Below are 144,179 nucleotides of genomic sequence, written 5' to 3'. Positions count from 1 at the left end.
AGCTGGCCTGGAAGAGGGGCAACCGGGACAGAATCCGGCGCCCCAACCGGGACTAGAACCCGGTGTGCCGGCGCCGCAAGGTGGAGGATTAGCCTATTGAGCCACGGCGCCGGCTGTCGTATAAGAACTCTTGACACTGCTCTTACAAAGTCCTGAAGAAGCTCAATATTATTGAAAAACCAGAATTAATTTTATGAAGTCAGATGGAAGCAGCTTCTTTTTTTTTTTTTAAAGAATGATTTATTTATTTATTTACTTAAAAGAGTTACAAAGAGGGAGGGAGAGACAGATAGAAAGAGATCTTCCAACCACTGGTTCACTCCTCACATGGCTACAATGGCCATGGCTGGGCCAGGCCAAAGCCAGGAGCCAGGAGCTTCATTCAGGTCTCCCATGTGAGTGGCAGGGGCCTTAACAGGCCATTTTCTGATGCTTTTCTGAGACCATTAGCAGGGAGCTGGATCAGAAATGGAACAGCTGGGACTCGAACCATATGGGATGCCCATATGGCATACTGGAGTCACCGACAGCAGCATTACCTGCTACTCCACAATGCCGGCCCCCAGGAGTATATTCTAACCTGAAGCACCCCCCATCCCCCCAGCACCCTGTATCCCAAATACAATGATTAAAAGAATTACCACCTCTACACCAGATATTTGTTTATTTATTCAACAAACATTTTTATGCACTTGGCACAAGATACAAGGCATAGCACTAGATGACAAGAAAGGTAGAAATGCAATCTGAAGCTCAGAAGTGAGAGAAATTATATTTCATTGAGTGGTCATGAGAGGTTTCACAGAGAAGAAGAGATATGAGATGAGTCGTTGAAGGTGCATAAAATCTGGCCAGGAAGGGTTGAGTGCTTAGAATTAAGGATTAAGTTGCTGCTAAGTCACTGGTTGAGACTCCCACATTCCACGTCAGAGTGCCTGGGGTGGAGTTCCAGCTCCACTTCCAGTTGCAGCTTCCTGCTAATGCAGACTCTGAGAGGCAGCAGGTGATGGCTCAAGTAGTTGGACCCTGGCACTGATGTCGGAGATCTGGACAGCGTTCTTGGCTCCTGGCTTCAGTCTGGTTCAGTCTTGGCCATTGCAGGTAATTGGGGGTGAACCAATAGATGGGAGATCTCTCTATCTCTCTCTCTCTCTCTGCCTCTCAAATTCAAAACAAAACAAAACCAAAAAACATGGTCAGAGAGATGCAAGAAGAAGGCATCCAAAGTGAAGATGGAACAATGAGGGGCAGGAGGGGGAACAGGAGCAGCATCTGTGTCAGTGCTGTTTCACTTAAAAGTGGCAGGAAACAATTCAAGTTGTCTCAAAAACAATAGGGGACTTTACTGATCCATGTATATGAAAAGTATATGCGCTTTAGCTCCAGGTATAGCTAGAAGCATGTGTCTATAGCACACCATTAGAACTATAGTCAGGGGGCTAGTCCTGTGGTGCAGTGGGTTAAACCATTGCCTGTGGCACAAGCATCCCATTTGGGTCCCAGTTCAAGTCCCTGATGCTACACTTCCCATCCAGCTCCATGTTAATGTGCCAGGGAAGACAGTGAAAGATGGCCTAAGTCCTTGGGTCCCTGCAGCCGTGTGGGAGAGCTGGGTGAAGTTCTGCCTCTCCCTCCCTCTCTGTAAGTTTGTCTTTCAAATAAATAAACAAAACACAATGAGTGTTTGGGGAATCCCAACTAGTTCAATTGACTCTAACATGGGCAATATTAAAATATAGAAATTATGGCCGGCGCCACGGCTCACTAGGCTAATCCTCCGCCTTGTGGCGCCGGCACACCGGGTTCTAGTCCTGGTCGGGGCGCCGGATTCTGTCCCAGTTACTCCTCTTCCAGGCCAGCTCTCTGCTGTGGCCAGGGAGTGCAGTAGAGGATGGCCCAAGTGCTTGGGCCCTGCACCCCATGGGAGACCAGGATAAGTACCTGGCTCCTGCCATCGGATCAGCACAGTGCGCCGGCCGCAGAGCGCTGGCCTTGGTCGGTGGCCAGTGGAGGGTGAACCAATGGCAAAAGGAAGACCTTTCTCTCTGTCTCTCTCTCTCACTGTCCACTCTGCCTGTCAAAAAAAAAAAAAAAAAATAGAAATTATAATGGGAAGCCCACTTAAGCTTATTGTTTGGAAAGTCTCAAGTGCTAGATTAAGATCATAGTTCTTATTTGATTGGTTAGAGCAGGGATGGGCAAACTCTTTGTATAAAAAGCCACATAGTAAATATCACATAGTAAATATTTTAGGCTGTACAGGCCATATGGTCCTTGTTGGAGCTACTCAACTCTGGTGTTGTAGTGTGAAAGCACCAGGGAGAGTGCAGAAACAAATGAGCATGGCTGTTTTCCAATAAATCTTTATTTACAAAAACAGGAAGTGGGCGGAGTTTGGCCTGTGAGCTCTAGTTTGCTGACCCTTCGTTAGAGAAAGCCATTGAAGATTTTGAGTCTCCAAATGACATCATCAGATTATTCCTTGAGAAGATACATCCAGCTGCTGGATGCAAAATGGATTAGAGAAAATAAACTAAAAGTAGGAAGGAAAACCAGGAGGCTGTTGCAATGTTCTACATGTTTGCACTGTGAAAAAACCAACACAGCTTATATAAGCTGAATGTACCTGACAGTTTGGCCTCACAGATTTTAGCTGGCACACAGCTGGATCTTTCTGTCCTTAGCTGACCTACATTCTCATCATCTTGCCAGTTTAGCCACCTCTGAAACCTTAGCCATCCCTGAAATCCTATGTCGGAGTTTGTAAATCATCTTGGGAATCTGATTATTCCTTTTCTTTGCTCTACAGTGTTTTTGATTTTGAGAACTAAGTCTGTACTATTTGTATGAGAGGGAAAAATCAATAGAAAGAGAAAGTTTAATAAAAAAAATACATTCTCCATTGACTTTAATTAACTTGGTCTTAGGTTTACAACTCTGGTGAATATGGAAAAATGAGGGGAAAAACCCTTCACATCTTACCCTATACAGTATGTTTTTAAGAATAATATCTCACATTAAAACTCCAATGTATCAGCAATTTATTTGCCTGCAACAAATTGAAGAAAAAAGTAAAAAAAGAAAAGAAAAGAAAAAATTCTCTTGTAGGATATGGCAAAAAAATAGACTGACATTTCTAATTTCTACAGTAAAAGACTGAGTATCAGAATTAGGCCAATCATTTAATGCTATCATAGAACCCTTGCATGTTCTGCAAAATCAGTTGGCCATAGCTTTAATGTCTTCTCCAGTCTTACAATTTAAGACCCATAGTCTTTGAAAGTTGTCTGCACTTACTTGTTCCTTTATCACACATGCCTTCTGCTATGGGGCAGGGTTCTCTCCCGAGGAAAAAGTTCAAGAATAATGACGTAGGTCTCTGCCTCCTATTGGGTGTCTACAGAGAGAGTCCATGCATGCATGGACAGTTTACATAATCACACATCTGGCATTTCAAGTGACCTATGGTTACTCAGAGACACGTACATTAGTGTAGTAGTATGCCAGTACACCTGCACATATGCATATAAGATACCACAAATATCCCACAAAGTCACGTGTGCATTGGATTATGAAATATATACATGAATGAACATCTTATATCATTGATACAGCACAGACACAATTAAATAAAGTAGGCCACATAAATATATATTTACTCTATTTCTCAATATGTTTATAGCAGATATTTGACAACAACATATGTAAAACTAAAATATATTTAAAGCTAGATTCTGACATATCAATATATGTGTACTGTACATCTATGCATGTCATCTACATGTAACACCCATACGTAACATATGATCTGGTCCCCTTCATCTCTCTGAATATATTCTCTGTTGCTCTAATATTCTCTCCTCCATGTTAGATTCTAAGCTATTCCCTGCTGTTCAACAAATGTCAGAAACATTCTCACCTCAATGTCTTTGCACTGGTTACTATTCTGAAACTGCTCTATGAATAGACATCACATAGACTATTTTCTCATTTTCTTTAAGTCCCGCTTAAATACCAACTTCTCAGTGATGGCTATATAGCCACTCTGTCACTCCAGTTAAAATTGCCATCCCCCACTCCAGTCCATGCTCTTGATCTGTCTTATTCCATTTCAGTTCTTAACATAATTTATGTATTCCTTATGATTATTATCACTGCTTCTGACAAAATGTACACCCTAGGCTGGAGGGATGTATGCCTGATTGTTCACTGATGTATTTAAAGCAACTTATTCATAAGGATACTTGGAATAATTTGCTGAATGAATATACATATATGTTGTTATTGTATAAATACATACATGTTTCTAAATATAAATGTATGTATTTTTGGACCATATCTACACTTCAAGAATGTCAACAATCATTGTTATAAACAAACATCCTCATGTAGTCTGAACATATACTCATATATGGTCATACTCACTTGTACTAAAACATATTGGTAAATGTGTGTGTTACAGGGATAGACAAATGTTTTATATATCTTTGGATTTTGCACTAACATAACAAAAAATCCAAGTCTTTCTCTCTCCCTTTCTCTGTAACTCTGCTTTTCAAATAAATAGATAAATCTTTTTGAAAAAAGACCTCTCAGGGACCATCAGAAGTAGAATCGTCCTATTTGGCTTTCTGACAGTGGAGATTCAGAAATGACTAAAATAAATAAAGATCCTGACATCATGGAATGTAGAAATGGACATAAATACATAGCTAATTATGAATTTATGATTAATTTTCTGGATCAAAGGCACACCATATTAGGAAAACCAAATGATACCCAATTCCAACCTAGTGGGTGGGAATGACTCTTCTGAGAAAATGATCTTGGAATGAAGATGAATTCATCTTGAATTCAAGTATTAAGGAGGTAAAGGAAAGTGGAAAGGGAGAGAGAGAATGTTTCAGGCAGAGGAAACAGCACATTAAAAGAAACATGCTTCAGGGAACCAGAGGAAGCAGTGTAAATGGAGACCAGGTGCAAGTGGAGGTGGGAGAGTGGAATGACATGAGTCTTGAGGAGGGAGGTAGAAGACCTCACAGAAGTGTTTAGGCTAGAGGAAGTCCTTGCTCCCCCCTTGGTTGCCCGGGGATGTGGTATATCCTGAGATAGTTCCTGGGGGTACACCATTGAGATGTTAGCAAAGCAGCCCGCGTGCAGTACTTAGGAAGATGAGTTTGAAGGTATCTTCATCGCTAGGTTCTATTGCTCTGATAAGACACAGAGAACAGTCAGATGTTTCCCTCTGTGGTCACAAACAAAAGAGGAAGTGGCAATGAGAAGTGGCAGGCCAGAATGAGGTGGAGGTCTCTGGTTGTTATTAAAACATGCAGTCTCAGGGGTGGGCATTTGGCCTCATGTTTAAGATGCCCGCTAAGACACCCACGTCTCACACTGAAGTACCTGTGTTTGAGTCCTCGTTCCACTTCCACTTCCAACTTTCTGCTAATGTGCACCCTAGAGGGCAGCAGGTGATGACCCAAGCAGTTGAGTTCCTGTTATTTATGTAGGAGACCAAAACTGAGTTTTTGGTCCTGGCTTTGGCCAGAGCCAAACTCAGCTACTGCAGGGATCTGGGGAGTGAGTCGGTGAATAGGAGCTAACTCTGTTGGTTTCTCTCTGTGTCTCTGCCTCTCTCACCCTCTCTCCCCAAAAAATTCTATCTCAGATGAACTGAGATAGATCATTCCAGACACATTTCAGATAATACTATTTATATTCATGCATTTATACAGTTACGTTTAATTGAGCCATGTAATGAACCAGAAACCTTGTTGGACCATAACCACAATAGATGCTATTTCCGCCAACATAGAAGTTACATTTTACTGTACAGAATTAGTCTAACCATGTAATTCTAAGAGGAATAGTGAAAACTACTGTCTAGCCCAGACAAAAAATGATAAAGACTCTAGACATCAGAGCCCGTGAAGAGAATGCAAGATTAATGGTCAGTTTGATGACTGTCTTTATAATCTCCATAGAAGAGAATCCTGGATTATTATTTGATTTCAGGAGGTGGGACTTGAAGTATGGGATGAGAGTTCAAAAGAGGCGTGTATGGAACAGAACATGAGAAGGAAGACTATTTAGGTGGGGTGCAGTGCATTTCTCATTCATAGGAAATGCTTGACGTTTGACGTGGTGACCATCCATTAAAGATATTGTAGTAGGAAACACCCACAGGGAAGGAGGATAAGGCGGAAATTTACAATCTACTAAGGAGCACACACACACATAATGCAAAGAAGGAAATCCAGGAGTTGTGAGCAGTGAGCAGCATTGTTGATTATGCAACAGGGGAAGCTCAAGTTTCCTGGTTGTACCCTGGATCACAAGGGCTCTGACAGGTAATAGCATGTACTCTCAGGTTTGGGAACAGAAAGTAATCTGCTAGGGTGCTCTGTTGCCCCATCAGCTCCTAGTCATGTGGTCAGAGGGATGGAAGTCTTGTAGATCTGTTCCCTTATGACTATAAAATTTTTTCGTTTTAAGCCTCTGGTTCTATTAGCTAACATTTAAGTAGTAGATTCTTCTTAATGAAAGCCTGATGATAAAGTTCACTGGAGATTTTGTTTAACTTGGGATTTCTTTTCTTAAACCAAGGGAAATATATTCTGAAGTTACTTTGGGAAGACAAATTCTTCCAGTAATGGAGATTTGCCAAGTATAAGAATTAAAAGGGCTAGCCGGCACTGCAGCTCACTTGGCTAATTCTCCACCTGCGGCGCCAGCACCCCGGGTTCTAGTCCCGGTTGGGGCGCCAGATTCTGTCCCAGTTGCTCCTCTTCCAGTCCAGCTCTCTGCTGTGGCCCGGGAAGGCAGTGGAGGATGGCCCAAGTGTGTGGGCCCTGCACCTGCACAGGAGGAAGCACCTGGTTCCTGGCTCCTGGCTTCAGATCTGCGCAGTGCGCCGGCCGTAGCGGCCATTTTGGGGGTGAACCAATGGAAAAGGAAGACAGGAAGACCTTTCTCTCTGTCTCTCTCTCTCTCTCACTGTCTAACTCTGCTTGTCCAAAAAAAAAAAAAAAAAAAAGGATTAAAAGGGCTAAAAGTTAAAGGGTTTACTGTTTATATACTAACTCTGGATCCTTAGAAGAGAGTAGGTATTTTATAGTTAACATTTTAGAAATGAGAAACCTGGTGTTCCAAGAAGAGTTTTATTCAAGATTCCACAGAAAGAACTTTTATTCATCAGGGTAGATTGGATTATGTAGCAGTTACAAAGGACTTAGGCCATCAAATAATAAAAATTAAATTTCCTCTCATGCTGCTTGAGTGTGGGATTGAGGACACTGAGCTGCCTTCTCAGTTCTATCCTGGCCCTCAGTGTGGGGCCCAGGCTGATGCAGCATTTGTCATTGGCGTATTGGTCATCTCAAAGGTGAAAAAATAAAAAGCCTCTGCTCTTCAATCTGCCATTCAGAAGTGACTCACCTGACTTGTACTCATATTTCATTGTCCCAGCATTGGCCACAGCTAACTTTAAGTGTGTGGAAAATTCCAGCCTACCATGTGCACAGAGACAATTGTACTATCTGTATAGAGCTTTGTTGATTGCCATCATGCTAGGAGTGAGATTCCAGCTCATTTCCTGTCTCAGCACATTCATGTCCTTTCCACTGGGCTCATTGCCTCTTCATGCTAAGTGTGGAATCAGAACTGAAGTTGGCATATGCAATTCTAGAACTTGTTGGAAAAATCCCTCGTTACCATCTTGAAGCTCATCCTTGTCTCTTTGTCTGACCTTTTGGACATTAATGTAAGTTAGTTTCCTTTTACATGTGGCAGTCTGATTTAACAGGGAGACATGGGAATGGGCTCCTTTGGGAAGTTCTAATGTTGAAAAACTTTATTGTGTTTTCCCAAGTGAATTGCTCAAAGATTTACCTGGAACACAAGTCCAGAGGCATGATAACTATTCTCTCCACAGAGGAAATGCATTCCATCTGCCACCGAAGCATGCTTCCAGCTCCACTATCAGTCTGCTTACAAATCGTGACATGTTGTCACTTACTGCTCCCTGATCAGTGGACACTATGCCTTCAAGAATCTCTGGCCTGGGCTGCTTTTCTTTTTTTTTTCTCTCTCTCTCTCTCTTTTTTTGTACCCCAAATGATTTGAACTACTGCTGACAAGAGAATACTGAAATCCTTCATTCCTCCAATCAATCCCAGTGTTCATGGCAGTAGCAGTGAGAAAAATAGTGACAGCTAAGAGAGAAATCAGATGTTTGTTGGAACTTGCACAATAAAAATGGTAAATAGATAGATAAGCAATAGTAATAGTAAATACAAATATAATCAAAAAATGTAAATGGCAATAATTTTTAGCTGAAGTTCCTCTTCCAAGCTCAGGACATTGAATTAAGGAGTTTCTGACTAATACTCTTCTGTGCCCTGGATGTTAGAGATGCCTAGATGAGGTGGGTGTCCTAGTCCGTTTACTGTTGCTGTAACACAAATCCCTGGGCTGAGTGCTTTAAAAAGAAAAAGATTTATTTGGCTCATGATTCTGACTGCCAGAGAGTCCAAACAATATGGCACTGGTGTCCACTTCTCCCAGGAAATGGGCCACATGCAGAAGAGGTCAAGCACACAGGGTAGCCTCACTTCACAACAACCCATTCCTACAAGAATTCCCTCTGTGAGACTAACATGAATCCTTTCTTAGGATGGTGCCCTCAAATACCTTCCACTAGACCCTGTCTCCTAAATGTTCTATCATCTCAGCTCTGTCACACTGGGGCCAATCATCTAACCCCTGACCCTTGGGGAGACAATTCCCATCTAAGCCACAGCAGCAGGTACCTAGACAGAATTGTCAGTTCAACAGATGATTTGTCATCTTGCTACACCTTGACCGATGGGACCTTGTGCCACAAAGTCTGTGAATCATGGGGAGAAAGAGTAGCTATAAGGCAATCAGAACCAGTGCTGAGTGGTTTTTATACATTAACTTGTTTAATACTATGCCAGACCTGTAGGTTGTACTATCCAATACAGAAGGGCAATGCAGATCCAACAGACTGTAAAACATGCTAGGGCCTCACAGCAGAAAAATCTCAGATCTGACTGACTCCAAAATTTAAGTGGTTTTATTTTCATTTGTTTTTGTTTTGTTTTGTTTTGTTTTAACACACATTACTGCCTCCTGCTGGCCATAGAGCTCATTCCTCAGAGGACTAGCCACTATCAAAATACAATTTCCTGGAGTCACGCCAACAAGGGCTGAAACCAGACAATCCCTCTATGCAAGGTGGCCCAACACATTGGATGTGGCTGGAGCATAATAGATAGTGGCATTCTGGATTTTGATAATTTACTACAGAAGAGGGTGCTCAGAACAGAACCATCATTTGGGTTTCTCTGTTACCAGGGATTGCATAACTTCCATAATTGAGTGTGGCAGTTTTGTTTGACAAATGGCTGAGAAAGGAGGACAGATTTTAACTTCCCGTGGATGGTGCAGAGTAGAGCTAGCATAACATCAGGTCTTAGATCCATAGATTGAGAATTGGACTTCATTTCCAATGAGAAGTAAAACATAATTTGGTAAGAGAGAAAAACTTCCTTCACACACTCTAAATAAACATCTGTAATATAAGGATCCAACATTTAAAAGTAGATCAATAATTGCTAAAGATGGCCATGTTTTATTACTTGGAATTACAAATCTTGAAGAGACAATTGCCTAAATTTCTTACTTACTAAACTTCTTGGATATAGTGACATCTGAGCTTAATATTGAAGGATACATGTGAGTTAGTCATGGAAAGTAGGCAAGGACACTTCAGCAAAAGCAAGAAGTATTTTCAGAAGCATAGAAATGAAGAAAAGAGACCCCTATTGCAAAAATATGTAATTTAGAATGACTACAGGCTGGCGCCGCGGCTCACTAGGCTAATCCTCCGCCTTGCGGCGCTGGCACACCGGGTTCTAGTCCCGGTCGGGGCGCCGGATTCTGTCCCGGTTGCTCCTTTTCCAGGCCAGCTCTCTGCTGTGGCCCGGGAGTACAGTGGAGGATGGCCCAAGTACTTGGGCCCTGCACCCCACGGGAGACCAGGATAAGTACCTGGCTCCTGCCATCGGATCAGCACGGTGCGCTGGCCGCAGCGCGCCGGCCGCAGCGCGCCGGCCGCAGCGGCCAGTGGAGGGTGAACCAACAGCAAAAGGAAGACCTTTCTCTCTGTCTCTCTCTCTCTCACTGTCCACTCTGCCTGTCAAAAAAAAAAAAAAAAGTAGAATGACTACAGGAGCTTGTTTTGAGATATGAGACTATGAAGGAAGGAGGAAGATCATGAAGAATGTTTTATGCCACGAAAAAGAATTCAAACTTTATTTGAGGGAAGCAGGAGGTCAAGTCAATGTTTTGAAAAGAATGACATAACCAGATTGATGGTTTATGTAGATACCCTGGCTGTAGAAGACTGACTGTTGAGGATAGGGTGGGACATACACTGAGAAAGTGACATTAATCAGGAAACTTACAGAAACCCAGCTCCAACATGTAGTAAGGCAAAGGGGTTATGGAAGGGAAGAGGAAAGAAAGGTCAAAAGCAGCATTTAATTAATAGGACTCTGTGATTCACAGGATGTGGTGTGAGGAGGGAATAGAAGCGAAGATGAAATGGGCATGCTGGCTTGCTTGAAAGAGGTGATTGGGGGAAGGAAGGAGAGAGTGTGATAAGTTAGTCGGGGGCTGCTAAGCTTCCTTGGGAACATACAATGGAGCTATCCCAGAGGAAGTCATGCAAATGCGTCTGTTACCCATGAGAAAATTATGGGGATTTTGTATACTGAAGACACAGTTGGGGTGCATCCAAGCACAAGTCATGGATGAAGCCACAGCAGTGGTGAGATCATCCAGGAAGACTATGCACACTGAAAAGAAGGTTAACAGGCCGGCGCCGCAGCTCGCTAGGCTAATCCTACGCCTTGCGGCGCTGGCACACCGGGTTCTAGTCCCGGTCGGGGCACCGGATTCTGTCCCGGTTGCCCCTCTTCCAGGCCAGCTCTCTGCTGTGGCCCAGGAGTGCAGTGGAGGATGGCCCAAGTGCTTGGGCCCTGCACCCCATGGGAGACCAGGATAAGTACCTGGTTCCTGCCATCGGATCAGCGTGGTGCGCCGGCTGCGGCGGCCATTGGAGGGTGAACCAACGGCAAAAGGAAGACCTTTCTCTGTCTCTCTCTCTCACTGTCCACTCTGCCTGTCAAAAATAAAATTAATAAAATAAAAAAAAAAAAGAAGACAGTTAACACATGACCACAAGGAAAACCAGTGTGTGTCTACGATCAGGGAAAGAGAATTTTGACAAAGGTGGTCTAGAAAAACGTCAGAGAAACGCTGAAGGAACACAGAGTCAAGGAAGGAGCATGCAACATGAATAAATATTATGGAGAAGGCAAGTAACAAGGACTGAACAATTTTACGTGAAGTTGATTCGGGGTAGAATTCAGACTGTAGGGAATTAAATAAGAGATACTGACAATGAGTATAGACCATTCTGACATTTTCCATCCAGAGAATAAGGACCTTTCCTGAACTTAAAAGAAGTATGTAAATCACCACATGATAGTGATTATCCCTTTATTTATTCAACTCCCTTCTTCCCTTGCAGGTTCCCTGTCTTCTACCCTAAGCGTCTTGCCAGAACCCAGGATAGTCCTAGTTCAGTGGTCGCAATACATGGCACTGCTCTTTTGAGGAAGAGTCCATGTGAGAGGAAAGTAAAGCTTGTGTTTAAAATCCTGAGTATCTTTTCTTCCTAGCATAGAAGAGAATGGAGCATCTTTATGTAATAAAAAACAATGGATACTTTTGTTATCATCAAAACCTGAAATGGATTTACCTGTGTTTCCTACAGTTCTCACATCTGTGTTCCTGATTCCCTAATTCCAGTGGGATAACGAGTTTCCAAAATTACAATTTAATGTTAGGAACTATGTAAAACAAAATATTAACTTATATTTGTATCAGTAATCCATCAAGCATTTAAGTTTGTTTGAAAGTAAACAACAACATGTAGAAAGTACTGAAATAAGAGTTAAATTATTTTAATTTTTAAAAACTATTTATTTATTTACTTGAATGGCAGAGAGAGGGAAAGACAGAGGGAGATATTTTCTGTCTGTTGGTTCATTCCCCAAATGCCTGCAACAATTTGTTAATTCCCCATATATCAGATTGAAGCCAGGAGCCAGGAATTGCATCCAGGTTTCTCCACAGAGGTGGCTGGATCCCAAGGATCCATGTGCTACATCCCAAGCACATTTGCAAGAAGCTGGATCAAGGCCGGCGCTGCGGCTCACTAGGCTAATCCTCCACCTGCGGCGCCGGCACACCGGGTTCTAGTCCCGGTCGGGGCGCTGGATTCTGTCCCGGTTGCCCCTCTTCCAGGCCAGCTCTCTGTTGTGGCCCAGGAGTGCAATGGAGGATGGCCCAAGTCCTTGGGCCCTGCACCCCATGGGAGACCAGGATAAGTACCTGGCTCCTGGCTTCAGATCAGCGTGGTGTGCCGGCCACAGTGAGCCGGCCGTGGCGGCCATTGGAGGGTGAACCAACGGCAAAGGAAGACCTTTCTCTCTGTCTCTCTCTCTCACTGTCCACTCTGCCTGTCTTAAAAAAAAAAAAAAAAAGCTGGATCAGAAGTGCAAAGTAACTGAGACTCAAACCAGAAACTCTGATATGGGATATGGACATTCCATTTGGCAGCTGACCCCATTGTGCCACAATACTTGCCCCTAAGGTTATTTTTAAAAAATTTTTAGTTACAAAGTTCTGCTATTCATTTTGAAGAAATAATTGCTAATATTTTAATCTGACAGTGGTTATTTTTGGACTCACCAAGGAAATAGATTAGAAAACAGAAAACATTACCCTCCTCACCATCTCTATACACACATCAAGTGTTGTAGGGGGTGTAGTTCAGGGAGCAAACTCTGTCCTTGGGCACAGCAACTTAACCTATTAGAGTTTCATTTTCTTATCTTTTAATGGAGAGAATTATCCTTAATGTCTAGGATTGTTATGAATGTGGAAAGTTAGTAATAGAACTGACACATAGTCAAAATTTCATAGATGCTCACTCTATTAAAAGCTTATATTGAAATTAATTGTTCATTGTAAAGGGAAAAGATCTTGGTTTTACAATGGAGTGATCAAATTTAGCATCACCCATCATAGAGCAGCCTGACATATGCTTTCTAAAAAAATGTAATATACACCATCATCATTAAAATATTCTTACAAAAAACAATAAACAGAATCTAATAAAGATTCTAGTCTTTACTTCAAGAGGAAAGGAAATGCAGGTAATTGAAGAAATAAGTAAATGACATCATAGACAGACCATGAGACAAATTCATAATATGAATACCCTAGAAATCAACTCATCAAGTATCTTCAAAAAGTCAGTGTCATGGAAAAATTTCATGTAGGGTTGTGTGTTGTACAAGAGACCCAACAATTGAGCAAACTGGCTGAGCCTTCAGGGATTTTAGTTTGAAAAAAAAGTATAAAATATAATTTGGGGTCAGTTGGAAAAAGATTTGAATATGGGCCCGAGATTAGATACTACAGGGAATTGCTATTAATGTCCTGGATAAAATAATGATACTGAGATTATATAGACCAATAGTCTAAGTTTCAGAAGATACAGGTTGAAATATTTAGTAGTTAAGTGTCATAATTTGTATAATTCACATTCAGCAAAAACACAAATAGATGTAGATAAATCGAGGCAAATGAATGTGATAAGATATCACATTAGTGTACATAGTATGTGAGTACTAACATTGTACGGAATGTTCAGAACATGCCTGAATGCTTAAAAATGTATTAAAAATGTTCAGAGGAAAAAATGAAAGAAGTCACTTGATAAGATGATGCCAACCAACATGATTTAGTTAGCAAATTAGCAGTGAAATTTCAGTACAATATCCAAAGCATAGAAGGAAAGTTTTCAGAAATGTTTATATGAATGTGGAATGTAAAAATGAGAGATAAAGAAAAATTATATTATAAACTAATTTATAAATTATTTCAACAAAGGTATATTTGACAGACTATGGATTTATCAGATACTAACTTGAATTTTCTGTTTGCTGATATTCAAAACTACTCAGGGGACAATAACTCTATTGCTCCCCCTTTTGGAGAGGAATGGAGGTCCTTCCCCTTTAACTTTCTCTTTTGGGTTCTGAGCACTATAGAAAGAGTGGGTAGCTTTTTTTTGCTTGTTTGTTTGTTTGTCTATTCATCCATTTATCCACTATCCATTCACTCTGACCACTGGGCTCTGGGGATACAAGGAGCTCACAGCTTACTGTGGAGAAGACATTTGAATAAATTACTGCAATGCAGCATGATAGGAGTATCAGAAAGGGTTATAAAAATGCTTTCAGGTATTAAAGAAGGGAGTATCCTTCTCTGGCTAAGGATATTTGAAAAAGTTGGATTTAAAAATCAGTTAATAGAAGAAATCAAGGGACATTATATTTTCTCCACACTTATCACGTGAAGGCAACCTACACATGCTCACTAAATATTTATGTATAGACTTTATAAGTTCTAGAAAATTTTTCTGAATCATTATTTATTCACTCACTCTTTTATTCACCAAATAGTTACAGAGCATCTACTGACTATGGTATACCACATGTTATTGCAGATCATTCAGAGGAAGCATTGGTGGGTGAATTTTCATTCTAATGAAGTTGACTTTCTGAAAAAGGGAATAAGACTGTTGACAAAAAGATGCAGGAATTAAAGAAACTATCAACACTTTGATGAATAGAAAACATCATATCATGATGGGATTACTTTAGGTTGGATGGTTAAGGACTGCCTCTTCAAGGACATTTTTTATGTTGAGACTTGTAAGACAAAAAGAAGTCAGTCCAGAAAAAACAAAACAAAACAAAACAAAACACCTGGGTCAAGGTTTGAGCACCTGAACTGGATTGTGTCATCAATGGAAGTGGAATGCCTATGGGAATGACAATTTGGTTGTAATATGAGTTCAGGATAGGATATGGAAACAATAGCTCTGGTCTGCTCATGTTATTTGAGATGCAAATCAGAAACACAGGTGGACCAGTCAAAAATAAGTTGGTTGTACCAGTTACAGAATAGTGAGCATATTGTCAATATCCTCTGAGAATTAATTTGTCAATATCCACCAAGAAAACAGAAAATGCATATATTCTATGACATAGAAAATCTGCCTTTAAGAATCCCCTTCAGAAATTCCTACACATGCATACCAGGAAACTTAAACACATTCATTGCAAAATTGGAATTCATTGGAAATTTCATTGGAAAAATTGTAAGCAGCTTAAATGATCAATCAGAGAATGGATATATGAACTTTATTTATTTGAAGGAATTCAAATATAGCTGCTAAAATGGACTAAATCCATTTGAATTAACATGGGTATATCTCATAAATATTGCAGTGAATGGGAAAAAGCTACAGAATGATACAGACAGCATTCCAGCACTTAAAAGTGTATTGGGGGTACATATACACACACTGATGTAATAAAATTATAAACATATGAAATAGGATATACACCTAATTTGTGAGTGTGATAGGGAGAGAGAAAGAGGGATGATATTGCAAAGGGTAACCAAAGGTTACCTTCAGTGCTCTAAAATCAAAATAAAACAAAACAGAAGCCAAATAAATAAGGAGAAGAAGCAAGTGGCTTTGACTGATCAAATGGGCCAATATTTGGTGTTATGTGGACATACCTGGTAGGAAGAGTTCAGGCCATAAAGGAATTCTTATTTCACAGTGCAGCCAAAACCTCAGATCCCAGTGATTGATTGAAGACTCTGATCTACGGTTCCCTGCCAAGACATTTGCATCAAACATAAACCCGCATGCATGTTAGAGAGACTATGGTGCCTTTTTTTGTTAGAATTTTAGCAGAAAGATCATATTGGATCTCATCAGTTGAAAACACAAATATTTCCTGGAGTAACATTCAAACGAGAGTAAACTTGTTTATTCACTGAGGTTCTAGGCAATATCAAAATCATTTAATTCACAATGCATCCCTAGTGGTGATTTCTCAGGGCTGCGAAATGCCCACTGAACTGCCAATGACTGTATGTTAAAGCAGGGATTAAGGAGACAGGAACTTTGGTATCCATATTGTATCATGTTGAAAAATATGTGATCTTTCAACAAAGACAGCACACATGGAGCATAAACCAATATTTTGTGGTTCAAATAATTGAACATTTATACTTCTAATGTTTTATCTTAGTGTCAATTATTTTATTTTTAAATTTAATTTTTCTTGAGCATACGAGATCAGTATGACGTTACCTTGGGAATGGTGTGATATGACGTTGATGAGGTGAGGAAGATGTAGACGGGAAGCTTCTGCCCAGGATACCTATCTCTCTGTAAGTATGTTACTTTTACAGAGGGAGACTCTTACTTACCTTTAAGTGCACTGGGGTATGTTGTTCTCAATCATGATATCAACTCCCCACTCTAGATTGGTATGATCTTGCCTAGTTCTCTTCTCCATCCTCCATTTTTTTTAAAGACCTTGAGTCATAACTCTGCCAACCTGAAGGTCAAAACAGTTTGGGCATTGCCTTGCCTAAAAGATCCTGTCCTACTGGGATTTGTGCTAAAATTCCTGTCTTTGCCATCCCATCTTCTGGTTAAGAACTATAGGGCTTGATGCAGAGCTGACCAGAGTAATAAAAGAGGAGTAAAACCTGGTGAAACTAGTTTGACTCCCAGGGGGAAAAAAAGATAGGTTCAGCACTACCTTATGTATAAGGGGCAATATTTTAAAGATACTAGAACAATGTGTAACAATTCACTTTTTATTCACAATGCACCCTTGTTCCAAGTTGGACTGTGCCTTCTTTATCTTGTGTCAGTCCTGGACAGTTAGGACATAGGGGTTAGAAAAAGCTCAGAATATGAGATAAAGGACAAAGAGCAGTTAGGAGATAGAAGATGTGGGTGGAGATGCATCAGAAATATCCAAATAGATATAAAAGAATTTTAAAAAAACCATGATTAGAGGAGGTGGAGAGGAGCTAGTCACTAGCAACCTTGGAGATACTAGAAGCCTGTGTGGTTTCAGAAGTCCCCCACAAGGCTACTTCTGATATGGTGTGGGATGATCCATAGCAATGATTGTTGGAGGAAATCAGGAGGTGAACAATTGGGAGGAGGGTTCCCAGCACTCAGGTCAGGTAAGTGATCCAGACATTTCCATGAGCCTTAGTGAGGGAATACGGAGGCCCTGAGAGAATAATGTTTTACAGAATCCCAAGGCTGGGTGCAGAGGTCACTGCATTTGGGGACTTCCCGCACAGGGAAATGCGACCAGAACCCGGGTTCCAATTTTCAGGAGCAGCTCCTTATTCTAGATGGGACCAATGACACTCAGTAACGATCAGGCTGAGGACCGGACCCAACCAACCACTTCACACAAAAAATAAGAGAGGATCCAGTAACAGCAAGTAGATGGATGCCTGCCTTCTGCTTGCAGAGTGTGAAAACAGCTTTGTCACACGATCCAGAAGAACAAGGAGGGAACAGAATGTTATAAGATGAAGAACTTGCCAACAAAAGAATAGTCAGTGAATAAAAATTGAGCCACCTCTAAGAGGAAGGTGAAGTTTAAATATTTAATCACCTGGAAACAGACTGATAGGATACATTTCTAACTCAACTTTTGAGGAAGAACAAATCACCATTATGAAACAAAGAACTTATATTTTCTTTGTATATTTGTAATATGCAAGTTTGTGGCTCCATGACAAGTTCATGATTAATATCATACCTACTTTTAAAAAATTGATGTATAATGTTAACATATTTAAATTCACAGTTCTTTCATGTGCATTTTGACAACTTCTGGGGAAGGTATACACCAAATCCTGTCAAGACACAACACATTTCCACCACTCAAGAAAGTTTTCTCATGGCTCTCCTCAGTCAATCACTGTATTCTCTTTGAGACAACCACAGATCTATTTTTTCTTATTACAGAAAACAATGGCATCTATTTTACAAGTGATTAATAGAACTTGTACTGTTTTGTGTCTTGACTTCTTTTGCTTAGGAAAATGGTTCTAGATTCATCCACGTTATTGCATATATCAGTAGATCATTCCTTTTTCTTATTGCTGAGTGGTATTTCATTGCAATGAACAGACTGGATTATCCATTCTTTTATTAATAGATGCATTAGTTGTTTCCATTTTAGACTTTTTTGTGATGAATATCCTTGACAAGCATTTATGTGGATGTTTGTTTCTATTTCTCCTGAGTTGAATGCCTAGGAATGAAATTGCTAGATCCCACACTTGACATACATAAGATTATATAAGAAATTGACAGAGGCTGGTGCTGTGGTGTAGCAGGTAAAGCCGCCGCCTGCAGTGCGGGCATCCCATATGGTACCAGTTCAAGTCCTGGCTGCTCCACTTCTGATCCAGCTCTCTGCTGTGGCCTGGGAAAGCAGTAGAAGATGGCCCAAGTCCTTGGGCCCCAGCACCTGCGTGGGAGACCAGGAAGAGGCTCCTGGCTCCTGGCTTCCGATGGGCACAGCTCCAGCTGTTGTGGCCAACTGGGGCGAGAACCAGCAGATAGAAGACCTCTCTCTCTCTCTCTCTCTCTCTCTGCCTCTCCTTCTCTCTCTCTGTAACTCTTTCAAATAAATAAATAAATCTTAAAAAAAAGGAATTGACAATTTTCCAAACTGGTAGTACCACTTTACACTTCCAAAAGTAATATCTGAGGGCAATTTCTGCTCTGTAGCCTGACCAGCATTTGGTGACAATATATTTATTCACAGCTATTCTACTGGGTGTGCAGTGATATCCCACTATGGTTTTGATTTGTATTCCTTTGGTGACCAATGATGCAGAGCAATTATTTTGTGTTCTTTTCTGGGGATTCCTGTATCTTCCTTTGTGAGCTGTCTTTCTAATTCTTTTACCTATTTCTTTAAACGGGGTGGTTTGAAAGCAGTGGGAATATACTACCCACATATCCTTCAATACAATTGACTTTGGAGAATGTAGTTGACTGACAGTTTCCAGTTACCGCTTCCAGATAATGCTTGAGTCCAGTAGAAGTAGTCTTTTCCCACCTGGTTCTTCTAAAGCACAACTTTTGCCCAAAGATTCTTCAGTGGCTGTCTGAGATATTCTCTGACCGTGGTACGGTCTGAGGGTCTTCCTAGCCAATCTTCCCTTTCCTTTATCTTGAACAGGCCTCAGGACTTCCGTGATGTGATCTCTTTCCTCCCTCCCTCCCTTTCTCCCCTCCCTCTCTCCCTTTCTCCCCTCCCTCCTTCCCTCCTTCCCTCCTTCCCTCCTTCTCTCCTTCCCTCCTTCCCTCCTTCTCTCCTTCTCTCCTTCCTTCCTTCCTTCCTTCCTTCCTTCCTTCCTTCCTTCCTTCCTTCCTTCCTTCCTTCCTTCCCCCTTCTCCCCCTCCACTTTATCTCTGCAGGCACCCCTAGCACTTCTAGTCCCATTTTGGTACCTGAAGACAATTTGCTTCTTTTTTTTTTCTATTGACTTGTAACAGTTCATTTTATGTTCTGCATACAAATTATTTTCACAGTGAATATATTTTCTTTCAGTGTGTAGTTTGAGTGCTGGTTTGATTAACAGTAGCTTTTGTTGAATAGAAGTGTTTAATTTTCTTGAGATAGAAATAAATTAATTATTTTCTTAGTTCATACTCTCTGTGTCCATAGTTGTTGAATTTTTGGCATGATGTTCATAATATTACTTCTTATTATTACTTATTATATTTGTTATTATTGTTTCATGGTTATAGAATATATAGCAATGTCTTTCCTTTTCTTCATTCTGTATTTTTGTCATTTTATTTCATGATTGTATTTTCTCATTCTTGGATATCAGTATTTTTTCCAACTCAGTCTATCCAGGAGTTTATCAACTTTATCGATCTTTTCAAAGAATCAACTTTTTTAAAAAAATGTACTTATTTATTTGGAAGACAGTGTAAGGCAGAGGCAGAGAAAGAGAGAGAGAGGTCTTCCATCCGCTGGTTCACTCCCCAAATGGCCACTATGGTCGGAACTGCGCTGTTCTGAAGCCAGGAGCCAGGAGCTTCCTCTGGGTCTCCCACGCGGGCGCAAGGGGCCCAAGGACTTGGGCCATCTTCTACCGCTTTCCCAGGCCACAGCAGAGAGCTGGATTTGAAGTGGAGCAGCCAGGACTCTAACTGATACCCACATGGAATGCTGCACCACAGGCAGCGGCTTTACCTGCTATGCCACAGCACCGGCCCCAAGAATCAACTATTGAATTTGTGATTTTTCTCTGTCATTTAGTCATCTTTTTTATCAATTGCCATTTTTTTCTTTATCATTTCATTCTCTTTGGATTTAATTTGCTCTTTTTCTTTGAACTTCTTAAGATGAAAATTTATTTTCTAATGTATTCATTTAAAGTGAAACATTTCCTTCAAGGTAATGCTTTGTCTGCAAATTTTGTTATGATTTTTTACATATGATTCAGTTCAATACACCTTGTAATTTCCCCTATGATTTCTTTGACTCATAGGTTGTTTGTGAAATGTGTTGTTTCATTCCCAAATATTTGGGAATTTTACTGATAAGTTTTTGTTATTAATTTCCAGTTCAACTATGTCACATTTAAGGAATATATTTTATGTAGTTTATATCCTTTAAATATGTAGAGATTTATTTTATGAACCCGTGTGTAGTATACATTAGTGAATATTCCATTTCCACCTTGAAAAGAATGTGAATTCTACAGTTGCTGGTTACAGTGTTTTAAAAATGTCAACTAGATTTAATTTGGATCATGGTGTTTATACACTGTGTCCTTACTAATTATTTTGTCTTCTTGTTCTATCAAATACAGTTAAAGGGATGTTAAAATCTACCTCTATTATTTTATATTTATTTATTTTCCATTGAGTTTTGTCAGCTTTTGCTTCATGTACTATGAAGCTATTATTATTTTGCAATTATTCAAGGATTCTTATGTCTTCTTGATTTCCTATTTGAACATTATTATAAGATTTCTTTTTATCTCTGGTAATATATCTTATTTTTAAATCTATTTTCTGTAATGTTTTTGCAGGCATTCTAACTTCTTTGTGTTTATATAGTTCCATTCATTGTCCTTTAAAATATTCATATTTTTATATTTAAATATTTATCTTACAAATGTCACAGAGCTGAATTTTTTTTATCTAGTTTGACAGTCTTTGCCACTTAATTGGGTATATTTAGCTCACTCAAATTTAACATCATCATTCCTATGATTGATGTTAAATGTACCATGGTATTTATTTTCCATTTGTTATTTTTGTTTGATTTGTTATTAACTTTTAAAATTTTCTAAATTTAATTAATTATTTGAAAAGCAAAGAGACTGATACAGAGTCAGAGACAAAGAACCTCCATCTGCAAGTTCACTCCCCAAAGCCTGCAACATCTAGGGTTGGGCCAAAGTCAGGAGCCATTAATTCAACATGGGTCTTCCATGCGGGTGGCAGGGAACAAACTACTTGCGTCATTCCTTACTGCTTCCCAGGGAGCTCTTAACAGGAAGTCGGAAGTAGAGCTGGAACAAGAACGAAATGAAGGGACTGCTGCCATATTGCTGCAGGTCTCTCAAGTGGTGTCATAACCACTGTGCCAAACTTCTGCCCCTACCAATTCATTTGGTTAGATCAAATCATTTTTAAAGAATTTTATTATAATTTATGTTTTATTTCCTATTTTAAATATTTTGTAGCACCATTTCAGAGAAATATAAGAATCTTATAAGAAATATAGTCACATTTACTTTTCCATCCTTTCTGTTACTGTTATACTATCTTTATATCTATGTACGTTTTAAAACCCACAATGCTTTAAACAATCTTTTAAAGCATTTAGAAAAAATAATGTTTACTATTTATCAATATATCTACCATTTACATTGCCCCCTATTCATTCTTGTTAGTCTGCATTTCAATTTGGCATAATTTCCCCTTAGCTTGAATAATTTATATTTCTTGCAGTACATATCAGCTGACAGTGTATTCTTCTAGCTTTCACTTATCTGAAACTGTTCTTATCTCGCTTTCATTTTTGAAGGATCTCCTCAATATCTGTATAATTCTAGAACAAGGGGTTTTATTCATTCTGTCTTTCTTTTAGTTATTCAAAGTTTCCTTTCCATTCTTTTCTGGCATGTATTATTTCTGATGCAAAATCAACAGTAAATCTCATCATTGTTACCTACTAAGTAATGTATACTTTTATTCTGATTTTTTTTCTTTTCTTTTTTTATGGTTTATTTTATTTATTTGAAAGAATTACAGAGAGAAGTAGAGCCAAATAGAGAGAGAGGTCTTCTATCTGCTGATTCACTCCCCAAATAGCCACAATGGTCAGAGCTGAGTTGATCTGAAGCCAGGAACCAGGAGTTTTCTGGGTCTCCCACGTGGGTGCAGGGGCCCCAAGGACTTGGGCCATCTTCTACTGCTTTCCCAGGCCATAGCAGAGAGCTGGATGGGAAGTGGAGCAGTTGGAACTTGAACTGGTGCTCATATGGGGTGCTGGTGCTGCAGGCCAGGGCTTTAACCCTCTGCACCACAGTGCTGGTCCCTCTGTTTTTTTTTTTTTTCTTTTAAAGATTTTTTAAAATCTTTTATGCTTCATAAATTTGACTATTTTGTGCATAGGTATGTTTTTGTATGTTTTCATTCTTCTGGGTGTTCATCGAGTGTCTTGGACTCCATGTTTTCATATTTTCATCTGCTTTTGAAAATGGTGATCTTTTTCAATTTATCTTCTTTCCCTGTTTCTCTATTATATCCTTACAGGACTCTAGTTGTAATAGATTATTTGATATTTCCACACAATCATGCAGAGCCCATTGTTTCCTTTCAGTTACTCACTTTGGACATTTTCTATTAATCTGTCTTCAGCTCACTAACCTTCCCTTCTGTAGTGCTCAGTATGTTACTTAGACCATATAGGGAACTTCTTAATTAAATTGTAATTGGATTCTTCAGTTCTAGAATTTTCCTTTCGCTCTCTTTAAAAAAGTAATTCTTTATTTTGTCTGAGATTTCTCTTCTGTTTGCTCATTATGCTCATCTTTTATTTTACAGCTTCAAACAATTTTATTACAACTGTTTTAAGATCCTTATTTGTTCAATACAATATGCATGGCATCTATTTTCTGTTTTGGTTTTGTCTCTCTCTCCTCTCACTTATGGTTTGACACTTCCTGAAGCTTCGCAGGTCTACCAGATTTTGGTGATTTGGATTTTGTGGTTGCTACATGGTTGAGACTCAGTTTTGTTGTCTTTCTCTACAGTCTCTCTTAGCCTGTGCATGTGTGTGTGTTGTGTTTCTGGAAATTAGTGAATTTATAAGTAGATTAGCTTGGTCCTGTCAAGACTCAGTTTTAGTTTAGCAGAAAAGGCCTTATAGTAGTCCTTGCTCTATTGTTAAGGTGGTAGTCATACCCCAGTACAAGTTTTTCTGAAAGCTTAAGTTCATGGCAGAGATGTTCAGTGTGGACAATCTACTCAAGTTGGTTAGAAATCCAGTATTTCTCAACACTATGAAACTCCTGATCATTTCACAGCTCGCCTGTACCTGTCGTCTTCCAGTCCTTGTAGAATCTGATCCCATTCGTGTAGATTAGTATTTCACCAAAGACTTAAAGAGTCCATGCAGATTTCTGGAAGTCCTTCTTAGCACATCTGTCTTATTTCTAGTGCCATGCCTTGCAAATTCTATCTGCCATAGCAGCCCTGAATTCTGATCTGTTTCTTTTGTCTAGTCAGACTAGGGCTTTCTGTTTGGGCTCCACTTCTGTGTGCCAATGTTGGAAAATATTCTCATGTAGGAAATCAGTATGACTGTGGAGATCAACTTATGCATTTCCTGATCTCAAAATCAGAGCTCTATACTCTCTGTTGTTCAATGTCTGAAAACAGTTTCTTCACATATTTTTTCCTGTTTTATAGTTGCTTATCATGTGAGGGTAAGAATGACACACACGAAGTAATAAAAGCTGATCTAAATGACTACTGTAAAAATGTTATAGGGGGTCATGGACAAACCCGTTATAGGGTAAAGAGAGTATGCAGTGAGGCGAACAGATACACACACACACACACACACACACGGTAGTCCCCCACTGATCCCCATCTGCAATTTTTCTTTCCTTGACTTACAGTCAACCATGGTCCAAAGCTATTAAATAGAAAATTCCCGATCTAACAAATCACAAGTTTTAAATGCTATTCTGAGTGGCTTGATGAAATCTTGTGCCATCTTACTTCATCCCACACAGCTTGTGAAACATCCTTGTATGCAGTGTATCCATGCTGGATATGCTACTGGCCCATCAGTCACTTAGTGGCTCTCCTGGTCATCAGAGGAACTGTCATGTCATAACCTATATTTTACCTAATAATATCCCCAAAGCACAAAAGTCATAATGTGGTAATTTGGATATGCCAAATAGAATCTATAAAGTATTTCCTTTAAGTGAAAAGGTAAAAATTCTCAATTAATAAGGAAAAGAAAAATAATGTATGCTAATGTTGCTCAGATCCGAAGTAAGTTATTGTTAATCTCTTACTACAAATTAAATTTTATCATCATTTTACTGTATTCGCACAAAAACATAATAAGTATAAGATTTGGTGTGATATGTGATGTCAGGCTTCTATTGGAGACCTGGGAACATATATATGCCTCATGGATAAATTGGACTATTGTATGTTTGGACTGCTGTACGCAAATATATATCCAAAGCTTTGCTTTGCATTTCTCTTAATATTCTTTCAGAAAAATGTTTCAAGGGCCTCTATTTATTCTTCATTGAATTTTAACCCATTTGTAGATTAAACTTCTCAGTTTGGGTGAATTTTTTGATGATGCCCCCATGCCCATAAGCAAATGTCTAGATCCCTGGTGGCTTTGTGGTAAGCCCTCCTCACACTCTGACCTTGTTTCTGGCTGTTTCATGACCCACTGCAGCCCCCAAACCATTCATGGCCTCCAGTAATCTATTTGTGATTGTTCTGGGAATCTCATATTCTTTCCCACTCCCCTGTCTTGTGCATACAATTCTGTCTGCCTGGAATGTTTTGTATTCTTTTCTTTCAAGAAAGCAGCTTCATCTTTTCTGCAAAGGCTATTATTGTCCACCAGAAATACTGATTATACTTCTTCAGCTTTCTCTGCTGTTTTTCTCAATGTATTGAAATTATGTTTTAAATGAATCAACAGCCCTATTTTATACTGTAAAATCATAGCAGAACCATGTTCATTAGTGTAGCTCCATCATAGTCACAGAATCTGGCACACAGTAGGTTTCCAAAGAGTGCTTGCTAATTATGTAAATCAATGCACCTGTGCAAGGGTAAAATGACAATTCAGTATCTCTATTTTCTCATGATAATACTGCTAACCCCAGTACTGTAGACTCCAAAGGCCAAGTCACATGTTTTCCATGCTGCCCAACATCTATTCTTTGTCTCTCAGTTACAGATCTGAATCGTATTATTTCTCAAAGGCCATTAAGAAGCCTTCAGAGAAAGCACACGAAATTACCTCCAGTGCTGGGCTACAATAATGTCCTTTTGTTCTCAGATAGTCTCCAGTTGACAGCTATCAAGGTTGTTCTAATTTGTGTCAAACGGGCCATCTACAGGGAACATTTTGGAATGGGGAAGGTTCAGGAGATAGAAAAAAAAGTAATGAATATAAAGTGTAAATGCCATACTAAAGTAATAGAGACATATAATAACAGCAAGGAAAATTTGACCTTCTGGTCAGAAACTCAATCGTGAACCAATTGGAGAACTTTAGAAAATTGGATCAGCCTCAATAGTCACAGAGTAAACATGGGAAGCACAATCCAGTCTTATTAAACATAATGCACACTTAATGCATAATTTTATTGCAACCAATTTCATGCTACTGCTTTAAATGAAGCTGGGTTTACTTCCATTGCACCAGTCCACTACCATTAGTGCCTCTTAAGAGAACGGCAAGGCCAGTAAACTGTCACTGGGCTGATCTCTTCCTCAGCCCATACTTTCTGCTTCATAAATTCACCCCGCTCCCACGGCTTGTACTGAGATCTTGTCTCCATTCAGTACATGGCTTTTGAAACACTACACTGTTTTGGCAAGTTGTTTGCATATGGGAATGTTATAGCATTTCCATTTCATGCCAGCACGTAAAGCAGTGAACCTTTGCCTTGGTAGAATGTTTGTCGGAATCCCAGACCCAAGAGTTCATTTCCTATTATTTGCAAATTCAGTCTGGGGCAAGGGTAGCAACTGTGTTGTGATAGCAAATGTGATTCTGAACCAGAAAGAGAAAATAACACACACACTATGCATCTTCTTTGTATCTTAAGGCTTGTTTTATCTTGTCAATGATAATTTTGGAAAATATGCCCACAAATTGTTATTATACCTTCTTCAGGGGTCTTGTATTTATATAGTTAAATACAGAGAATAAGGTGAGATGCTGAAAATGATTATCAAATCTGGACCACAGGAGCAGATATTTAGCTAATAGTTAAGGCACTGTCTAGGATTTTCCCACCCCACATCCCAAATCCCACAGGCATGGATTTTATCCCTGGCTCCAACTCCTGATTCTAGCTTCCTGTCAGTGTGGATCCAGGGAGGTGGTTTTGATGCATCAAGTAATGGGGTTCTTGATATCCATGTGGGAGACCTGGATTGAGTTCTAGGTTTCTGGTTTTGACTTGGATCTGTCCCAACCATCATGGGCATTTGGGAAGTTGAATCAATGGGTAGCAAGTATCTATCTTGTTTCTCTCTTTGTCTACCTGTCAATCTCCTTCTCTCTCAACATCTTTAATGAATGAATGAATTTAAAAGTTTAAAAATCTGGAACTTCATGACTAATCTTGGAGTCTCATTTTGCTATTCCATATCTGAATGAGGTGTGTCCCCGTTACTCCCACAACCTCAATTTCCTCATCTGTAAAATGAGGTTCATAGTCACCTTGTGAGCAACAGATGAGGTAAGGCTGCAAAAGCATTTTGTAAACCTGAAAGTGGTTTTGTATATTATTGTAATTAAAGGAAAACATTGGATGTGATCAATTATGAGTAAACCAAACTCTGTCAAACCACAATGCTTTTCAAAAATGGACAGCATGCAATTTTTTCCCAAAGGACGTATTGGATATATTTTAATACATCCATAGTATTCTGAATTCCCCACTCACTCCAAAATCATAATCTAAATAGAATTTTCATATTAAAGCACAACTCCTGAAAATATTTTCTGCATGTTATGGGATGAGAAAGCACATGGTTCTAACCCTAGGAAGGCAGCAGTAGCAGAAGGTCTTCACAGAGCTCTGGGGCTCTTTAAATCCTGTACAAAGCCTTGCTTTCCCCTTGAACAACTCACTTCCCAAAGGACTCCCTTAAAAGTGCCTGCTCTGCTGGAGCCATGAAGAGCTGGGCACTGGCATTGGTGGCAGCCTCATACGGGGTACTCTTGAGGTGACCACAGGAGATCCAGAAAGGAAAGTACTCATGTGCTTTCTGAATTCTAGATTCATCTGTATTTCAAAGAAATTCTTTAGAGAAAGGCAACTGCTTCCAGATAGTTAAGTGTTACGCTCAGCCAGAATTACCTACAATTTCCAAATTTACCTATGGTTGTAGAGGGAACAGTGTTGCAGGTTTTTCCATAACATAAACACTAGGAGTCTTCAGAAACTTCATGGAAAATGTGTATTACGAAAAAAACTATGCATGGATTTCAAAAATATTTTGTACCAAAATAAACTAAAAAAAAAAAAACAAAATAAACTCATCTTTTAATTTCAATTTTTGTCATGAACTTGGAGTATCATCATCAAACCACTTCAATGTGCAGAAGGCTTGGAGGCTGTGTCATTGGGGAAACTGGGATAGCCGACAAAACCCTTCTGTCTCTGACAGAAGCAACATTCTCACATTAGTTTTAAAAAATTCCTTATGTGTGAACTTTGTCCATTTCCAAATGGGACAAAGGATAATGTTGATCTACTTGTCAACAAACATCCCCTGAGATCAGGAAGCTGTTGGCTGGCCCTGTGGTAGGCACCAAGGAGACAGAGTTGATTCTGCACTAAAGAATTTATGCTGTATTGGTGAAATAATCTCACTGTGAAAACAACATTCTTCAAGATAAAGAGAATAAAACACACAGCAATAGGTGAAGTTCATGGTTAGAGAACTTTAGAAGAGAGAGATCACATATTGCACTGTGCCAAAACCAGTTATTAACTTACTATGAAGGTGACAATCACAAATTAATTTTTAATGGAAAAAATTTAAGTACTATCCAGTGTATGCATGATCTTGAGACATGGAGCTTCTACCCAATTATGTAGATCCTATGGTTTAAAAGCTCAGTGTAAGTAGGTTCGCAGAGACATTACAGCTGAGCACAGTTTAAGATACTTCTGCCATTTGATGACGGTTGAATTTTTCTGTGAAATCTGGAGTTTTAATGAACTTGATCTTGTTGGCGAGGTGGCCCACTTAGTTCCTGGTCACTTCCATGCATTCTTGGAAATCATTGTCCTGCTTAACTTACTGCCACTTCTCCTCCACTTCTTCTCTACACCTCTCTTCCGTGCCCCCCTTTTTCTTTTCTTTTTCTCCTTCTTTTTCTTTCCCTCACCTCTGCTTTCTCTTTCTTCTTTTCCTGTCCAGTTTTACATTTTTAATTTGAGTTACAATTCACATAGCATTCAATTCGCCATTTTGAAGCACACAACTCAGTGGATTTTAGTATATTCACAAAGTTCATCAGTTTTATATAATTTCAGAACTTTTTTTCTCAGCACCACCCTCCTCTGGGAAAATAAAAAGCCTGTATCTTTTAGCTATCACTCTCCAAACCCCTTATCTTCCTCAATCCAAAGCTACAATCATATTACTTAGTTTCTATGCTTAGACATTCGCACTACTGGAATCATACAACCCATGACCTTTCACTTAGTGTAACATGTTATTTCCTCCCTCCCTCCCTCCCTCCCTCCCTCCCTTCCTCCCTCCCTCCCTTCCTTCCCTCCTTCCTTCCTTCCTGATTAATTTATTCATTTGAAAGACCAAGTGACACAGAAAGGGAGAGACAGGCAGAGGAAGAGAGATCACCCATCTGCAGGTTTACTCTCAAATCCCCAAAATAGCTACAGGTAGACCAGGCCAAAGCCAGGAGCTAGGAACTCCACTCAGGTCTCTTACATAGCTTGCAGAAATGCAAGTACATGGGTCATCACCAACTGCCTCCCAGGTGCAGTAGCAAGAAGCTGGATCAGAACCACAGCATAGCTGGGATGCAGATGGCGGCATTCTAACATGAGATACCTGTATCTCAGGGACAGCCTAGCCCACTGTATCACAAGGCCTGCCTCACCATAACATTTCAAGATTCATCCATGTTGTGGCATGTGTCAATGTTCCCTGACTTTCTACGGCATAATAAAAGATACCATGTTTTGGCTACCCTTTCTTCAGTTGGTGGATACCTTTGTTTTTCCACCTTTTGACTACTAGGAATAGTGCTGCTATAAACATTTGTGTTCAAGTTTTCATGCGAACATGTTTTTATTTCTCTTTGAATATTATAACCTGTGACATATGACTTGCAAATATTTTTTTCCTTTCTGTGGATTGTCTTTTTTATTTAAAGGTGTCTTTTAAAGCACACACTTTTTTATTTTGATGAGGTTCAATTTTGGGATTTTTTTCTTGATTGTGCTTTTCAGTGGTGTATCTACTAATTTTTTTTTTTTTGACAGGCAGAGTTAGTGAGAGAGAGAGAGAGAAAGACAGAGAGAAAGGTCTTCCTTTTTCTGTCGGTTCACCCCCTAAGTGGCTGCTACTGCCAGCACGTTGTGGCTGGTGCACTGCACCAATCCGAAGCCAGGAGCCAGGTGCTTCCTCCTGGTCTCCCATTCAGGTGCAGGGCCCAAGCACTTGGGCCATCCTCCACTGCACTCCCAGGCCATAGCAGAGAGCTGGACTGGAAGAGGAGCAACCGGGGCAGAATCCGGCACCCAGACTGGGACTAGAACCTGGGGTGCCAGTGCCGCAGGCGGAGGATTAGCCTAGTGAGCCGTGGCACTGGCCATATCTACTAATGTTTCACTTACAACAAAGTTATGAAGATTTACTGTCATATTTTCTTCCAAGAGTTTTATAGCTTTAGCTTTTATGTTTATGTCTTTTGGAGTTAATTTCTAAATCCAGAATGAAGTAGAGGTCCAACTTAGCTCTACAAGTAGATATCAAGTTGACTCAGGGAAGTTAGTTGAAAAAATTACTTTTCCAGAATGGGTGATCTTGACACCCTCGTCAAAAATTCAGTTTCTGAAAAAGATTTGTTTTATTTATTTGGAAAGTAGAGAGAGGAAGGGGGAGAGAGAAAGAGAGAGAAAGAAAGAGAGAATGTTTAATCTTCTGGTTTACTCCTCAAATGGCTAAAACAGCTGGTGCTACACCAGGGCAAAGCCAGGAACCTGGGACTCAGTCCCAGTCTCCCATATGGGTGGTAGGGCTCCAAGCACTCGGGCCATCTTCCACTACTTTCCCAGGTCCATTAACAGGGAGCTGCGTCAGATGTGGAGCAACCGGTACTCAAACTGGGCCTCTAATACGCAATGTGTGCAGCATTGTAGGTTGCAGCTTAACCCACTACTCCACAGTGCTGGTAGCCAATAATTCATTTTGTATCTTGATCAATCCAGGGTACACTCACACAAAGTTCTGAGAGAAAGGTACTTTGCCACCCTTGAGAGGGAAATAAGAGTTGTCTAAGCATTCAGATAATCCTGGTTATTGCATATTGCTATATGATTGGAGGAAGAATAAGCTAGAAGTAATAAGCAAAACAAAATATGGAAAATGTATGGGTCTAATTTTTTATTTTTATTTTTTATTCTGCTCTAAAATCAACAGTATGCTATAAGCTAAAGGTTGACATGCATCTTACAGAAATCTGAAGTAGCGTACACAGCTAATGTTCCTGATCAGAAAGAACTAAGAATTTTTCAGGGCTGTTTGAGCAGTACACTTTAGGAACAATCTTGTCCCTCCCTCAGCATCCATGAGTGAACAAGATAGGCATTCACAGACCTAAAAAGTCTGCTACGCATACACAGTCTGCAGATTTAATGGTATTTATTTTCCATGTTTAACACAGTGATAACAATAGATATGTCCTTGGTTAATTGTTAACTATCTTTCTGTGCTCTTGCATGGAGATTAGCTAACAAGGGGACATAGGTAAGACCCACCTGTCTGCACTACAGATGATTCCAGGAATACTGGAAGGAGCCCTCTGGAAGTGAGAGAGTTATGTGTGTGGCCAACAAGAGCTTGAGATATGTGTCTGTGGGTCCCAGTACTGTGGGAACACTGATTTCCAAGATTTTGGAGAACGACTAGATGTGATTCCACACATGCCACTCAGGAAGGGAAGGGCAGCAGGAAGGGAAGGTGACACAATCTTACATAAGCAGTTCTGACCATAAACCTTCGGAGGAGACCAAGCGGGAGGAGCCAAGAGCGCAGAGAGCCCCACCAAAGACAGGAAAAAGAGCATGTCCATGGGACGACAGGAAAAGGCGTCGTAGAGAAAAGTCAAGTTGCATTCAAACTGGCAGAAAGTGTGAAGCAAATCAGGAAGGGATAAGCAAGCCTGATGGGGCGGGTGGGGGGCCACACGCAGCCCTACTCTCCATGATGGGCCATGTCAGGTATGTACTTTTGTATCCTTATACTCATGTATGTATCATCCACTCACTGCATGGTTCTGGCTCTGCCACCTTCGCTAAGCTGCTCTACCCCAGATCTCCAGGGTCCAGATACATTCCAAGTCTTGCACACTTCTTTCAGAGTTCATCCTGCGCATCTTCTCTATAACATCAAAGAAATCAACCACCTCTTTCATTCTGAAACTTTTCTGTCCTCTCCTACTCTCTCCCTCTGTTTTCATCCTCCAGACCTTAAGAGTCAGGATTTCAGCATTACTTGTAGTTCACTCACACTCTGGGAAAGTTAGTTTAATAATGAACTCATTAGTTTCCTCAAAAATTATCATCTTCCTCCAGCATGAATTGTTACTACAAATGTCAAGCTAGTCTCCCGGACTCACTTTCTCCTGTACCTATTCATTCTAGATACATTCTCAGAGGATCTTCCTCTGTCATAGGTTGACCAAAACTCTAATGGCTTCAATCACTCTCTATTGTTTTGCCTTTGGGTCTTGGGCCATAATTAAGGTCCTGTTCTGGACTGTGGCTTTGGGATTTTTCTCTGAATCTCCATACTCATGTTCTGGCTGCCTGCTTGGATGCTGCTTCTTAAATTATGTATAACATGCTGTCCCCCTATTCCATCCTTGTTGGTACACTATTATTCCATGCCTTACACTGCTATTGAAGCATTTCATGATTCCAGGTGACTTTGTTAACTTTCTCTTTATCTTTATACACACACACACACACACACACACACAGGCGCAATATCTCTTTCAGCTGACCTGAAAAACCATTACTTATCCCAAATGTGCCTTTCTTGTGTTAAACATGCATACATGTTCACACATGCACATAACTGCATGAATCATATGACTAGCTGCAGCAGGTATGAATAAACCTTAGGAATTATATGAGAGAAGAAGCTGACTATGAACCAATGGTGAGATGAGCTTGCTAAAAAGAATAAGTGCAATCCTATTTGAATGGAGGGAGGTAAATCATGCATTCAGTCAACAGCATTATTGATTTGCCTACTCTATGCTGCCTGCTCCAGTTCCTGTCTTCTTGAAGTTTAATGTCTTTTGGGAAGGTAGACATTTAACAATCCTAACCACAGGAATAAGTATACAATTTAAAACTATTATTAGTTTTATAAGGGAAAAGAACAGAGTGAAGGGGAAGAGAATGGGAGGACTTGATTTAGCTTAACAGATAAGAGCGGACCTCTGAGAAAGAGGCTGAGAATTGAAGGACAGAGACAGAAAGAAACAGAGGCAAATGAACTGCATGACAAAGGCCATGTTAAAGAGCTCGAATATTATCTTAGGATTAATTTGCACCATTAAAATTAGTTTTGGGGCAGGCATTTTGGCATAATGGGTTAAGCCATTGCTTGGGATGCCCACATCCTACATTGTAGTGCTGGTAAGTTCTGTCTACTCCACTTCGTGCTAATGTGCTTGGGAAGGCAGTGGATGACGACCCAAGTATTTGGGTCTCTGCTACCTATATGGGAGACCTGGGTGGAGTTCTAGGGTCCTGAGTTCTGCCTGGCCCAATCCACAGTATGGTAGGCGTTTGAGGGGTGAATCACCTATTAGAAGATCTATCTTTCTACCTATCTCTCTCTCCCTCTCTCTGTCACTCTGCCTTTCAAAGAAATCTTTTTAAAAAATGGATTTTAGTGGGGCCGGCACCACTGCTCACTTGGCTAATCCTCCACCTGTGGCACCGGTACTCCGGGTTCTAGTCCTGATTGGGGCGCTGGGTTCTAGTCCCGGTTGCTCCTCTTCCAGTCCAGCTCTCTACTGTGGCCCAGGAAGGCAGTGGAGGATGGCCCAAGTACTTGGGTCCTGCCCCAGCATGGGAGACCAGGAGGAAGCACCTGGCTCCTGGCTTCAGATCGGCACAGCACATGGGCCATAGCGGCCATTTGGGGGGTGAACCAACGGAAGGAAGACCTTTCTCTCTGTCTCTCTCTCTCTCACTGTCTAACTCTGCCTGTCAAAAAAAAAATGGATTTTAGTGGGTAATCATGGTCTATTTCATGGTGATCACATTACCAAAGTGTGGAGTAGGTGCTTTACTCTACTTCGCAAATAACCTTTCTTATTATAGATTGGAACTTTATCGGAGGAGGAGGATGAAGTATAAAGAGCACCTGAAAAACAGGAAGGATTGGAGCATGGAGGTGATTAACTAGAAGTCAGAATGGTAGAAAGAAGGGAAGAAAGAAAAACAATACTAATTGAGCATTTGCTATGTGCTAGTCACTCCACTAGGAACTATCGTATACATTATTTCATCCAATCCTGAATACAACCCAGAAAGGTAGTCATAAGTTCCATTCTATGGGTAGAGAAATTGAGGGTGAGTGAGGTTTAGTAACTTGAATAATTTCAAATAGTAGAAGCACCTTTGAAACCAAATTCAGTTTGATGTGCGTGCTCTTCTGCTGCACCATTGTCACAAGATCACTACTTTCATGTCTCTAAAAGACTGCACAGTGTTGGAAAGAAGGAGCCACATGGCCATACCAAGAGGATGAAAGGTAGTATGTACACCCGAGAGTAGGAAAGTTTACTTTGAAGCAGTGTCCGCAGAGACAGTGGGGTTAGGAGCCCTATCAGAGAGGAGATCAGATCAAGAAAATTGACCAGAATGACCAAGGGTAAGAAGAGAGGCTAACCCAGCTGAGGGTCTGGGAGAGCTGGGAAAATCTACAAAGAGAGAAGATGGCAGCTGCATGTGTCCTCCCTGGACTCACTTATCAGGCTACTGTAACAAAATGCCATAAACTAGGAAGCATAGAAACAGTAGATATTTATTTCTCACAGTCCTGGAAGCTGGAATTCTGTGATCAAGGCACCAGCAGATTTGTTGTCTGGTATGGGCTCATTTTCTGGTTCACAGATGGCACCTTCTCACTGTGTCTTCACTGATGGGGGGAGAAATCCCCTCTGGGGCCTCAATCCCCAGAGCACTAATCCTGCTCGTGAACAGAGCCCTCCTAACCACCTCCCAGAAGGCCTTACTCACAAATACCATCACCGTGGGGAGTTAGGATGTCAACACATGGGCTGTGACACATTCAGATCATAACAGAGTCTTGTCAGAAAAGAACTTGGCAGTCAGACACTCTTGGAGCTGATGGTCATGATTATACTACTAGGGCCCAACACTTCTGCCCAAGCAAAGAGCTTCACTGTGGGCTCTTGGAGATTTTGTCAGCTGGGCATTGCAGCCTGAAGCTCACCCTGCCCAGTCTGCTTCCTATAGGACTTCAACTTTCACACATGCAAAAACTAGCAGGAAACTAGGAGTCAGCAGCATGTTCCACTGTAATAATAACCAGGTTTTATATGTAGCATTTACTATGTTCCAGCCATTGCTCTACAAGATTATTTGTATTAATTCATTTAATCCTCAAGACACTATAATGGGTGTCATCATTAGCACTGGTTATAGAGAAAAATTCACAGAAAAATACATAACTACTATAAAGTCTCATAGATAGTAATTCAGAGAGCCAGAATTTGTACCTAGGTAGTTGGGTAACAAGTCTAAGACTGTAATGCTTATGTTCTTCTTGGACAATACATTAGAATGAGATTATAAACAGACTTGAAAGACAAAGGAGCAGGGCCTTGGAATATATTTTCATTTCTGTTTGGGGTAGCCTCTGCTTCTGTCTCTCCTAATCTTTCACACTCTGTTCCCTCCCCCTTGGCCTTCCTTCCTTTCCTGGTATTTTCTCTGGGCTCTTGTCCTTTAGGGCCTTCACAACAGCTGTGTCTTTAGCCTGGGACTCTGCTCTTCACACACATCTAACTTCACTGGATCAGTGTCTACTCATCCCTACAGTCACCACCTCCTTAGGGAAGTCTCTCCTGACCACCAGCCTGTGATCAACCCCCTGTTTATACCCACCCATGATATTTGGCACTTTTATAACTCTTACAACTTCTTCAAGGCAGTAACTACTTCTGCAGCTACTTACTTGATATTTGTTCCTTTCCTTTGACTTTACACTTGCTGTGTTCTCCCAAGTTTCTGGTGTCCAGCCCCAGGCCAGTACATCATGGTAAGTATCTACTGAATCCATTGGCTTGATGACAGGAGTTTACAGCAGAGACTCAGTTGTATTCAAAAACAGATATGTGTTTGAAAACTCCATCAGGGGATCCTGGAAGGGCACTGATTGCACATTACCATAGTATGCAGAGACAGTGGACACTTGGGGATTCTACAGAGGAAAGCCAACAAGCCAGGTCTGATGACAGAACTCGATGTACCCCTTCTATCTCTGGGTGTCCCTGCACTACATGTCTGAGGATGCAGCATCCACAGGTGCTCTGCCATAACCTGGGCAATGCGATATTTGACCATCAATAAATGAGGCAGCACAATGCAGGAAGACAGCAAGTGGCAGAAAATGGAGCATTTTCTCTGCTTTTGAGTTGGTCTTTATTCTAGTCCTGCTGAAGACAAGGTCTTCTTTTCCCACATTAAGAAATGCAGACGTAGACCAGAGCCTCTACAAAGTGCTTCGATCCCAAGAATTAAAGCTATATTTCTTAGTGTGACCCTCTTCCATTTCCACCCTCTTGAATGTCATAAGCTTTTATCCCTCCTTATGACTGATCAACACAGTGGAAAAATGGCCTTTGCAAAGCAGAAGCACACAGATTGAATATTCTTGTCTCATGTAGCTACAGCTGCAAGAATTATAATGAGAATAAATGAATTTTCCATAAGGCTTTGAATTTCATTAAACGATTACACAAAATTGTTGCTTTCATTTCTCCCCAGAGTTAGATGACATAGGTAATATTATCTTCTGCTTGACTTATGATAAAACTGAGGTTCAAAGGAGAATGTGATTTACCCAAGGTCTTACAATTGGAAGTGTTTCTGGGATCTGAGCCAGTTCTGAAGCTCAGCAATGTTGCCATTGCTGTGTGTCATCAAATGGTATCAAGTGAAAGGAGCTCATACTCAAGCAGTATTAGCTGCTTTTATTCACAGTGAATGGGGATGTAAGCTTGGTCATTGAGTTTGTGTTAGAAGTCATGTTCAAGAAGTGAAAATAAATTAATAAGTAAAACTAATTTATTAAAGAAGTACTTTTTTGTGGGATTCTTTTGTAAGTCAAGAAATCCATATATTTATGCTGTGAGTGTAGTTAATAAAGGAAAAAACCCATGGACACATATTTTAGTCATTTTTAGGCTAAAAATCCCAAGGTATCTCAGCTTTTATAAGTAGCAACAAAGTAATATACACAATGATGGTGAAGAAAGACATTTGGAAAGAAAATCATCTTGACATCAGTTTTTGAAGGATTTTTTTTAGAGACTTTTTTTTTTTAAATTCTGAAACATATCTTCAGTCAATTCTCTCTTGACTACTGAACAGCCATTATATTAGAATGAGTTGAGATAAGAAATACTTTTTTCCAGAAAGGTAATGTGGTTGGGAACATGGGCTAGGACTAAGATTTCATCTCATATCACTGGTTTTGGGAGGTATTGGGTAAGCCTCATTTATTTGTCTGGTCCTCACCTTCTCTATCTTTTTTTTTTTTCTTTCTTTCTTTTTGATAGGCAGAGTGGATAGTGAGAGAAAGAGACAGAGAAAAAGGTCTTCCTTTTGCCGTTGGTTCACCCTCCAATGGCCGCCATGGCCAGCGCACTGCGGCCGGCGCACCGCGCTGATCCGAAGGCAGAAGCCAGGCGCTTCTCCTGGTCTCCCATGGGGTGCAGGGCCCAAGCACTTGGGCCGTCCTCCACTGCCTTCCCAGGCCACAGCAGAGAGCTGGCCTGGAAGAGGGGCAACCGGGACAGAATCCGGCGCCCCGACCGGGACTAGAACCCAGTGTGCTGGCGCCACTAGGTGGAGGATTAGCCTATTGAGCCACGGCGCCGGCCACCTTCTCTATCTTAAACTAGGAACATTTTTTCAAATATTTAGACATACTGCCAATGTAGGTATAATTGCATTAGCGCTTTTGTGTGAGACTTAAGATATTTTAAGTGCTTTCCTATGCATTATCTTACTGATTTTTCTCCCAAATCTCTGCAAGGTAGTTAAAGAGATGTGACTGTCCCTTTGATAGATCAGGAAACTGCTTAGGTTTGGTAAATGGACTTGCTCAAAGTTACAATGCCCAGGTGGTATAGGGTCAGAGCCTGACTTTCGGTCTGATGGCTCTGGTTTGCTGTGTTTTCCACACCACTGTGATGCGGGGCTGACTTGTACAGGCAGGCCAACTGAACAAAAGCTCTGTGTTTCCTTTCCAACATGCACCTTTGGGGAAGGATGTATAAGGTGACTGAGACTAGTGAGAAAAGATGTTTGTGTGGCAGAGGCCTCTGTGCATTAATGCTGGGAGTGAGAAGTCAAACTCACATCTAATTTTAGTATGCAGCAAGTGCAGTGTGCCTGTTAATCGTATTCAGTCAGGCTGACTGAAGAGGAGAAAGGAATAAAATAAACATTTCACTTAACCTTTACAATCCGTATATTTTGATTGTCCCACCAGCTTTAGGATACCATTCTGCCCGTAATCACCAGCTATTTTCTATGCTCCCCACACACTCAACTCCTTCTTTGTTCTCCATTCTGGTTCTTCTCCTATTTTACCCCTATCGTGTTTCCTCCCCGCCTGCTTTCTACCTTCTGTCACCCCTCACATTGATTCTTCAATCCTGAGTTCCTTCTTATCCTCTCCCTCTCTACTTGTGGACAGGAATCAGTCTGCAGTGGAGCTGAGACAGACCTCTGGGATGATGGCGTATACCAACAGGAGCAAATAAGTGGATGGAAGATCTCTCTCTCTCTCCTTCTCTCTCTCTTCCTCTTCCTCTCCCTGTAAGTCTACCTTGCAAATAAATAAACTCTTTAAAAACAAAACAATAGCAGGAAACAAGCGAAACAGTAAAGTAAAAGAATATTTTTACCTTGGCCTAAATGCCCATCAACAGTAGACTGGATAAAGAAATTATGGGATATGTACTCTTTAGAATACTATACCGCAGTAAGAAACAACGAAATCCAGTCATTTGCAACAAAATGGAGGAATCTGGAACACATCATGCTGAGTGAAATAAGCCAATCCCAAAGGGACAAATACCATATGTTCTCCCTGATCGGTGACAACTGACTGAACACCAAAAAGGAAACCTCCTGAAGTGAAATGGACACTATGGGAAATGGTGACTTGATCAGCATAGCCCTGTTAATGAACAACTTAATACATTATCCCTCTTAGTAGTTTTTTTGTCTGTTCTACTTAATATGACTGGTTTAATTCTGTAATTAATACACAGTTATTCTTAAGTGTTGAAAATTAACTGAAATGTGATCCCTGTTAAACATAAGAGTGGGAATAAGAGAGGGAAGAGATGTATAATTTGGGACATGCTCAAGCTGACTTGCCCCAAATGGTAGAGTTAGAAACATACCAGGGGATTCGAATTCAATCCCATCAAGGTGGCATGTACCAATGCCATCTCACTAGTCCAAGTGATCAATTTCAGTTCACAATTGATCATAATGAAAGGACTAAGAGTCAAAGGGAGCACATAAACAAGTCTAGTACCTGCTAACACTAACCGATAGAATAAATAAAGGGGAGAGTGATCCAACATGGGAAGTGAGATACTCAGCAGACTCATAGAATGGCAGATGTCCTAAATAGCACTCTGGCCTCAGAATCAGCCCTAAAGGCATTCGGATCTGGCTGAAAAGCCCATGAGAGTATTTCAGGCATGGAAAGCCAAGACACTCTGGCAAAAGATCTCTGTGAGTGAGATCCCAGTGGAAAGAACAGGTCTTCAAAGAAGGAGGTACCTTTCTCTGAAGGGAGGAGAGAACCTCCACTTTGACTATGACCTTGTCTAAACAAGATAAGAATCGGAGAACTCAGAGGGCTTCCATAGCCTTGGAAACTCATGACTGGAGCATAGGGAGATTACTGATGCCATAGACAGGAGTGTCAATTGGTAAAGTCAACAACAGGAGTCACTGTGCACTTACTCCTCATGTAGGATCTCTATCCTTAATGTGCTGTGCGTTGAGATTTAATGCTATAACGAGTACTCAAACAATATATTTCACTTTGTGTTTCTATGGGGGTGCAAACTGTTGAAATCTTTACTTAATGTATACTAAACTGATCCTCTGTAAAAAAAAAAAAAATTATCAACTCCCAACTTGACTCTCACTGGGATTAAACATGACAATAGGTCTGATCTGATTTCATCATCATTTAAAAAAATCATCTATTATTTTTCACTTTATGTTTCTGTGTGGGAGCAAACTGTTGAAATCCTTACTTAATGTATACTAAGCTGATCTTCTGTATATTAAGATAATTGAAAATGAATCTTGATGTGAATGGAAGGGGAGAGGGAGTGGGAAAGGGGAGGGTTGTGGGTGGGAGGGACGGTATGGGGGGGGGAAGCCATTGTAATCCATAAATCGTACTTTGGAAATTTATATTCATTAAATAAAAGTTAAAAAAAATTAAAAAAAAACAATAGCAGGAAACAAGCGAAACAGTAAAGTAAAAGAATATTTTTACCTTGATGTTCTCTCCCTATCTAGGAAATACAAAACACGATGTAGTGAAAGTTATGCAATGGAAATACTTCTGGCATTATGGTGTCCAACATGGCAATTACAAATGTAATGATTAAACAATAGTTGTACAGGGGAATTGGGATAGACAAGCCAATGGAGTTTAATACACAGAAATTGTCATGGCACATGTCCTTGATGGGTGAGTAGGGAGCTATTTTCAGATTGATCTGAATCAGTAAGTTATATGTTTAACAAAATATGAACACAATCAAAATCTCTCTTTTACCATAAACAGTTGGTTGGAACATAAAGCCCTTAACCTAGTTTTGTGCTGTGCCATCCAGTATAGCAGCCACTAGTCGTGTGTGACTTGAACATATGCAATGTGATTAGTTCAGATTTAGACATGTAGTACAAAATATACACTGGATTACAAAGACTTAGAAAAGAATGCAAGAGGTCTCTTTAATGATTATTTTGCATTGGTTACTTGTTTGATATTTTATTTATAGTTAAAATATTACTAAAATTAATCTTACCTATTTTCTTTTTTGAATGTGTCTAATAGAGATTCTGAGATATAGATGTAGTTTTATTTCATATTTCTCATTTTATTTCTATAGGACAACGATGAATTAGCGCTCCCAAATTGCAATTAGTAGCAAACAGAAAAATAAATATATTCCAGAATAATAGTCACAATGCCCAGTCTAGGGAACACTGGGGAGTACTGAGGGAGAAAAGTGTCTTGAGATCATTGTGAATAAAATCCAGATACCTCAAATGAACTTTGAGCAATTGTAGGTGGAACCAGAGACGACGGGCCAGTGCTGGCAGCCCGTGCTAACAGAAAGAACACTTGGTGAAGAAATTGTGCTTGAGGAATCTGGAGCAGAGCAGCTATAGACTTCTATGGGTGTGTGTCATATTTATCTAAGGATGTTCTTGGTTTTAGGAGAAAACTATTGTTATCACTATATTACACAAAACACTTCCTACAGCTGGCTACGCTCAACAATAAACTACAATCAGCTATACACAGAGCAAAAGTTCTGGATAGCTTGGTGATTCCTGCTGTGAACTTTCTTATGTTCTATTTGAAGGACCACCCCCCCACCCCCCATTAGGTAGCACATGGCTCTTCATCTCAACTCGGACAAATTTCCAGTGACCAGCATGCCTGAGAAGAAGCAAGCTGCCCCTCTCACTGAGTATGGCTTCAAAAAGGATCGTCCTAACAGGAGGTGCTTCAAGACCTATCAATATTCCTGTTCCCTTAAAAGAAACCCTAGTTTTTCAAAACTCTGCTGAAAAAAAAAAAAAAGCCTTAACTTGAATAAGATTTCTGCAAACCCCATGCTCCAAAAGGGAATGCACACACCAAGCTGTCAGTGTCTCCATGTAAATGTGAGTTACTCCCATAGCGGCAATTTAATAAGATTTCAGCTATTCCTTCTGTGTCCTAGAGCTAATATTCACAGAGCCCGCAGCTATGGACTAAACTGGCTCCCTTTAAGTTTCCTGTTAACAAGATAATATTTGTTTTAAACAAATCAAGAAATCTAAATGAAAAGCTATTTTTTTTTTTGTCTTTAGTCTTCCTTGATTCCAAATTGCAATACAAGAATAGGACATGTGGCTGTTTTTAAACCTGGGAGCTAAGAAATGACTGTAAGTCTCGTATGTATCTCACATAGGCCCAAACTAAAAGGAAATTGCTACAGAATGAAACTCGAAAGCCAGATTTTAGTTCTCAACTGCAAGATACAACAGGAGAGACTGAATTCTTTCGGATTCTCCTTAGAGGTAGAACAGCCAAGTTGTCTTCACTTTTCCTTGTATGCTTAAAGGGAGGCACACTCAGGGGGGAAGCTAGTCCCTGTCTTTAGAAGCCTGCTGTAAGCATATGTGTTAGCGCTTCCTGCTGTAGGCTTTGTTTTGTGTTGATCATTGCAACCTCTCATTCACCTTATTTTTTCTGCACAGATACCAATACATGGTTTCTTAATTATGCCTGTAAACATAAATTGTTGAGATTTATACACTTTTTATTTGGCAATTTTTCACAGAATGGATATCATATTCTGACCCTAGAGTTGTTTTATAGACCATCAACTTTGTGATCTGCTCCTTAAGAGTTGTTGGGCAAGCTCTACAGTCAGTCTGAGACTTCGTTTTACTCACCTATAAAACAGGGATACTGGTGTGTTTTGACATGGAGATTGTGTCATGGCCTGCACATTCAAGATGGACAGCTCAGCCAGTGTCTGCGACTGCCCAGCACATAGTAGGATTGAACATTGTAGTTGCTGAATAGCTATTTCTTAAACTTTGTTCTTAAAGACTATATTTAAGAAGCAGCTGCAAGCAGCATTATTTTCTCTCACAGCTTTGGGAGTGCTGTTCTGATACTCCATTCACACCAACAGGAACTCTGAGCAGGGTAATGTTCCTAAGGAGGGCTTTGAGCTGATTCATCCAAGTCAGCAACCCAAGGAATAATTGTGAAACTGTTTCTAGCTCTCAGTGGGTGCCATCTCATTGTCGAGTCTCGCTTCACAAAATGTTGGCTGCAGTCATGACCTGGGTTAAACACAGACGGTCTCCTCCTACCTTGGTATTGCTCAATCCCCTCTTCATGCATGCAACAAAGAATTGATGGAGTTCCTACAAGGTGACAAGTAGTGTTTTAGCAACTGGGAATGGAGGTATGGACAAGGCACCTTCATGGGGTTTCCACTTTGAGACAAAACTGGTAATAAAAATAATCATCAAAAAGAAACTCACAGAGAGGATCTGTAAAGAGAACAACATGGACAAAGCATATTATCTCGAAACTCATAACAGCCACCCAGCAATGCACTGTAAATGGAAATGAGCCCAAAGAAGGCAATGAGCCCCAAGGCTCCTTGGAGTCGGCAGCAGAGGTGGGGCTGGGTTTTCCTAGAGATCATGCTGGGGCCAAGGATGCAAAATAAATAAACCTTCCATTTCCTCATTGTAAAGTGGAGAGAATGTCTCCTGGTTAGGGCCATGAAGATCAAACAAGCTAACAGAGGAAAAGCACTTAGAGTGGGACCTTGCTCTCAAGGTTCATTCAAAACACATGGTAGCTTCTGTCCAAAAGTTCACAGAAAGCAAATAACTACCAAATGAGGTAATGCGAGTACTTAGGGAAAGGTGCTAGAAGCTTCCATGGGAGAGAGTGACTAACGCTCTTTAGCCAAACGAGAAAGGGAATCCACATGGGTTTTGAACATAGAGTGGGAGTGTGCCATGGGGGCCAGGGAGACATGAAGGGAGGAAATAGCTTGTACCACGCATGAGAGAGCATGGCTGGGGGTGGACTGTAATTGCTTCTTAGGGTTGGAATATGAGTGCCCTGGAGGAGGGGCAGGAGATGAGCTGGCTAAGCCCAGAGAATAATCCCCTTTTCTATGGCTGTCAGGAGCTCTGGGAGGTGACGAGAGAACAGCCGAGCCAGAGCAAACCTCTGAGGCCCAGGCCCAGACACGGTGGGCATTTGGACTTCCATCGTCTGTGAGGTGAAACACCAATCGTGTGCCAAATTGCCTCTTTAGGCCCCAGCCTCTCCCCACTGTGGACTATTTGCCTGTCTGGAATGAGATAATTTGTCAGACACCAGCTGCTGATCCTTCCTTGCTCATGGGCACATTTATTATTATGTTACAATGCGCATGAAGAATCTTTACCATCACTGGCATGAAAATGATTAAAATGTGGGATTTTTCTTTTTGGTGCCATTTTCTTTTTCTTTGTAGAAATTCTCAAGCCTTCCCTGTGCCAGAGACAGCATCATCGGTCAAGGACTGTGCTGGGGTAGCAGGCTGGTGAGAGTCATTGTCATAATTAACAAAACGACCAGCAGAGAACCCCACGGTATGGAGCCGGGCGAGGAGGACTGTTTGGAGCCTTTGTGATCAGACCAGGAGTTCAGCAGGCTTGGAAGCTGGGCTATGGCGTCTGAAGCAGTGTAGAGGATGGGCTGGCTGGCTGGCTGGCTTCTAGAGTCACACTGTGTCTAATTATGTACTAGGAGGCAGGAAAAGGTGTAGGTCTGTCTTTCCAGTTCAGAGGGAGGAAAAAAAAAATACGTGGTGTCTTGCGTCTAAGAAACGAGCAGGCTGACCTTTTCAGAGTGTCTGAAAGAAAAAACCAGATGCATTTCTCAAGAGTCACTGTGACTGAAGGCTTGCATTGTGCACGCACATAAAGGGAGAGCTCACCAGAAAACAGCAGCTGAGGATCTGAAGCCAGGCTGTGCTATTGTCCAGCACACAAATGTTCTACAAGGACCGAGACCACCATGCAGCTCTCTGTGCAGACTACGGAGCTTGGGGGAGCCGGTGGCGAGGGCTTCTTTTTCCTCTTTTTCTTTCTTCCCTTCCTGAAACCTTTTCCTTCCAGTCCCTCTACCGTGGCTCCCATTCAACTGCTAGCAATTCTTCCCATTGACCCCTCTAGCTCTCCAAATGGGCTGTGGGTCTCTAAAGGTTTTGTCTTTGTACTTGGCAATCCTATGTTATACAGCCAGGCTCCAGGGAGGAGGTGAGGTCTCAGCTCCCCGGGGACAGTCACTGGGAATCCAGCGACTGTGATTTATTTTCCATAGAGCAAAGTCAAAGCAAGGCAACTGTGTGCTGGGAGAATCCTCCCAGCCTCACTGAGGGCTGCTTCCCTATTGTCCTCAGGGAGGATCAGGCAAATGCGGATGGTGATGGAGGGGGGAGGGAGAAGGAGGAGCGAGAGGATAAAGAGGCAGCCCTGTGACATGGAGAAGTGAGGTCCTTTCTCCATTCCAGCTCAGTTCTTTCAGGCTTTCTCCTACAGCCTTTCCCTCCCTTGGCTTTAACGGGCACATCTCCGTTCCTTTACCAACTGTCAAGTGCAGGAAGGGTCTTGCCCTCCTTGGTCTTCCCTAAGCATTACTTTTTCACCACGCAGGTTCTCAGCCCTATGACTACTGAACAGAATTACCTCTGAGCCCCCTGTCACTGCATTCGGCTCCTCCCTGTTATTCACAGAGAAGCTCCTCCGAGCAGTAGCAGTCTCCTAGACTATGAAAAGTGGCCTCTGTTCCCAGGAACTATTTATCAACTCATTTTGCTGATTTTTTTTGGGGGGGGAGGGCATATCTGTAGACATTTACTAAACAACATTTGTTGACCAGTAAACTAAGTAGACAAAAAAATAATATATCTCTAGCAAGATGAAATCGTAGCTCTATGTCCGTCTAAGTGGTCTGACTACACTTTTTATGAAAGTCCATTTTGGGCAGAGTCTAGAATATTCCAGAAGCAGGATGCTATCACCTTTGCAACTGGGCTCAGAAATTCTACTTCCCAATGGCTGGACACAAGGCTGCTTGGGGGTCAAGCCTCAGGTGCTAAGGTTTTGGGTTTTATATTTGCATAGTCCTTTGTGTTGGAGATGATTCCGATTATACAAGGGTACCACAAAAAGTTCATGGGAAATACAATCAAAATATAAGTATATTTTGTTGAAAAATAATGGAAATGTGTATGTAAGGGCCTTGAAAATTCATCTTAAATGCATGTGATATATTTTTAGGATTTATTTGAAAAGCAGAGTGACAGAGAGAGAGAGAGAGAGGGAGAGAGAGAGAGAAAGAAAGATCTTACATTCGCCTGTTCACTTTCCAAATGGCTTCAATAGCAAGGGCTAGGCCAGGCCAAAGTCAGGAACCTGGAACTCCATCCAGGTCTCTCATGTGAGTGGCGGGCACTCAAGCACTTGGACCATCCTCTGCTGCCTTCCCAGGTACATGAGCTGGATCAGACGCAGAACATCGAGGACTGGAATCCATGTGGGTGTGGTAAGCTATCACTTAACCTTTTGCATCAAAGCTATATTGTCGCTCCCCTTCTTCGTGGAGGAACGACACTAAGCCCTGCCTAGGCTTCATATCCGAGTCACGGCACCATTATGTCGCTCCCCCTCTTCGTGGAGGAACGACACAGGACCCTGCGCTGTTCTTTCGTCTGCTCGGCCCTCCCCGGGTTTGCTGCTGGTTCTTCCCGGGTTGGCTACTATCCCTTCCACCTCCATGGAAGGGCGGTTCCCCCTGGCCGCATTCCCCACTTCCGCAGGGGAGCGGCACACCGCCGGCCGGCTCTCTGGGGGCTGCACAGGTGTTCCTTCAGCTAGATGTTCCCCTTAGATGTTCCCCATAGATGTTCCTGGTGCATGCCGTCTCTCTCCTCCTTTATAGTCCTCCTCCGCCAATCCTAACTCGGCTGCCCACACGCCGAGTACCCTGCTCTCCTCCAATCAGTAGCAAGTCCTACAGTTTATTGGTTGAACTGGAGGCAGCTGTGCGGAAGCTGTTTACTTCTCTCCCAGCGCCATATTGTGGGAGAGCAGATGCATAGAATAAGTCTTAATTCCAGTAACTTAGTCCAGTCCGGATTGCTCCCCACACTATATTTTTGCATCAATATATTTATCTTTCAACTCCATTTTCCATGAACATTTTAAAATACCCTCATGCATATGTTTGTTTTTGTTTCTTTCTTCTACTAGACGGTAAGTTCCATATAATAACAGCAAAAGCAATGTCTTGCAGGTAATTTAACATGAGCAGCTGGGGAAAGGTGACAAGGCCCTCCTCCAGGGTTGAAACCAAGGATCCTGATCTTCATCCAGGACCCACACAAGACCACCTATTTGCAGTTTAACTGTGGTTAAAGAATCCAGATGAAATGGGAGCTCAGCTAAAAACTAGAAAAGTTGGATTTGTAGCCACATACTCAGAGATCTTCAAGGAATGCAACTCCCAGATGTCAATTACAAATGCCAACCATGAGCATTACGCCCACATCACTAGTCAACAACCCTCATACCTTAGGGATAAAAGTCCCAGACCAGGAAGAAACGCTGCCGTGTGCTCTCTCAACTGGCCCATTCCTCCCTGGTAACATACTGTGATCAAAGAATCAAGGCAAGCTGGCCACCAGTGGTGACTACAATTAATATTTATTGAACGATTAGTGTGTGTCAGTTACTATTTTATTTAAGCTTTTCCTGTATTATCTTCTTCAATTTTTCATTTTGCGGTGATGTACTCCCAGTGTCTAGAAGAACAGTTGGCATTACTTGGAATTCAATAAATATGTGTTGACCCATGAGAAGCAATGAATGCTCTACTGTTCCAAGATTATACCTAGTAAGTTAAAGCAAAATCTTAGGGGAAAAAAAGAGATGTTATGAAAAAGCAATCAAGTCAAAGGAATATCTCTAATACATTTTTAAAAATATGGGTGAACCTTGCCTTCTGCAATAAGTTAAAGGACCCTAGGATTATTCAGGATACTTTTAAATTTTATTTATTTATTTTATTCTGAGAGGAAGAGAAAGAGAGTGCTTAGATGCTGCCATCCAATGATTCAATCCCCAAAAGACTGCCTGCCATGGCTAGAGTTGGGTCAGGTCCAAGACAGGAACAGGGAACACAATCCAGGTCTCCCAAATGGGTGGCAGGGACTCAACTCCTTGAACCATCACCTGTTACTTCCCATGGTGCACAGTAGCAGGAAGATGAGCTGGAATCCAGAGCAGAGCCTGGCTGGAACCCAGGCACTGGGATTGGCGTTTTAACTGCTAGGCCAAATCGCCACCTACAGGATATATTCTTATTTAAAATGCATCAAGGAATTAAGCTATTATGAGAAAATTCTGTTGTGAGCTCTTTTGTTAAGTGAAGAATCATTTTGTAATGCAAATAAATCACTCCTCTCCTCCAACATACTGATCATTGGCAAGAAGAGCACAAATTAGCATTCTTTAAAGTGCTTTCCTACATACATAGCTATGCATATGCTTACATGGCATTTTGGTGTCACTGAAAAGCTCAATGTGTTCAGCACCTCTTCAGTGACAGATCCCTCAAAAGTCCTAAGTAAACATTCCCATTTGACAGATTAGGAAACTGAGGTTTAGGGAGCTATTGTAATTAGCCAGGGAAATCCCCCTGACAACTCTACATGTCAAAGGTCCTCTCAGAGTTGTTGTTATCTTGAATCACAACTTAGGATCATTGAGATTTAGAATTGATCTGACTTCCTGGGTTATTCCTTAACCATGGACATCTGTCTGATGCTTAGATTCACTAGTTTACTTAAATTTATTGCTTTTATTTGTTGTTAAAGGTCTTTTATGCGGTATGCACTGTTCTAGGAATTGAGAAATAGAGCAAAAACAAAATATAAAAAAAAACCCTCCTGATTTCAAAGACTTTTCCAAAACTATTCTATCCAGAACCACAGCCACTCACCACATGTGGCTATCTGAATTCAAATTAAATAATAAAGTTTCAAAAATTAAAAATTCAGTTTATTCATCTCTCTAGCTAATCTCAAATACTCAAGTTGTTGAGTTTCAGGTACTCCAACTGACACGTGTGTCTAGTAGCTACCATATTGGATTGTGTACATATAGAATATTGCCTCTTATAGAATGTTCTATTAGTGCTGCCCTTGATGGAAAATAACAAATATATAACAGGTCTGGTGGTCTTAAGGACTGTGAAGACAAAGCATGGTTGGAGGAAGAACAGAGATGGACAGGAAGGTACTCATTTACACGTGGTTTTAAGATGAGGTTCTCTAAGCCAGGACCTGCATGATGAGAGGGAGCAGGTACCATGAGCAGGAGGGTGAACATTCCAAGAAGGGAGGTACTTATTACAAGGGCTAAGAGCCTGCTATGTGTGTGAAGAGTAGCAGGAAGTCTTCTCTGGCTAGAGTAGGGAATCACTGAAGGAAGGGCCAGTGAATGGGGTTGAGGCCAGAAAGGGAGGTTGGGACAGAGCACACAGAGCACACATGCCTTGTGGAGCATGTTGAACCCCAGATCTCCATGACAGCTGAGCAGTAGGGATTTAAAGTTTTGTTTTTTCTTCTTTTCTTTTCCCATCTCGCACTTCCTCTCTTTCTTTCCCTTCTTTCCTTCTCTCCCTTCATATCCTGTGCCTTGCAATTCATGACTTTATGAAAAAATCCCTCCTGTTTGTTGATAACACTCTTGAGGAAATCAGAGTGCACACCAACATTTTGTACCGGACAGCATCAGTTCTGCTGTCAGCCTAGGGCTCTAATTCTGCAGTTCTTTTGCTCTTTTGCAAGTCATGGGGGCTGACAACTGGGAGACTTGGGCGTTGTTAAGGTTGGCAGATCCTGGTTGGGGAGCTAATGTGGGTAATGCAAATTACTCAAAACTAATCCTAGGGCTGACTATTCACATGATGAGAGAGACATACTTTTCTTATTAATTCATTTAGCATTTATTGAGCACTTATTGTGTACATCGTGGTTTGCTCAGGAATGAGGGGATTTCTAGGACACTAAAACTAGGACAGTCCTGGGCATATTGGCCTGAGTTGTTCAGGTCACCTGTGGTAGATATTATGACTACAAAAATAAGATACAGTATCTGCCTTCAAGACATCAGAGTTTGGTAGAGAAGACAGACAATATGAAATTTTAAGTGCTTTGAGGGAAATAGGTGTTCTGCCATGTTGCATAACCTCAAAGATCCAGTTGAGTGAAGGTGGTAAAGAAAGACTTCCTAGAAGAAGGGAAGGGAATATCTGCTTTGGTTCTTGAAGATGACTAAAGACACCTACCCTGTGGCCCCAACTCCAGTGCCTTCCTTGAGTTCTCTGTGACGATTCCCAATAGGTACACTAATGCACACCCATATGTTTGACTGCTTCCTCCCTATCAGAGAACCAACAGCACCTAACCAAGAGACTCTACTACTTGCCAAGTGCCTTGCTTTGTTTGATTAAGAAGCACTCAGAATGGAAGGGAGTGACTATGTTTTTGACCATGGGGTATCAATATTTGGGCTAAAGGAGGCTATTGATCACATCTGTAATTCTTTCCTGGCATAATGAGAACTTGAGGACATCCACCAGAATGTATATTCATCTTAATTTGTGGGACGGAGGAGTCAGGCAGACAGGCTTTTCAAAGGCATGCTGCATCTTGCTCAGTGCGTGCGCATTGCTCAATTCTTTCTCAGGAGCAGACATTAAAACCTGCAGCACAGTCATTTAGAATTTCAAAGATTTCTTCTTCAGGGGGTGGGACACAAAAGACACACCGTTGTTCACATAATGCTGGGATGGTGGGGAGCAGCAGCACACCATTAACGAAGACAGGGCAGCCAAGCTTTATGAAGAAAGGCAAGAGCTATTCTGCCGGGATAAAGAGGATGCCTCATTACAGTTGCCTGAAAAAAAGATTATTATCATTATTGCTTTTTAAAATGCACTCCAGAATTCTACCTGGGTGGGGAGAGCTTAAGAGGGGAGACAATTTTTAAAAGTAGTTCATAAATCAGTAAAGAATCACACAACACTCAACATCAGGATCTCTCTGTGCTGAGGGTGTCAATCAGAGCGGAGAATAAATGCAACACCTAAATCAAGAGATCCTTCTTTCCTTAAGGCAGGTGTCTTTTCAGTACTGCTCAGTGTGGATTTCAGTGGTGCCCAAATCCCAGCCAACACTTGGGAGAACCGAATAATACGGAGCTTCTCACGCACAAGCCTGTTGGTCCTCCAACACTGTCTTGCATCGCTTCGCCTGTCTTCTCCCTCCCCTTTGTTTTGCAATTACATGAGACGAATGCCACAGATCTAAGTTGGAAAACCAGGAGCCCAAGCTGCAAGAACAGCCAGCAGACAACACTGTCTCTGAACTGCTATTGTTTCTATTTTAGGAGCACATTGAGTGATTAGCTTGGGTAACAGTAACATCGCATTACCTTGCACAGGCTGGAAATGTCTTTCAATAAGGAGGCAACACCGAGGCCATGTGATACAATCCCGTAGACAGAGCCAAGTGGAATACATCAAAGAGAGCCTTGATGCAGATGTTTCATGCAGAAGAAAATTAGGTCAGAGACCACTTCAATTTCAGCTTCTGCCAGCCTCGTCTGAGAGCTTCCAGTGAATTCGTAATGAATAGCTTCTAGGGCACTTTTCTCTCATTCAGTCACAGGCTGCCACAGCCAGATGAGCGTTCCATGTGGAATCTTCTCTCATTATTTAAAACTGCTACTTTGTGTTCTGAAATTCCAGAACCCTTCCACTGCACCACCACCATGGGCTTGAAACAAAAAGACTCCAAAAATACAGAGAGACATTAATCTGTATCATATTCTTGTGCTCTCTCTCTCTCTCTCTCTAGCCCCATCCATCATATACATACATGTTTTTTAATACATCCCTAAGCCCCTTTTTCATCTGTCTATGCAGGTACATAAACCATTGCTGAGGAATATTGGAGATGTCGGGCTTTTTTTTTTAATCTTACTCAACTCTGAAGAAGCCGAGTGGCCTATAGATGACCAAAATGCTTTGTTGGCTTCTTGCAGGGAGCGTGCATGCGTGAGTGAGTGTGGCGTGCATGTATAAAAAAAGCTTTTCTCTGAAAAGAGCAGAGAAGGGCAGTGTGACCTCAATGAAAGTGAATGATGCGTCTTTTCCCTGCCCACCTCCAGCCCCATCTCACATGTTATTTATTATAGTGGAGGGTTAGAATCTGGGGCGCCCCGGTAGCTTCCTTTTTCTTGTGCTGCCTACTCTTTCTGGGTTTCACACTGACAAATCCTTGCTGATCAGGGTGGGGGTGTGTGCAGTGGATCACTTCAATTCATGCCCAGAGAAGAATCATTAGATTCTAAATGCATATGGAAAGCAAAGGGGCAGAGAGACAGACACGGAGGATCACGGAGGCTCCTCCAAGCTGGTGACGCTCCGATTTCCCATGGGAAAGGGAACGAAGTGGCAGCGCCAGCTCCAGCTCACTGTGACACAATTGCTTTGTCTTTGCTACCTCCAAAGCACCAGGGCGTTCATTAACTGTGTTTCTCAATTCTAGGGCTTACAGAGCGGTGGCAGAAAGCCTCAAAAGGCACTCAGAGGTCTGCTTCTGCTTCCACCCATCCCGGGAAGCCATCATGAGGATGTTGACTCTCTTGTTCTGCCATTTGAAACCCTGTGTCTAGCACGAAAAGATGCTCCTCTTTCTGTCTTTCTTCCCCACCCTGGTCTCCTCTCTGCCCATACCCTCCTACTATCTTTTGCTTTCTGTGGCATACGCACACTCACATTCACACACTCAGTTAAAATTCCGAAGGAGGGCAGCAGAGTAGAAAGGTGACCTCAGAGATGGAGAGATCCATCTGTAAGCTAAGCCTCCATATAACTTGGACACAGAGCTCTCTTCTGCAGCTCCAGTGTTCTCACCTGAAAAATACGGGTGCTGGTGCCTGAGTCCCTTGCAGCTTCAGAACTGACTCAGTAAATAAGCTTTCTCTTGTGCTACAGGCAATTAGTGTCACGGTGGAAATGTCTGGCTGTGAGCTGTAACCGCAGATCTAACTACTTAAATGCTAACAAAGACCTTGCTCATAGGGTTAGCACAAGGCATTATGGGCAGGTTCATTTATCATTGAGATAGCCTGGTTCCTTCCAGACACAATTTAATGGGAGGCAACTCAACAGGGAGAAAAGACATTGACATGGGAGTCAAACAGATTTGAGTTTGAATTTCGGCTGTCATTCTCTGGCTGTGTGACATCAGGTGAGTGACTTAGCCTCTCTGAACATTAGTTTTTTTTCCACATTAACCCAGATAAAATACCCATTATGAAGAGTAAGTGAAATCATACGAAGTTAGACAGCCTCACATGATGCCTGGTACATGATAGGTACTCAATAATTATTAGGATGATTTTTATTATTGCTACTAAAAACTAATGGAGACATGGCATAAAAATTAACAAACCATTTGTTCCTGTTCCACATGGAGATTCCTCTAACACACACACACACACACACACATGAAATTCAGATTCTAAAGACCATAGCAAACAATCCTAATTTCCTGAATAAAATACACTTAAAATGTATAGTAGGGATTTTGGAATATAAGTATTAAATAAATATTAGTGACTTCCCTTTATATTTATAGTAATATCTTTTAGTGTAGCAAATCCCAGATTATCATACACCTCTTCTTCATTCTCCTCTATGGAGAGGCCTCTTTTAAAGATGTACCTGGGGCAGAGAAAATCTTTATAGCCAGTAGTCAAAATCCATGTATCTTATGCCGAGCTTAATTATAAAATCATAGCACTTTAGAGCATCACACGTGGAAAAACAAAAACCACCAAAGGTTATGAGTGGGACCTCAGTTCCCACTGAGTCCTTCTCTCTGTCTCTCATGCGCTAAGTTACTCATGTGTCCCTCATGAGTATGCGAATGGTTGTCAAAGTCCAGGTGCCAGCACAGCTAGCCATCGTGCAGCAGCCATGGTGGAGGATCACCACTGTTATGGTGGGGATGTTTTTTTGGTGTCTCCCAATGGCCCATGTATTGGAGAGTTGGTTCCCAAAGTCTTATGTTAATGTTAATAGATTAATGCTAAAGGATTAATTGTGGAAATTTGAGCTGAGTATATTTCTAGGAGGTGAGCCAACTGAGAAGTCTTTAGGTCATTGGGGTTTGCCCTTGGAAGTAGTTCTCATAAGAGGGTTTGTCATTTAAGCTGACTTTGGCATAACCACTCTGTGCTTCCTAGGTGGCCCTGTGATCATCCCTCTGCCACCTTCCTTAAATTAATGAGGTCACTCACTCTTGGACTGTGAACCTTCCAAACTGCAAATCAAACTTCCCACTAAGCAGCTCATCTCAGGTATGTGCTACATAGTAAATGGAAGCTGACTAATCAGAAAATTGGTACTGGAGAAGTGGGGTCATTACTGTTAACTACACCAGAAGATGTGAAGGAGACTTTGGAATTGGGTTGTTAGAGGGTTTGGAAGAGAAAGTTTAGCATGTTGTAAGCAGAGTGTGATGAGTGATTCTGATGAGGGTTCGAGAATACTAGAATGCCCCTAGGAATGTGGATAGTAAAGGCCACAGGGATGAGAGCCCAGATGTAAATGAGAATTCTATTGCGGAAGAAATTAAAGGCCATCCTTGTTGCATGGTGACAGAAAACCTGCCTTTTTTGGTATCCATTTCCTGAGACTTTGTGGGAGGTAGAACCTAAAGAAGATAACTAGTTTGGCAGAGTAGATGTCAAGGCAGCAAACTATTCAAGCTGTAGCATGGGTGTTACTTGCTGCTGTTACTTTCTCAGGGAGAATCAGAAGTACAAAGGACCAAGAAAAATTTGGAAATTTTTCCAGACTGATTCGAGAAACAAGGAAGTAAATGTTTGTTTAGGATAGGAAAGTGAGAGGGAGAAACTATTTGCTAATGAGACTAGCACAGGGGCCAGCGCTGTGGTGTAGGGGGTTGGGCTGCCGCCTGCAGTGCTGGCATCCCATATGGACACCAGTTCAAGACACGACTGCTCCACTTCTGATCCAGCTCTCTGCTATGGCCTGGGAAAGCAGCGGAAGATGGCCAAAGTCCTTGGGCCCCTGCACCTATGTGGGAGATTGGAAGAAGCTCCTGGCTTCGGATCGGTGCAATCATTGCGGCCAATCATTATGGCCAATTGAGGAGTGAAGCAGCGGATGGAAGATCTCTCTCTCTCTCTCTCTCTCTCTCTCTGCCTCTCCTTCTCTCTCTGTGTAACTCTGACTTGTAAATAAATAAATAAATCTTTAAAAAAGAGAGAAAGAGATTAGCACAGTCAAAGGGAGTCTTTTAGGCATAGAAGTACAAATGTGTTTTGAAGATCTTTCAGGGAAGATCCTTTCAACACAGAGCTCCAGGGTAGCATACTCACCCAGAGCCCCTCTAGATTTGGTTTTGTAAGCAACATGCTTGGAGGCCACTGCAGCCCTGATTCAAGCTGGTCCTGGTGCAGCTCCTGTTGGTGGCAGACCTTGGCCTCAGTGTCCATGTGATGGTGGCTTTGCATGCATGCAATATGCAAGTGTTAATGGCATCATAGCGATTTAGACCAAGATTTCAGAGAAAGCCTGGGAAGCCAGGAAGAGTTGTGAGTACAAGGGAACCTCTGATGGGGTGATGTGTAGTGAGTCTGTCAGAGTGGGGCTGCAGAAGTGACACCAGAAAAGTGGAGGTGCCAGTAACATGAGACACCTGCCAAGGACAGCTACAGGCTGTGCAAGGCAAGCCTGGGAAAGCTACAGACGTCAGCATGCGGCCTCAGAGAGCAGGCATGTGCTCAGAGATCAGCCGAGCCATGGAGGCCTCCACCTAGATCTCAGAGAATCTGGGGTTCTCAGGAGTGGAGCTGCAGTTGAGAGCTTCCACTAGGGCAATGCCAAGAGGAATGTAGAGCTGGAGCTGCCAGAGAGCCCCCAGCAGGGTTATGCCTAGGGGGAGCTGCAGATGGAAGATTCTAAACTATGAAAACTGAAAGACAGGCTATGACCAGCAAAGCCAAAGGAAGTGGATTGGCCCATCCTTTGGGAGATCACATCCTACCTCAGCATACCACAGAGGCTGGAAAAGGAGCTCTGGGATTTAATGTTCGCCTTGCTGGTTTTCAGTCTTGCTTTGGTCTGATTAATCCTTTCTATTTCCCTGTCTCCCCCTTTTGGAATGGAAATGTATACCCTGTGCCTGTCCTGCAACTAGGAAGTAGTAGGTCATTTGTTTTTATTTTACAGGGACTCACAGCTGGAAGGGCTTGCCTTGAGTCTTAAACAAGACTTGAGACTTCTGAATTATTACTGGACTGAATTAAGACTTCGGGACTTCTGGAGATAGAAAAGATGCATTTTGCTTTGTGGGATGAACATGAGTCTTTGGAGGAGACATGGATGGGATATTATGGCTTGGATAATTCCTCAAGGCCAATGCACTGGGGGCTTGGTCCCCCAAACTCTTATGCTAATGGCAAATGGATTAATGTTAATGGATTAAGTGTGGAGACTTGATCTGATTATGGCTTCTAGGAGGTGAGCCCAGTGGAGGTCTTTTTCAGTCTTGGTGATGTGCCTTGGAATGTAGTTCTCATGAGAGAGTTGGCTAATTAAGCTGAATTTGTCCAATGACCCTGGCTGTGTGTGTGTGTGTGGTTTCCTGGCTTGCCATGGGATTCTGTTTCTACCATTTTCTGCCTTCATCAGATGCCTGAACCAATGCTACTGCCCAATCTCAGAGTGTGAACCTCCAAGACTATAAACTACAATAAACTTTCCTCCCCAAATAGCTCCTCTCAGGTATTTGTTATGAAGTAAGGAAGAGCTGACTCGTACAACTACCATGCAGTGATTTCAGGGCCATCTGCCACCAACCATAGCACTTTCAAAACAGAACATTGCCTGCCCAGAATTGGCCTTGCTCCCTGACAAGGGATGGGAGCCATCACAGCCCTGGGAACGGGCTCCGTGGCCCATCATGTTGAGTAGGATGAGCCAGCACCAGAGCTGAGAGTGTGGCCTGGTCAGAGCTGCCCGGAGTTAAACATCAGTCTGCCAGACTTTGGCTCAGTATGCTGGTATGTGGCCATGGGAATTTGCAAAGCTGGAAAGGCCAACAGAGGGAAGAGAAACATCTCTTTCTCCCTTTCTATATTTATTCATTCACCCACTTGCTTGCTCATTTGCTTATTCATTCACTTAATTATTCTTTATCAGAAATGCATTTAGAGAAAGGGAGCTTCCAAGATTTCATTATTTAGCAAGAGAGACTACATGAAAAGAGATATAAACCAATTACCATTAATATAGCAAGCGCTATAATAGCAAAATACTGTGGTAACACAGAAGGGCATTCAATTTTCTTGCTTTGCAAGTATTAGGGAATAGAGACCTTATAATAATCAGCATATGATTAGAAGATTAAAATAATGGATAAACTGATGTATATGCACAAAAATATCTATGTACTTGCATACAAACGTGTATGTATGACTTACACACACACTTACAGATACTTCAAAAAGATCACAGAAAGAAATTAAAGTTACTTTTGTTCTGGTTCAGGCATTTTTGAAATCCATGTATAGTTTTATAGAACACCCATTTTCCATGAACTTTTTGAAGACACCCCACTTAGGAATTTGACCTTGTATGATTGTAGGAGTTGGTTTAACCATCTATCATCTTTGCCAGGATCTGGCAAACCTTTTCTGTAAATGGCCAAATAATAAACGTTTTAGGCTTTGAAGGACATATGATCTCTGATAACACAGAGGCAACCCTAAACAATTCATAAACAAGTGAGTGTGGCTATGTTCCAATAAAAAATTATTTATAAAAACAGGCAGTGGGCCAGATTTTCTCTGTGGGCTATGGTTGGTTGACCCCTGGTTGTCTTTACCACTGGCTTTGGAGCTGTAGCACAGTCAGGTAAGGAGGACTGGTAAAAAGTTGGGGAGAACAAGGACAATCTGCATCCGTGAGGCTGGAGGATAGCCTGGGAAACACCAATTTTAATGACGTTTGATTCCATCAGGAAAAGTGGTGCCCTTCATCACCCGAAATTCACTCAAAACCCAGGAGCTGGAAAAATTGGAGGAGCATGCAGTGGGAGCTGGAGTTACTGCTGATCTGGATGCTGGCCCTGGCGCTGGTCATGATCTGATCTGAAACAGCATGTGGTGCTAGGAGCACATTGAACTTCTACGTGTAAAATGAATATAGCTTCCACCTTAATCCAATTTTCCAGACTCTTGCAAAAATAGTTCTTAGGATCCACACTAACATGAATAATACTGGGAAGGAAACTCTGGGAAGTATCCCAGGTGAAATAAGCTGACTCAACTAAATCCAAGTGAACTTCAAAAAGTTCATGGAAAAATGGAATGAAAAGCTAAGTTTATTTTGGTACAAAAATATTTTAAAATCCATATGTAGTCTTTTCACAATACACGTCTTCCACCAACTCTTTGAAGACCCCTCACAGATGGGTAAGTTTCAGAGAGAAGGTTATACTGGAGCCTGGCTGAAAGTACAGATGAGATTTTTCCAAGCAGAGGGCACCCACAAAACCCCAGACGGCATGATTTGTGTTCAGTCTTCTTTCAGTTGACTCTACCACAGAGTGTAAAAGGAGAAACAACTTGTTCTTTAGCTTGCCAAACATCTGAAGAAATTACGTTCCTATTTTTCACTAATTGACTACTTCCAGATTCCAGATGTGAGCAGGCTGGTGGATTCTGGGACATTTTGGATCACGTTTCCCCATGCAAGCTTGGGCCCAGTCTGCCTTCCACGTCCTGCAGGTAAACCCACCTCTGGTAAGGTAGCTAATCTGTGTGTGCAGCCTGGATTGCCCATTAGCATATTTGCATTTAGCAGAGTTTTACTAGATAATTACCATAAAATTTTTGTTCTGAGTCACAGGACCGAATTTCCCCCCCTTCACTTTTAGTAATTTGTTCCTTCTTCCCGTGTTTGCGTTAATGCTGTCAGATTTTACTGGATATTCTGGTGCCAAATGCTATATTTAATTCCTTATTATTCTAGTTTCTTTATGTGATGATATATCCTCCACAACAACCTTGCAAGCATCCATTCACCTATCATCTACCTGTGTGTCCAATGTCCATTTACTTGTCCAATGTTTCCATTTACTTGTCCATCTAGCCATCCAGTAATCTTCCTATCTCCATGTTTTTAAATTATTATCTTATTTCAGTCACCTATCATCTTATGCTTAAATGATTACCAGGTCTAGAATATGCATCTTTCTGAAAGATGTTGTAGATGTGGAATAACGTGGACTTACATTTGAATCATGTCTGTTCCTTACTAACTGCATCATCATAAACTTGTAGCTAAAATTCTCTGAAGAGTAATACTATCTGCATCTAAGGATTGTTATAGGCATTAGTTGAAACAGAGTATAAAGCAAATGGCATGACATAGTCCGTAAAAGCACCTTCTTCTCCCTATGCCCCCTACTCTATCTACTGTATAATCTACTTGATCCATCTCAAAATGTATTTTCATAAATACATGACACTGTCACCTAACTTCCTGGTCGTTGCTGGAGCTATTCTTCTTCCTACAATTGAGTCTTTCTCAATTTCTGACTTACTATTGAGACTTTTCACTATCTTTGACCACTAAACTCTTCACCTTGAAGTTTTCTTCCCATTTGTCTTTGTAGAAAATTGATCTGATTTCTTGAACTCCCCTTCCCTTTTCCCCAGGCAAAATGCTACCTCTTCTCACAACTCTGCCTGGATCCCCTACAATTTAAATTTTATCCCCCTAGATAATCATAAGACTCTATTTGTAGGTAAGAGGAAAAGACATTGCATTTTTAGCACACTCTGTTGACTTGATACACTTGTTACATATTTTTCACAACAGCCTTCAGAAGTTGTTGTTGTTGTTGTTATTATTATTATTATAATTATTACTTTTTAGCAGAACTTTTCAGTTTCCCTAGGTCATTCAACTATTAAAGACCAGAACTAAAATTTGACCCCAAGGACATCTGATTCCAAATATTCATTCTATTTCACACTAACTTGCCTTCCATGTTCTTCAGTATAGTAGTAACTGCATTCTGATATTTATGAAAGATTTCTAAAAAATTAAAAATCAGGATGGACTCCATCAATGAATTATACTAAAAGGGTAGAGATAGTGTTCATTGACTCTCGTACCCCCTTAAATGTCCCAGTGTAACAACTTAAACATTCAAATAGGCAGGCAGTAAATATTTAGTTAAAAAGCATTCAAAGCACAGATAGGCTTTTTCACTAAGAGTCCTTATTCTTGGGAAATTCTGTCCCAATTTTAGACGCGGTAACTGATCATAAATCCTTCAACAGTTGCATTGTCAGGGTAAGGTCAATTTCGGCTTTATTTCTTTTTGGTGAGGAAGCCTGCAACAAAGAAGGAGTTATTATTATTGTCATTTGGTCAAGTTCTTATCATAATAAAAGGCTCTTCAGACATTAAAGGGTCCTGGGCTATTTAGTGGAAATCCCTGGTCTGATCCGTGCAGCCAGCAGGCAGCTAGCCCACTTATTTATCTCTCCATGGCATTAGTAACCCTGTAAAAGTTAAATTTGTTTTATTCATAGCTTGGAAGGGCCTTCACCCACGAGGAGTGCTGAATAAATAGACTTTTGCCATCGTTCTCCAGAGAGGTTGGGAAGGAACCACTCATGAGGAAAACCTGCAGGGTACGAATTGTCAGAATGAAGTATAGTCTTTTGTTCAGAATCAGAAGAGTTAACCACTCAAATCATAAAATACCAGATGAAGCTCACTTCACCAAACAGGAGTGAGCAAAGGGAGAAGAAAGAAGAAAGACATGGCAACACAGAAAATGCCCACAGTGTAAATCTCTCCAAGGCAAATTCATTTTGAATCCTCAAGGTCATATTTTTGCCTAAAATACGTAGTAAGAATGCTCCTTGACAGCACAGAAAACAGTTACAATTTTTTTAATTCAATAAGAGAGAAAGAGATTGAATGAGCAATGTGGAATAATCTGCCAATCTGGGAAGTATCTAAATCTACTTATTTGAACTTGAGTGTAAGAAGAGCAACTCAAAGTTGATGAATTAAAGGAGCCTAAAGATCAGTGCAACATCATTAAATAATCATTTTAGGAATTAAGTAAACACAAATTAAATAATCATGCTAGATCTTCAATTCGTTATCTCTTTGGAGAGAAACGAGATGGTTTTGTGCTTCAATAACCCTCTGGATTCCATGATGTTCTCATGAGAGAAGCATGCTGCTGATTCACCATGAGCTTTGAGATCTTTTCCAGGATAAAGAATGGGTTTTTGTTGCTCAGCCTACATGAACTTGCCTGGTGCCCCTTCTGATTAATGGTTTTTATTCCCCCAGAGAGTTGCCTGAGGCTGAAGGCAGAGATGTGGCATTGAGACGGCGCTAACCTAACTGGCTCTCATGGGGATTGATCACAGGCCTTGACCTTTCACTGCAGTGTTCTAAGCATTTGAGTTAACTGAGTGTGCCTCTCCTCCAAATAAGTCTCAGCCACTTCATAAAGGGGAAGATGGGGTTCTCAGATAGCAGGTTTCAAACACTGTACCTTTAAGACAAGTTGAGGTTTACTTTCAAAGCAGAGTGTGGAACCTTCTAAAGAGAAGCCTCAAATGGTCATAAAGTATTCATGAAAGTGATCATGTTTCTAGAACTACCTACTTTCTAGTTCCATCCATTTGTCTCATCATTGCCTGTCTCAGCTCCCTGACAAATCTGATCTCAGATCTACCTTCAGTTTATTTTTATCACATTCACATTTTCATCCTGAACATGTGTCTAGTCTTACTGGTTTAATATCTAACCTTGACTTACCCTGACTCCACTTTTCCTACTTGTACTGTAAGTGAGTGTCAGTGCCACAGACATTTGTCATTGTCTCTTATCCCCATGTTTGGCTTTGCTCTTCCTGGGAATACACTGGTAATTCAAAGAGGTCTTACTCCATGATCCAAAGCCAAAGACAGGACAAGGGACCATGATGAAATCCTAAGGACTGTCATTCTGAGAGAAAGGGTTCCATCAGCTTTGACACCTGGCCTAACTTCACATATCCTAGAGAACTCGGAACCAAAGAAGCAATTGCTCCCATTTCAGACTGTGCCTCAAACAGACCTATGTCATGAGAAAAACTCACCATGTTTTTTGTGTATCAGCCAATATGATATGATAAAATATTTAATGCTTTGGAGTCAAGCAGACTTGTGTTTGAATCTTGATTCTACTAACTATGTTACCTTGATAAAGTTTGTTAACCTTTCTAAGCCTCAATTTCCTATTCCATAAAATGGGGACAGTCATATCTTTTTCATATTGCCATTATGAAGATTAAAAGAGATAATGAATATGAAATACGGGACATTGCAAATAATATACAATTAAATAGAGCTTATTATTCTTTATTATATTTGTTATTGTTTTCACCATGATAATGTATAAATGCTTAAATTCTGGTGAGAATGGAGAAAATTTCGAATATTGAGGCAGCTCATTTCTTGAGAGATTGGGCACAGGTTTCCTTACACACCAGGCCGGTTGCTCAGCGCTGTAAGTCACCAGCTAGCTTCCTGCCTGAACTTTTAATCTTGTCCCCTTCTCAATTTAAAGAGGGTGAGAAAGCAGAGACATCAATCGTTTCCTTGTCAAGGACAACAGCCCCTTCCTTCTTCCTTAGTTCTCTCCTGGGGCCCCATCCACCCAGTGCCAAGGGAGGGGGCTGCTTCTGGAATACAAATCACCACGTGGTGGGAGAGGCTTTGAGCCTCCTTGGGAGCCAGGAGCAATTTCAGTGTCTCTGTGTCAGGCTGTGGTGAGCCCAGCCCAGTCCTTCCACTCCTCATGGGGTTAAGCGCCCCACCGTTCCACAGTCAGCCTGATAGTGATGTAACCATGAAGATGGCAGTTACCCAAGGTACTGGGACACAGACTTTATTGATTTGTTCTTCTAATGCATTAGTAGGAAACAGGAAACCTCAGGAAGGTCACAAACGGCAATTGTGCCTTGACTGGCACAGACATTTACTTCATTCAGGAGAGCACCCCTCAAGTGGCCTTGCTATTGGAGAGGAAGGCGACTATAGATGCTGATTTAAAAAATAAAGGCAGCAAGCATGGGTTGGATCAGACAGAATCAGAAGGGACTGACCAACCTAAAACTCAAGCTCAAACCTGAGGGAGAGTCTGTTCAGTCACTGGTAAGGCCAGATGCTCAATCAATATTGCTTAACAATCGGATGAAGGATTAAACCAGGCCACAGTTATCCCCTCAGATCTTTGCTCTATTGATTCTCTAGGCAGTCCTATAGCATTCCCCCATCTGACTCCATGGTTACATGCCCTTCTTTCTATCTTTGCTCCATGATCTTTAGGGCTGAATGTGTCAAGAGAGTTTTCCATGCACTCCTACTGTTCTCATCTTTCTCCCACTGTGATGCTCCTTGTAAGCACTCACTATCACAGAAATCACAGTGATGTGTTTGATGGTCTCCCAACCCTCTTTCTTTCTGGACATGAGATCTAACTGGGAATTGTCTCCCTTCAATCTTGTCTCCCTTTAGAGTTCTAAGAGATGATGTCTTTTTTTTTTTTTTTTTTTTTTTTTTTTTTTTTTTTTTGTGAGTTCTGGTTATTTCAACCTTATTGACCCTTTTCATTCTCTGGTAAGCAATTATTCCAGATTATCAGTTCCCTAGTTCATATATCAGCCTTCTATCCTCTAAGAAATGAAACTCTATAAAACCTGTGTTTGCACGTTGAGCAACTCAGGAGACTTTTAGATGAGACACTGAGGTTCCGTTTGACCTCATAAGTCCGTAATTCATGTCCTAGCTTTAGTCCAGTACTTAACGGGATATTTAATTTGTCTAGAAACACTTTCCTATTGTTTTTTTTTTTTTTTTTTGATAGGCAGAGTGGACAGTGAGAGAGAGAGACAGAGAGAAAGGTCTTCCTTTGCCGTTGGTTCACCCTCCAATGGCCGCTGTGGCTGGCGGGCTGCGACCGGAGCACCGCGCTGATCCAATAGCAGGAGCCAGGTACTTCTCCTGGTCTCCCATGGGGTGCAGGGCCCAAGCACTTGGGCCATTCTCCACTGCACTCCTGGGCCACAGCAGAGAGCTGGCCTGGAAGAGAGGCAACCGGGACAGAATCCAGTGCCCCGACCGGGACTAGAACCTGGTGTGCCAGCGCCGAAAGGCGGAGGATTAGCCTAGTGAGCCACGGCGCTGGCCTCCTATTGGTTATTAAAGCCTGAAACATTATAAATCACCAAAGAGAAACATGATCCTTCAAACTATACTTTTGTTGTAGCTATTGTGAGCTCTATACAGGCATTTAGTCTCCAGTTCTGGTTTGAGCAGCCATCTGAAATTCTCTGTCATCAATAGGAAAAGTGAGGAAAAAAAGGGTATCTCCAACTAAAGATACAAAGCTAGGGTTTCCTCCCAAGTAGTGTGGAGATTTAGCAAGAACAAAGACCTCTGTGGAGCTCAGATCCTAGCACAGGGAAATTGTCCTCCCTCTGCAAACCACTCTCTCTGGAATTTGGGCACATGACTTAAACTGTGTGGGCCACTGTAACTTCATGTTAAAAGGGGAATTCCAGGGCAGGCATTTTGGTACATGGGGTTAAACTGCTGCTTGGAATAACTATGTCCAATATCAGAGTGTCTGGGATCAAGGCCCACCTCTGCTTTTTTTTTTTTTTTTTTTTTTTTTTTTGGATTTAGTTATTGCTTTAATTTCAGTGTATTTCTGTGGCTACAAAATCATTTGTAGGTTTATTAGCAAAAAAATTAGAGCTTCTCCATGTAGATTTTTTAAAATTTATATTTTATTTTATTTAATGAACATAAATTTCCAAAGTATAGCTTATGGATTGCAATAGCTTCCCCCCCATACCGTCCCTCCCACCCACAACCCTCCCCTTTCCCACTCCCTCTCCCCTTCCATTCACATCAAGATTCATTTTCGATTATCTTAATATACAGAAGATCAGCTTAGTATACATTAAGTAAGGATTTCAACAGTTTGTTCCCACATAGAAACATAAAGTGAAAAATAATAGATGATTTTTTTTTAAATGATGATGAAATCAGATCAGACCTATTGTCATGTTTAATCCCAGTGAGAGTCAAGTTGGGAATTGATAATTTCTTTTTTTCTTTTTTTTTTTTTTTTTTTTTTTTACAGAAGATCAGTTTAGTGTACATTAAGTAAAGATTTCAATCGTTTGCACCCCCATAGAAACACAAAGTGAAATATACTGTTTGAGTACTCGTTATAGCATTAAGCCTCAGTGTACAGCACATTAAGGACAGAGATCCTACATGAGGAGTAAGTGCACAGTGACTCCTGTTGTTGACTTTACAAATTGACACTCCTGTTTATGGCATCAGTAATCTCCCTATGCACCAGTCATGAGTTTCCAAGGCTATGGAAGCCCCTTGAGTTCTCCGACTCTTATCTTGTTTAGACAAGGTCATAGTCAAAGTGGAGGTTCTCTCCTCCCTTCAGAGAAAGGCACCTCCCTCTTTGAAGACCTGTTCTTTCCACTGGGATCTCACTAGCAGAGATCTTTTTGCCAGAGTGTCTTGGCTTTCCATGCCTGAAATACTCTCATGGGCTTTTCAGCCAGATCCGAGTGCCTTTAGGGCTGATTCTGAGGCCAGAGTGCTATTTAGGACATCCGCCATTCTATGAGTCTGCTGAGTATCTCACTTCCCATGTTGGATCACTCTCCCCTTTATTTATTCTATCGGTTAGTGTTAGCAGATACTAGACTTGTTTATGTGCTCCCTTTGACTCTTAGTCCTTTCATTATGATCAATTGTGAACTGAAATTGATCACTTGGAATAGTGAGATGGCATTGGCACATGCCACCTTGATGGGATTGAATTGGAATCGCCTGGTATGTTTCCAACTCTACCAATTGGGGCAAGTCAGCCCGAGCATGCCCCAAATTATACATCTCTTCCCTCTCTTATTCCCACTTTTATGTTTAACAGGGATCACATTTCAGTTAATTTTCAACACTTAAGAATAACTGTGTATTAATTACAGAATTAAACCAGTCATATTAAGTAGAACAGACCAAAAAAAATACTATGAGGGATAATGTATTAAGTTGTCCATTAGCAGTCAGGGCTATGCTGATCAAGTCACCATTTCTCATAGTGTCCATTTCACTTCAGGAGGTTTCCTTTTTGGTGTTCAGTCAGTTGTCACCGATCAGGGAGAACATATGGTATTTGTCCCTTTGGGACTGGCTTACTTCACTCAGCATGATGTGTTCCAGATTCCTCCATTTTGTTGCAAATGACTGGATTTCGTTGTTTCTTACTGCGGTATAGTATTCTAAAGAGTACATATCCCATAATTTCTTTATCCAGTCTACCATTGATGGGCATTTAGGTTGGTTCCAGGTCTTGGCTATTGTGAATTGTGCTGCAATAAACATTAGGGTGCAGACCGCTTTTTTCTTTATCAATTTAAACTCCTTTGGGTAAATTCCAAGGAGTGGGATGGCTGGGTTGAACGGTAGGGTTATATTCAGGTTTCTGAGGAATCTCCAGACTGATTTCCATAGTGGCTTGACCAGTTTGCATTCCCACCAACAGTGGGTTAGTGTCCCTTTTTCCCCACATCCTCTCCAGCATCTGTTGTTGGTAGATTTCTGTATGTGAGCCATTCTAACCGGGGTGAGGTGAAACCTCATTGTGGTTTTGATTTGCATTTCCCTGATTGCTAGTGACCTTGAACATTTTTTCATGTGCCTGTTGGCCATTTCCACCTCTGCTTTTAATTCAGGTTCCTTTTAATGTGCACCTGGGGAGGCAACAGAGGACTGATGAAGTATTGGTTCCCTGCCACCCATATGGGAGACCCCAGTGGACCATGACTTTAGACTGGCTCAGCCCTGGCTGTTGCAGGCATTTGGGAAGCAAACCAGCTGTTGGAAGATCTTTCTCTATATATCCCCCTCTCTGTGTATCCCTGCCTTTTATGGGAATAAAAATATGCAATACATTTTAAAATGGACTACTAATAAACAAATTTGAGGGTGCTATGATGATTAAATAGACAATGTTTTTTAAATAGGCAAGCACATAATCAGTGCTCAACAAACATTAATGCACCTACCCCTCTACCCCACGATTCCACTGAGTTCTGGACTAATTATTTGTCTTTAATAAAAGATTCATGGAGTTAGAAGGAACTTTGGTATCTTATCTTAGGGAAACAATAGCTAATATTTGTTAACCACTAATTGTGTGCCAGATAATGTGATAAGTGATTTGAAGATAAATTTTTAAATTTTGAGGTAGATAGTATACTCATTTTTCAGGTGAGAAAAGTTGTGTTTGGAATGATCAAATTATTTTCCTTATATTATGGAGCTAATAATTGATAAAAACAAGTTGCACATTTAGGACTTTTTCACTCAGAGCCCATTCTCTTAGCCACATTGTCAGAAGAGCATTTTAGAATGAAAAATCAGTGCATGACTTTAATAAACTAAAAAACATATAAAAACCCATCAGTGAACTGTGAGTCCCTGGAGAAATAGAGGTTGGAGAGTGGAGGTAGAAATGCACTAAAATAATAGATTCCAGTATCGATCTGGTGAGCAGAGCTGAAGAGAAGGAGATTAGTAGGATTTGTAAAGTTGTTATTAGTATTTGCCAAAGATGTTTGCCATTGCCCATGTTCTTCTTGGGAATGTTGCTTTCTGAATATTGCTCTGGAAAACAAGGTCACATAAAAGCATCCTTTTTTCCTTCCTTCTTTGCAACTCATTGATTGTGTCTTCTCAACACTGGGCACCATGCTGCACCCCTAGAGTACAGAGATACTGAACACTGGTCATAATTTTACATTTGACATATTTGAGTTATAGAGGCAAGGAATTGGGTCTGGAAATAAAAATCTGGGGCAGGATTTGGATGAGCTTTGAGGCTGTGTTGAGAAATCTTGATTTCAGCAGGATATCCACATGTGAATTATTTTGGATGGAAGTGTTAGGAGAGCTGCAATTTATAAAACTCACTCTGGGTCAACAAGCACGCTGATGTTTGTCACCTGCTGTCCATAAACACAAAGCAGTCCATAGATGTGATGACATGACTATTCTAACATTTTCAATAAAAAAGTTCTATGTATATATGAGTTTTGTTTTTTTTTTTTTCCCTGAAGAGAGTGTTCACAGCTTTCTTCCCAAAGGGTCCGTGACACAAAATGATTATAGTCAAATACCACTAGAATTGGCCCAGAAAGAAAGGAAAGTTAGAAGAAGATATGTGAGGGTTAGTGAAGAATAGTCAAGAGATGAGAATGAGCTCACGTAGTGTCATGGGGTTGGAGTCAGTGGGTATAAAGGCTATTTAGGGGCTAGGAATGATAAGTGGAATTGACAATCAATCTAGTATGTAAGACGAGGGAGGGAAGAAGAATGAAGCTTCACTGCCTCTTGATTTTCTAGCATAAGAGATGGATTGACCCACCAAGAAGGAAATACTGCAGAGATGTAGCTTAATGGGGGAGATAATAAATTTAGTATTGGTATTTGTATAGATTGCTCCTTGGAATGTGATTATGGTATAGTAATTTTCTCTATGAAGCTTAGAACATATATCAGGAAATGTAATTTAACTCATTGACATACCTGGCCAAAGAGGGTGAACCTGCTGATTTGAGATTTGTAGCTCAAATACAAAAGAAATAATTTTCACTAAAGCTTCGAGGTATGCCTGTGATTGAGGGACATGACACCATCTTCCATTTCCAGCCCCTCTCACTCCTCCGTAGTCCCAGAGACAAAGGTGGTGATTCATAATGACTTTGAATATGCTTACTCAAGGCCAGATGTTTAGATAAATTCCTAAGAAGTGGCATAATCCATATCTCTTCCAAACTAGGTATAGGAACAATCTAGCTATTGCATGAATTTTCCCCTTGTATGAAGATATTTGTCATTTTGTAGGTAAAGTCCTATCAATGCCTTGGCTAAAAAGTATGAAACCTTAGAAAGATTTTGAATAAATAGTATATGCCTAAATTTTATCTGCTTGTAAATCTTAGCTAGTCTAAGAAATTAGTATCTTTTCATAGTACCAACCCTATGAGGTAGACAATATTATCCCTATTTTACTAATGAAGAAATATGAGAGTGAAAAATTAGGAAACTTGCTCAAATTTCTCAGAGTAAGAAGTGACAGATCTTTTCTAAACTGCACCTTATACGTTTTCTGGCCACATCTAGATTTCTGTTCCATTTACCCCATTCCTTTTCAGTGTCTTTGTTCCCATTTTTCCTTCCTTTCTCTCTGCACTCAGCTTAGATTCCAGAATGTGTAGCTATAATCATATTCTTGCAAACTCCCATCCCCTAGGCCTCTCATGCCTCATTCCCCCTCTCCCTTCACTCCCTGCCCCCCCCCCCCCCCCGTCATTCTCAGCCAGAAAAACTTAACCCTTGAACCCAAACAGGTCTGCTTTGCTTCTACACAGGATCATGATGGACTGGAGAAAAACATAAACCATTCTGATCAGTTTTACCTCAAATTTGTCCCCACAAACCTCAGGTGGACCCTCTGCTTTGACTGGAAATCTTGCTGCATTTATTTAAGTCAGTCAACTCTCTCATAACCCAAGTAATCCACAGTCAAATATTCCTGTTTCTCCAAGTTTCCTACCTTCTGTCCACCTCTCATTCTTAGATGGTGACCTTTCTCCAACTGAGCAAATTGTCAGGGTCCAAAGAAAAATACATATGTTCTTATGGAATCAGCTTTATCCTGCTTACTCATTTGTTCATGAGAATTGTTCATGTTTCTACTAAGACCAACCCCTATGCTTGTGTACTGGGGCTCATCTTCCCTCTCCAGGACTTTCTTGCTGTGATTGTCTTCCCCATCCTCCCAATCATTTCTTCCATCTGTCAATCACTACAATCAGCAGACAAGTTCAGACTTTCCCCGATCTTTATTTCTTCCAGTTTTTCCAAATGCCTTTCTTCTCTTATAAAACAAATCTCCAGAAAAAGAATTGTTGATCCATACTTGCTCTCTCCACTTGCTCACTTCTAATTCTCTTGTTAACCTGTGCCAATCAAGCTTTGGCTCTCATTCCTTCTAAAACAATTTTTATAAATGGCACTTGTGAATGTCATCAAACTATGACATGTTGTCAAACCCAATGATCAATGCTCAGTACTACTCTTAAACTCTTAGGAGCTCTGACAAAGGTATTTACTCTTTCCTTCCTCGACACTGTTCTCTTGGGCTGTCTTATTCTGGATTCACTTCACCTTCATTGGCCCCTCTTTCTTAATGTTTTCACTGATGGCCCTATCCTTGCTCTAACCTGAAGAGTCAGGGTGAGTCTGTTATTTCCTCTTCTCCACCTGTATTTATTTGTGTTTTTATACAATATAATCATTCCCCAATTTTTGTCTCTTTTTCCACGAGACGTGAGATATAATCTATCTTAACACAGCTGAAACAGAACTCGATCTTCTCTCCCCCAAAACATTGATCACTTTCAGGCTTTTTTTCGAAACCTAGAAGCTATTATTTTTAAAATTTATCTCTTTATTTTTATTTGAAATGCACAGAAGGAGACAAAAGACAGGTGGGGCCATCTTCTATTCTTTGGCTCAGTCCCCCAATACCTGTCCAAACCCAGGAGCTCAGAACTCCATCTAGGTCTACCAAGTGGGCAGCAGGGACCCAACTACTTGGGTCGTCACCTGCAGCCTCCCTGGGGACAGGTCTTGGGCCCAGGCACTCTAGTTTGGGATGTGGCCATCTTCCCTCCCCCCCAAAGAAACCTTTTATTTAATGAGTACAAATTTCATAAGTACAACTTTAGGAATACAGTGATTCTTCCTCACCATACCAGCCCTCCCACCGTACCCTCCACCCTTTCCCACTCCCAGTCCCATTCTCCATTAAGAAGAAAAAACTAAACTGTTCCTCGACAGTCAGGACAAGGGCTGTTCAAGTCATTGCTTCTCAAAGTGTCAATTTCACTTCTACAGATTTCCTTTTAGGTGCTCTATTAGTTATCACAGATCAGGGAGAACATAGGATATTTGACCCTTTGGGACTGGCTTATTTCACTAACTATGATGTTTCCCGGATTCATTAATTTTGTTGCAAATGACTGGATTTCATTTTTTTTTCCCACTGTGTAGCATTCCATAGAGTACATATTCCATAATTTCTTTATCCAGTCTTCAGTTGATGGGCATTTAGGTTGATTCCACATCTTAATTATTTTGAATTGAGCTGCAACAAACATGCAGATAACTCTTTTATTTGCTAATTTCATTTCCTTTGTGTAAATTCCCAGGTGTGGGATGGCTGGGTCATATGATAGGTCTATATTCAGATTTCTGAGGTATCTCCAAACTGATTTCCATAGTGGTTTTACCAGTTTACATTCCCACCAACAGTGGATTAGGGTAAGTTTTTCCCTCCATCCTCACCAGCATTTGTTGTTTGTTGATTTCTGTATGTAAGCCATTCTAACTGGGGTAAGGTGGAACCTCATTGTGGTTTTGATTTGCATTTCCCTGATGGCTAGTGATCCTGAACATTTTTTCATGTGTCTGTTGGCCATTTGATTTCCTCTTTTGAAAAATATCTCTTTAATTCCTTTACCCATCTCTTAACTTGATGGTTTGCTTTTTTCTGGAGTTTCTTGATCTCTTTGTAGATTCTGGTTATTAATCCTTTATCAGTTGCACAGTTTGCAAATAATTTCTCCCATTCTGTCACTTGCATCTGTTCTTTTGCTGTACAGAAGCTTCTCAATTTGAAGTAATCCCATTTGTTAATTTTGGCTTTGACTGCCTCTGCCTATGGGGTGTTCTCCAGGAATTCTTTGCTTGTGCCAACGTCTTGCAGGGTTTCTCCGATGTTCTCTAATAATTTGATGGTGTCAGGTCACATATTTAGATCTTTAATCTATATTGAGTGGATTTTTGTGTAAGGTGTTAGGTAGGGGTCTTGCTTCATACTTCTGCATTTAGAAATCCAGTTTTCCCAGCACCATTTGTTGAAGAGACTGTCCTTGCTCTAGGGATTGGTTTTAGCTCCATGGTCAAATATAAGTTGGTTGGTTGTACATGTTTGGATTGATTTCTGGTGTTTCTATTCTGTTCCATTGGTCTATCCATCTGTTTTTGTACCAGTACCAGGCTGTTTTGATTATAACTGCCTTGTAGTGTGTCTTGAAATCTGGTATTGTGATGTCTCCAGCTTTGATTTTGTTGTATAAGATTGCTTTAGCTATTCTAGGTCTTGTGTATTTCCATGTGAATTTCAGCATCACTTTTTCTAGATGTGAGAAGAATGTCTGGTATTTTGATTGGTATCCCATTGAAACTGCAAATTGCTTTTTGAAGAATAAACATTTTGATCATATTGATTCATCTAATCCATGAACATGGAAGATATTTCCATTTTTCATATCTTCTTCCATTTCTTTCTTTAATATTTTGTAATTCTCATCGTAGAGATCTTTTTTCATTCTTGGTTATATTTATTCCAAGGTATTTGATTATTTTTGTAGCTATTGTGAATGGGCTTGATCTTAGAAGTTCTTTCTCAGCCATGGCATTGTGTATACAAAGGCTGTTGATTTTTGTGTATTGATTTTATATCCTGCTACTTTACCAAACTCTTCTATGAGTTCCAATAGTCTCCTAATGGAGTCTTTTAGATCCCATATATTTAGAACCATGCCATTTGCAAATAAGGATAATTTGACTTCCTTATTCCCAATTTGAATCCTTTTGATTTCTTTTTATTGCCTAATAGCTCTGGATAAAACTTCAGGACCATATTGAATAGCAATGGTGAGAGTGGGCATTCTTGTTTGATTCTGGATCTCAGTGGGAAATGCTTCCAACATTTCTCCATTCAATAGGATGCTGGCCGTGGGTTTGTCATAAATTGCATTGTTTGTATTGGGGAATGTTCCTTCTATACCAATTTGCTTAGAGGTTTCATTATGAAAGGGTGTAGTTTTTTATCAAATGCTTTTTCTGTATATATTGAGATAATCATATGGCTTTTGTCCTTCAGTTTGTTAATGCAACGTATCACATTGATTGATCTGCAAATGTTGAATCATCCTTGCATACCAGGGATAAATCCCACTTGTTCCAGGTGGATGATCTTTCTAATGTGTTGTTGGATTGGATTGGCCAGAATTTTTTGAGGATTTTTGTGTTTATGTTCATCAGCACTGATAGCTCAATTATTTGGTGCCTTTCCAATTTCTTGATGTAGGCACCAATTGCTATAAACTTTCTTCTTAACAATGCTTTTATGTATCCCATAAGTTTTGACATGTTGTATTGTCATCTTCATTTGTTTCCAGAATTTTTTTAATTTCTCTTTTTATTTTTATTTCTTCTATGATCCACTGTTTTTTTTTTAACTTTTATTTAATGAATATATGTTTCCAAAGTACGAATAATGGATTACTATGGCTTCCCCCCCATACCGTCCCTCCCACCCACAACCCTCCCCTTTCCCACTCCCTCTCCCCTTCCATTCACATCAAGATTCATTTTCGATTATCTTAATATACAGAAGATCAGCTTAGTATACATTAAGTAAGGATTTCAACAGTTTGCTCCCACACAGAAACATAAAGTGAAAAATAATAGATGATTTTTTTTTAATGATGATGAAATCAGATCAGACCTATTGTCATGTTTAATCCCAGTGAGAGTCAAGTTGGGAGTTGATAGTTTCTTTTCTTTTCTTTTACTTGATCTACTGTTCATTCAGGAGCATGTTGTTCAGTCTCCAAGTGTTTGCATATGTTCTAGAGATTCCTGAATTGCTGATTTCCAGCTTCATTGTATTGTGGTCTGAGAAGATGCATGGTATGATTTTGATTTTTTTGAATTTGCTGAGACTTGCTTTATGGCCCAGCATGTGGTCAATCCTAGAGAAAGTTCCATGCACTGGTGAGAAGAATGTGTATTCTGTAACTGTAGGGTGGAAAGTTCTGTAGCTATATGTTAGGCCCATTTGGTTTATAGTGTTGATTAGCTCTGCTGTTTCCTTGCTGGTTTTTTGTCTAGTTGATCCATCCACTGCCAAAAGTGGAGTATTAAAATCCCTCATTATTATTGTATTTGAGTTTATATCTCCCTTTAGATCCTTTAACATTTCTTTCAAATAGCCAGGTGCCCTGCTATTAGGTGCATATATGTCTATAATAATTACATCTTCCTGATGAATTGATCCTTTAATCATTACATAGTGTCCTTCTTTGTCTCTCTTTTTTAAAAGATTTATTTATTTATTTGAAAGGCAGAGTTAGAGAGAGAGAGAGAGGGAGAGAGAGAGAAAGAGGAAGAGAGAGAGAGAGAGTTCTATCCACTGGTTCACTCCCCAAATGGCCACAATGACTGGAGTTGGGCTGATCCAAAGTCAGGAGCCGGGAGATTCTCCCAGGTCTCCCATGTGGGTGCAGGGCCCAAGGATTTGGACCATATTCCACTGCTTTCTCAGGTCATAGCAGAGAGCTGGATTGGAAATGGTGAGTAGCAGTACCCATATGGGATGCTGGCACTGCAAGTGGTGGCTTTACCAATTATGCCACAGTGTCCCAGCCCCTCTTTGTCTCTTTTAATAGTTTTTCTGTTAAAGTCTATTTTGTCTGAAATTAGGATGGCTACGCCAGCTCTTTTTTGGTTTCTGTTAGCATGGAATACCTTTTCCATCCTTTCACTTTCAGTCTGCATGCTAGTAAGATGCATTTCTTGTAGGCAGCAAATAAATGGGTTCTGTTTTTTTTATCCATTCAGCCAGTCTATGTCTTTTAACTGGGAATGGACACAAGCTGGCACAGTTGTTACATATGTCCAAAATGGAACCTGCTCTCTGTCAGCTTGTTACAGGATTCCTTTGCAGGATGATTGGGGAGAGAGAAAATTTGCCCCTGCTTTTGCTTTTTCTCCTCTAGTTTGGCAGGTACACTATCCCCCATAGGGCTTCAAGCCAGATTTTCTCTAGGCTCTTCTTGCAGCTTTTATGCCAGTGGCTTGGGATGCTGCAGTCTGGTCTCACCTCACTCTCCAACACTGGTGCGGAGGCTCTCAGCTGCTGGGGTCCTAAGTTGTGCATGTCCTTGTCCTTCACACGGGTCCACTGCATTCCTCTAATTTGTATAGTTTCCTCTGGCTGTTTTCTCCATAACTGTTTCCCGAGACTGCACTGTTTTCGCATTCTTTAAACTATCTTCTCCTAGACTCAAGCATCAAGTTCCCTCCCTACTCCACCATCTTAATCCAATCTCCTCTTGTCATCATTATCTTAACTTCATCACTTCTGTCCATCCAACACTTCAGATATAAGGCCTTGTTCTCTCTTGCCTAGACTATGAATGTCTTCACATTGATCTCATTGCTTCTGCTTTTCCTTCTTTCTTCTGCACAGGTTTGTTCTTTACAATGTTCCTTTTAAAATGCATATGCTTCTATCCCCTTAAACACCTCAATCACTTCCTATTTTATCAAGAATAAAATTCAGACTTCTTAATGGCCTACAAGTTGTGACCTAATCTGGCCACTATGAACTTTTCTGACCTTTCTATCACTTTCCCATTGATCAGTTGTAGTATATTTATATTGGCTTTCTTACTTTCTTTTACCATGGGAAACTTATAACTGCCCCAGGGCCTTTGTACTTCTTGTTCTCTGTAGCCAGAATGCTATCAGCCCAGGTACTCATACAACTACTGCCATTATTAAGTATAGGACATTTTAAAGCTTTAGAATATCCAAGTTAAAATAATCTTTTTTTTTAAGATTTATTTTATTTGAAAGAGTTACAGAGAGAGGTAGAGACAGAGAGGTTGGTCTCCCATCCACTGGTTCACTCTCCAGATGGCTGCAATGGCCGGAGCTGTGCCAATCAGAAGCCAGGAGCCAGGAGCTTCCTCTGGGTCTCCCATGTGGGTGCAGGGGCCCAAGGACTTGGACCATCCTCTACTGCTTTCCCAGGCATAGCAGAGAGCTGGATCAGAAGAGGAGCAACCGGAGACTAGAACCACCACCCACATGGGATGCCAGTGCTTCAGGCCAGGGCTTTAACCCACTGCACCACAGCGCCAGCCCCCCAAGTTAAAATAATCTTAAAGATCTTTATAACTCATTCCTATCTTGCCTAGCTGAGAAAAGTGAAGCTCAGAAAGTTAAGATTCTTGCCAATTCCACACAGTAAGTGACCAAACTGAGACCTCCACCCCTCTATGATCAATTCCCTTTCCTTGAAACTTGGTTATAGAGGAGCTAATTACTCGGTGTATGGCATTCTTATTGTTTTTGATCAAATGAACTGTAATTAGCTTTAAATGGCAGCATGATTTCTCCATTAGAATTATATGCTCTGAGTTCTTTCTGCACATTTTTTTGTTTCTGGGGCAGTAGAATTCAGTGGGTCAGATGGAGCAAAGAAAAGAGGATGGGAAGATGGGGTGATACTATTTTAATTACATAAAATTGCTTGGTTTTTCTCTGTGGAGATCAAAGAGCCCTGGCCAGGTGTTAATTCAGTTCTCCTGCTGTCCCTCTGAAGCAGCTTACTGAGACCACTGCACAGATGAGAAAATGGGGTTTGTTTGCATTCCCTGTGTGTTCTACTCACATCAATAGACTTTTGTAAAATAGAGAACAGACGCCTTCATTCTTCTGCTTAAAATTCTTCAGTGACCTCCTTTGTCCTCCAGATAAATTCTGGACTCCTTACCCGGACTCAGCAGCCCTACATAACCCAGGCTTTCATCCTTAACCTCAGTCTCTTCCGCTTCCTTGGCTGTACCCATTGCCTTTACCCAGGGCTCCTTAAGCTTCAACCACACACTTGTCCTGCTCCTTGTTGTTTTTCTCTCCCAGCCCTGTCCATCCTTTTCTGCTTGGAATGCCCTTATGCACCTGTTCTTGTTACAAGGAGCAAGGATTACCTCTTCCTGTGCATCCTGGGAGAGCTTCCGTAGGCAGTGTCATTTGCTTCTCCAGTATCTTGAACATCTTCTGCATGCCATGGTTAGGGCACTAGAGAGTATATGAAGCATTTCTGTCTGCTTTTTGTACTCCTCATTGCTTTGTTAGATTGCAAGCTCTTGATGGACAAAAATTGGGTCTAATTCTTCTTGGTCTTCACAGAGCCTTGTTTAGGACCAGGCACATGGTAATAACTGCAATGGTGTTGAATGAATGGATGAACCAGTGAATGTTCCTCCCCAAGGAATATTTTAATGGATTATTATCTACCATGACCCTAACCACGCTCTTCCAATCCCACTGAGATTTCACAGGCTTTACAATAATCTCTCCCCAGAGCTAAAGACACCAATTGCTCCAGCCAGGCTCCTTCCGGCAGGCACTGCACCCAGCTTTCTAAAGGGCCTCTTGAGTCATCTATGAGGTCTCAGACATGAGCACATGCTATGGGATTTCACATTCATTTATTTACTGTAGGGCACTCACTCTTAGGGTTATGCAGGATGATTTTCAGGTGGTTTGTAGATGTTTTTAAATAGATGTGATATAAGATATAGGAAGCTCTCTTTTCCATTCATGATAGTAAGCTATAGTTTCTTTTTAAAAAGAATTTATTTAGGTTTAAAAAGTGAATTGATGTAAAGGGAAATGCTAAGTTCATAAAGCACAAGTACCTGGTAAAAATCACAAAGTGACAGCTAAATGACCCAGGAAGGGGAAAAATTGATTTCATTCATTTAGCCATTCATTCATGTATTCATTCATTAAATGTTCATAGCACATTGCATGCCAGATCCTGTTGGGTATAAGGGGTATACAAGTTGTTGGTCTCTATCTTTTAAATTTTAGATACTGTTCCAGGATATCCTGCTTATTCCACTACTGAATTCTTTTTTTAAGATTTACTTATTTATTTGAAAGTCAAAGTTACACAGAGAGAGGAGAGGCAGAGAGAGAGAGAGAGAGAGAGAGAGAGAGAGGTCTTCCATCTGCTGGCTCACTCCCCACTTGGCCACAATGGTTGGAGCTCTGCCGATCTGAAGCCAGGAGCCAGGAGCTGCTTCTGGGTCTCCCATATGGGTGCAGGCACCCAGGCACCTACTGCTTTCCCAGGCCATAGCAGACAGCTGGATCATAAGTGGAGCAGCCAGGTCTCAAACCGGTGCCCATATGTGATTCTGGCACTGCAGGTGGTGGCTTTATCCACTACGCCACAGCACTGCCCCCTCCACTACTGAATTCTAAGAACAATTCATTGACACTGACATGAGTTTACTAGATTTGGAGAGAATGGCATAATCTTTTTCTGGACAAATGAAATGTACACTCTTACCTATAAATATATACATTTATGTTTGTATATGTGAGTGTGGTTTGAACTGACTGTTTTGCTTCTTATCAATAGAATATAGCAGAGGACACACACACACACACACACACACCCCAAATGATAGAACCGTGAAGCCACACTTCATAGGAAATAAATGGACCTGTAAGATAACTCACTGGGAGTGGAGTTGAAAGGTAGACAGTGTTGACATTGGCATCAGATCAGAACGCAAATCTCGGCTTTGCTATTTACTGCAAGACTCTGGGCAAGCTCTCTACCTGTCCAAATTTCAGTTTTCCTCTCTAAAAGAAGAGAATTGGCCTTGATCAGTGGCAGGTGTCACTGGTTTAACGGGTCTTACCAGAGGATTTTGGTGGGAAGGCTTCTGAGAGAAGACCCTGGTTGAGTGGGAAAATGCTCTTGAACAGTGAATTATGGCTGGTATAGATATGCAGGGGGATTAAATGATTAGTTATGTCTGACACCAGTGTGAGAGGGGAGAATGACCACACTGCTTGTCACACTGCACTTAACTGTTTCTGCGCTGGAATAATTTAAAGCAACCATAAGATCTGGAATTCTATGGTTCTGTAAAGCTCAATGTCATATTTTTCTGAAGAGTAAGTGGTGAGTGAACAAACCTGGCCATGGTGGTGCTGGTGGGGAGAGCATGGAACAGCTGCTATTTGCCTCTGCAGAGTTGGCAGCCAATAGGATAGCCCCCTGTGATCCCACCTCCTGCTATTTGTCTCCCTATGTGACTCCCTTCCCTTGAATGTGGGATGGACTTATTCAGCAGAAGTAATGGGATGTCATTTCTAAGATTAGATTATAAAGACTGAATTATTTCTTGGATCCTCTCTCTCTCTCTCTCTCTTTCTCTCAAACCAGCTGCAGGATGTAAACTGCTCAGGAGAGAGGTCCCAACAGCAAGGAACTGGTGTTCTGGCCAGTGATCACAAGGAGCTCAATCCCACCAGCAGCCATGTGAGTGAGCTTGTGAATGCATCCTCCTCAAGATAAACCTTGGCATGACTTCAGTCTCAGCTAAAATCTTGATTGTACCAGTTCAGAGATCCTGAATCAGGGACATGCGACCCAGCTGGGCCTAGATTCCAGACCCTCAAACACTGTAAGGTAAATCATGGTTTAAGTCCCTAAGTTTTGGAGTAATCATGGCAATAGAAAGCTAATACATAACTTTAAATTTGGTGATCACAAAGGCGAGTTTTGACCAATAATATGCCAGCTTGAGTTCCACACTGTCTACATTAAGAACACACTTCAAACTCTGATCTCTAAATGGCTACAAACACATCCACAGCACGTGGAGGCACTTGGGGACCAGAGTTGCATACTTTGTCATGAGCTACAAGCCTGTATTACAACTTTTAATTGGATACTGCCGGAAGGATGTCTCACTGATGCCTCTCCACACAACATATCTGAAACTCTCCTGAGTCCTGCTTCTTTCCTCTTCTCTATTTTTATGCTCAAGTCACAGACTCTGGAATCATTAGTGATTCTCCTTCACCTTCACTCACCATATCTTATTTCTAAAATCCCCTGTGCGACTCTGTCCAATACTATTGGGATCATGCATGTGATTAGGGCAATAACCCCGCTCTATATCTACATTCTTCCTGTCCTGCATCTAGCACAATTACTTTTTTTTTTTTTTTTTGACAGGCAGAGTGGACAGTGAGAGAGAGAGACAGAGAGAAAGGTCTTCCTTTTGCCGTTGGTTCACTCTCCAATGGCCGCCGCGCCCTGCGCGCTGCAGCCGGCGCATCACACTGATCCGAAGGCAGGAGCCAGGTAGCACAATTACTACATCTATTACAATGCTTTGTCTTTTTCTATTCTAATGTTTAATATTTCATGTGGAACACAATATGTAAAAATAAAACAATTCTTAATACTATCATCAAATCATTTTTAATTTTGGAGCAACCTCCAGTCTCTGTCTATATGTAAAAACGTATTTCACTTGATGGTAATAATAATTTCTATACTTTTTGTGTTTTACTATCTGTACTTTATTCGATAATAAGCATTTTCCCAGTTGGCACATTGTCTTTGAAAGGATCACCTCTATACATTTGTTTCTGATATTTTTGCTATAAGTAACATTGGATTACTCTTTCTGTGACAAATTGTTTCTCAATTAGTTCACTGTAGCCAATTTTCAGGGAGGGAATCTTCAGATTCTGAAGACTATTTTGGTCCCTGGCAAATGTTCCTTATGCTTTCTGAACAGGTTCAACCTGTGAACTTTTGCATCAGGAGTGCAAAACTGTATTTTTTTATTTTTATTTATTTATTTTAAAATACTAGAAAAATAAAAGTTCCCATGTCAAGTGGCTGATTTGACAGCATCAAAAAGTTCACATAGTGGGGCCAACTTTGTGGGGCGGCAGGCTAAGCCACCACCTACAACACCAGCATCCCATATCAGAATGCAGGTTCACATCCTGGCTGCTCTGCTTCCAATTCAGCTCCCTGCTAATGCAACTGAGAAGGCAGCAGAAGACGGCCCAAGTGCTTGAGCTGCTGCCACCCACGTGCATGACCTGCATGGAATTCCAGGTTCCTGACTTCCACGTAGTCCAGCCCTGACTTTTGTAGTCATTTGGGAAGTGAAGCAGTAGATGGAAGATCTCCTTCCCTCCTTCTCTCTCTCTCTCTCTCTCTGCCTCTCTCTCTCCCTCTCTAACTCCCTTTCTCTCTGTAACTCTGCCTTTCAAATAATAAATACTTTTTTTTTTTACAAAAATCTTCAGACTGGATATACTTTTTCTTCATTCCAACCAGCAAGCAAGTAAACAGCCCCTGCTCTATTTATGCCCTCTAGGAATGATGGAGCCCATGAATTCCCGTATTAACGGTGTCAACTTTTGCCCCATTCAGAGTAATGTGCTCCCTTCCAGTGGGTGAGAAGTTGACTGGTCAGAGAGCCCACAGGCCTCTCCTTCTTCACAAAGCCCTGGGTATCTACAAAGCCACTATCACAAATAATAACTATAATATCTTTAAAAATACACTTCTTCCTCTTTTTCATTTTCCTCCTCTTGTCCTCCTCTGCTTTTCTTCTTCCCCATCCATTTATAACAAGCTTTGCACATTGAGGGACAACTAGTATAGAAGAGTAAGGAGTATGGAATCAGACCACCTGGACTTACTGCTCCGCTGCTCACTCAAGCAGCAGAGACACACAGCAGAGACGACAACTTGCTCTTTGGTGTCCCCATCTGCAAAGTGGGGACAATACCACTAAATCCTCATGGAGTTTTTAGAGTATTCAATAAGCCAATATACATATAGTAATTAGCACCGTGTCTACATATAGCTATGCTCAGCCAGTTCCAGCCACTGTGACCAAATCCCTTTTAATCTGATTACCTTAGAAGAGAGTCAGCAGTCGGGTGACAGGGACAGAGGATTACAGCACTCTGTATGGTCTCTCCATGGACAACTTCCCCTAGCTATTGTCCTGATTTCCACCAGGTACTGCTCATAGTCCCAAGGACTCTGCTTCACTCAAGGCTCAAGAAGAAGGCGTGCAGGATAAATGATTCATTGTGGCCTGAAGCTGTCTCAGCACCAGGCAGTCAGGCTTGCATCCGAGGACAAAGCAGGCAGACTCCCCAACATCACAAAAGCAGCAATGCTGTGGTGTCAGGCAACAAGCTGATACTGGAGAGAAGTCAAGGAGACATACGATTGCCTAAGGATAGGGACTGCTCTTGTCAGGAAAATTCCTAGGAACATGAAGAGAGGCATGCTTAAATGGTTCCGTGAGTCATATCCAGGAATTCGTAGAACAAAAGGGCGATCACGCCACGGCCAGGCAGGGCTCCTGGCAGAGGGCTTTTATGGAAGGACCAGGGAGGGCCGGAGCACACGGAGCAGACCAAGTCATTACCACCCCGGTGATTCCTGACCCACATTTACCGGCGCTGTTTCCCCTTTCTTCTTCTGTGAGGGACGTTAATAGTGCAGTTCTTTTTAGTAGACAGACAGGTTCTGGGTATCTGAAGGGCTTAAGAATGACTGACACACAGGACTGCAAGAAACTCGACGCACGCTGACAAGACCTCACTTCCCCAAAATAACTTACTCGCCAGTGCCTGGTTGTCAGTAATTTAGAAGCGGTTGGGGCATTGTCATGGTCTGCCTTGCAAGTCAGGGCACTGGTTGATGCTCTCGTTACCAGCAGGGATGGCGAAAAACTGAGAATGTGATACTGAAGATAACGCTAATAGTAAAAGGGAAACTAATATTGACTGAGCAGGCAGTCCTAGCTGCTTTCATAGGCTTTGTCTCAATTTTCCCCCCTCCTTCTCTGAATGGAGGATATAATGGTCCTCATTGTATCCTACAGGGGTTTATTAGGCTCACGGTCACAAAGATGCTAAATGCCCACCAGGATCAACTTCTATGTATATTTTTATGTCTTGGACTCCTTCTTCTATATTATATGCAGAAGATAAAAATGATACCAAAAACATAACAAAACAAAAAACAAGAAAAGAGGAAAAGAAAGATCTTGAAAGAAGACCTGCATGTCTGTGTGCAGCCATTCTGAAGGGCACTGGACATTCTCTCATTATGAAGTTACCATTGCTGAACATCCTGTACTCTGATGTTTTTGTCAAACAAAGCCCATCAAACATATTTTCCCTACTAATGCTTTCAGCAGTTCCAGATTTGTGAGTCTTGCGATTTTGGGACTAAAACAGCCTGAACACAATGAGATTGACTATTCCAAGACTGAGAGGCTTTGACCCAGCAATTCTAGGGACCTGGCTCCCCACACAGGGCAGCCGTTAGATTTCTCTGCAGACCAACTGTTCCCAGTTGACTTGTTTATCTGAGCAGCCAGAGACCCTTCACAGTCTTGCCCACTGGGAGCAAACCTGCAGCTGCCTGGCTTGTCAGTGCCCAGCAAGTTTGCTGACCTGATTAACCTATGATAATTATCTTGTGAAGCTACATGGTGGGCAGAAGGGACAAGACAGACAGTCCTGTTGGCCAGGCCTTCATAGTTCATTTCCACAGGGCATTCCCCTTTGGGTTTCTGGACATGAGCTACATTCATTCCCACGTAATTCTTTCCCTTTTTGGCTTGTCCTCTCCCCTGCCCTTTCTCATGCACATGCCAGGGTCACTAATTTCCTTGTATAAAGAGATGCAGAGTGAGGAAGGGAAAGAAAGGTGAATTGCTCATTTCCAGGACAAGCTAAGCAGTGTAATGCATATTTAATATGAATGCTTTGCAGAGCAAGAGTCATATCTCCTAAGAATTCTGGAGTTTTTCAATCAAATTTCAGAGGAGAATTTCCCCAAATGCTCTTCACTGGAGAGAGCAGGCTGTCAGCTTTGGTCTGAATCAGAACAATCTCCAGGCATGATGACTGCAGTACGGTTTTCATGTTTACAAACCTGGTTTGGACCCTGGTCTTGTGCCTCCTTAGTTTAATGACACTGAGTGGATAGCTTAATTTCTTGAGCCTCCAGTTCCTCATCCTGTAAGTGGGAAGAATGATAATTACAGGCGTGGCTATGAAGACTAATGAGGCAAGGTAGATAAGGAACTTAGCACAGGGCTTGGCACAGAGAAATATCCAATAACTGAAGGTGATGGAGATAATACATTACTGCTACCTGGAATGTCATGGCTATAGGAGAGTCCAGGAAATAGTTATGAAGGTTGGTACCATGGTGCAAGGTAGACCCAGATGCATGAGATGATGAGATTCTCAAAGGGAGCCTCCTCGGAAGGCTGGTGATGCCTCATCCACTATAAAGGGCATTGACTGAATGATACATCTGCAAGATGGTGTGTGACAGGTGACATGCTTTAGCCCCAATAGACTGAGAACGAGAACTTCTTTTAATAAGGCATGGATGCCCCTTGAGAATTACGACTTCATGCTCTTCTTGAAGTAAGGCTCAATGAGCAGCTGTCAAATTACATCAATCCACTTCAAAACTTTAATCTTTAGAAGGTAGGAGAAGGTCATATCTTGTTCTAGGCCAATGTTACCGAGGTCTGGTTTTCAGTTCCTTTATACCACTCTCCCTTTTGTTCATGTGTGAACATCAGGTACCAAATCTTGCAAATCACCTACTACTTGAAAAAGAAAAAAAAATTATGATACTAAATGAAATCTGGTAATGAAAACTAGTAAAAAATTATTTAGCGCTTTGCTATTTTATTTTATTTATTTGAATCCACTTAGATCTTAGGTTGTTGTAATCATAATGAACTTCTAAAAATTTTTCTCCTTTCTATACTTTGTTGTATTCTTCATGGTTGTCCTTGTGGGTTGTCCATATTATTCATGTCCCCTAATGTTGGTCAGTTAGGTTGTTTCACAATTTTTTCTCACTAAAGTGACTCTTGTCCTCGACAGATGCATTTTACTTCTTTGATGATTTCTTTGGGATAATGTCCTAGTGCAGAATGACATAATTTTTGATATGTGCAATCAAGTTGCTTTTGAGAAGATCTGTGCTAATCTTTATTGCCCCCAAATTACTACATAATTGCCACAGGAATTATTTTTCTTGATCTTTTTGATTCTTGACCTGGTGATCTGTGAAATAATCCTGTTTGCAAGACTTATTAACTGATTGTGTTTGTTTTCACATAGTGTGCTTTTACAAAAGCCGGGTCTACCTGGGTATCCTCAGCGTGGCTGTGGCAGGTCTCACAGGTCTTCCCAGTTCAGCACAGAGTGATGAAAGTGGAATGACACCTACTGAGAGCTATCCCACGTTATCTTGAGAGGCCTGGGCATTTACACAGGCTGACAGTCCCTGGAGGCATCTGGCTCTGGATGGGGGTGGTCTCTTCATCTGAGACCCTCAAAGAGGCTGATAGCTGAGGGCAATCTGCCAACAGAAATCCCTGTAGATGGTGGCAGATCCCTTGTTGCTGAAGGGGATCTGGACAGCACATTACAGTTTCCAGCCCAGGGGCTCATACGGAGTTTGGGCATAACCACACCACTTAGGCACATTTCTTGTGCCAGCGGAATAGTGTTCTTATGTTTCATTCCACCGTGGGCCTGGAAATCTGAGCATCTGACCCTAGCCACCTGCTTTTGGTCCACTTCTCAAGACAATGTGATGCTGGGGATGAAGCCAGAAACAGTGCGCAATTAAGTTGGAAAGGAGACCAATAGGCAACATAGAGCACCTTGCAGAGGAAACCCCAGGGCCAAGATAGGGACCTCATGGAAGGCATCTCAGAGATAAAGCCCAGTCTACCTTTGGAAGAATGAACACAAGTTTATCAAGCGAGGGAAAAGGCCAATATCACCATCGCGTCCCTCCCCCTCCACATTGTCCCAGTGCTGGAGTCGCCTGGGCTGCTTTCACTTTGGGTCTGGAGTTTGATCACACCATTCTACCTTGCAAGCTCTTCTTCATCTTTTCTACTTGCTCAAGTCTTTCTTTTTCTTCAAAGCCCCTGCAACATTCACCTTTCTCTACAACTTTCTCTGTTCCATAGCAGGGGAGGTCACCCTGAAGGAGTGTTCCTCTCCCTGTGTCGCCTCCTACAGCACTGTCTGCCACAGCCTCCAGACAATTTTTTTTTTTTTTTTTTTTTTTTTTTGTTGCTTCCTCCGCTGAACCGTGAACTTGGACTCTGGGTGACTCCTCTCTCAGGACCTGCCTCCAAGGGGGTGCTGGGTGACTGCTGAACCACAATAAATGAATTGAAAGATCATTTCTGAAAACTCAATCTCTCAGCACCATTGCTGGAACTCAATAGCTTCTCAATAAATAAATACACAGGCAAACATTTAAATATTGAAGTTCAATTGCCACGAAGCTTCCCTTCAGGAAGTCATTGTTTTTCTTGCCAATAGTGTTGCGGGGACGTCCACCGCCTTTTACGTCTGGTTTTCCCTACTTCCTGCAAGACCTGCACCTTCCTAGAGAGCATCAGGCGACCTCACCAGCTCCACCCACCACCGGGCAGGCCAAAGCTTGTCTCCTTAACACAGAGCCTTTTTTCTCCTTGTGAGAAAACCAAACCTACTCTGCTATCTGAGATGAATAACCCCAGCTAAAATAGAATCCTCTGAATCTTCTAGCCAAGGAGGCGGCTGGCAGGATGGGGGCTGGGGGGAGAGGGGGAGGAGCACATTTTAAAGCATAAAATTTCCCAGGGTCAGGGCGTTTCATTAGGAAACTTCTAGATGTGTTTTTCCTCTCTAAAGACTCAAATGAAAGTCCAGAGAATTTACCAACTACAGCGAAACATTCTGGTGCTTTTAAATCCTTTCTTTACCACCAGGAGCCCTGTTGCCCATTAATTGTAAACAAGTTTGCGTGTGGATCTAACAAATGCCTATTTACTTATTTTTTTTTTTTAGGTTCACTCTGTTTCATTTTTAATTAAAATCATTGCATTGATTTGTTTTAAAAATAATAAAGAAGATTCTGACTTTGTAGGTTGAGAAATAAATTATCATTTGAAGGATTAGAGTGGCTCTTCTTTTGATTTTAATAAAGATTAGAAGAAGAAAAAGCAGCACAAAGGAGTGAATGCAGCTCCCCCAATATAATGAGTTGGACGGCTTCCCCCCCTTGATCAAACAAAAGAACAAATGTATTAAACAAAGAGTATAGATTTGACAAACCATCTCTGCTCTCGCAAAGGATTTTCGAGGGGATTTGGAAAGTTGTAGCCTGCCCGTGTTCTGTTATTTCTGAGTATATTAAAGCCAGTACTCTGTTAGCTTAGGTATTGTTTTTGTGTGTGCTTTGCTTCCTGGCAATGGAGTCTTTCTTTAAGAAAAGCAATTGGGAGATACCCTGGTCCTGGTTAATCTGTCCCCCTTTTCACACACACACCATTGTCTGGGTGTGCTTCCCAAGAGGCAGCGGCTTTATGTCCTGGGCCCCCTCTCCCAAGTCGGCAGCCAGTACAAAAGGAACAGTACATCTTGGGAAGAGCCTGCTGGATTTCCATTTGACACCGTAGCTGTTTAGCTTTGTGCAAATCTCAATGCAAAATGTGCCAGTTCCCAAAGAAAAACAAAACAAAAATGGAGCAAGAAACAAATCTGGTTGTGGCTTCTCAGTGTTTCATGCTGGTCCTCTTTGCTGAAGGGAAGAGTTTGAGAGGCTCCCACTATCTTCCACGGTGACCTCTGAGCTCTGAGTGACACCTGTCCCCATGCAGTTGTTCAGAGTCTGACTGTAGACCTAGAAAAGGAACCTCTGGGACTACCGCTCTGCTGTGGCTTTCTACTCAGATGCAGAGATGGGATCAGCTAGCTATCCCCCTGTCGGTCAGCTCAGACAACATGTTCCAGTGCTTTTGGCCGGAGTTATCTGATGGCTGTCCTTGCATGTTGGTATTTAATCACTGCCTCTTTACCACTTTTTTCTTCTGGATATAATTTTGGTCCCAGTTAAGTACGCTCACATGAATACCTCTGGTAACTTTGGATCTCCCTCTCTTTCTTCTCTGGTCTATTCAGATTTCTTAGGAATGCTCTATACTAATTAGCCCCTTAATTCCAACTTTGGCTCACCCCTCAAGTCACTGCACCATGGCTGCTGCCCTTCTCTCCCATCCAGGATTCCAACCTGAGGTCACTTGCTACTGCTGCATGATTAAGGCCTTTTTTGCTTCCTCACTGTCTCTTCTCTCAGACCATGAGCACTTCCACAATCGTGGTCATGCTTTAGTCAACTGTGTTGATAGCATCACAGTGCTTGGGACTTGTTGAACTATATGAATGTATTCCAGAACTATTACCTTGTCGCAGCTTCTCTTCTTGACTTAGTGAAGAAAATAAAGTTTCCTGAGCCTTTTACCTTGTCCCAGGCATGATAATGGGAATAGCCACCTACGCTTTCTTAGTCATCCCTCTTCCAAAAAGCCTTTTCCTCATGAGAAAACTGAGGTCCTGGGAGACTAAGTAATCTGCTGTATATCATGCAGAAGGTGGCAAATCTAAGGGCCTATGTTTTAAAAGGCATTTCTGTTTCCCGGGCTGATTCAGATTTTGGTCCAAATGTTCTAGGCACTGAGAGTATTTCATATGTATTAAACACTCACCTAAGATAAATGTGACATTCCTCAAAGCTCAGGGAGTGGGCATCTATCTCCAAGCTGCCACCATGTCTGGTGAGATTGATTCTCTTCTTAGCCTAAGAGAGCTCATGGCTCTCTTAATTGGAAAGAGGACAACATCAACCACAAATAATGCTTGAATGGATCTCTGCTCTGCTATAGCAATAACTTGTATTACAATTATTAATTTTATGAATTTAATCCTCAAAATAATCCTATGAGTGAGGTCTTATTAGTGCAATTTTATTGATGAGAATATCAAGGCACAGGATGTTGGATAACTTATTCAAGGTCAGTTAGCTAGAAAATAGTAGAATTAGGGTTCAAGCCCAAACATGTATCATTCTACAATCCAATATTTTTACTAACATATTATCCCAGGAGGTAATTCTCTTCTTTCTAAGTCTTGGGGTAGGATATCTTGCATTCATGTGATGGATTCTCTAAGCTAAATATGTTGAACTTTTTCATCACTTCTCTAAATGGTGACATTTTGACATTCTACCATCTTGTTTGCCCTTTGGGGAACATCTTATACTTCATATGTCTTCCTCTTAAAGCACAACGCCCAAAATGGAGAAAGATGTTCCAGGAGTCATCTGTCTTCTCAATGTAGCATAAATTCACTAATGTGCCAGTTTCTGTGGCCATGCCACATATACTGATTTATATTCTTCTTCCTGTTAACCATACTTCCTGAGTCTTTTTTCAGTGAGCTGCCATGACATTCTCCCATGCTGCATGAGTAATTTTGGCATCAATTCAAGGAGCACCTTACCTTATTTGATTAACTTAAATCATAATTTTTGCATGTGCTTTCTTCAAGTCAGCTACCAATTTGTTCCCAACTGATGTTGGGATGTGCATAGGCCTTGGAATCAGAGAATCCTGAACTCAGAATCTGGCTTCTCACTTAATGAATTATCTCATCCTTAGCAATTCCCATGAACTATTCATATCTCAATTTTCCTATTTTTAAATTAATGCTGGTGGTATTAACTCCACAGGATTGTGAGAATTCATTGAGAGAAAGACTTTCAAACTATATTCCTAATATTCTTATAATCATAAATATTTCCATCCTAGAAAGTCAGCCAAGAGCTTATCTAAAAGTCGTGAAAACATGTCCCAGTGTGCATGCTTTTACTTTTATTCATGTGCATTACATTTACGTTTCTAATTAATCATATCTTTTAAGGTCTCCACCAACTTGTGCTTATTTCTTAGAAATGCTTAGTAATTGTTTGCATTGCTTTTTGTGGAACTAGCCATAGAATATGAACTAGCTATTCCTAGAAATGTTCCTACTGAGCTTTAGTATTTGTACAACAACTTTAATAATAGCTACCCCCATAAGGTGTTAATAATGTAAGATTCACACCTTCTGAAGATATAACCTGGGCTGGGGCATGTCAGACCAAGAGCCTGATGGTTTTATGACCACCCCTGCCTCGATCTTAGTCATAAGCAAGGTCATCTCTACTTTCCAGGCTTCCTTTGGGTGCTCAAGTCACCTGACACCAGGGGGGAAATATGGCAGATTATGAGAGCACAAAAAACATAATTCTTATTATAGCTCCAAACCTTATTCAGAAATGAACTCTAATAATACTGATCTCTCTGACTAAATTATGGACCTTATGCGAGTTTTGGCTCACCCCTCAAGTCACTGCACCATGGCTGCTGCCCTTCTCTCCCATCCAGGATTCCAACCTGAGGTCACTTGCTACTGCTGCATGATTAAGGCCTTTTTTGCTTCCTCACTGTCTCTTCTCTCAGACCATGAGCACTTCCACAATTGTGGTGGTGAAGGTGGAGACCTTCTGAAGTCACCCCAATCCTGGCATTTTACTGACTTTTCAGGTTGTTCCATGACAGATTTGGTCACTGATATCTGCCTAAGCCTTCTAAACTTAGTTGACTTCTGGATTTGTCCATTGCCTCTTCATACATCAAATGCTTTCCTAACCCTTCAGCCCTTCTACAATCCACTGATCTACAGTTCAAGTGCAGATCAACTTCTGCTATTACCAGGGCTGTGAAAAGTTCTTGAAAGGCTCTATTAAGTCTTCAGGCTAAAGAATTATATATATATATATGGCTTATAATTTAAAATTATATATAGGGATATATATTATATATATTAAAATTATATATATAGGATAAGTACTTTTTTCTTATACTCAGGCAATGTAGGTCTATACAAATTTTCAAAATTGAATTCCAGTCTAATGGGGTGGGCAGTACAATTTTGTAGTTAAGAAGATGGTTTTGTAGTGAGCTAGACATTGAATCCCAGCTCTTTCATTTTTTGGTATAATATGAAGCAAGCCATTTCCTTTCCAACTATCACTTTCCTAACCTATAAAATGGAGAGACTAAATCCTGTCTCATAGAATAGTGTGTTTTTGATAGTGCATTGCATAGAATAGGCAGAAGTACTAGCTCCTGTTTCAAAAGTTGATGTGTGTCCTGCTGTGTAAAATTCTGTCCAGCCTGTCAGGACTCTAGGCTCTTTTTACTATGTCATGTGGCTTCAGTTTATGACTTCATATTTATCCATTGGTTCTTAAAGTCTCTTTTCAATTGTAGACTATTGAATTTTTTAATGACTTTGTTTTTCATTTTTAGAAGCTCTAGTTCACCTTCTTAAAGGAGTCTGTTCCTTTTTCAGGGTGTCTCTTTTTGCCACTCTATATTTATGCCTTTACACTGCTTAAATATACTGGTATAATTTCCATGAAATTGTTTAATTATCAGAGTTCTGTAGGGATTAGTTCTATGATTTTTGCATCTGCCGACAATAACTCATGATAGATCAACTTTTTGATATGTTTTAATTTTGGATTGAGAGCTCATTCTCAATGGATCTTTATCTGTGGGAAACATGTTTATTTTTGATTGAATATATTTACTCACCAGAGTTAATTTTTGTATCGTCCAGATGGTCTGGGAATACTAGAGAGACCTAGAACCTTTTTTGTATATTTCACCTTGGAGGTTTTGGGATCTTGGGCATGGTTTAAATCAGGACCCCAGATATACAGTGCAAGCCAGTGGTTACAAATTTCAGGGAGATATTATCTGACCTGCAACTTAGTTGAGAGAGACAAACTTTCTTGTCATCTCTCTTTAGACATTCATTTCTAGTCCATCCTTTTATTGTATGTGTTACTTTTTATGGACCATGTTTATCAACAATTGTGTGACTTAAAAATATCATGGAAAAAAATTAAAAGATAAGGTTATTTTGGTGCAAAAACAACTTGAAATTCATGCATATCAGACTCATAGAATGGCAGACATCCTAAACAGCACTCTAGCCTCAGAATCAGCCCTTAAGGCATTCAGATCTGGTTGAAGAGCCCATGAGAGTATTTTAGGCATGGAAAGCCAAGACACTCTGGCAAAAAACAAACAAACAAACAAAAAAACCTAAATGAAAGATCTCTGCGAGGCCAGCTCTCTGCTGTGGCCCGGGAGTGCAGTGGAGGATGGCCCAAGTACTTGGGCCCTGCACCCCATGGGAGACCAGGATAAGTACCTGGCTCCTGCCATCGGATCAGCATGGTGCACAGGCCGCGGCAGCCATTGGAGGGTGAACCAACGGCAAAGGAAGACCTTTCTCTCAGTCTTTCTCTCTCACTGTCCACTCTGCCTGTCAAAAAAAAAAGAAAAAGATCTCTGCAAGTGAGATCCCAATGGAAAGAATGGGCCATCAAAGAAGGAGGTACCTTTCTCTGAAGGGAGCAGAGAACTTCCACTTTGACTATGACCTTGTCTAAGTAAGATGGAAGTTGGTGAACTCAAAAGGCTTCCATAGCCTTGGCAACTCATGACAAGAGCCTAGGGTGATTACTGACACCATAAACAAGAGTGTCAATTGTTAAGTCAACAACAGGAGACACTGTGCACTTACTCCCTATGTAGGATCTCTATCCTTAATGTGTTGTACAATGTGAATTAATGCTATAACTAATACTCAAACAGCACTTTACACTTTGTGTTTCTGTGTGGGTGCAAACTGTTGAAATCTTTACTTAATATATACTAAATTGATCTTCCATATGTAAAGATAATTGAAAATGAATATTCATGTGAATGGAATGGGAGAGGGAGTGGGAGATAGGAGGGTTGCGGGTGGGAGGGAAGTTATGGGGTGGGGGAAGCCACTATAACCTAAAGCTGTACTTTGGAAATTTATACTTATTAAATAAAAGTTAAAAAAAAAGAAATTCATGCATATCAGAGACCCTCAAAAAGTTCATGGAAAATACCTATTATGGAGAGAATATGAGTGAAATTCAAAATTTTTTGCACCCACCACCCCAAAAAAGACCCTCATCTTTTAGTTCCATTTGCTATAGACTTCTTGAAGTCCCCTCATATAAGCTCTGACTCCTCACATTGCTTAAGTACTCATGAGCAGTAAAACCAGTAAAACCCATGTCCCTAGATTGCTGAAAGAGACTGGACCCTCTGTCATCTCAGGGAAGCTACGGCATTGGCATGCTTGCTTCCAGCCTTGCTTTTGAATTCCTTGTTTATTTCTGACTTCTGATCTCTGGAGATTTCCCTTTCTCGTGAGTTCAGATATGCATCTTAAAGGATATTTGTTGTTATTTTATCCAACATGTATCAAAATTGTATTATCTTTAGAAGAAATAATGCTGGAATCACACATTTTGCAATGGAAGACTTTCTTTGTTTTCTGTGAAAGTGTCTACAACATGGTTGGTGATCATGGAAGATGACTGGCCCTAGGACTGCTCACTAACAACATAAAATACCTGAATTTTCTGATTCACATGACTTGTAGAATGTAAAGCTGCTTTGATTGCTTTGGGTGATGACATCTAATTTCCCTCCAAGAAATGATTGGTCATTTCCATTGCTTAAGCCCCCCGGGCCTTATGTCACCAAAAGCAAAAAAAACAACTCATTTGCCAGAGTGGGAACTAAACACATTCCAACACACATACATACTGCCAACCTTCTCCACCACTTTTTGCACCAAAATGAGCTTCAGATCTTCTCAATAAAAGTTGTCAGGCCTGGGAAATCCAGACTGCCTCCATTTGGCTTAGGAGATGTGTCTGTTTTGTTTCATATCACCTCATTCTGTAGTAAATTGTGACTTCTGGGGGCATTGGGGCAACATCATTACTGAGCTACTCTTTAAAGCATTTAGGCTTCAAGAATGAACGAGCCAAACGTTTGCTGATGGGCAAGAAGCCACAGGATTATTTTAAGTAAAGATACATGAGGCATGGAGGAAAGAACATCAACTTTGGGATCAGAGAAACAAACCCCAGCCCCAGTTCCGCGACTCGCTGACAGCGTGATATTTGGCAAGCTGCTAAGCCTTTCTGGGCCTCAAGTGTATGAATTAGAATTAAGTGGCGAGAAACAGAAAGCCAATATCTGCAAAAGGCCTAATCAGGGCAGCATGCAGAGAGGACTGCAGAGCCACGTTGTAGTACATGTCAACTTGGTTCTGCCATTGCCCTGTGTCTAAAATTGGGACAACCATAGTCTCTCACACGAAAGTGTTGTGAGGATCAATGAGAAACTCCCTATTAAGCACTTGGTTTGTGCCATCGGAACCTCTTGTTGACACAGTCCTTGGCACAATAAATTGTCTCTTGTCCCATGAGGGGCCCAGGAATTTGACTCAGCTCTCCCCGCGAAGGGCCCGCTGTGCAGAACCATGTTGATCGCTCAGGTTTTCGCCCAAGCCATATGACTCTTTCATTCGCCTCCTCTTGGATTTCTAGACAGAGGGGTTATTGGGAACTGGGAATGGCTCCAGGCCAGCAGGCCTCTTCCTGCCTGCCACCTGGCCCTCCCACAGAGCTTTCCATCTTACAACCTCTGGGGCTGGGACAACTGGACCCAGGCAAGAGGCTACTGGCTGGAGCCTGTTCTCAGATTCCTGAGAGGCTCCTGGAATGTTCTGGAAACAGACAGGGCTCTGTGAGCAGCCCACAGCCCGGAGAGGAGTGCAGAGTGGTGTGTGGCAGGCTGTTGCTCGGAGCCTACCCCCTCCCTGGGGCTCGCGGTTTGAAACCTTTAATCGCTGAGATCAGAGCCATTCTGTTTTATTACAGTGCCAAAAAGGGCCACCCCAGTCTAGCGGGGGTGACGGCAGCTCCTTCCAGAGGCCCTCAGCCTGGCCCAGCAGTGCGATGGCTGCCAGGCCCCAGAGCTTCCTGCGGGGTTTGTGTTTCCCTTCCTATTAAATCCTCCCTGTGCTCAGAAGGCTGCTCCACTTTCCCATCTCTCCAGCGCTGCCTCTGGCTTCTTTAAAGGCTTCAGTGTTTCCTCAAATTAAGGGACCCAGCTGCTCGAGGCCCTTTGTTCAGTGTCTCCAGGATGACCTTTCAGATAATTCGTCCCCACTCGCAGGGGCTGAGCTTTGCTGGTATTTAGACTCAGAGCTTCCTTGGCTAATCGGAATTTATTATCCTCTTTGTTAGGGGACCCGGAGGTTCTTTTTCTCCATGGAGGGCTGTCTTCTGGGTGAGTGATACATGGGCTGGCCCTGGCTCTCTAATCCTGGCAAGCCCCGTTTCCAGGTTGTGTCTCCAGGGGCCCCAGAGACAACTGGGCGTGTGTGTGTGTGCTTGCACGCTTGCTTGGCCATGGAAAATAAAGACTTGCTGGATCTCAGCCTCATTCTGGGATAAAGGAATTAGATTAGGGTTGGAGAAACGGGAGCTCTCCCTCCAGCGTTCTGAGGATGCTTCTGGGACTTCATCTCTGCAGTCAGTTTTACTAGAGCTGCGTCATCCTGGCAGATCTCAGTGAGGCTGTTTCATTGGGTGTTTTTACGATGGTGAAATATAGACAGCATAAAATCTACCATTTTAATAATTTTTCTCTGCACAATTCAGTGGCATTAAGTACATTCACTTGGTGGTGCAACCATTGCCATCATCCATCCTCAGAACTTTTTTGATCTTCTCCAGCTGAGTGTCTGAACCATTAAACAATAGCTCCCCATTCCCCAGCATCCACTCTATGAAACCACCCCTCTACTTCTGTCTGTATCAATTTGACTACTACAGACACTTCCTACACATGGAATCATATCTTTGTCCTTTTGTGTCTGGTTTATTTCATTTAGCAAATGGTCTCCAGGGTCCATCCATATTCAGTACATACCAGAGTCTCTTCCTTTTGATATCGGGATCCTGTTCCTCTGTATGGAAACACAGAGTTCTGTCTCTGCATTTACTTGTTGATGGACATCTGGGTAGCCTCCATCTTTTGGATATTGTAAATATTGCTATCAACGTTGATATTCAAACTTCAGGTTGGGTCTCTGCATTCCATTCTTTTGGGTATATTTCTTTTCTTTTATGGAGGCCTTTTTTTTGTGTGTGTGTGTTTTTTTTTAAGATTTATTTATTATTTATTTGGAAGGCAGAATTACAGAGAAGCAGAGGCAGAGACAGAGAGAGAGAGAAGTCTTTGATCCGCTGGTTCACTCCCCAAAAGGCCACAACGACCGGAGCTGTGCCAATCCAAAGCCAGGATCCAGGAGCTTCTTCCTGTACCCACTCAAGTGCAGGGGCCGAAGCACTTGGGCCATTTTCTACTGCTTTCCCAGGCCATAGCAGAGAGCTGGATTGGAAATGGTGCAGCTGGGACTTGAACCGGCACCAATATGGGATGCCGGCATTATAGGCAGTGGCTTTACACGCTACACTACAGCACTGGCTTTAAATATCTTTCTAGAAGTAGAATTACTGAAACATCTGGTAATTCTATTTTTTTAAACATGCATTTTTTGTTTATACATTTGTTCATATGAATTATCAGCTTTTATAACTGTCCAAAATAGTGTTAATGAGTCTAATTGAATCATTTTCACTGTATACATATATCAAAATATCACACTCTCAAATATATATAATCATGATCAACTGATCAAAAATTGTATTAATTTTAAAAATCACATAGTTTCATTCCATAAATGTTGCATTTCATTAGGTTGCTTCACAGAGCACTGTATATTGCTTCAAGTAAATTAATCATTCATTTTGTACTATGTTTAATTTTTTTGAAGAGCCCTATGTTGGCTTTCTCAGTGGATGCATTATTTCACATTCCCGTTAGTGATTCATGAGGTTGCCATTTCTCCATGTCCTCACCAATACTTGGAATTTTCTATTGTTTGTTTTTTAAATAGTCATCCTAATGGGTGTGAAGGGGCATGTTCATGGAATTCTGAGGATGGTAAGAATGAGAACAACCACAACACTCACCCTTTATTAAATTCATGCCACGTAGCCATACATAACACATATAATCTCACTGAATCTTCAAAATAACCCTTTGTGGTTTGGTGTTATCTGTATTTTCTGAAACTCAGAAAAGTTAGATAACTTGCTCAAAATCAAATGACTAAAAACTAGCAGAATTAGGAATTGAGCAAAGAGTTGGTGGAGTCTCTTGTCTATGTTCTTTCTACACAACTTGGATTTTGATCACATCGCTGTGCTTGTATGGAAAACTGGGTTTCCTCCTCTCTCCCTCTGCCCTGCTTCAGCACACTGGGATACCCCAGCTCTCTGTAGCATGGACATATTTCCTTTCCTTTCCTTTCCCCACCAACATTCCCCAATCCTGCTTGCTTTTCTAGATTTTTCAATGGTATTTTCAATCTCTCATGAATCTCAGAGGTTCTTGGCAATAACATTAATTTTTATTGCAAAACACTGCCACATTCTTTTGATATGGATTTATCTTTGCAAGTTCTGCCCCAAATAAATAAATAGAATAGAATGGCACATTTCTACAGCTGAACAGTGAAGTTTGTTTTTCTTCTGTGAGGCTGAACATTTATTGATGAATCCATATTGTACTGACAGCAACTTCTTCAATAATTTCATGGGTTGTGTAGCAGTTGGTAATAGTGCATGCATGTGGGCAGGGAGAACTATGCAAATATCAATAATAATTATGCTCGGTGTATGCAAATTCCACCAGGTATTTTCAGAAATTAATCTTCCAAATTACTTTTGCACAATTCAGGAAAATTGAAATGTGCATTTAAATAATTGTAGAAAAAATTTAAAAGCAATCTCTGCTCATTTAAATCATCCAGTTAAGGTGCTATTGTAAACAAAGGGATTGTAGATATTTCAGACACAGCAGCCATACTGTCAAAACAAAATTATAGAGATCATGAGAACTGTGCTTTGTTTGTAGACAACGAGGGATGACATTGTTTGGATTATTTTGTCTGGTGCAAAACATTATTATTAATACTCCTCAATAGTCACTAGTAAAGAAAGCAATATTGTTTTGTTTGTTCATATACTCTTTGATAAGTTCCTTGTGTGTTAATATTTCCACTTATCAACCCATCCACCCATCAGATAAATGCTTATGAAGCCTGATTCTGTGGCAGGTACCTAGTTAAGTCATGGAGCTGGGAAAACCTTTTGGCTTGGACCTTCAGCTCAATATAAGCTATACATTTACATAGGTCAGCCATTTGGGGGTCTTTACATTTATTTCCTAAATGAGCTTAATATCAATTATAATTGCACAAAACCTGAATGTTCCTCTTCTTTGGCAATGATTATTGAATTTATATAGGTAAAGCATCCGTAGTGTCTTCTGCTTTCACATAGTTTTAAGTACGTAAATGACAGCCACAGATTCTAACCTGAAAGTAGCCCTAGGATTTTCTAACTTCCTTAAATTCTTAAAATGAGGTTCTCAGGGAAAATATTGACTTTGGATTCAGGATAGAAAGGTACAGAAGCTCCACACACAAGAAGCTGATATCTCCTAGGCATTGAGATAAGGAGTATCACCTTAACAGTAATGCTTGTGATTAGAGGACTGTACTCACCATCCATGGACATTTGGAGAACAAAGGAGTGTCTTTCTCAAGGGTAATCAGGATTTTTTAAAAATTTATTTTATTTATTTGAAAGGCAGAGTTACATAGAGAGAGGGGGAGAAATAGAGAGATCTTTTATCTACTGGTTCACTCCCCAAGTGGCTACAATAGCTATGGCTGGGCCAGTCTGAGGCCAGGAGCCAGAAGCTTCTTCCAGGTCTCCCGCATGGGTGCAGGAACCCAGGCACTTGGGCCATGTTCCATTGCTTTCCTAGGTGCATTGGTAAGCAGCTGGATCAGAAGTGGAGCAGCAAGACTCCAACTGGTACCTCAGGCAGTGGTGTAACCCGTTAAGTCACAACACTGGCCCCAATGGATGCTTTTTTTAAAAAAAGATTTCTTCATTCATTCATTCATTTTAAAAGTATGGGGGGTGTGGAGACAGAGAAAGAGAGAGAGATAGAAACAGAGAGAGAGCAAGAGAGAGAGAGAAGAAGAAGAAGAGGAGGAGGAGGAGAGAAGAGATCTTCCATCTACTGGTTCACTTCCCAAATATCCACAACAGCCTAATCTAGGCTTGGTCTAATCCGGGAATCAGCAATTCCCTTCAAGTCTCCCATGCGGATGGCAGGAACCCAAGAACTTGGGCCATCATCTGCTGCCTCTCAGGTGCATCGGCAGGAAGCTGGAAAAGAAGTTCAGAATATCCAGGAATCCAGCCAGATGCTCTGGTATGGGATGTGGGTGTCCCAAGCAGTGGTTTAACTAACTGTGCTATGATGCCACCTCATCAGGACACATTTGTGGGACTTGATTTTGGGCCAGCGCCGTGGCTCACTAGGCTAATCCTCCGCCTGTGACGCTGGCACACTGGGTTCTAGTCCTGGTTGGGGTGCTGGATTCTGTCCTGGTTGCCCCTCTTCCAGTCCAGCTCTCTGCTGTGGCCCGGGAAGGCAGTGGAGGATGGGCCAAGTGCTTGGGTCCTGCACCCGCATGGGAGACCAGGAGGAAGCACCTGGCTCCTGGCTTCGGATCGGCGCAGCGTGCCTGCTGTAGCAGCCATTTGTGGGGTGAACCAACAGAAGGAAGACCTTTCTCTCTGTCTCTCTCTCACTGTCTAACTCTGCCTGTCAAAAAAATAAAAATAAAAAAAAGGGACTGGGTTTTGCACAGGAAGGTGGTAGAGGTGGCTGTTGAAGAGGAAATGTTCTGAAGTTTCTGATCTTGGTTCAACAGCTGTATGACTGTGAAGTCTTCATGATTAGCCACATCTATAAAATAGAATGGTTACACCAACTTCAGAAAGAAAGATTTTTGGGGAGGATTTAGCTAATGTTTGCCAAAGTACTCATTAAATTAGATTAACCAAGAATGCCCAGCCAAAGATATGACCCAGGATAAAGCCATAGAAACAGGAGGAACAAAGACTTATAAGACACTAGTGATAAGGCCAATGTGAATAAACTTGGGGTTCTTCTATAGAAAGCTAGAGTAAGCACCACAAATCTGCTATTTGTTTTGTGTTCTTGAATTTGTGACTCAACTGTTCTGATTTTATCTGTTGATTCTGTAGAATGGGTCAAGGAACCATGCTGCCCCAAATAATGGGCAGGGAGGCAGAATATTATCTGCACATATGGATTTTGTGTTCCTTTTCTAACTGGTGTTCACTACTCATCTGATTTCTTCCTATTAATTTCTGTCCAGGGAGGACTTCCAAGCTAAAACACATACTTATTTGGCCATGTATCTCCCATCAGATAAGATGTCCCTTACAAAGAACATACTTCTGATTCAGAATGTTGAATTCCAATAACCTCATGATTTTTATTGTGATAATATAAACAAGTTCACAATTGATCATAATGAAAGGACTAAGAGTCAAAGGGAGCACATAAACAAGTCTAGTACCTGCTAACACTAACCGATAGAATAAATAAAGGGGAGAGTGATCCAACATGGGAAGTGAGATACTCAGCAGACTCATAGAATGGCGGATGTCCTAAATAGCACTCTGGCCTCAGAATCAGCCCTAAAGGCACTCGGATCTGGCTGAAAAGCCCATGAGAGTATTTCAGGCATGGAAAGCCAAGACACTCTGGCAAAAGATCTCTGTGAGTGAGATCCCAGTGGAAAGAACAGGTCTTCAAAGAAGGAGGTACCTTTCTCTGAAGGGAGGAGAGAACCTCCACTTTGACTATGACCTTGTCTAAACAAGATAAGAGTCGGAGAACTCAGAGGGCTTCCATAGCCTTGGAAACTCATGACTGGTGCATAGGGAGATTACTGATGCCATAGACAGGAGTGTCAATTGGTAAAGTCAACAACAGGAGTCACTGTGCACTTACTCCTCATGTAGGATCTCTGTCCTTAATGTGCTGTGCATTGAGATTTAATGCTATAACGAGTACTCAAACAATATATTTCACTTTGTGTTTCTATGGGGGTGCAAACTGTTGAAATCTTTACTTAATGCATACTAAACTGATCTTCTGTAAAAAAAAAAAAAAGAAATTATCAATTCCCAACTTGACTCTCACTGGGCTTAAACATGACAATAGGTCTGATCTGATTTCATCATCATTTAAAAAAAATCATCTATTATTTTTCACTTTATGTTTCTGTGTGGGAGCAAACTGTTGAAATCCTTACTTAATGTATACTAAGCTGATCTTCTGTATATTAAGATAATCGAAAATGAATCTTGATATGAATGGAAGGGGAGAGGGAGTGGGAAAGGGGAGGTTTGTGGGTGGGAGGGACGGTATGGGGGGGAAGCCATTGTAATCCATAAGTCGTACTTTGGAAATTTATATTCATTAAATAAAAGGTAAAAAAAAAAAGAAAAAAGAAAAAAGAAAAAAAAATATAAACAAGTGTAGTATTCTAGTAGGGATTTTCTTTAGCAACATTGAAACTGTCCTTCTGAAGAATTAAAAATCATTGTCACTGATTCATTTGATGGAAATGATTTCTTCTCATCATAACTGAAAAACTGACCTCTGTATCTTCAGACCAGACCATCTATTGTGCTTTCCTACCTTTTTGATAGTTGATGTGCTTTTCTCTTTTTGTTTCCCATGATTAAATCTGTGATTTTACAAATGGTGTACTGGCAAAACAGGTAAGATGATAGAGAAAGAAGGTGGGGAAAGAGGGAGTGATATTTTCAACAGTCGTCTTTGCCTTATTTCTTCAATGATTGTCACACACATTGTACTCAGAGTCATAATGACAATGTTCAAGCAGATACCATCTGTACCTGTGAGGGGATTGGCATTTGGGAAAAGGGTGGTTATAAACGCAATGGCCAGTTCTGTAATGGAGAATGTTTGATGTGCCCAAAGCACGGAGGAAGTAATGACCAACCTGGTCAGGGAGAGTGGGGAAGTTCTCACCAGGGAGATGATATAAGATCAGATCATGAACACAAGAAGGAGAAGAGATACATGGCTTTCCAGGCAAGAGCAATTTTTACTTCAATGATTAAAACCCTAGGCAGAAAAGGCTAGACCCTAGCAGCTCTTAAGGGTTCAAAGGAGAGAAACATCACATTTCACAAAGGGGATGAAAGTGACAGTTCAAGGGAGAAGCGGTATTTAAAATGGATGCTGACATTTCAGACAGGATAGAAGGTACTAGGAAGGGCATTTCGGATGGGGAAAACAGTAGGAACAATGGCTTGTAGGTGATAAAGTTCAAGAGGGGTTTAAGGGCCAAGGGTGAGTCAAGTACACATAGCGTGTGGGCTGGAGTTAGGATGGGAAGGTCAGGTGGAGTCAGATTCTGGAGATCTCCAAGTGTTGAGTGAGGGGTCTGCACTGAACTATGTTATCTGGAAGATGTCATCACATGTTGATTTGGGGAGTGACAGTCAATTGAATTTAATGCCATCAATATTTTCTGAGACCTTGCTCTGAATAAGGCACTGTAATAGGGTTTAGGGACACTAAAAGGGTCAGGTATGTTCCCTGACCTCTTGAATCTCCCATTAAGATATGTTTTTGGTTCAGTGTCTGTCTTGTGTATGTCTATGACTGTGTCTATGTCTACATCTTTGTCACTATCTACGTGTGTACTCAATGTCTACATGTGTCACTGTGTCTGTGTATTTGCATCTGTATCTGCATCCATCTCTCCATCTCCATCTTTGCCCTTCTATCCAGATCTGTAGCTAGACAAAGATTAGCCTGACAGTGGAGAGTAGGATGTGTTGATGCAGAAGAAGTAAATAGGCAGCCTTCATAGTGGAAGGCCAGTTCAAGTTCAGAGCAGGGGTAACTAAAAGGGTGACTGTGTAGTATAGCATGGAGAGCACCTGCCTTATTGTCCAAGAATCCTGAGTTTAAATCCTGGTTGTATCATGAGCTCTTGTTCAGAGCTTGTCCAAGTAATTCCTCAGCCTTATTCTCTTCATCTGTCACATGGGGATTATAATATTTACTTTTGAAGGTGGATGAAGATTAAAGGTGATGTAGTTAGCACTTGGCATGTGGCCAGCATTAATGATAGGCAATGATGGTATTTGTGATACAGACGCTGTGATGGTTCTGCTTTGCCACGCCATCCACAGAGAGATGTAGGTATTTTTGCCCCATTAATTGAAGCAGGTTTGGTGGCTCCAGGCAGCGAATCATGATTGCAGCTTTGATGAAATTTACAATTTGACATACATGCTCTGTTTCACAGGTAAGGAGCATAAATATAAGAATACCTCAAAAATCCCATTGGAAAATAGAATTGAAACATAAGTTTCTTGTGGTATGAGAAACTTTTAAATCCATCCAAATGAAGCCTCTTCAGAAAGTTCTTGGGAAATTTGTATTATGAAAAAAACTATGCATGAATCTTTAAAAGTTCACACTAAAATAAACTAATCCTTTAATTTCATTTTCCATGAATTTTTTGAAGTGCCCTTATAATCCTTGCTTAGCTGGTACAACTAGGATTGCCTTGGAAAGCCCTTTCGTGGACTGTTCCTCCCATCCCACCAATAAACCCACTGACTTAGAGCCACTGAGAGGCTCTGGCAGTGAGTGTAGCTGCAAGCAGGCCAGGTTGCTCCATCTCCAGCAAACATTTATAGTGGCTCAGTGCCTGCCGCTCCTGCCTTGACACACGGGAAGCAGAGCTGGGCCAGGGAGTAGTAGCCAAGGGGATGCTGCCAGCGTGGCAATCAGAAGCTGCAAAGGCCCTGAGCAGGAGACAGTCTTGCTATGGCTGTGGGGAGTCTTCTCCACCGTCAGCCCCACAGCTGCAGCTTCTTCCAGGAGCTCACCTGAGCAAGCAGGACTGTTGCCCAGGCCCTGGCTCATCCTGGCTGATGTCAGGTGACTTCCAGAGGCACCAGTACTGTGGTGGAGAAATCTAGGTTATGGTGAAGAAACATAACAGAGGGGCTGCCTCTGTGGTACAGTAGGTTAATCCTCCATCTGTGGTGCTAGCATCCCATGTGGGCACTGGTTCTAGTCCTGGTTGCTCCTCTTCTGATCCAACTTTCTGCTGTGGCCTGGGAAAGCACTAGAAGATGGCCCAAGCACTTGGGCCCCTGCACCCATGTGGGAGACCCAGAAGAAGCTCCTGGCTTCGGATCCACTCAGCTCCGGCCATTGCATCTATCTGGGTAGTGAATCAGCAGACGAAAGACCTTTCTCTCTGTCTCTCCCTCTCATTCCCTGCAACTCTACCTCTCAAATAAATAAATAAATAAATAAACATAGCAGAACATCTCCAAGGGCAGACTATGCAGGGGATTCTTGTTTGCCCAAGATTTAGAATTATCTTTATGACCATTAGAACTTGTTTGCAGTGGTAGCTATTCAACACCCAGGTCCAGGAAGGGAGGATGGAAAGAAGGAAGGAAGAGAAGGAAAGGAAAGACCTGGTTTATACATTTGGTCTGAAAATTTCATGGAAAGTGAATTCTACAAAGATAACACACCTGCATTTCAAAATGTTTTTGCACTAAAATAAGCTTATCTTTTAATTCACTTTTTCATGGACTTTTTGAAGTATCCTTATTTATTTGTTGATCTATCAACATACACATAGTGTTTCCACAGCTTGCCTACTGCAAATGGTGCAGCAGTCTACATACATGTGCAGCTATCTCTGCAATATAATAATTTCAATTCCTTTAACATCTACCCAAAAGTGGGATTGCTGGATCATGTAGTAATTTTATTTATTTTGGGGGAACCTCCACGCTGTGTTCAGTAATGGCTTGTGCTAATTTACAGATCAACCAAGAGCACACAAGGGGGGCCGGCGCCATGGCATAGTAGGTTAATCTTCTGCCTGAGGAGTCTGCATCCCATATGGGTGCTGGTTCTAGTCCCGGCTGCTCCACTTCTGATCCAGCTCTCTGCTATGGCCTGGACAAGCAGTAGAAGATGGCCCAAGTCCTTGGGCCCTTTTACCCATGTGGGAGACTGGGAGAAAGCGCCTGGCTCCTGGCTTTGGATTGGCGCAGATCCGGCCGTTGCAGCCATTTGGGAAGTGAACCAATGGAAGGAAGACCTTTCTGTCTGTCTCTCCCTCTCACTGTCTGTAACTGTACCTCTCAAATAAAATAAATAAAAAAAAATTTTAAAGAGTACACAAGGGTTTCCTTTTCTCTACAATCTCACTAACTTGGATTATCTTTTTCTTTTTGATTGTAGCCATTGTAATCGCTGTGAGGTAATACCTCATTGTGATTTTGATTGGTATTTTCCTGATTAGTGACATCGAGTACCTTTATATATACCTACTGGCCCTTTGTACTTGGATGTGTTCTATTTAAGTATTTACCTCATGTTCAGTTGTTGTTGTTTGCTATTGACTTGTTTGAGTTCCTGATCTATTTTAGGTATCAGCCTTTATCAGATGTGTGATTCGCAAATATTTTCTCCAGTTCTGTGCATTTTCTTTTCACTCAGTTGATTGTTTCCTTGGCGACACAAAAGCATTTTAGTTGATGTCATCCCACTTGTCTATTTTTGCTTTTGTTGCTTGTGCTTTTGATGTCATCCAAGAAAAAATCATTGCTCAGACCTAGGTCAAGAAGATTTTCTCATAATTTTCATTTCAGGCATTATATTTTAAAGCTTTAGTCCATTTTGAGTTGATTTTCATATCTGTGTGTGATAACAGTCCAATTTCACTTTTCTGCATGTGGATATCCAGTTTTCATAGCATCATTTTTCATAGAGACTGTCCTTTTACATGTGTGTTCTTCGTACTCTTGGCAAGGATCAGTTCACCATATACGCACAGGTTCTCCAATTTCTGGGCTCTCTATTTTGTTCTATCGATCTGTATGTCTGTTTTGTGCTACTAACATACTGCTTTGATTTTTGTAGTTCTGTTATATATTTTGAAATTAAGAAATGTGATTCCAGAGGTCATCATTGTGGCACAGTAGGCTAAGCGACCACCTACAACACTGGCATCCCGTATGGGCCCAAGTTCAAGTCCCATCTGCTCCACTTCTGATCCAGCTCCCTGTTAATTTTCCTGGGAGAGCAGCAGAGGATGGGCCAAGTGTTTGGGCCCTGGAATCCACATGTGAGACCCAGATGAATCTCCTGGCTCCTGGCTTTTGCCTGGCCCACCCCCAGCTATTGAGATCATTTGTTGAGTAAACCAGCTATTGGAAAATCTCTCTTGTTCTGTCTCTCCCTCCTTCTCTAAGTAAGTCTGGCTTTAAAATAAATCCTAAAAAAATTTGTAATTCCTTCAGCTATCTTCTTGCTCAAGATTGCTTTGATTATTCAAGTTCTTTTGAGGGCCAATATGAATTTTAAGAATACTTTTTCTATTGCTTTAAAGGATGCCATTGGAATTTTGATAGGGATTTCATTATAAATCACTTTGAATAGTATGGACATATAAATAATACCAATTTTTTTTCCAATCTACGAACACAAGATGGCTTTCATTTATGTATATCATTAATTTTCTTCATCAATGTTTTGTAATTTAAGTGTACATGTCTTCTTTTTTCCCCTGCTATTGAGAATGGGATTATTTCTTATTACCTTTTTGGATAGGCCATTGCATATAAAGAGGCAATCGGTTTTTTATTTTATTTTATTTATTTGACAGGCAGAGTTATAGACAGTGAGAGAGAGAGACAGAGAGAAAGGTCTTCCTTCTGTTGGTTTACTCCCTAAATGGCCACCATGGCCGGTGCTGTGCCGATTTGAAGCCAGGAGCAAGGTGCTTCTTCCTGGTCTCCCATGTGGGTACAGGGGCCAAAGCATCTGGGCCATCCTCCACTGCCCTCCTGGGGCACAGCAGAGAGCTAGACTGGAAGAGGAGCAACCGGGACTAGAACCTGGCACCCATATGGGATGCCAGCACCGCAGGTAGAGGATTAACCAAGTGAGCCATGGCGCTGGCCCCAGCAATCAGTTTTTGTACATTAATATTGTATGCTAATATTTATTGAAATCATGTGTTACTTTTAGCAGCTTGTTATTAATTGACTCTCAATGATTCTTTATATATGACCAAGTTATCTGCACAAAAGGATAATTTTACTTCATCATCTTTTCCAATTTAAATGTCTTTTCTATTTTTTTTTCTTATTTAATTGCTCTGGCTAGTAGTTCCAGTATTATGTGGAACAGAGGTAGTAAGAGTGAACATCCTTCCCTTGTACCAGATATTAGAGGGAAAAATATCAGTTTTTGCCATTTGGTTATGATGTTAGCTGTGATAATGTTAAGTATGGCCTTTTATTGTGCTAAAATAAGTTCTAGTTATATCTATTTTGCTGAAAATTTTAATCTTGAGTAGATGCTGAACTTCATCATGTTCTTTTCTGTATAATGAGATCATTACATAATTTTTGTTTCATAGTAAATTGATTGAATTGCATTCTTGCATCTCAAAAATTAAATCCCACATGGTCACAGTGTAAATATGGTATATTTAATGTGTTGTTAAAATAATTTGCTAGTATTTTATTGGGAATTTTTTTTAAATCTATGTCCAGTGGGGATATTGGCCTATAGTTTATTTTCTTGTGTTGTATTTCTCTGGTTTTGGTATTACAGTTAAGGTAATCTAATAAAATATATTTGAGGATGGTTGTTGTTTTATTTCTTGAAGAGAATTTATTTATTTATTTTGCCAGTTCTTATTTGTTTTTTTTTGTTATTGCTTAGTAAAAGTTCTTCACAAATTTTCTCTATATATACATATATAGAGAGAGACATATAAAACATATTTTGTATGTATGTTTTAAATATTTACTGCAAATGCCTTTTCTCATTCTGTAACATATTTAAATTTATAGGTTTTATAAACAGCTATAGTTCAATTAATCAATCCTTTCATTCATGATTAGTGCTATTTTTGTCTGAGATAAAATATATTTACCTTTGTCTTAAGTTCATGACAATAATCTAAGTCATCTTCTAAAACTTTTATTGCTCTTTCATATTAAACCTGTGATTTATCTAGAATTTATTTCTCTATATGGTACAGGGTAGAGTTCAAGGTTCCTTATTTCTTCATATAAATATACAACTGATCCAGCACAGGTATGGAGGAGATCATTCTTTCCCTCAGCTATGGCACTGTTGTCATAAATCTTGAGATAATGTTCCAGAGTCTTAGCACTATTTTTCTCATCTATTTTTCTATTCATTGGCAATATGTCTTACTCTAGATCTTAGATTTTTTTTTTAAAGATTTATTTTATTTATTTGAAAGACAGAGTTATAGGGAGAAGTGGAGACAGAGAGAGAGAAAGAGAGAGAGATCTTCCATTTTCTGGTTCACTCCTCAAAAAGCCACAACAGTCAGAGATGAGTAGGAGCCAGGAGTTTATTCCAGGTCTCCCATGTGGTCCAAGGACTTGGGCCAAGCTCTGCTGCTTTCCCAGTCACATTAGCCGGGAGCTAGATTGGAAGTGGAGCAGCCAGGACTCTAACCGGCACCCGTATGGGATACTGGCACAGCAGGTTTGGGCCTTAAACTACCACTGCTGCGCCAGCTCCTTGATCTTAGATTTTGAAGAAATCCTGATACCTAGTAGGTCCTCTAAAGGTTTTCTTCTTCAGGATTGGTTTTGCTATTGAAAGTTGTTTGCATTGCCAAGAAAATTTAAGATTGATTTTGTCTATTTCCTGGAGAAAGTTTGCTGGGATTTTGCTAAAAACAAGCATGATTTTTTTTAACTGATGAGACAGTTTTGAATATTACCAAATGTCTTTTCTGCATTACAATGAAACATTGATACGGCATTTTTCATGATGGTGAATTGCATAGAGTGTTTGAACAGTATACCAAACCATTATTCCTGAAGCAAGTGTAATTTGATCATGATTCCCTATTCTTTATATATAAATTTTCTAATATGTTACTTTAATAGAAATTTGCTAATATTTTCTTCAGTACTTTTTTATGTGTGCTCATAGGAAAAGGCCTGTGGTTTTGCTTTCTTGGAATGTTCTTGTCAGATATTATGTCACAATTTTGTGGGTTCAAACATATTTCCTCTTTTTCCATTCTTCTGCATAAAAAATAAGATTGGTGTATTTCTCAAATATTTACAAAATTTCACAGGTGAGGTCATTTGGGCCTGGGGAATTTCCTGTGGAAAAGATCTTATGTACTGATCCAATTTCTTTAATAGCTATAGAGACCATTTGGCTTTTCCAGAGCTGCTTGAGTTAACTTTGGTAAGCTGTATTGTTGTAGATATTTATTAATTTTTCTGATTTTCAAATGTAGTAACAAAATCTTTTGTAATAATCTGTTATCTCTTTAAGGTTAACTGCATCTGTAGCTATGTCCCCGGTTTTATTTCCAATTGGTAATGTATTCCTTCCTTCTTTTTTTACTCCACTGCTCTTGCCGGAGTTTTATCAATATTAGTAATTTTCACAAAAAAAATCAGGATTTTCATTTTGTTTGTTCTCTATTGCTTGCTTAAGTTCTAATTTATTAATTTTGTTCTTTAAATAGTTTATTTAAGTTTGCTTTTTTTTTTTTACGAATATTTTCCAAAGATTTCTTATGCACTTTTTTTAAAAAAATTTTTATATTATTCATCTGAAAGGCAGAGTTATGAGAGAGAGGGAGAGACAGAAGGAGATTTTCCATCCATTGTTTCACTCCCCAAATGGCCACAATGGCCAGGTATGAGTGGGTCCAAAGCCAGGAGCCAGGAGTTATCTCCCAATCTGCTACGTGGTGAAGGAACCCAAGGACTTGGGCCATTTTCCCCTGCTTTCCTAGGCACATTAGCAGGGAGTTGTACGGGAGGTGGGGCAGCCTGGACTCAAACAAGCACCTATAGGGGATGCTGGCCTTGCAGGCGGTAGCTTTACCTGCTACGCCACAAGGCTGACCCCAGTTTTAGTTTCTTTGGCTTTTAATTTTTGTTCTTTCTCTAATTTCTTGAAATAGGTACTTAAATGATTCTTTCTTCATTTATAATCATATACATTTAACATTATAAATTTTCTCAAAAAATAAATTGTTATATCCCGTAAGTTTTGCTCTATGGTATTTTTTCATTAACATATAGTACAAAAACACAGAGTGATCATAACCAGAGGTACTGACATAAAAACAGACACATAGATCCAAGGGAAAGAATAGACATCCCAGAAATGAATCCACAATTCTGCAGCAAACAGATTCTTGTCAAGGGTGCCAAAAACACACCTGGAGAAAAGACATTCTCATTAATTAATGTTCCTGGAAAAACTAGACATCTTCATTCAGAAATTGAAATTTCACCCCAATCTCTCACCCTATACAGAAATCAACTGAAAATGGATCAACTATCTAAATATAAGACTTGAAACTACCAGAAGAAAACATAGCGGAAATGCTTCAAAGCGTTGCCTTTTTTTTTTTTTTTTTTTTTTTTTTTTACAGGCAGATTGGATGGTGAGAGAGAGAGAGACAGAGAGAAAGGTCTTCCTTTTGCCGTTGGTTCACCCTCCACGCTGATCCGATGGCAGGAGCCAGGTGCTTCTCCTGGTCTCCCGTGGGGTGCAGGGCCCAAGCACTTGGGCCATCCTCCACTGCACTCCCGGGCTACAGCAGAGAGCTGGCCTGGAACCCGGTGTGCCGGCGCTGCTAGGTGGAGGATTAGCCTAGGCAATGTTTTTTTGAAAGACCTCCAAAACACAGGCAACAAAAAGCAAAAACAGACAAATGGAGTGAGGTCAAACAAGGGTGCTTCGGCACAGCAAAGGAAATGATCAGCAAAGTGAGGAGACAACAAACAAATGGGAGAAAATATCTGGAAACTATTCATCTTGACAACGAATTAATATTCAGAATATGTAAGAAACTAAAAAAACTTAACTACAACAACAACAAAACCCCAAGCATGCCATTTAAGTGATTTCTAATTTTCATTGATTTTTCTTTATTAATTTTTAGGATATTTAGAAGAGTATTGATTAGAACCCCAATTTTATTTTCTAATTATCTCCTTACTACATGTTTCTAGCATAATTTTAGCTCCCTTTTGTCATTGTCTCCAAATTGCTTCAGTTCTTTGAAGTTTAGAAATATTCTTTATGTCTCAGGATATGGTTGAATTTGGTGAACATTCTATCTGCACCTAAAAAAGTATGTGGGCTCTGCAGCTTAGTACTATGTTCTATATATGTCAATTAGGTCAAGATTGTCAATCATATATATATGATCTGAATACCTTTATATATATATATATATTTACTGATTGTTCTTGTCTATTTTATCAGTTATATAGAGAAACATGTTAAAATATCTATTTAATCAGTTATAAAGAGAAACATGTTAAAGTATTCAATCCTGATTATGGATTTATTTATTTCTTTTAATTCTAGCAATCACTGTGCTATGTTTGCTATCAGGAAAAACAAATTAGGATATCTTAGACTTCTTGGTAGATTAAACTTTCCAACATTATAAAATATTCTAAATTTCTGGTAATGATTTTGATTTAAAATCTTCTTCATCTATTGTTTTTTCAAAAACAATTTTATTATTTTGAAAAATTTATTTGAGAGGCAGAGACAGAGAGACTGACGAACAGAAAGTGGGAGGCAGGAGGCGGAGCTGCAGTCTAACCCAGACACACTGATGTGGGACACAGGCCACCAGACTAAACACTGGCTCCCATTACCTGCATTTTAGACGTGAAGACTGAGGCACAGAGATACTCTGAAGGTCGCTCAGTTTGTTACGATCAGATTCAGGACTCAAACATGGGCAGTTTCGTTCCTCAGTTTACTCTCCTAAACACCTCACTGGGGTCCCCCTCTGCTTCACACCTAGACTCCAGTTGCCACTTCTCTTGGTAGTTTCCTCCCTTCCCCTTCCAGCGTTCTGGGCTTTACCTGTAGGAAGTGCATTTCCTGGTTTGTATGCTGCTGTCCATCTGGCTCACTTCACTCTTGCCCTCTGTCTGATCATTCCTATTTCTCTGAATGGACAGAGAAGGCTAGGATGGGTGGATGGATGAACATAGGGAAGGAATATAATATAGTCTGAGTCTTCTCGTATTGTAAGACTACAGAGAAGTCACAAAGTACCTTCCTGCTTATTTTTGTATTTTTTTAAGTTTATGCTTTTAGTTTTAAAATTTAATAATTTAAAAAATTTTTAAAAAGCTAACATTTTGCCATATTCACTTCATCTGTGGAAATTACACACATATACATACAGTTTTTTTCTTGAAAACTGGGATATTGGGGCTGGCCCTGTGGCACAGTAGGTTAATCCTCACCTAAGATGCTGGCATCCCATATGAGCGCTGGTTCTAGTCCCGCTGTTCCTCTTCTGATCTAGCTCTCTGCTATGGCGTGGGAAAGAGTGGAAGACGGCCCAGGCACTTGGGCCCCTGCACCCACATGGGAGACCTGGGCATAGTTCCTGGCTTTGTATTGGCTCGGCTCCATCCATTGAGGCTGTTTGGGGAGTGAACCAGTGGATGAACAACTTTTCTCTATGTCTCTTATTTTCACTGTCTATAACTGTACCTCTCAAGTAAATAAAATCTTTAAATAAATAAATAAAATATTTAAAAAAGAAAACAGGGATATTAATATGACAAAATGAGGGATTCTTTCTCCATGTTATCATGGAGAAAGAAGGTTACATTGTCATTCACATGGTATAATTCAGTGAAGGAATATTTATAACCGTATATCAAATGGTACGACATCCACACAATTGTTATAGTCTCTCTATATATTAACTTTCACAGATAAAACATTTGATATTTGTCTTTCACTTATCTTAATGATCTCCAATTCCATCCATTTTGTCTCAAATGTCAGGATTTCATTCTCTTTTACTACTTGGTAATATTGCATCATGTATATATATACATAATTTTCTTTTTCCTTTTTTTGAGATTTAAAAGCAAGATTTACTAGTGTTAAAGACCTCCAGCCAGGGGACACAGAGGGGGGCTTCAAGGGAGGAAAATATCCGAAGGGGCTGGTGGTAGCTGAATTTTTAGGCACAATTTTGAGTAAGAAAAAAAGTTATCAGTTTGACATTCAGTTATAAGGCAAGGACGAAATCCATCAGAAGACCTGGTCCGCAGTCGTATTTGCTGAGGGATGGGATAGGTAACTTGTTTACAGTGAACTGTGAGCTCAGAAGAATGGAATCCCCACTCCCTTGCTGTTCTTATGGTAAAACTGGAGGCTTTCAAGGAGTGGGCAGGCACTTTGACCTTGCTAAAGATAACTTTTGGGGGAAAGGAAGCACTCTGCACCTCCAATTTCTACTGAGACTATCCTGACTACCTATTAACCCATGTGACTCCTCACATTCCCTCCAAGAAGCATGGACCCTAACTTCTGTTAGGGGAACTAGGTGATGACCTCTCTGGCTGCTTCATGCTGAAAAGGGGTGTCATTGAGAAAGAAAGTCAAAACAGGGTTCCAGCAACAGGTGTGGGATGCAGTGCTGATTTGCAGAAACTACTTCCATCTAAGGTTTCATGTGCATGGCCATTTAGCATTTCACTGTTTCAAGTCTGGAGAAAATGAATCTAACAAGCAGATTAAACTCACAGGGTTAAAACAAAGGGCAGAGTCAGTATTAAAGGACCTAAGAAAAGTGCTGTCCAAACCACAAGCAAGTTTTCCCATTGAGAGGCAAATAGAAATTGACAGAAGGGGCTTGATAATAATCAGGTGGACTTTAAGGCCTGGCCAGGTATGAGGTCCAGTTCTGTCTCTTCATATGGGATACCAGAAGAGACATCATAAGGGAAGTGTGAATCTCTTTAGGGAAGGCACCCTGTTGACCTCCAGTGCCTAGCTGGTCTGGAAGGAGAGCTGGCCTGAGTAGAATGTAGGTGGTATCTCTAAAAGGAAATATACAATTCTGCCTGCAATGCTCCTGACCCTACATGGCCGTCCCCTCATCAGTGGTAGTTACTTTGGAAGCTGGACCGGGTAAAGGGCTTTTTTCAGCTTAGAGCCAACAGAGTCTGTGACTCTGACCCAGGAGTCCTTCAATCCCTAGGGCAGTTCCATTTCCAGTGACCTAGCTCTTGGCTGGCAGAGCTGCCAGGGCTCTCCAAAAACCTACTTTTATGTCCATCCAAAGCCCTGGCTTTCCACATCAAAAACCAATGCCATTTGAGTATATCATGTTTTCTTTATCCAATCATCAGTTGATGGGCACCTAGGTTGATTTCATATCTTTGCTATTGTGAATTGAGCTGCTATAAACATGGAAGGGCTGATAGTTCTTTCATATGCTGATTTCACTTCCTTGGGATATAGTCCCAGGAGTAGGATGGCTGCATTAAGTAGTAGATCCATTTTTAGTTTATGTCTCCTTTGTGCAAGAAACAATACTGGTCTACATCATGTAATTATGTCTAGATATGTTTTTCTCAATCCATCTCTGAGTTTTAATATCTCTGAGTTTTAATATCTTTCATATTTTGACATTTCTCATTTTCAGATTTTAAGAGTTTTAAAAGAATTTATAAGTATGTTCATGAAGGCTATGTTAGTCAACATTTTAAATTCCAAGTTGGTGTTCCCTATTTCTTTCTGTTTACTTTAGAAAAGTTTTTTTTTCTAACAATATGCATGCTTCTCCTGAACCTTGAGTGATATGTTTCCATTTTCTTTTTTCATCTTTCTTTTATTTTCAGCATCTTGTCACTCTGTATTGTTTCTTTCTCAATTTAGTCAAGTCAAAGGAGGGCACATTTTATACAAGACTGTGTTTTGTCATGAGCAGAATGGTTAAATCCTTCTTGATTTTCCTTTCTCTGTTTTTCCTTTCATCACCTGCCTATTTGATACCTGTCTCAGACCCTAAGGTAGAAGGCTAGCAAATTTGTTAGTTCTCTGCTCTAGTGTCCCGAGGAGAGAAAGTAGGGACATCAGCATGGGGTACCCCACAGGGAACTTCAACTGTGTCGAATGTCAATTTCATAGCCAGAACTCAGTACTATTCAGTGTTTTCTTTTGGCCATTACAGGGTACCAGTCTTTCCTGCCTCCTGTCTTGAGTCTTTGATCACACATCCTGGAAAAGTTTCATTAGTCAATGGTTCTCCTTGGTAGCATCTCAGCACAGCCTTGCTGGAAGGTCACTTGCATTTGTGGATAGGGTACTCGGAACAGCACTTCCCCGTACCATCATTTGCCTCTGCCTTCAGCTCTCCTCCTCGTAATGGAGAGGACTTCTATCAATGTTTCCCACTGCCCTTGATAACTTCCTTCAATCTAGTGTAATTCCACTCTCCAAAGATAAAATCTTCAAAGTCCAAACAATATGGCCAGCCATTTTCCTGGGTTCTCAGTGCCAGTGCAGAACTGTTGGTATTTTCACATTCCTTGGGTTATTTTGGTGGGAATCATAGAGGGCCTTTCAGGGAGACCTTCACTCGAGTTCTCATCTTCTATCAAAGTTTTAATTAAAAATTACTGTTTTGAGGCATTGTGTGGGCCACATTCATTTGTATTGTCTCATTTAATTCCCCAAATATGCTTTTAAGATATTTTATTATCTCCATTTTATAGGCAAGTAATCTGAGGTTCAGAAAAGCATGTTCACTTAAGTTTGTGCAGCTGGTTAGAAATGAGTCTGGGAATGAGAACCCAGTCTTCCCCACAAAGTATGCTGCCTGTCTACCACATTGCCTTGTTTCCCAGCTAATTATCAGGCATGCAGACGCAGAAGTCCAGTCTTTGATGGCACATGGTTTTGTTACTTTCTTGCTGTGTGACACTGGCCTAGTTATTCAGTTTATGCTTCAGTAAAATGAGAACATAGTTGGCTTTAGAATTCAGTGAGAGAGTACATGTCAGGAGTTTCAATCTGAAACTCTTTTGTGAAAAAGAGTTTTTACTTATTTGAGAGAGAGAGAGAGAAAGAGAGATATCTTCCATTCACTGCTTCACTCCTCAAATGACCACAATGACCAGGACTAGGACCGGCTGAAGCTGGGGAGCCTGGAAACTCATCTGGGTCTCCCAAATGGGTGGCAGGGGTCTAAGCACTTGAGTCATCTTCAGCTGCTTTCCCAGGTTTGTTAGCAGGCAGCCGCTTAGAAGTATCTTTTTTTTTTTTTTTTTTTTTGACAGGCAGAGTGGACAGTGAGAGAGAGAGACAGAGAGAAAGGTCTTCCTTTTGCTGTTGGTTCACCCTCCAATGGCCACCGCGGCCGGCGCACTGCAGCCGGCGCACTGTGCTGATCCGATGGCAGGAGCCAGGTACTTATCCTGGTCTCCCATGGGGTGCAGGGCCCAAGCACTTGGGCCATCCTCCACTGCACTCCTGGGCCACAGCAGAGAGCTGGCCTGGAAGAGGGGCAACCGGGACAGAATCCAGCGCCCTGACTGGGACTAGAACCCAGTGTGCCAGTGCCGCAAGGCGGAGGATTAGCCTATTGAGCCACGGCGCCGGCCAGAACTATCTTAGTGGCTTGGCAAAATGCCCCATCCTGTCCTTTGGGATTCTGATCCCTGAATTCTGGCTACAAAACAGAACAAATTTCCCCTATTTTGTTTTTATAGGTTCTCCACGTAAGCAATGAGGAGGCAAAGTATGGCAATATTGGAGAATGAAGACAGAGGAAATGTAGAAAGGTCTTTTAGACCTATATGAAGGATCTCTGCGAGTGAGACCCCAGGGGAAAGAATGGGCCATCAAAGAAGGAGGTACTTTTCTCTGAAGGGAGCAGAGAACTTCCACTTTGACTATGACCTTGTCTAAATATGATCAGAGTTGGCGAACTCAAAAGGCTTCCATAGCCTTGGCAACTCATGACAAGAGCCTAGGGTGATTACTGATACCATAAACAAGAGTGTCAATTTGTTAAGTCAACAACAGGAGTCACTGTGCACTTACTCCTCTTGTAGGATCTCTGTCCTTAATGTGTTGTACATTGTGATTTAATGCTATAACTAGTACTCAAACAGTATTTTACACTTTGTGTATCTGTGTGGGTGCAAACCGTTTAAATCTACTTAATATATGCTAAACTGATCTTCTGTATATAAAGATAATTGAAAATGAATCTTGGGCCGGCGCCGCAGCTCACTAGGCTAATCCTCTGCCTTGCGGCGCCAGCACACAGGGTTCTAGTTCCGGTTGGGGCGCTGGATTCTGTCCCGGTTGCCCCTCTTCCAGGCCAGCTCTCTGCTGTAGCCTGGGAGTGCAGTGGAGGATGGCCCAAGTGCTTGGGCCCTGCACCCCATGGAAGACCAGGAGAAGCACCTGGCTCCTGCCATCGGATCAGCGCGGTGCGCCAGCCACAGCGGCCATTGGATGGTGAACCAATGGCAAAGGAAGACCTTTCTCTCTGTCTCTCTCTCTCTCACTGTCCACTCTGCCTGTCAAAAAGAAAAGAAAAGAAAAGAAAAGAAAAGAAAAGAAAAGAAAATGAATCTTGATGTGAATGGAATGGGAGAGGGAACGGGAGAGGGGAGGGTTGCGGGTAGGAGGGAAGTTATGGGGGGGAAAAGCCATTGTAATCCATAACTGTACTTTGGAAATTTATATTCATTAAATAAATGTTAAAAAAAGAAATGCAGGAAGGGAATTTTGAGGACCTTTGTGTAGGGTTCCACACTGTTCTTGCTCTTCTGTCTTGGTTGGGGGGATCCTTATTTATTCTAGGCTGCTTTTATACCGCAAGTATATGGGTATGATGGGCACTGAGCAGCCTTCATCCCGAGCTCTTCTCAAGAAGGTGCAGGAGTCTCCCCCCAGAGCAGGGGGGCCATGTGTGGGGCCAGGGAAGGAGTGTGAGCTTGTGTTCCACAAGAGCCTCCGGGAAGGTCACTGCTTGTTTCCACCTCCCAGGGAGAGTTTCCTGCCAGGAGCTAAAGCATCACAGTCAAACGAAAATTCTCCATCAACCCCAACAGCATAAGCTGCAGCTGGGATCTTCTGTCCAATGGCAGAGAAGCAAACTACAGCCCCGATACGTGAATACATTTCCCTGACTTCAGTCTGGTAGGTGGCAGGGACTGGATTTGAATGAGATCTGAATCCCACAATGTGGAGTTCATTTACGTGAAGCTAAAAGCCCCACCTTGTGACATTTCTTCATTTCTTTTCTCTCAGTCCCTCCCTCCCTGCTGGACTTTGAAGCCCTCCAGACCCCACGTTCCTAACATGCCATCATTTTGAGTGAGGGAGAAATGAGCCCAGACCCTGGGGAGGCAGTGAGAAGTTTTCAAAGGACTTCCCGAGGCTGCAGAAAAGGAAGCTGCTAGAGAGAAACCGGCACCATATTTTACAGTTTCTTTTCTCCAATGAACCGCTCTGGAAACTTCGGTTGACTGAGTTCCACAGTGATCTTAGCGAACACCAGAGCTCATTAGAGGTGAGCCCTCTGAAGGTACAGTCACCAGTTTCTCCCCAGAGCAGCCACTGTAGATCCAGACCTGACCCAGCCTTGCTAACCCATGAAGAGGTGCCAGGGTGCTGAAGAGTAAAGAGGTGGCTGGGTGGGCATAGGGAGAAGTGAGTTTGAATCCTGATGTCATTACTTACTCACTGTGCATCTTTGTCCTCTTTGAGCCTCCCATCTCAATTGCAAAATCAGGATTTTAATGATAACTATAGATGGGACTTTAGAGCAATTCATAGAATTTGCTATTTATAGGATTCATACATAGGACTTTTTAAAACTATGGTCCATGTGCCTTTATTCAGAATTAAGCTGATTAAGATGCAACTTCTCGAGGCCTTTCCTGACTTAACAACGTCAGAGTCTCTAGTGGAAGGGCCCAGAAATCTGTATATTAGCAAGCCACCCAAGGAGAGAGCATCCTAATGGAGCATGCATGTTCTGTGGAACGGCAAACAAAGGGAACCAGGAAGCTTAAAGCAAGGTCCCCTAAGGGGTCAGTAATCACTTCCCATAATGCTTGAGCTCAGTCTTGCAGGTTGCATGGGAATTGGTCTCTTCAGGAAAGAAACTGACCTGCCAAATCTTGTCACTGGGTATGTGAGTGTAAAACCCCCAGGGTTAGTGATCAGGAGCAGGAGGAGGGAAAACAAATGGTTGGGAGTCATCAGTATTGGAGCGAAGAGAATCAGAGAGGAGCCGATTCAAAACTGCAACCTGCTCATCTGAGTAGGGAATGAAACTCTCACTTCAGCTTTCAAGCTCCGGGCTGCTGTGGTGCAGGATGATTACTGTCTAATTATCCGCTAGACCTGTTGAACTGCTTTCCTGTGCTTCCCAATTCCCCACATATCTCTTCAATAAATGTGAATTGTTTGCTTGAGCATGGTATTGTGTCTTGCAACATGAAAGAATTACCATGGGTTTAGATAAAAAGGTTTAGACATTATCATGTAAAATGGATGGGGAGCTGGACAGATACTCATGTTCACTAAAAACAGCATTCTTCTTTTCTGCATGTTTGCAACCCTACTTCCTTTTCACCAACACAGCCCAACCCCCACTCTAGGGGATGAAAGTCCCAGATGCTGTCCCCAACCCAGAAGTAGCAGGGGTAGGGGCAGGTGGCTCAGACCTAGCCAGAAGGCATAAGGGAAAGTTTTGGAGGACTTTTGGGGGAAGATTTCTCTCTCTGATGAAAAGAGGTTACCACCTCCCTGATTCTTCCATGCTTTTGTCAGTATATGAAAATGTGATTGTAGGAGCTATGGTAACCAGCTTGTATCCAAAACCAGAAAACCAAAGGAATTTCAGAGAAATGAACACTAGGCTCTGGCAACACTGACTGCTAACTCATCACCTTGCAGACTGATTAACTTTGAGTCTATTATTTGAGAGAAAATATCTTTACTCTTCAAGATTATTTTACTCTGAAAGAAGCTTAGCTGATACAAGACCCATTGGAGAGTTTCCATCAAGACGTAGATACAAAACTTTTCTGGGGTTGTGGTTTTTTATTTTTTTATTTTTATTTTTTTAGATTTATTTATTTGAAAGGCAGAGTTACAGAGAGGAAGGGAGAGAGAGAGAGAGAGAGAGAGAGAGAGATCATCCATTTGTTGGTTCACTCCCCAAATGGCAGCAATGGCCAGAAATGGGCCAGGCCAAAGCCAGAAGCCAGGAGCTTCTGCTGGGTCTTTGACGTAGGTAGCAGGGACACAAGCCCTTTGTCCATCATCCACTGCTTTCCTAGGTGCATTAGAGGGGAGCTGGATTGGAAGTAGAGCACGCAGGACTAGAACTGGTGTCCATATAGGATGCTGGGTCGTAGCGGCTTAACTCACTGTAATCACAATGCCAGCTCAGGTTTTGTGTTTTATAAAGGCTCCATGTGCAGATATAAAGCCTGTTTCTTAATGGATGAGTGAGAAGCAGAAGGCAGGAAGACCAGGAAGGAAAGTTTTGTGCTAATCAAGGCAAAAGTAACAGAACACACATTGAACCCTCCAATATACTAAGCTGATAATCTGCAAACCCTGGTTTTTCTTATACTATCTGTAAGTTTTTTATTCGATACTTCTTCCTTCAAACGATTTCCTTCTTATATAAAGATATTTGTGACAGTTTTATGTGCCAGTTAGTTTTTCAAATACACATTAAAGGGGCTGGTATTGTGGTATCACTCAGGACATATACATCCCATATTGGAGTGCTGGTTTGAGTCCTGGCGGCTGTGCTTCTAATGCAGTTTCCTAATATGCCTAGGAAGAAGCAGATTATGGCTCGATTACTTGGAGCTCATTCATCTACATGGGAGACCCAGAAGGAGTTCTTGGCTTCAGTCTAGCCCTAATTGTTACTGCCAATTGGGGAGTGAACCAGAGAGTGGAGTGGAAGATTCTCTCTGTCTCTCTCTCTCCTTTCAAATCAACAAATAATCTTTAAAAAAATTACACATTAAATAAGTTAGGGCTTATCTTTGCTTTTGACAATGGCAAGCTATTTTTAGCAACTGCTGCTCCTGTTGAGGATAACTAGTAACAGGGATACACATATTTTTAAAAGATATTTGTAAAAAGCAATTTGTTTGGAAGCTTTGGAGGAGAGTTGCTTGGGAAGCCAGGACTGGAGGGTCCAGAATTCTCAAGGAAAAGAGCACAGAGACTTTGTGACCATTTTCTCCATGGTGGACTTACTGAGTCCCAAGTAGCAGGTGTGCCACTGAGAAGCTGAAATCAGAGCCTTCTGCAACCTCACAGGCTTGTTGAGACTGAAAGTCATTTTGGGACCAGTGAACACCACAGATTTCTGGCTGGGACCCCTGAAGGGCTGGAAGTGTAAGGCTAACCAGGAACAGGTCAGCTCTCTCAGTGAACAACTGTCTGATCACAATACAGTGCATTCTTGGTATCCAATTAGTTTAGACTCTTATTTCTTTTCTTGGATCTTGCAGAATTGCTTCTCCAGGGGCTGCGTTGTGGTGCACAAAACAACAGTGGCATGCACTATGTATTAAGCATTTATTGCATGCCAGGTTCTTACAATAACACTTTGAAAAAGATGGTAATCCATTACTGACTACCTATTAAGAAAACTCAGTCTCAGAGGGTTAAAAACAACTTACCCAAGGTCACAAAACAAGGGCATGAGAGATGTCAGATTTGACTCAGTGCCTCCCAGGCCTGCCCTGCATTCATCATAGCAGGAACCTCTTGTCTCACCAGTCTCTAGCTGGCCTTATGCTACAGGCAGTGCAGCAGAGCTGCCAAATTAACAGTACTGGTTGTCCCCCCATTGTCAAGGACATAGCATGAGCTTGATTGTTGGGTGGTCCAATGTAATTCCTTGAGGCTTGGTCATTATCCCAAGGGCCTATATTGGTCTACTCTTTGTGAGGTTTCCTGGTTTCAATGGCTTTTCCTCACGGCCCTCATCAGATGTTTTCTTCTACTCTGGAGCTGTCATACTCACTGAGAGATAGACTCCTGGTTAGAGAGATAGGGCCCAGGGGGGCCCTTTACCATCATCTGGAGATGAGTCTCCAGGAACCTGAGAAAAGTCAAAGACTTTCCTTGGAAAGACTTAAGTTTCACCCAATGAACCAATCCAAATCATCACAATTCCTCTCCCAGACCAATCTACAGCCTGTAAAATGCCCTGGATACTCAGCCTTCAACAGTTCCCTCCTTCAGGGATCCTTTCTGGCGGCTGGAACTTTGCTCAGCTTCTTTCAATAAACTACTTCTGATTTACACATTCTTCCTTGTTTGTTATCCTAATTCTTCATGGATGCAAGATAAACTTGGCAGAGAAAAATAACTGTAATCTAAAAGAGATACACCATTTCAAAAATTTGGTGAAAAGAAAAATCTGCAACATTTCTCAGGGAGGAGACACACATCCTGAGCAATTAGAAACTTTGACTCCTTAAATAGTACCAGTAAGGCTTTACATCCAACCTTTACTTTGCTTTTCAGCAGAGCTATCTTTTCTGAGTCCATCCAGGGAATTTTTCTGACATTTATTTCACTAACATTCAATGCATCTGATCTTGTTCAAGCTAGGCTTAGGCCAGAGAGAGCAAAGTATTTTCACTACAAATTTCTCTCTTTTCCATGGATAGTGGCTGCCTGGAACACAATGGTTAGAAGGATCCTGAGACACATTCACACTCAGAGGTAGAGCCTGCCCTATTTGATTAATGATGTCTGATGTGAGCCCAGGTTGTGAGAAGAGGGAAGGTGTTGCATGCAGCACACACTGATCTCTATTGCTCTGTGCACTGGACGCCGTTCACTTCACCCAGTCCTTCATTTTGCTTCTAGAAACTTGAACAACATTTTGGTTTTGAAATTCCCTTCTGCTAGTAGTTCTGCCAGGAGAGGTGTTCCACTGGTCACATCAGGGTCCTGAGAGAGGTTCAGCAGTTCACTGAAGCTCTCCGTGCTTGGAAATGTCAGAACAGGACCAACACGGTGGCTCCTAAACTGAATTCACTCTCTCTGTTGCTTAGATGCCTTTCTACCACTGATCATGGTTTAGGAACTAAGAGTTGATAACTCTATCTGACGAGCTTTTTATCTCCTGAACTGTGACTATTTTTATATGAGAAGCCAGCAAGGTTATAAAAATGGAATCACATTTAGTTGCATATTTAATGAGTCCACATTCTTTATTGAAAAGAATCAGGTTACATGAAATCAGAATGGTCCTTAAACACTAAGAACATATCTTTTGCATTTAAAAAATGTGTGAAAAAGGAGAAGTGACTTATGTCACTACTTGACTGTAGTTGTGGGCACAATGCAGGTGGTTCACCCCCTCCACCTTTTTTCCCCCTCTAAGGTATTTTTTTTTTACAAATTTCCCTTTCTGCCTGCTTTCAAGGCCCTGCCTAACAAATCCCACCCCTACCCCCACCATGTGTGCACTTTCACCTTATCTGCAACTTCAATTTCTTTTCTCTCTCAGTGAAGAATCGCAGTCACATTTATTATTTCTAGCCCTGGAACTTACAGAATAGCAGTAAAACACCTACAAATTAACTTCTACCATAGGACAAGATGGCTGTTCACTTACCTCCATCACATAGCACCACATATGTTAACCCATGGAAGAACCGAGAGGTTTCAGAACAGAAGGGGCTTACAAGCAGACTGCAAGCCACAAAACCTTGTAAAACTGGAGTCAGGAGAAAGCACAGAGTTAATTTCCATCAACTTTAAGTGACAAGCCCAGTGAATGAGATGCAGAGAGCCAAGCAGATTATTGATGTCTTCTAGTTGGCAGGAGAAGGATTCAAACCCATATTCCCAATCAAAGTTCACAGTGCTTTTTTTCATACCATTCTGTTATGACCAAAAATCTGGATTTCCTTGCATATTGATGGACTGAAGATTTATTTGCTCTCCCATGATAAAGTTAAGCTATCGTAACATGAAACAATGGTTGAAAGAACATAAAATTTAATTTTCAAATGTAAAGAAATCTGGAAATAGTAGCTGAGGGCTTAATAGGCTGCTCTATCATCTTCAGAAATTCAAATTTCTTTCAGTTCATTGCTCCATCCATGTTATAGAGTGGTCCTTAACTGATCTTCATGGTCAAAGATGGTTGTTAGAACTCCAGCCATCACATCTACAGTCTGGGCAAATCCCTTTTAAGGAAGTTTCTCAGCAGCATGTCATTGGCACCTCCACTTACAAATCTTTGGTCACAAGACTAAAACTAGCATTAAAGAAGTCTGAGAAATATAGTTTATATCCCATGGGTGTCATGTGTCCAGATAAGAATCAGGGCATTAGTACTAAGGAAGAAAAAAATAGACATCATGGGAGGCAATTAGCAGTCTAGGCTTTGATATCTAATCTCACTCACTGCTTAAATGACATTTTTATAAGATTTATCTATCTCTCTATATAAATATATCATGCACATGGCTACTTTTACTAAGATTTAAAAAAAAAAAACTATTGTTGCACTTAATCCTCAGATCCAGTTTATGAGGTAGGTACTCAAGTTTATTTCATTTTGCAGTACAGACTTAAATATTTGCCCAAGAGTTACCCAGAAAATAAGTGGAAAAGCCAAATCAGAGCCCAGGCTTACCCAGGATCAAGATTATTTTTTTCACTAAAGCCCCAACACTAGAAGAACTGAGACAGCTGGACCTCCTGGCTGTCACAGAGTGGCAGGCGTTCATATTCAAGGAACTTGGCATGTTTGTATCTGCCCCACTGTTCATGTGGACCTACTGACCTCCTACTTCTCTAACCTGGATTAAGTATCTGGAGGATTCTGACATTTTCATTAGAACCTTTGTTGTCAAACTTTGGTCATCATTAGTGGTCATTTGTAAACCAGCACAATGCCTTCTTCACCGCTGAGAAATGTCCAAAATAACAAGTGCCCTTGGTTGTGAAGGAAACAGTAGGAAAAACAACAGGATGATCATTGTGTTGATTAATCTCTCAGGGAAATATTTCATCTTATTTACCCTATCCCACTTCCGATCATGACTTTCCCTACATTAAAAACCTAGTGTAGACTTCCTGCTTAGCTACAGGAGTAAGCCACATATCCTCGCTATAATACACACAAGTCATGCAGAATACAGACTCTGTAGCCTCAGTTCAGCTGCTTTTGTGTGGAACATTGCCCTGCTGCACTGAGTTGCTATCCCATAAGGTATTGTGATGTTTTCCATGGCTTTCTGGCAATGTGAAATGGTTGATGGGAACACTGATCACATCTAAGGAGAACTGATATAATGTTCTCTCAGAGTTACTTCCTGGCTTAAAAGTCCAAGTTCCAAGTTGTCTTTGCATCAAGAAGATTGACTATGTCATTTATACTCCTCCATGCTCATTTGCAGTGACCTGTAGCTTTCAGATTATACATTGGTTGATGCTACCTATGAAAAGTCGGTTTTTCTTTTCTTTTCTTTCTTTCTTTCTTTCTTTCTTTCTTTCTTTCTTTCTTTTTTTTTGACAGGCAGAGTGGATAGTGAGAGAGAGAGAGAGACAGAGAGAAAGGTCTTCCGTTACTGTTGGTTCACCCTCCAATGGCTGCTGTGGCTGGTGCGCTGCAGCCGGTGCACCGCGCTGATCCGAAGCCAGGAGCCAGGTGCTTCTCCTGGTCTCCCATGCGGGTGCAGGACCCAAGGACTTGGGCCATCCTCCACTGCACTACTGGGCCACAGCAGAGAGCTGGACTGGAAGAGGGGCAACCGGGACAGAAACCAGTGCCCCAACCGGGACTAGAACCCGGGGTGCCGGCGCTACAGGCTGAGGATTAGCCTATTGAGCTGTGGCGCCAGCCGGAAAAGTCAGTTTTTCACATTGGACTGTGGTTTCCAAACCCTGCTTCCAAGACACAGTGAATATTCTTCTGCACGCACAGTGGTTTTACCTCTTGTATGGTCTAGTTTATGTGTCAGCTTGGCTAGACTGCTGTCCCCAGTTATTTAATTAAATACTAATCTAGGTGTTGCTATGAAATTATTTTATAGATGTGATTAATATTCATAATCAATTGCCTTTCATGAGAGAATAATGTCCTACATAATTTGGAATGGCCTCACTCAATTATTTGAAAGGCCTCAGGAGACAAACTGAGGTAATAGGAAGAAGAAATCCTGTGTGTGGATGGCAGGTATAATCTCTTTCTGAGAGTTTCAGCCTGTCCTTCTTTGTGGTCTGCCCTGTGGATTTCAAAGCTTTGCTGGTCTCCAGAATCACGTAAACCAACTCCTTGCAATAAATTCCATAACATATTTCTCCTGTTGGTTCTATTTCACTGATTGTACACTAACTGATCCAGATGTCTCACAAGCTCTGTATACATGTTTTTGTAAGAAATGAAATTAGCATATGAAAGAGTTATCTGTACCCCCATATTTATTGCAGCTCAATTCATATTTGGAATCAATGCAGATGTCCACCATCTGATGACTGGATAAAGAAAGTGGTGTGTGTGTGTATGTGTGTGCCGTATGTGTGTGTGTGTGTGTGTGTAGTATGGAATACCACTAAGTTGTAAAAAGAAATGAAATCCTGTCTTTTGCAACAAAATGGATGCAACTGGAAACCATTATACTTAGTGAAATAAGCCAGTCCCCCAAAGACAAATAACATATGTTAAACCTGATAGGTGGTAACTAATAGAGTACCAAAAAATGTAATGTATAGGAGTGAAATTGACATTGTGAGATTTGATGATTGTTTATCGCCTTTGTTTCAACTGTTGAGGAACAGTGTTGTTTTCTTCTTGCTATTTGTTGGACTCTTCACTTAGTATAGGGTTAATCTTATGAGTAAAAATATACTGAAAGTAGATCATTGTAAAAATTAAGATAAAGAATAAGAAAGGAAAGAGGAGGAAAAGTGGAAGTGTGGTTGGGAGGGAGAATAGGTGGGAAGTATCACTATGTTCCTAAATCTGTATATATGAAATACATGAAATTTATTCACCTTAAAAATTTTTTAAAAAAGAATGACAACAACAGAAAAGAATCATCTTGTTAGGCTATATTGGCCCCATTACATTATGTGGATTTCATTTTTTACAAATAGTTTTTCTGTTATACAATTCAGAAAACTCTATAGACTTGGCTGTGCATGGCCCTTTAACACAGTGATAGCCAAAGCATTTACAGAAGAGACAAATGAATTTCTCATGGCATCTTCAATCTCTGTAGAGTATGTTCTTTGAAATATTTGTTATTTCTAAGGTGAGTCCCTGTTCCCTTAAATATTTTCTGCATATTAGGGCAAAGTCAATCATGACTCATAGTCTAGCTCTCCTTTCTTCATCTAGTTTCAAAAACACTTGCATTTTCCTTCTATTTATCAAGTATTTGAGACCTTTCCCCTTTTATCTCTCTACAACAAGTGTCATGGTTCATTGTGTTCAATTAGAAGCATTCTTTCTAAAGTCCACACTAAGAAAATTGATATTCTATTCAGCATTGTAGTAAAGGCCCTAAATCATTAAATAAAAGAGCAAGGGTGATGAAGAGGAGGAAGAGAAAATTACATTGATGTCTATTTTGAAAAGACACAGGGGCAGGTGTTGTGGTGTGGTTGGTTAAGCTGCAATTTGGTACTTTTGCATCCAATATTGGAGTGCCTGGGACTGAGTCATGTCTCTGCTTCCCATCAGCTTCCTACTAACACACACCTTGGGAAGGTAGCAGATGGTGGCACCCATGTGAGAAATCTGGATGGAGTTCTTGATTCCTAGCTTTGGCCTGGCCCAGTCCCAACTAATGCTGGCATTTGGAGAGTGAACTAGCAGATGGAAGATTCTCTCTCTTTATCTATGTGCTTCTCCCTCTCAGTAATTCTGCCTTTAAAATAAACAAATATTTTCTTAAAAAGTTTAGCAAATAAATCTGTTCTTAAAATATTTTTTAAAAATCAATCTCATTCTTATCTATCAGAAATAAAATATTAAATACAATAAAAATTGTATGAAATGGCAATATGATAAATCTAAAAACTAATATAAAAGTCCTTTATAGATAAAATTTGAAAGACATAAAATAAAATAATAGATGATTAGGTATACCATATACATGGATAGATGATTCAATATAACAAATACTTCAAAAATTATCTTATGGTCCTGATTTCTGCTATTCCAATGTCTCACAATAGAAATTCACACACACACACACACACACACACACATTTAGGACCACTTTTTAGTTTAGCTAACATGACTAGTATGTTTTAGTTTAGCTAAAAATTAAATTGTTATTTTTGAAATGATTATAGAGTATAATAAATAATACACAGATTCAATGAATTCTTTACTCACTTTTCTTCAGCAGTAACATCTTGTAAAAGTTAGTACAATATCACAACCAGGACAGTGAAATTATTTCAGACAAAATACAGAACATTTGCGTAACTAGACAAACTCCTGTGTCTCTTTGTTACTGTGATGCCCACATGACAGAGGCTACCCTTCCGTCCTTATGTCTCGGCAGCTACTAATCTATTCTCTTTCTGTAATTTTGTCATCCAACACTATAATGTAAGCGGAACCATAAATTTTGTGTGGTCTTTTTGTTTGGGAATAACTTGGGTCTTTTTTGTTTGGATCATTTTTTTGGGAATAATTCTCTGGAGATTCATCTGAATTGTTATGGGTACTGATGATTTATTCATTTGTAATGCTTGAGTTATATTTGATGGTATTGATGTACCACAATTTGACTAGTTACATGTTGGAGGATATTTGGGTTGTTTCCATTTCTGGGCTGTTAAAAATAGCGCTATTTTGAATGTTTTTGTGTAAGTTTTAGTGAGGACATAAGTCTCCTACCCCAACCCGCAGAATAAAGTCCCAGGAATGCCAGTTACTGGGTTGAATGGTTGTTGCATGCTTAATTATTAAGAAATTATAAAATTGTTTTTCAGAGTTGTATTACTCATTTCCACTGGAATTGTAGAGTGGTCCAGTTTCTTTGCATCCTTGACAGTATTTGATGTTTCCCCTATTTCATATTTTAGCCATTTAAGTAGATATACAATGATACTTACTGTGAGTTTAATTTGCATTTCCCTAGTGGCTAAAAGTGTTAAATATATTTTTGTGTGCCTCTTAGCCATTTGTATATCTTTTTTAAAAATTTATTTATTTATTTGAAAGGCAGAGTTACAGAGAGCAGAGGGGGAGAGAGAGAGAGAGAAAGAGAGAGTCAGAGTCTTCCATCTGCTGGTTCACTCCCCAAATAGCCGCAATGGACGGAGCTGAACCAATCTGCATCCAGGAGCCAGGAGCTTTTTCTGGGTCTCCCACATGGATGCAGGGGTCCAAGGACTTGGGCCATCTTCCACTGCTTTACCAGGCCATAGCAGAAAGCTGGATCGGAAGTGGAGCTGCCAGGACTCGAACTGGCAACCATATGGGATGCCAGTACTGCAGCTGGCTGCTTTACCTGCTACACTACAGTGCCGGCCCCTGTATATCCTCTTTGGTGAAGTGTCTTTATGTATTTTAATTTTTTCCTATTGAGTTTTGAGGATTATTTATATATTCTAAATACTAATCCTTTATTGAATATGTGGTTTGCAAATTTTTTTTCTATCCATCTGTAGCTTGAGTTTTCATAATTTTCACATGATCTGTTTTCATATAAAAGGTTTTTAATTTTGAGGACACTTGTTATTATCAACTTTTCATTGTATGGGTTACGTGATTTTGATGTCAAAGAACTCTAGCTCTAAATCCCCAGGAATTGTATCTTATGTTTTATCCTCAAACTTTTATAGTTGTACATGTAATTTGGATTAATTTTGTATCAGGTATGAGTTTTGAACATTTTTTTTTTTTGAGTGGTAAGGATACTCAATAATTGAAAATAATATTCTTTCCCCATTGAATTGCTTTGACACCATTATAAAAAAACCAGTTGGACATGTTTATTTGCATTTTTTTTCTAGCTTTCTATTTGGTTCCCTTGAAATATATGTCTATCCCTCCTCTGATACCATATAGCCTTGGTGATTACAGCTACCTATCTCTTGAAATCAGATAACTGGATTCCTCTCACTTTATTCTTCTTCAAAGTTCCTTTGATAGTCCACATAAATTTCAGAATAATCTTGTCTATATTTATTAAAGTATTTTGTTTGGAATTCTAACTGAACTGTATTAAGCATTTTTATCAATTTGGGGAAAATTGACATATAATTATTTTGAATATTTCATATCAAGGACATAGTATATCTCTCTATTTATTTAGATTTTTCTTGATCTTAATTTATCAGTATTTTTATTTTTCATTTCAGTGCACGGCTTGTTAATTTTATAGCTAAATATTTCATATTTTTCAGTGATTTTAAGTTACATCACATTTTTAAGTTTGATGACTACATTTTCATTACTAATATACAGAAATAAAATTGATGTTTTCTGTATTTGTTTTGATCATGCAGAGCATACTTTTTTGTACTAAGAATTTTTTTCTGTGTTTGTTGATTCCTTGAGATTTTCTTTGTAGTCAAATGTATTTGTTTCCAAATGCATGAATTGCATTTGGAATTGTCTATTCATTTAAAAACAAATATAATTAGACCCTTTGCTTACAATGAACAATTGCAAACTATTGCAGTTGGACCAAAATGTGTAAAGAAAAATTTTAAAAGTTGAGAACAATATATGAAAATATATTTCTGTAAACTTAGGTATTTTTAAGGAAAAATATAAGACTCAAAGCATTTATTTACCTATTCAAAATATTTATTAAACAAATACTATGTGCCAAGTATTATTCTAGGCAGCTATTACCATGATAGTCTTTTCCTCTTAAAAGGCTTTTATTATAGGGTTAGCAATGGACTCAGAGGTTAATATGCCCACATCCCATATCTGAGTGCCTGGGTTCAAGTTCCAGCTTTACTTCCAAACCAGCTTCCTACTACTCCATATCCTGGGAAGCAGCATGTGATGGCTCAAGTCCTTGGAGCTTTGCCATCCATATAGGAAACTTGATTGAGTTCTTTCCTACCAGCTTTTACCTGGGACATCCTTGGCTATTGCAGGCATTTGGGGACTTACACAATAGATAAGATCTCTCTCTCTCTCAACTTCAAATTATAAAATAATTTGAAATTATTTCAAATAAATAAAAATACATTTTTAAAAATAGAAAAGGCTGGGGCCGGCACTGTGGTCTAAAGGGTTAAAGCCATGGCCTGAAGTGCTGGCATCCCATATGGGCACCAGTTCTAGTCTGGTTGCTCCTCTTCTAATCCAACTCTCTGCTATGGCCTGGGATAGAAGTAGAAGAGGCCCAAGTCCTTGGGCCCCTGCACCCACTTGGGAGACCTGAAAGAAACTCCTGGCTCCTGGCTTCGGATCGGCACAGCTCCAGATGTTGCGGCCATCTGGGGAGTGAACCAGCAGATGGAAGACCTCTCTCTCTGTCTCTACCTCTCTCTCTAACTATATCTTTCAAATAAATAAAATAAATATTTAAAAAAAATAGAAGGCCGGCACTGCGGCTCACTAGGCTAATCCTCCGCCTTGCGGCGCCGGCACACCAGGTTCTAGTCCTGGTCGGGGCACCAGATTCTGTCCCGGTTGCCCCTCTTCCAGGCCAGCTCTCTGCTGTGGCCCAGGAGTGCAGTGGAGGATGGCCCCAAGTACTTGGGCCCTGCACCCCATGGGAGACCAGGATAAGTACCTGGCTCCTGCCATCGGATCAGTGCAGTGCGCAGGCCGCAGCGCGCCAGCCGCGGTGGCCATTGGAGGGTGAACCAACGGCAAAAAGGAAGACCTTTCTCTCTGTCTCTCTCTCTCACTGTCCACTCTGCCTGTCAAAAAAAAAAAAAAAAAATAGAAAAGGCTTATATTCTTATGGGAGAGATGAAGAAAACAGATGATAAATTTGATTGTATTACTAACAACTTTTGCATAAAGTGCAAGGACAGAGAAGCTAGATGCCATATCCACAATCAAAAAAAACTTTACTCATAGTAACGGGCTTATTTTATATATGTGTTTCAGGTAGAATATAAATTGCTATACATTTATATTCTTTATATATAGAAGATTTGCTGATTCATATTCATTTCAGCAAAAATTAAGAAGTTGAAATACCAGTGACTGGCTAAAATATGGTACACAGTAATGCTTACGTAATACTGGTGGGTTCAGTTGCAGTAGAAGCACTCCTGTGGCTATGACTATGGTTCAAAAGTCGATTCCCACGCATTCCCTATCTCTTACAAATGTGCCCAAGGAGATACACACAAGAACCTTTGCTTCATCTCTGTATCATTTATACTAGAAAAACATCACAATCAACCTAAAGATTGCTCAACAGAAAAACAAACAAATTGTATATATTCAAAGAATGTAATAGCTAAAATTGATTATTTTAACCAGATCCCAATAATAAATATTATTATTTAATAATGATACACAAAAAGGTGCAGTAGAGTGAAAGAAAAGTTGTAAAAGGAATATCTGCATTTACTATTTGTAGTTACAAAACACAAAGAGTATTGTTCCTGTTATTCATTCATTCACCTGTCACAAAACACCAAAAAGGTATGGAAGATAGAACACCAAGTTCATTCACTTAATTCTCTGGATGAACGACAAAAAGGGACTGAAAAGGGTCACAATAATGGCTATCTTATTTTATTTATTTTATTTTATTTCTCAGAAAACATCATTGAAAAATATGCCAAGTGGTTAATAATGGTTTTTTGAATGCTTACATGCTTAGACTATTTCTTTGACATAAGAATTTCACAGTCTTAGTTCTCCAAAGATAAGCCATGACAAAACTATCGGTTTGGACAGAAGTTAGTTTGGCAGGATTTTTCTGATTGATTTCCTGCTTTGTTTTGTAGAATAATTCATTTGTTTATTCTCTCATCCATCACAGTCACCAAGGATGGCCAACACATCAGTACCTGACGCTCACCTTCGTGAGGGTTCTGCTCAACGTGGGTGAGGAAAGGTATGAGTAGGTTCCTCCTGTCCAAGCTAGGATGAGGAGCTTTCCTTCACATGTCATCTCAATTTCCAGTGTGACTTATTAGGGAGATAGCTTACATTTTTGGTAGGAGTTGAAAAGCTTTCTCTTTCTTTAATCAACTCTTTTTTTCCTTGTTCTAATGTTTAGCGTTTAAACTTCTGGAATGTTCTGCCTGCTAGTGCAAAACCAAAGTAATTTTGTGAGGCTCATGTCTCCATCTTCCTCCCATTTCCCTGATGGTTAGTCCATTTCTGAAATTCATTTATTTTCATTTATTTGAAATAAAGACACATACAAACACACCACAGATATACACACACATCACATCACATCATATCACATCACATCACAGAAAGATGGAGACAGATAGATCTTCCATGTTCTGGTTCATTCCCCCAAATACCTGTAATAGCCAGGGATTGAGTTCCAGGTTCCTGGCTTCAGCGTGGCCAAACTCTGGCTATTGGGATCACTGGAAGTGAACCAGAGAATGGAAAATCTCTCTGTCTTTCAAATAACATGAAAATATAAAAACTCAATGTCAAGTGTGTTTTGGGAGGCTGTGGTGTGAGAGATTCTGTGGAGAGTAAGTAAATACAAATATGCTCCTTTTAGTAGCTTTTATATGCATGTAGACATGCCAAAATATATGTGTAATTGCCAAGGGTTTATAGATCCCTTGACACTCATCAAGGATTTAAATATAAGATGCCTTTGTCACAAAGTTATAATATGATTTCCTTCATCTGAAATGATAAGGACTTTGCCAAACTCTTTGTTTTGTTGTGTAAACTTGCCAAGCTGATCTAGGCCTCAGTGTTGTTCTATCTGCTGGAATAATTTCTCCTTCCACTGTTATTACTTGATGGACTTCTCCCTATCCCACTCACCTCCTGGGTATGAAAGGTCCCCATAGAATTCTGCCTTCATCTCTTCAAGCATCTCACCTCTTCTCTGTTGGATGGGGTGCCTTGAGTTGGGAAGGGTGGGGAACCAGGACTATACCTTATTCCCTTGGCAGTCTCTAGCACCAAACACGTTTCACAGTGAGAGCCCAAAGCATGCCTATTAAAGGGATGACTGATTCTGGGTTCAACATCTACATCAGAATGTTTCCTTAATTTACTCAACTTTTTCTTTTTGTAGTGCATTGCTTACAGATTACTCAACTATTCTTCTTGAACAAAGTCATCTAATTTCAGTGTGGCTGATAGGAATCCATTTGCTGCTCTTCAAGTTTGACTTGTTCCAAGTGACTAACAGCCACCTTGACCAATACTGTACAGCTTGTTCTCAGTTCACAGATTCTCACTGAGTATTACCTCCCCGTTGACTATAGTGTCTATTTTTTCTGGGGACAGATCTATTATGTAGAACACACTGCTGTGTTCTAGATTTTAAAGTCATTTGGTGTTAACTGTGACAATCCCATTTGAGGGTCTCAAAATGTGCCATCAAGAACACTGAACTGAAGGTCAAGCAGTCTGGATCTGGACCTGATGGCCTTAGACAGATCACACACATTTTCTTAGGGTCAATTTCTTCATCTGTACTATGGAGGAATTTGGACTCAATCATTATAGGGACTCTCCAGGTTGAAATTATAAGACATGTAAAGGCATATGGTTTCCTAGTGTTTTTACTTGTCTAATTCATTTCTTTTAACAGCAATTAGGAAATTGGAGTTCTGAAGATAATGTGATTTGTCCAAAATTGTTCAGAACACCAAAATATAACTTAAAATTTTACACCTAAATCATGCATTCATATAATCAATCAACATATATTTTGTGGGTATCAGTTATATGATTGGCATCATTCTGGGAACAGATAACCTAAAAAATGAGAAATAAGAGATCTATGCTGGGGCCAGTGCTGTGGCGCAGTAGGTTAATCCTCCACCTGTGGCACTGGTATCCCATATGGGTGCCAGTTCTAGTCCCGGATACTCCTCTTCCAATTCAACTCTCTGCTGTGGCCTGGGAAAGCAGTAGAAGATGACCCAACTGCTTGGGCCTCTGCACCTGCAAGGGAGACCAAGAGGAGACACCTGGCTCCTGGCTCCATCAGTGCAGATGCGGCCATTGCAGTCATTTGGGGAATACACAAGGTCAGACGCAAGCTCAAAGTACTATGGAGCAGAGAAGAAGGCCACCAAGTGCCTGCAGTTTGCTGTTTACAAAACCTTTTTATATGGGTCAACTCCCTTGTCACCACAAACTTTCCTTGAGGTAGAGCTTTTGTTTCCTTCCTTAGTTCAGGAAACTGAACATGAAAAGTAAAGTGATTTCCTTGAGGCTATTCAAGTGCTAAGGAGGGGATCCCAGGAGTGCAAAAGAGCTCTTTGGATGCCCTGTGTGGTGGTGACTCTACCGCATTGAATTGCTTTCAATTGTTGGTCAGCAACCTCAACTCTCAGACAAGTTATGATGCAGCAGAAAGTCATCAATGGTCCACCTATGCCTATGCTTTCATAGTTGGGACCAGGCCTTACTTACTTTCGTGTTGAGGAGTTCTGGTGAGACCCAAGTGGTCTCCATTAGAATTTAGATGGATAAAGGCATTTGGGGCAAGTTAGTGACAATTTCCAAGAGCACCTTAAAGGATGGGTTAGAGAAGTACATGACCTGTTGAGGACAGCAATCAGGAGAGCACGAGGCTTGTCCTAGAGGTTGAACCTCCAACACCTCTCCAAGAACCAGCACTGCAGCTTATTACAAATAGAAGGTGAAGGAGCCATTTTCAGTAGAAACTTATTTTGTAAAATTTCTTTTGGGTTCTAGGTTATAACATGAGGCAAAAGGTGACTGTGAAGCAAGACATTCTCCTCACTTTTATGTAGAAACCAATAGCTTTGGTGTGCTGAGAACCCTAGAACACATCAACCCTTTGGAAAATCCAAGAGACATCTCATGGTAACAACGGAAATGCTACTACTGTTCAGGAGAAGCTATGCCCAAGTCTTATGGGATCATTCACTGGTGAGCTCGAGTTGTAGAAGATACTTGTAAAAAAAGCAGCAGATGGAGGAGGTCTTGTGAAAACATTTCACCAAGGTGGGCCACTATCAGTCAGTCTTGAGCTCCTAAGAGATAGTAGCTGGGGTATCCAGAAAAAATCAGCATAGACTCTGTTGGTAACTAGAGGTCACTGAAGCAATTAATGAGGTTTGTGTCCTTAGCATCTGCTGTAGTACCTGCCATGTAATAGAAGCTCAGTGGATATATGTTCAACTCAGGGAAGGTACCTTTCACCACTGATTGTCATACTTCCTACTTTGATGAAAGACAGCCTTTTAAACCTTCTATACTTGATCTTAGCCAAAAGGCCAAGAAGAGATAGACATGTAAACCTTCTGGAGGTTTTCCCTCTTTCCACTCTGTCCTTCAACCCTTTTCATCCTCATGTACTCTCTCTCTTTCTGTTAGGTGTTTGGCTGCTGATTCTCATTACACGTCAGTTTAGAACTTTGACTACAAGATACTTGAGCCTCAATATTTAATTTTTAAAAAAGATCTATTTATTTATTTATTTGAAAGGCAGAACTGTAGAGAGAGTAGGGAAAGGGGGAAGGAAAGAAAGGGGGGGTTCATCTACTGGTTCACTCCCGAAATGGCTGCAACAGCCAGGACTGGGCCACGCTGAAGCCACATGGGTACAGGAGCCCAAGTACTTGGATCATCTTCTGTTGCTTTCCCAAGTACATTAGCAGGGAGCTAGATTAAAAGTAGAGCAGCCAGGACTTGAGCCTGGGTCCATATGGGATTCTAGCATTGTAGGTGGTAGCTTAATCCACTATGCCACAGTGCCAGCCCCAGTAGTTAACTTTGAATAAATGCATGAGAACAAATCCTAGTCTGACTTGTGACAGAGTTGAATATCCTGAGTGCCACTGACACAACCTCCCTTTATATTCTTCGTGTTGTCAACACTCTTCCCTGCTTCCTAAATCAGAAAATTTGGAAAATATGCATAGTTGCCTAGAGTAGACACGTTCAGAGTTTTTGAACAATCATCTACAGAGAAAGGGTCACTGAACATAAGAGAACTAAGAGATGTGATGACTTCATGTCATTCTTTTATCCAACAAATTTTTATCAAGCCTCAGTTGTGTACAAATTATTGTACTGTAACACTTGCTTGCATTTGTTGTTCTGCCTCTCCTCTCATATCCTGACTCATTAACGTGACTTTTTCAGGGACTTTGCAACCACAATGACATCCCACAGCACTAGTAAGGGATTAGATCCTGACTTCCCTAATTCACAAATGACAAAGTTCCCAGAAAGTTCAGAAGATGTCCTTATAATCCTGAAACTCCCCCTGGGGAGTAACACTTGTGAATCTCCTTTTATGTTAGACAATAATCTTATGTCCTTCGAAAAGTATTTCAGTTTCTCTTTTACATTTGGTTGATTTTTTTTTAACTCTCTCTATCTGAGGTTCTAAGGACTAAGGAGGAGAGCTGAGCTCTCCTCACGTTACTATTCATACTTGGCTCTGATATAATAAGTAGCAAGTCAAATAAACATAACTCATATAAAATTATCTGAATTTACCCTGAAAGGTGATTATGAGAAGGACCATGGCTTGAGAGAGGAGCATCAAAATCCAGAGAAAGGAAGGATTTGAATTGTGGTTCTGCTGCTTAACAGCTGGGGGATTTTGAGCAATTTTCTTATTTTCTTCATGCCTTGTTTTCCTCACCTATAAACTGAGGAAGATAATTAAACTAAACATAAGGACTCATAAGGACTTATTGAGACCTAAGGAAGTTCACAGATGGAAAGTTTTCAGTCTAGTAAGAGCAACTCCTTTATCTTTTGTTATAGTACTATTCAAAGTAGTACTAGTAATAGAAAATACAAAGTAGTAGTAAAAATAAGGCATATATTTACACACTAATAAAACAAAATAAAAAATGAATGAATTCATACCAGATTCACACTGAATTTTAGTCCAAGAACATTCATTGTTGTATGGCAATTTCTCCATAGATGAAAATTTCAAAATTGCCCACCTCCCTTAATGATGTTTCCATGCCCTCCAAGCAAGTCTGAGGACTGCATCAACTTTCCAGGAATCTTAGTACTTGGAAAGCAGGGCAGTAGATAGAGAGCAAGAAGACTCTGTACAAGAAACTGGTAAACTGTCATTTCAAAATCAGTCATGTGTGAAATTAATATCAGCCTGTCACTGAGAAACTCTCCTCTCTAGTATTGATAAGGTCATTTTTCTGGACTTCCTAAACTATGGATCCAAGATTCCATGCAGCCCATAGTGAATTTCTGAAAGCCATGCTCCCCTGGAGGTTCATTGTCAAGTCTTGCCATAGGACCACTGTTTCTGCTTTATCTTGTGCTGTGATCCTTTGTTATGTTCAGAAATCAGTAGGATACACGGTAGTCTTAGAGGAATTTTTAAGCTCTTTGATCCGCCATGAACTAACACTTTTCCTTGGTAGGTATACTCCAGAAACAAGTTTGGAAACTCCAGAAAAACAGAGGCTATGTCTGTCTTGTATACCTACCAGGGATGTAGTAGGCACTTAATTAATATTTGTCATACAGTTTCATGCATTCCCAGCAATCTTACTAAGACCTTTCGTGAAGAATTCAGTTCTCCCCTGTTTATAAATAATATGAGCAAAATGTAATTGAACAAATATTACATTGCAACATACTGCAAACAGTTATTTACTCTGAAGACGCATTTAAATTCTAAGTCTGTTAAAATAATTAAACATAAAACAAGACTCTCCTTTGCACATAGTCTCTTTCCAACACTTTCAAAGTGTTTGAATCTAACACTAGTAGTGGAGGTCATAAAATTTCTCATTCCACAAAGGCAACTAAAAGAAAAGAAAGCCAAATAGTACATCCAGAAAGAGGGATAGTCTGATTCTATTTTGAGGAGAAGGTCAACTCAAGGTTAGAAGACAATGTAAGCAATTGCCAAAAATGAGAGACTACGCTTCTTGTACTTTAAGGATTATGGCAAAAGTCTGACCTGCTTGAGATCCCCTTAGAAGTCTGGGACCTCAGGTTCAGCTCATCAATGTAGTGTTCAGTTAAAAGATGCCATTTTCTCAATTCCAGACCTCAAAGCAGTTACCCAGCTTCCTCAGAGTTGCAGGCTCTACCCAGGAAAACCAGTGAGAGCAACCACCGGTGAATCTAGATAGGCCTTCTATTTTGTTATCTTCTAGTGTTACTTTTACTAATTTTTTGCCAATACATTTACAAATCTGTTTTTTATATCTGTTATATTGGTTTTCTTGCATTTCTTCAATACAATTAAATTTCCATTTTGATTTATTAATTAAAAAATTATATAGAAACGTGTGTGTGTGTGTGTGTGTGTGTGGTAGGAATGGGCATTTAGCCTTGTGGTTAAGATACTTGCACCCCGTATCAGAGTGCCTGGGGTTGACTTTTGGCTCTGACTCCTGACTACAGCTGCAGACCTGCAACCAAAGCAGATCCTGGGAGGCAGCAGTAATGGCTGAATTGGGCTCCAGATCCTGCCTCCCATGTGGGAGGCCTGGATTGGATTCCCATATTCGTGCTCCAGTCCTAGCTCAGTGCTGGCCTTTGCAGGCATTTAGGTAGCGAACCAGCAGCAGATGGCAGATCTCTGTGTGTCTCTCTGCCAGAAAGGAAGAAAAAAAAAGAGAGAGAGGGAGGGAGGGAGGGAGAGAGAGAGAGAGAGGAAAGAAAAGAAAAGAAAAGAAAAGAAAAGAAAAGAAAAGAAAAGAAAAGAAAAGAAAAAAGAAAAGAAAAGAAAAGAAAAAAGAAAAGAAAAGAAAAGAAAAAGAAAGAAAGAACGAACAGGATATGCTGTTTCTATTTGAACATTTGCTTTGGTTTTGCATATCAGTCTTTAAGTTAATTTCTAACTTGGTTCACCACAATTAGTAAATTCTGCAAATGAAACTAAATTTTTGAAACTTGCTGAAATTTCATTTGTTGCCTTGTCAGTGGATATTTTTTTGACTCTTGCACATGTATTTCCAAGTGATATGTCTCTATTTATTGGACACAAAGTTTTCCAAATATTAGATCAAGCCTGTTGATATATTCCTAAAATATTTGTTTTCTGTTTGCTTAATTGTACAATTTTTAACAGAAAATTTGTTTCATTCAGCATTTTCTCATAGTTTTCTCAATTTTTGATTAAACTATTTTGTAGGTGTAGTTTAGGTACATATCAATCATTTATTCTTTACTTCATTTATTAAAAGAAGGTGCATATCTTTCCATTATTTTCACTTTGAGTCTTATTTTACATGATAGTAATACAATTCTGTTTGCTTTGTATTTGTTATAAAGCAAAAAAATAATTTTTAACCAACTATTTTTATTCTTTTATTTCCAGTGGAAATACTGTGTTATTGTTGCTTAAAAGTAGCAAAGGGGGGATCCAAGATGACTAAAAAGGGAGAAAACACAGTGATTTTAGCCATAGGATGACACCAGAAAAACAAAGGAAGGACAATCTTCCCAGGGGACAGTTGGAGAGAAATTTTCAGTGGAAAACCTAAAGAACAGAATAGAGACTCTGGAGCAGCAAGGGCAGAGTTCAAACATGCAGCAGTCGGCCACACATTACCAGTGACTCTCGTAGCCGGCAGAAAAATGCCATCTTCTCAGAGCAAGGTGACAGCAGGCTGCTGAGGCAGCCCGCATGACATTGGTGATTTTTTTGTCTGACAGAACTCTGCGACCCCCAGTGACTGTGCACTCAGCCTAGAAAGCTGGCATGGGGCAGTATGTCCACTAAGCTCCACAAAGGGAGGCCATGTTGCTTCCCTCCCCTATCTCCACCAAGATGCCAATCTCAGTTTGCTGACTGGAGCTCCAACTGACCTCTGCTGGCTGGCTTGCTCTGGGGTAGGACAACTCATAGGGCAAAGAACAGGTCCCCTGAAGCCTGTGAACTGTGTGAGTTCTGCATAGGCCATGAAACTTAAAGGGGCATGGGGTGTGGCTGGGTTTCTGGGCACTCACCTGGTCCAGCTCCAGAGTGCTGGGAATGGATTCCACGGAGGGCTCTGCACTCACACTATAGAGTGCATAGGTGCTTTGTGTAGTTTGTGTGACTATATGGGTGATCTGTGCAGGCACTGTGAGTTCATGCTAATGGATCACTTTGGCACAGAGAAGGGCTAAGGCTGTGAATATGACAGCCAGTGTCAACTTCCCCTCCCCCTACAAATTATAAATATCTACCACACCCAACTTGGGCATCACTCTGGACGCTTGCCTCACCCACCAACACTGGCAGGCACTCTCTGGCCTCACCTAATACACATCTCTGGATATTCACTGTAAGTTGCAGGCATTCTACCAAGCTATGGATGCACATTTTCAAGAACAAAGCTTTCAGAGGATATACAAACAAGTGATTCCACAGATACATAAAAATAAATGTAGAAATACAAGAAACATGAACAAGAAAGGCAATATGACTCCCCAAAAGGAACACAATAATACATTAATATTGGACTGTGGAGACAAAGAGATTGATGAAATGCCTGAACTGGAATTCAAAAGAATGATTGTAAGATTACTAAAAACAGAGAAGCAGTTACATGAAATAAGGAAAACCATGCATGATAAGGATGATAAATTCTGAAAGGAGATATATTACAGAAAAATCAAACCAAAATGTTATACATGAATAAATCAATATGTCAAATAAAACATAAAGTAGAAAGATTTAACAATAGACTTGATGAGGCAGAAAGAGGAATATTAGAGCTAGAAGACAAACTTTTTATTTGAAATATCTTCAACAAAAGTAAAAGAAAAATTACAAAACTGAAAATGGTGTTTGGAATCTATGGGATATCATCAAATGACCAAATATAAATGTCTAAGAAGTTCCTGAAGGTATGGAAAAAGAATCCATTAGAAAAGTTATTCCATGAAATAATAGCAGAAAGTTTCTCCATTTTGGAGAAAGACATGGGCATCCAAGTACAAGAAATACATAGAACCCCAAACAAACATGATCAGAAAAGATCTTTACCATATTACATTATACTCAAACTTTAAAAAAGTAAAACATAGGGGCCGGTGCTGTGGCATAGCGGGTAAATCCGCTGCCTGCAGTGCCGGCATCCCATACGGCCACCAATTCGAGTCCTGGCAGCTCCACTTCTGATCCAGCTCTGCTGTGGCCCAGGAAAGCAGTAGAAGATGGCCCAAGTCTTTGGGCTCCTGCACCCACATGGGAGACCTGGAAGAAGCTCCTGGATCCTGGCTTGGGATCGGCTCAGCTCCGGCCATTGCAGCCAGTTGGGGAGTGAACCAGTGGATGGAAGACCTCTTTCTCTCTCTCTCTGTAACTCTGACTTTCAAATCAATAAATAAATCTTTTTTTTAAAAAAAGTAAAACATAAAGAAAAGATCTGAAACTCTACCAGAGAGAAACATCAAAATTCCTTTAAAGGATTTCCAATTAGATTGACAGCAGATTTCACAACAGAAAACCTACAGGCTAGGAGGAGAGATACAGTCCAAGTGCTAAAAAAAAAAAAAAAAAGTAAACCTAGAATACTTTACTTGGCAAAGCTATCACTTATCAACAAGGTGAAATAAAGACCTTCCAAGAACAACAAATACTGAAAAAAATGTGTCACCACCTGACCAGCCTTACAAATGATATGTAACGATGTACTACACAGGGAAACAGAGGAAGACAATCAGCATAATAAAAGAATGTGGGGGCAGAAAATCTTCTAGTAATAGAAAAAGGAGAAGCAAAATAAACAATAGGAATATTTATGGAAAAAATGGCAAGACCAAGTCTTAACTTATCAATAATAACTTTGAATGCAAATAAACTAAATCCCCCAATTAAAAGGTACAGAATTGCTGCAGGAATTAAAACCCATCTATTAATTAAATTAAAAGCCATCTATATTCTGCCTCTGAGAAACATACTTTAGTAACAAATATCACAGAGACTGAAATTAAATATTGGAGAAAGATATTCCATATAAATGGAAATAAAAAATGAGCTGCAATAGCTATCCTCATATCAGAAAAATAGACTTTAAGGCAAAAACTGTGAAGAGACAAGGAATGATATTATATAGTGATTTAGGAGACAATTCAATAGGAAGTTGAGACAATAATAAATGTATATGCACCCAATACCAGGGCACATAACAATTTAAAACAAATGATACTAGATCTAAAGGGAGACATCTGCTCTAAAAAAGAAACATTTAAAAGTTTGCATATAGAAGGAATATATTTCAACACAATCAAGACAATGACAAATCCACAGCAGCACAATATTGAATGGGGAAATACTGGAAGCATTTCCATTAAGATCTGAAACCAGATAAGGATTCCCACTCTCACCATTACTATTCAGTTTAATTTTGGAAGCTTTAGCCCAACGTATTAGGCAAGAAAAAGAAATGAAAGAGATAAGCCTTGGAAAAGAGGAAATCAAATTTTCTCTGTGAACAGATGATACTCAGTAAGAGGCCATTGGAAGTCATAAGAGATTCAGCAAAGTAGCAGGTCAGAAAATCAACACACAAAAATCAATAGCATCTATATACACTAACAATGCTATAGCTGAGAAAGCTCTTGTTATATTAGTCCCATTCACAATAGCTACAAAAAAGTTGAAATATCTTTGGGTAAATTTGACCAAGGATATGGAAGATTTTTCCAATGAAAATTATAAAATATTAAGGAAAGAAATAAAGAAGACACCAAAGAATGGAAAAATCTTCCATGTTCATGGATTGGGAGAATTATTATTAAAACACCCATCCTGCCCAAAACAATTTACAGTCAAATACCAGAGACATGCTTCTCAGATCTAGAAAAAAGATCCTAAAATTCATAATGAAACACAAGAGACCCCAACTTGCCAAAGCAAACTTAAATAATACAATCAAATCCAGGGGCATAACAATACCAGATTTCAAGTCATGATACAGGACTATTATAATGAAAATAGCCTGGTACTAGCACAAAATACTATATGGACAAGTGAAACAGAATAGAAACCCCAAGAATAAATCCAACTAATAACCAACTAATCTTTGAAATGAAGCTAGAACTACTCCCTGGAGAAAGGACCATCTCTTCAACAAGGAGGGTTGAGAAAATCAGATTTCCACATGCAGAAGTATGAAATAAGACCCTTATCTTATATCCTATAGAAAAATCAACTCACAGTGGATCAAGGATCGAAACCTAAGACATAACATCACCAATTACTTGAGGAAAACATAGGGGAAACACTGCAAGACATTGTTTTAGGCAAAGACCTAATGGATAAGACCCCAGAAGCATTCACATTAAATGAAAAAAAAAATATATAAATGGAATTACACTAAAAAAGAAGCTTCTGTACAGCAAATGAAACTCATAAAGTGAAGAGGCAATCAACAGAATGAGAGAAAATATTTACACACTATGCATTGGATAAAGGATTAATATCTAAGATATATAAGGAGCTCAAGAAACTCAGCAACAACAAAACAACCAATCCAGTTAAGAAATGGGCAAAGAACATGAACAGGCATTTTTCAAAGGATGAAATACAAATGGCTAACAGACACATGTAAAAATGATCAGCATCACTAGCCTTCAGGGAA

Source organism: Oryctolagus cuniculus, chromosome 1 (assembly GCF_051225735.1).
Source record: "Oryctolagus cuniculus isolate XC-2025 breed Fujian yellow rabbit chromosome 1, ASM5122573v1, whole genome shotgun sequence".
Lineage (NCBI taxonomy): Eukaryota > Metazoa > Chordata > Mammalia > Lagomorpha > Leporidae > Oryctolagus > Oryctolagus cuniculus.
The sequence above is the reverse complement of the archived record's forward strand: the minus strand, read 5'-3'. Positions refer to the sequence as shown.